Source organism: Drosophila obscura, unplaced genomic scaffold (genome assembly GCF_018151105.1).
Source record: "Drosophila obscura isolate BZ-5 IFL unplaced genomic scaffold, ASM1815110v1 contig_36, whole genome shotgun sequence".
Classification (NCBI taxonomy): Eukaryota; Metazoa; Arthropoda; class Insecta; order Diptera; family Drosophilidae; genus Drosophila; species Drosophila obscura.
Window position 1 is genome coordinate 2767792 of NW_024542824.1, and position 141264 is coordinate 2909055.

The 141264-nt window shown below is 43.7% G+C and overlaps 12 protein-coding genes and 1 long non-coding RNA gene across 21 annotated transcripts in view; 6 read left to right on the forward strand and 7 right to left on the reverse strand.

Moving 5' to 3' along the window:
• Positions 1-1583: 1583 nt before the first annotated feature.
• Positions 1584-2388, reverse strand: LOC121404700. Its single transcript, XR_005968150.1, has 3 exons — positions 1893-2388; positions 1686-1833; positions 1584-1608 (listed from the first exon to the last, which is right to left on the reverse strand). It is a non-coding gene; the product is annotated as an uncharacterized LOC121404700 (long non-coding RNA).
• A 17670-nt stretch (positions 2389-20058) lies between these two features.
• LOC111079718 (pyruvate dehydrogenase E1 component subunit alpha, mitochondrial-like) lies at positions 20059-21448 on the forward strand. The gene has a single exon (XM_022374989.2). The coding sequence runs from the start codon at positions 20098-20100 to the stop codon at positions 21385-21387; it is 1290 nt and encodes a 429-aa protein (XP_022230681.2). The 5' UTR covers positions 20059-20097; the 3' UTR covers positions 21388-21448.
• A 1960-nt stretch (positions 21449-23408) lies between these two features.
• Positions 23409-24124, reverse strand: LOC111079198 (40S ribosomal protein S26). The gene is made up of 2 exons (XM_022374271.2): positions 24027-24124; positions 23409-23954 (listed from the first exon to the last, which is right to left on the reverse strand). Exon 2 carries the CDS (start codon positions 23941-23943, stop codon positions 23599-23601), a length of 345 nt encoding a protein of 114 aa, XP_022229963.2. The 5' UTR covers positions 23944-23954; positions 24027-24124; the 3' UTR covers positions 23409-23598.
• A 175-nt stretch (positions 24125-24299) lies between these two features.
• Positions 24300-28783, reverse strand: LOC111079191 (pre-mRNA-splicing factor CWC22 homolog). The gene is made up of 3 exons (XM_022374259.2): positions 27913-28783; positions 26558-27845; positions 24300-26488 (listed from the first exon to the last, which is right to left on the reverse strand). The coding sequence occupies exons 1-3, from the start codon at positions 28678-28680 to the stop codon at positions 24483-24485; spliced, it is 4062 nt and encodes a 1353-aa protein (XP_022229951.2). The 5' UTR covers positions 28681-28783; the 3' UTR covers positions 24300-24482.
• A 557-nt stretch (positions 28784-29340) lies between these two features.
• On the reverse strand, positions 29341-34189 carry LOC111080713 (leucine-rich PPR motif-containing protein, mitochondrial). Its single transcript, XM_022376505.2, is given in 6 exon segments — positions 29341-30007; positions 30072-31766; positions 31827-33141; positions 33220-33537; positions 33539-33746; positions 33947-34189. Coding segments are annotated over 6 exon segments (4215 nt in total). The 5' UTR covers positions 34087-34189; the 3' UTR covers positions 29341-29468.
• A 1042-nt stretch (positions 34190-35231) lies between these two features.
• Positions 35232-56513, forward strand: LOC111080728. 4 transcript variants are annotated; one of them, XR_002608527.2, is made up of 4 exons: positions 35232-35568; positions 38515-38693; positions 55618-55724; positions 55787-56513. XR_002608527.2 is itself a non-coding variant. In XM_022376534.2 (4 exons), exons 1-4 carry the CDS (start codon positions 37668-37670, stop codon positions 55868-55870), a joined length of 411 nt encoding a protein of 136 aa, XP_022232226.2. In that variant the 5' UTR covers positions 37597-37667; the 3' UTR covers positions 55871-56513. The 4 variants fall into 4 exon arrangements, 1 of the variants encoding a protein (XP_022232226.2); XR_005968151.1 differs by lacking the exon at positions 35232-35568 and adding an exon at positions 35864-36497; XR_002608528.2 differs by lacking the exon at positions 35232-35568 and adding an exon at positions 37596-37712.
• Positions 56514-58395: 1882 nt separating this feature from the next.
• Positions 58396-71049, reverse strand: LOC111080720. Of its 3 annotated transcripts, none has more exons than XM_041594740.1 (10): positions 70163-71047; positions 61211-61273; positions 61003-61141; positions 60829-60943; positions 60405-60767; positions 59742-59996; positions 59557-59676; positions 59044-59498; positions 58886-58989; positions 58396-58810 (listed from the first exon to the last, which is right to left on the reverse strand). In XM_041594740.1, the coding sequence occupies exons 1-10, from the start codon at positions 70245-70247 to the stop codon at positions 58698-58700; spliced, it is 1812 nt and encodes a 603-aa protein (XP_041450674.1). In that variant the 5' UTR covers positions 70248-71047; the 3' UTR covers positions 58396-58697. The 3 variants fall into 3 exon arrangements, with proteins under 3 accessions (XP_041450674.1, XP_041450675.1, XP_022232208.2); XM_041594741.1 differs by having other exon boundaries at positions 60531-60767; positions 70163-71046; XM_022376516.2 differs by having other exon boundaries at positions 59742-60767; positions 70163-71049.
• Positions 71050-73023: 1974 nt separating this feature from the next.
• On the forward strand, positions 73024-74947 carry LOC111079295 (protein grindelwald). 4 transcript variants are annotated; one of them, XM_022374413.2, is made up of 3 exons: positions 73024-73791; positions 74166-74477; positions 74560-74947. In XM_022374413.2, the coding sequence occupies exons 1-3, from the start codon at positions 73548-73550 to the stop codon at positions 74736-74738; spliced, it is 735 nt and encodes a 244-aa protein (XP_022230105.2). In that variant the 5' UTR covers positions 73024-73547; the 3' UTR covers positions 74739-74947. The 4 variants fall into 4 exon arrangements, with proteins under 4 accessions (XP_022230105.2, XP_022230123.2, XP_022230115.2 ...); XM_022374431.2 differs by having other exon boundaries at positions 73028-73785; XM_022374423.2 differs by having other exon boundaries at positions 73029-73791; positions 74166-74471.
• A 634-nt stretch (positions 74948-75581) lies between these two features.
• Positions 75582-91358, reverse strand: LOC111079528 (chondroitin sulfate proteoglycan 4). The gene is made up of 11 exons (XM_022374743.2): positions 90410-91358; positions 84008-84204; positions 83712-83942; positions 83458-83639; positions 82807-83395; positions 81709-82737; positions 79649-81060; positions 79427-79580; positions 78704-79367; positions 77739-78642; positions 75582-77669 (listed from the first exon to the last, which is right to left on the reverse strand). Exons 1-11 carry the CDS (start codon positions 90513-90515, stop codon positions 75929-75931), a joined length of 7209 nt encoding a protein of 2402 aa, XP_022230435.2. The 5' UTR covers positions 90516-91358; the 3' UTR covers positions 75582-75928.
• Positions 91359-101092: 9734 nt separating this feature from the next.
• LOC111080464 (UDP-glucosyltransferase 2) lies at positions 101093-105667 on the forward strand. The gene is made up of 4 exons (XM_022376100.2): positions 101093-101275; positions 103847-104102; positions 104170-104616; positions 104674-105667. Exons 2-4 carry the CDS (start codon positions 103847-103849, stop codon positions 105561-105563), a joined length of 1593 nt encoding a protein of 530 aa, XP_022231792.1. The 5' UTR covers positions 101093-101275; the 3' UTR covers positions 105564-105667.
• A 5203-nt stretch (positions 105668-110870) lies between these two features.
• LOC111080050 lies at positions 110871-127635 on the forward strand. Its single transcript, XM_022375439.2, has 9 exons — positions 110871-111597; positions 122839-123419; positions 123484-124222; positions 124289-124564; positions 124630-124847; positions 124916-126457; positions 126520-126928; positions 127007-127160; positions 127225-127635. Exons 1-9 carry the CDS (start codon positions 111560-111562, stop codon positions 127462-127464), a joined length of 4197 nt encoding a protein of 1398 aa, XP_022231131.2. The 5' UTR covers positions 110871-111559; the 3' UTR covers positions 127465-127635.
• A 1099-nt stretch (positions 127636-128734) lies between these two features.
• Positions 128735-132264, forward strand: LOC111080573 (importin-4-like). The gene is made up of 2 exons (XM_022376267.2): positions 128735-130490; positions 130546-132264. The coding sequence occupies exons 1-2, from the start codon at positions 128751-128753 to the stop codon at positions 132151-132153; spliced, it is 3348 nt and encodes a 1115-aa protein (XP_022231959.2). The 5' UTR covers positions 128735-128750; the 3' UTR covers positions 132154-132264.
• A 1229-nt stretch (positions 132265-133493) lies between these two features.
• The window catches only part of LOC111079367 (dual 3',5'-cyclic-AMP and -GMP phosphodiesterase 11), a 15885-nt gene continuing 8114 nt past the window's right edge, over positions 133494-141264 (reverse strand). The window contains 12 exon segments of the mRNA XM_022374536.2: positions 133494-135822; positions 135825-135929; positions 136002-136085; positions 136150-136366; positions 136430-136618; positions 136680-136789; positions 136853-137020; positions 137082-137168; positions 138323-138499; positions 138569-139090; positions 139508-139663; positions 141164-141264. The exon segment at positions 141164-141264 is cut by the window's right edge and continues 50 nt beyond it. Of these exon segments, the coding sequence (XP_022230228.2) occupies positions 134755-135822; positions 135825-135929; positions 136002-136085; positions 136150-136366; positions 136430-136618; positions 136680-136789; positions 136853-137020; positions 137082-137168; positions 138323-138499; positions 138569-139090; positions 139508-139663; positions 141164-141264 (2984 nt within the window). The 3' untranslated portion in view covers positions 133494-134754.

Here is a 141264-nt window from a genome sequence, read left to right on the forward strand (position 1 = left end):
TTCCATTTGTTTCCCACCTTTAACCCTCTCAAACCCTACCCTTTTTTGCACCTTCCTTAACCCATTTGGAGACTGATTTTCCCCCTTAACTCACATATTTTACAATCTCTCATCGATTACGTGGAACATTTTTGTAATCCAGTCAGATATTTTTTCTAAATTGTAACCTTGAAAGGAAAAGCACACACAGAAAAGAGAGATACAAGAAAAGAAATAAAAAAAATATTTATAAAATTTAAACCCTTGCCAGAGAGCACACACAGCCTTTCCGCCTTAAAATCTTTCTGCAAACGTTATATTTATTTATTTATTCGTGTTTTTTCTCTCTTTCGTATATCTTTTACATGTTTTCTTTTGTTGAAAACGAGAAAACAAACCGAAAATTTCACACGCAAATCCCATAAATACAAACAGCAGCAGCTACCGTCGATGGCGATGCCAAAATAAATTATCTGGAAGCGGTACCACCCCCCCACCATCCATCGACATGTATGGAACGACCCCGTAGTATCCATAGATTCCGTAGTATTTCCTCTCATACTCGTACAATTCCCACAAACAAAACAAATACATACTTCAACAAAAATTGGCATGCAACATCCGGTGGCGTCTACGCTTAGAATTGCATCAACAGAAGGAAATGATAGCTCCATGGAGCCGCAACTTTGGATACCCTTCAAAGTGGCATTCAATCCATTGCCTATTTTTAGAATTTAAAACATTTTGATAGACTGAAAGGATTAATAAACAAGCTCTTTCTCTTTCTCCATCGTCTCTGTCTCTCTTATTTATTTATTCATTATACTTAACACTTTTTATTCTAAAGAAATTCCCTTCACCGATAGCAGAGTGCCAGAGTACCCACTGAAAGTGTATGTCAAGAGCAAATGCAGAACCATCCTGCAAAGCAAATGTCGAATTGAATGTCAGAATATTGTTTTGCCTTTTTGGGATCAAAGAGGAGGAAGCATACGAGCAGGAGAGCAGGACAGGGGACAACAGGATCCTAGCCAGCTTTTGTGTGTAAGCCAAAATGCATGTCAATGAAGAATATTTTTGGCGGGCGATATGCAAACATGAAACAAAATAGAATTTAGTATAAATCATACAGAAAGAGATTTTCGAGGGAAAGACAGTTCCAGAATAATATTATGACAAACGGGGAAAAGCCAGCGAGGATTCACCTTTTTAGCAAACTTTTGTGCATTTGTCATGAGTTTATTACGTCTTTTTTTTTTGGGCGTTGAATGCAATTAGTAGGTGTGGCACATCGGTCTGGACAGGAGATGGATTTGTTTTTGGAAGGATAAATGATTCAGATATGGGGCGCATAAGGCAGAATAAACAATCAAAATTCCACAGAAAACCGTACCATTTCCCTTCCCAACTCTAAAAGTAATATAAAATAAATTTTAAAAACATATTTGTAGCACATTTAATTACACTATCAAAAGCAGCCACTAGAAAACCCCATTCAGAGGAGGTGGTACACAGAAAAACTCTACAGTACCAGCTTTTTTTGACAGTTTGAGTAGTTTCCAGATACAAAACAGAGGAACGGAGGAACAGAGGAACAGAGGGACATACACACACACACACACAGAAGTACTGTACAGAAATGGGGGAATTTTTGTGGCAAACAAAAGCAAAATATGTACGAGTACGAGTTTTCATACACCACTCACATTTGTGACCTGATTTCTGGCCTTATCAATGCAATGCTTTTTCTTGTTTGTGGTTTCTGTTGGTTTCTGCTGTTGTGGCAGTCACATGACAGTACAGTACAGGACAGGACAGGACCTGGCTCCTTGGTTGCAATCTGCAACACAATCTCTGCTCAACAACGGAAAAATGAAGTTATTGGAAATGACTGTCAAGCAAAACGGCCATACACAGCTCGGTCTACACACAATCACAGGTCGCAGGACGTAGGACCTCCTCATCCTTTTTGCCTTTCTTCTTCTTTGCCCAGCCATACAAAATGTTTGGCATCTTTGGATTTCCTTTCTTCGCCAGGCGCCATTCTTGGGATGCCACCGCCACATGGCAGCAGCACTTTTTACTCAGACTCTGACTCAGCCTCCAAATCGGGTGGACGAGGCAGTGGTGGAGCAGGAGCAGGAGGAGTAGCGTGTCGATAATCAGACGTCAGCATATAAAATTCAGAGCTTTACTATTCCTGGCAGCTCTTCTGCTTGTCTTTGGACACTTCCCAGGGATATGTGCCAGGCATCGGCATCGGCATCGGTAGGGTTTTTGTTTGCTTTCTGGGACTTGGAATTCAATTTGTGGGAATTGAGTTTTGGTTAGAGAATGAATGGGGCTTCGAGTAGCTGCCATATGATGTGAGAATTTTGTATTAGGTGTTCGAAAAGATGAATAAAAAGGTTTCTAATATGTTTAATGGTGGGATTTTTAAATCAAAACTAGATTTTCTGTACATCGATACATTGTGTGAGACTTGTTTCTATATGTTCCAAATTCGACCTATTATATTTGTCCTTTGTATTAAATCTTGTACAAATTCAGAAAACCACTCAATCGAAATCCCTTTCATCTCTCGTTAATCCATTCGTATTACTTTCACTCCTTTTATACCCCCACTTTGATTACCTTGTCCATTAACACGCCATTAAGAGCCGCAATTATATTACGAGTATCCTGTCATGCCCTCTGTATACCACCCGTTGGGTCCCATCATCTTTAATAATGTTTAATTGATTTTGATCAATGAAAATAGCCGTTTACATCGATTCAAACAAATTGCGAAACGGGAACAAGGCTTGAAATAATATTTAATTAATTAATAACATATTGACAATGAATGAAGCAATTAACACACAGCTTTGATTATGGCGACAGTTCTATTGATTATTACGAGAAATCGAGATAAGCCTTTCACTATGAATATTGAGTGTACGAGCATCGTGTGTATTGTTTATTCATTTATTGTATTTCATTTCAATGCGAATTCGATTTTTTTATTCCGCCATTCATTTGCGCATTCGATGCATTAATGGGCAATTAATTTTTTATTTGTCAAACCAAATGCCAATTGAAGCGTAAACATTTCAATGGATTCCCCCACATACACAGGTGGTGCCGTATTTGGTCAGACAAAATTATCACCATAAAAAATACGTGTGGACGAGGGGATGAATATATTCCCCACAAAAAATGATAGAAAGCAGTGCTTTAGGGTCGAAGATGTCAATACCCTCGAATTCGTGCATGCTCTTTTAACATCTAAACACGCATATACCAATGCATGCTTGTAACTGTAACTCTCTCACCATCACTCCATCTCGATAGCAAATAGAGCAATTAGGAAGACGAGCAGGAGAGCATAGAATGTTCTAGAACAAATGTAACTGTACCCAAGCTGTAACCCCTTCGCCAACCACTCATCTCGATCGCAACAAGACTTTGACCCTGCTTACATATAGACATATGTATGTACATATTTACCACTCAACCCCTTTCCATCACACACCCACGTTCGCTATTTTTTTTCGCAGGCTGTAGTAGACAAGCCGAAATATTCGATCTCTCTTTTGCATTGGGACATGGTGAAGGAATAAGAGAAGAAGAAGAGCATCGAATGTTCGAGAACTAAGTCGGCTGCGCTGCGCCATGCTGAAATTATACAATGCATGCTTGTAACTGTAACTCTCTTCCCAACCCCTCCATCTTTCGCTGGCAAAGAGAGCAATTAGGAAGATAAGCAGGAGAGCATGGATTTTTCTAGAACAAATGTAACTGTAACAAAGCATTCCCCTCCACCAACCACTCATTCTCTCACGCACCTGGACTTTGATCCTACTTACATATATACATATGTACATATCTACCACTCAACACCCTTCCCATCTCACACCCATTTTCGCTATTTATTTTTGCAGGTTGTAGTAGATCAGCCGAAATATTCGATCTCTCTTTTGCATTGGGACATGGTGAAGGAATATGAGAAGAAGAAGAGCATCGAATGTTCGAGAACCAAGTCGGCTGCGCTGCGCCTTGCTGAAATTATGCCATGCATGCTTATAACTGTAACTCTCTCACCAACCACATCTCACTGGCAAAGAGAGCAATTAGGAATGCTTATAGAATCATACAAAAAAGAGTATAAACAGTAAAGAAAAACAGAAACACACAATTCTCCCTCTTACCGATAATATTTTCCAGTTACTTTTCCCTTGCTTGCATCTCCTTTCGCACATAAAGTTCTGACGATTTAAAGAAAGACACCGCACGCCGACTTAGACGACGGAAACCGAACCGAAACCGCACAGAAACCGAAAACCGCAAACGAAACGCACGAAATTTCCAATAGGAGCACACATTTTGGGCATATTTATTTAAGGTGAGGCATTCGGGGTCGTAAGTTCGTGTGAGCACACAAGATGAGAGAGAGTCAGATCACAAAATTTTGAATGCCTCACCCCATCACTTCACTTCACTTGGAACGCATGTTCCTTTTTCACTCTCTGCTTCACTGCGCTATTTTAGGATGTAGTGGACAAGGGGACAAATAAAGCGCATTTGCACACACACACACACTGATGGGATGATGATTTTTACACATGAAAAAAAAGTGATTTAATGCACTATCTATGTAGATATCAGATTTTGAATAAACTTTCAAGCATTGCCGCATTCTCCCTCGCCGAATTGCCATTTTTCGCCATTTTTCTGCTTTCTTCGCCGCCGCCGAGTTGCCAATTTTCGCCATTTTGCTGCTTTCTTCGTCGCCGCCGCCGCCTCACTTTTAATCACTGCACTACACTTCACTGCACTACACTTCACTACACTGCACTTCACTTCACTACACTTCACTTCACTATTCACTTTCACTATTTTGCGAATTTAAACGCGGAGCCGACTAACGACGCACCCGCATTGCCCGATTGAAAAAAGTGGACTGAGAGCGCGGCTCAGATGCGTGGGCAGCTTAGGCTTTGTTCTCGAACACTCCATGCTCTCCTGCTCAGCTTCCCAATTGCTCTCTTTGCCCATTGGAAATTGTGCTCTCTCTCTCCTTTTGCAATAGGAGATCAAATGAGTGTAGTTGTGTGTGCGAGCGAGATGGAGTGGTTGGTAAGAAAGTTACAGTTACAAGCATGCATTGTATAATTTCAGCATGGCGCAGCGCAGCAGACTTTGTTCTAGAACATTCGATGCTCTTCTTCTTCTCATTGTCCTTCACCATGTCCCAATGCCAAAATGAGATCGAATATTTCGGCTGATCTACTACACCCTGCAAAAATGAATAGCAATCGTGGGTGTTTTTGGAAAGGGTGTTGAGTGGTAGATATGTACATATGTATATATATATGTAAGCAGGGTCAAAGTCCAGGTGCGTGAGAGAATGAGTGGTTTGTGAAGGGGTTACAGTTATAAGCATTCATTGTTAATTTCATCATGGCGCAGCGCAGCCGACTTAGTTCTAGCACATTCCATGCTCTCCTTCTTCTCCTCTTCCTTTACGATGTTCCTCAGCGAACGTGGGTGTGTGATGGAAAGGGTGTTGAGCGGAAGCAAATACTGAGCAATAACAAGATGGCTGCATGAGCGACCTAAAAACCGGTTCTTTGGCGGGTCTTATCACTACGCCCCATAGACAGAGCGAGCGCACGGCTATGCTCTGTTCGTCAGCGACGAGCAGAGAGAGCTTAAAAAGAGCGCAGCACAGTGGGGCTTTCGGCCATTTCAGCTTGCTAAATTTTATCCAAAGCGCTCATAAAATTTTTTGACCTGTGAAACTCCATTTCGGCTGATTCCCCACTGTGCCGCGCCAAAGACTTTAGCATTGACTTGAGCCAGTAGCAATTCAGAGCATAAAAGCGAATTGACGAAATAGCCTCGCGCGACCGTACCGTGAAGCGTCAGCATCTTGGTATGGTACAGTCTTTGGTGGAAGAGAAAAGAGAAGGGTCAAAGTCTAGGTGCAGAACAGCAATGTAAGCAATTAAAGTTAAATGTCATGTAAAATGTAGAATTGCACGTAGAAAACATAAAATTGAATATTTTCATAGAATATTAGCATTAATCAATGAATAAACGTTATAAAATAATATAAATAATTATAAAATTTAAGTTTGGAGTTAGAAATTTACATGCCAAAAAGCACATAAAAAATCCATTAAAGTACAGAATTCTCTTTCAAGAGTTTAATCTTGAATTAAAATTCAAAGTACCCCACTGAAACTGTATAGTCATTAAATAATTATACAACAAAAATAAAGCATAGCCGTCTGAAGTGCCAAATTGCATTACCTTTTTGCTTAATCAAATGTCAGAATGGAAAACGGGCAGTGGGTGGCAGCTCGGGGGGAATTGCATTTAAAAGTGCATCAATATGCAGTCAGATGGGTTTTACATATGCAACAATATTTAAATTAATAATGCACACGGGACACCGGATCGAATCAGGGAATCTACATATGCATATACTATATATTCACCGTTACCGTTCACCGTTCGTTCCATCCCCACCCCACCCCCATGCACACGCTTATCGGATGATGCATTTTATAAACCAGCAGATATATTTTATACATTTTCACAGGGCCTGATTTCACTTCCGATTTCCACTGCCGTCGTGTGCAAAATTTTCTCTCTTCCTTTTTTTTTCGCCGGCCCGATTTTCTGTGTTGTTCATTAATGAATTAATTGTTCCACCGGATATTTCAAACATTTTAGATTTGTGGTTTTTAATTTCCTGTAAAATAATCGGCCAATGATTTCACATAACCCACAGCCCACCACCCACCACCCACCACCACACGATTTCTGTGCGCTTCGTTTTGGGTGAAAATCAAATGAAATTTCATATAAATGTAAACATTTTGTGGTAATTTTGGTTTTTCCGGCCTGACTTTAAATTGCTGCCAATGGACAGCGAGATACAGAGAGCAGGAGGGAAAGGACTCTGCAGAAATGTTGTGACAATGGTTGGCCAGGGTTGCCAAATGACTGACAGTATTTGTAGTTGTGTGTGTGTGTGCGTGTGTATGTTTGTTTAGTGGTTAAATTAGACTAAGTGCAGTCAGCAAATGTCAGCTTTTTCGTGCTGCATTTTTACGATCTGTGGGCAAAACTTTTTGCACTAATAGAAATTATAAATTCGTGAATATTCTAAAAGTGGTTCTCTCTTTTTGAGCTACGAGATATGTACATATGTGCGAACAGCAAAGACTATGCCAAATGAAACAACCAAGTGAAGAAACTTTGATACCCTGCAGATGATTGAGATTTAAAAGAATTTCTGCGTTTCTATTGTAAATATTAAGATCTTATTGGTAGGGAGAATATAAAGAAACTAGAGACATTTAATGGTAGATATCAATGTACAGTAATTATTGCAAAGTTCAGACGATAGGACAGTGTGACAGACAATGGGACTCGTATGCAAAAAATAGCCCCCTTAAAAGCATCTTAATGTCGAGATACTTCTGGTGGATAAATATCCAACTGCTTTTTAAATATGGTTTTATTCTGATTTTGGGCAGCTTTAAATTCTTAGAAATTGGAAATATTATTTAGACAACACAAATCTAGTTTCAAACCGATCAAATAAAATTAGTGCTTTCCCAAGAATATGTTTTTAATGTTTAAATGGATTGTGTGAAATTTCCTGAATATAGCAGGAAAAAAGAGTCAGCAATATTCCAGAGTAAGCTTTTGGGAATTAGTGCTGGGTCTATCAGGAACTAAGTAATTTAAGAAAAGAATTCAAACAGTCATTAAATACTGAAGAATTCTGCCTTCAATCTATTGCACAACTTTCTAATGCCAGAGTATTTTAAATTCAAATGGAATTCTTTAAGTTGCAATCGTTGCTGAAGCGGACAACCCTTTTCTGTTCGCCTTGATTTCTCTGTTGATTTACCTTCTTCAGGTCAGATGATTTCGTTAAGCCGCTTACTGCCCAACTGGTTGGCCATTCCTTAAAGATTTTTCAAGTAAACTTGGCAGTCAGACCGCACTCCTCCCCCCCTTTTGCCCGGGCTGGGGCGTCCATTGCGGCCATCGCAAAAGTTGTTTGTTTGCCATGTGCAGTGGGCCCACAAAACATATTTCCGTTTCATTTACTGGCCAACAAAAATAAAGCGAAACCAAAGAAACTGGAAAATGCGAGAGGAAAATCGCTGGCCAAAAAATACCAGAAACTACAACGGGCTGAAGAAACACACACAACTCCATAAACTGGTCTCGACCCCCGACTCCGGGAGAGTGTGTACCCGGGAGTAGAAATTGCTTGTAACCTATTTGGCAGCCAAATTTCATCATCGAAGCCCAAAAATTTGCTCGACCACAAAAATGTTCGCCCCAACTTTCTTTTTAGTCCTGTTTTGTGTCCTTCGTGCTGTCACAGAACGTTTTGCCCGTCCGCTGTCGTCCTGGAGCCGCCTGTTGGCTAGCTACTTCATTTTCAGGTCTCTCTCTCTTTCTATTTTGGCCAGGGCCAGGGCAGGCCAGGGCCGGGCGTCGTTAGCAAGCGGCTGGCGACGACGACGCCAGCAAACCTAAAAGGACCGCTATCCTGCAAAATTCTTGGCACCCGACATCCCTACTATCCCCACTATCTCCCGCACAGGCTCTAGCGCCGTCGCATTCATGGGCCCGACAAGATAAACAGCATTTTAGGCAAAGGTCTTGCAGTGTTCCGAGTCCTGTCCAGGACTCTGGCGCGACTATTTCTGGATGGTGTTTTTCTTCTTTTCCTTGGAATACTCTTACTCTGAGGGTATAATGATGCCCGACCCACATCCTGGATCTCCATTGAAATCTACATATAGTGAATATTCGATGTCGAGCAAATATGATATCAAATATATTTTAAACCGATTTTGGTAAGTATCGAAAAGTAACGTTAATCGATAACGATATATAGCTTAATTCTGGTTTTTGTAGAGTTTGGTTATTTATCGTTATCTATATGATAACTAAATGATAAATCGGATATTTTTATCGATATATTAACGATAAATCAGCAAGGGTATCTATCTAGTTCTACGGCACCAAATCCTAACCTTGCCCGTTCTCTGCTCGCCTTTGTCGCTATAAATGCCATGACTTTTGTTATTTTTCCTTGTTCCTGCCTGCTACCAAATGTTGTTCAGTTTGTGCCACATATATGTGTTCATTGACCGCATTTTAGCCAACTTTTTTTCCCCCCAGCAATTTCTTTTATTTTGTACCCACCCACAGCCAATGCTAACTCCCAGCAACCGAGCGGAGCGAACCATTGAAAGTGCATATATCTACATATATGGGCGGCAGTTTAACATTGATTTTTGGGTTTTTTTTTCCATAAAGTTCAATGAGTTTCTGTGCAAAAAACGGAAACTTTTTGGCCAGCCAAGAGTCGAGTTTAATGAATGAAATCACAAATATATATTACATAGATATTGTGGGCTATAGCGAACATTGTCAATATGCAGATAAACTGTTATGGGGAAAAGTATTTTTGGCTTTGGCAAAAGGTACAACAGCAGACAAAAAATATAGTTATATTCTGTAAACAATGTCAAGAATCTATTAAATGTAAACGTAAACGTAATCTCTCATATTAAATCTTGCAAATATATTTGCAAATGTAGCCAAAAGTGTACACAATTTAACACACAGCCATGTGCCGGAATCACTCAACAAGCTGGATCATTTTATGATTTAACTACAGATTAATGAACTTGAACAAAAAACACACACAAAACAGACCACAGAGCAGGAGTAGAGTGTGGCAAGTGGAGCATTAAGATGCCATTAAAACCGAAATAACCGTACGGAAAAGCCATGAAAAGACAATAAATAATTTGAAATTTGACCGCAAGGCGCAAGGCCAAAAGGCCATTCCATGGGAATGCCTAAAAAACTATGTATCAAAAGCGAAGGGGAGGTGCGGGAGCGCTGAGCTTCCTAAGAGATTTTCCCCCCAAAGTGTTAATAGCTCATAAATATTTGAAAATGTTTTGCATTTTCGTTTTGCTTTCCGTTTCCGTTGAAGGAGGTCCCTGGCCAGCAAACGGTGGGGCATCCTTTTAGCCAAGCACTTGTCGTGTGTGTGTGTCGTTTGTCGTGTGTCTTGTGCGGTCGTCATAAATGGAGGATAGGATCCATAGTACGTCCCTTAAGTGTGACATAATATCTGAAATATTTTGTGCAAAGTTACACAAAGGATGGAGGCTGCAGGATGGAGGCTGCAGGATGGAGAATGGGTGGGGAGCAGAGCACATGTGCTTGCCTTGCATGGCCATTTAATTTTGCAAAATGTTTGTTTGATGTCCTTAATAGGCTTAGAGACGCTGCTACCTTGCAACCGAAAAATGATGAAATATTCAAAAGTTTGTCGTCCCCTCCACTCCCCAACCCAATCCAACGACCCGAGTAAGCCAAGAAAGCTGCAAGTCAAACACACACAAGTTTCACCATTTTTCTGCTGCTTTTCCTTGGCTGCTTGCTGCTTTCTGCTTTCTGCTTTCAGCTTTTGCCTGGCACATATTTCACTTGATAATGCCACGACAAGGACCAAGTCCACCTTCGGGTTCACTTAGATATCCTTTTAGCCCCATAGCCTTATCCTCCGTAGCTCTTGAATTGCATTTGCCTTTTCACACACATCTGTACATACATACATACAGGTATGTACATATATCTGTGCCACTGGCTGCTGTGCAGTGGCGCGATTCCTTGAGAAATGTCGCCATCATCATACATACACAGGTAGTTGGTCTCTGGTCTTGGGTCTTGGGGGGGGGGGCACAACTTTGGGCCATTGAGGTTGTCGAAAGTTTGTCTATTCATTAACCCAAATATACTCGCCCTCCTGTGTGTGCAGAGGGCATGGGAATAACACAAAAGAGTAGGCCAGGTTTAAGCCTAAAGTTTCACAAGCTAATTTGCATTTTTGAGTGACTGCACACAGGACTTTCGTGAAAAAAAACCCTTCTCCCTTCTGCTAGCCATGACAGTTGACAGTTTTCAGACTTATGTCTGCCAGTTCTTAGACTAAACGGGGCTAATCGCATTTGGTTTGGCTGTAGGCCACAGGGCATGTGATTTATTTTAATATAATAAAAATATAAATACTCTTTTCCCACTTGATTTCTATATTATATTTATTTATTTATTATTCTATTTTATTATTACATTATTTATTATATTTCTATCTTATAATTATAAGGTTAATAACCCAGGCAAATGCAGCATGAGATTTTTCAACTAAAAACAGTTTAAGAGCAAGTGGAACTGTCCTTCGAGAGTGAATAAAATTTCAATGAACATTTTTTGCTTTGAGGAATAACTCGAATATTATTTAGCTATTTTTTCCCGCTCACATCTAAGCAGTCCAAATGGCATTATCTAATCAACAGCTTTTATCTGCCATCACACATGATGATTGCTGTGCCTTTTGATGACAGTCCGCAGCGGCCGTGCCGCAAATCATGAACGCCCAATTAAACACTGCCTATTTTTAATCCCGGCAAAGTCTTTGCCTTTTCGTAATTATTTTTCAACAAAGTGAATGGGCGCTCCAATGGGCTCGGCGCGCCTGGGCTCATAGAAAGTTGAGATAGATTGTGTGAAATCAGCGCCAACCAATTTCAAATCAATCACCAACAAAAAAAAAAAAAAAGCCAAGCAACGAATCGGAGCGCCTAATCGAGCGTAATGATTGCGTTGGCCTCAACAGCCAATACTCGTAGAGGAAAAAAAAAAGAACGTGCACAAAAGTTTCCATTTCTGGTCCTGAATTTGTGCCAAATTAAGCGCTCATTATTTTAAGTGTGCTGCCAAAAGCAAAGGAAGAAATTCAACAAAAATTCTATCTAATAGAAAACTTTAAGCGGACATTGTCGGGCTATTTAAAGTTATTTCGGTTCTTAATGAACATGTGTTTGCATGGCATTAAAATTAAATGCTGCCGCTCATTAAAATTTTAAACATTTAAACGAGAACACGAAACAACATTTCAGCAGGGAAATGTTGCTTGACATAGTTTTGGGTAAGGTTGCCCCTGCCCATGCCCCTGCGGCCAGCATGCATCATATCACAATAATAACGAAGCATTTAACATTAAATGTCAGAAAAGGGTTTCGGCTTTCGGGTTCCATCATCATCAGCATCATCATCAACAGGAGCAGGAGCAGGGGCAGTGGCACAGCCAATGGAATGGATGCCCGGGGGCTCCCTCAAAGTGTTTGGTCACTCATTTGGAGCGATGCGATGCGATGAGGGCGAGGGGCGAGGGGGGCCCGTGACCTCCAGGCGGGAGCCATAAAACAAAAACCAACATATTGCCAAAGAGAAAGGGTCGACGACACAGGCTGCTCTCTCTCTCTCTCTCTCTCTCTCCCGCTGATTGACCGACTGACCGACGCGGACATTGGATATGCGGACATGCGACATGAGACATGGACACGAGTTCAATTCAATTTTTCGGCCATGTTTTTGTCATTTCCATATATGCAAATGAATATGTTGAAAACCCCGGATAATCAAGCAGCCATCGTGGAAGGGTAAGAGAGGCGCAAGAGCTGCGTTCCACTACCAAATGGGTTAGAGGTTTTGGTTGGGCGTCCTGCTGTGGCATCGGTTTTCATTAGAGTGTAGCCAAATGGTATGCGTGTGTCCGCAACTTGGATAGATAGTCGATAAACTGGGAAAGCTCTGCTGGCAGACAGCAGCCTGCTGGCTTACTGCTGGGTAAACCTGCAAATCTTCTATGCCATAATTATATTTGATTTTCGCATTTCTCACCCCTGAGCCTTAATGGGTCTTAACTTTATTGATTACCGCTAGAATTACATTAACTTGTAAAAGAAAGTAGTGTAAATTGTAGAGTCCAGATAGCATTCATTAAAGAAAATCCCATAATTGTCAGGAAAATGTTTTAGGTAAAATAAATAAAATAAATAAATAAAAATAAATAATATATATATTTTTGGTAAATGCTAAAAAATTCCTACAAATTATATCCCCATAGAGAAAAATAGCAAATACTCGCTTAAAATATCTATTACATTTTTTAATACTTTTCTTAATCAAACAATTCCTGAAATAATTTTTAATCTTTCCCAAAATTAATATTTTAAAATTAATCAGAATTTAAACTATTTCATGGCATAGGCTGCGTGGCATGGGCTCTCTTCGTGCCTCTCTCATCAGCCAACACGGCAGCGCAATAAACTCCAAAAACGAACAAATGCTGGAACCAAATATCTCATAAATAATGACAGGGGCATGGAAGTGATGGAAGGGAGCGGGATGCCAAAGGGCGTTTGAGAGTGTGTGCCCCAAAGCAGCCAGGGGCTGCTGGCCTTTGGGCCAACATTAAATGCTGCCAAATGATTTGCAGCTGACGAAAGGCTAAACCGAATGCAGGCAACAGTTGTTGTAAAGAGGATGGGCCTACAGAGTGGATGTTAAGGGGCTGAAGGAGCAGCAGGAAATGGAGAGAAAGGGATGGAGCAAGGTCCAATAACTAGAGGGTCAGGCGGGGCCAGAGAGAGAGGCATTCCAGAGAGCAGCGCTGCCTTACCCTCCATTAAATACACCTTTCCAAGAGCGAGGGAATGGCAAAGTGAATCCAATAGATAGTTGGACAGATAGATAGTTGGATAGAGGACAAATACAAAATACAAATGAACATACGCAATGCGGCAATCAAAAGCCAACAGGCGGCCCAAAGAGAGGAGTGCTCGAAGCGGGTAAAGGCACCATCAGAGAGTAACAGGGTACTTTAGATGATGGCAGGGTATAGCAGGGTGTAGCAGGGGTGTATGATGCTACATAGATACAAACGTGCATAGAAGGACATCCGGTCTTTGGCAGACAGGCAGGCAGGCAGGCAGGCTGTCAGTACCAACAAATGTCATCAGGCAGTCCAAATAATAATAAAATATACACTTAAGCCTCGCTTTGTCCATGTGTGTGCTCCCTCTATCCACCCCCTAAAACCACCACCCAGTGTCCCCACTCTCCTCCCTAGCAGACTCTGCCGCCGACTCCGACTGTGCGTGGATTTAAATAAAACGGAAATTTATTTCGACAAATGGCATTTACTTGCAACGGATGTGCCGCCATTACAATGACACGGAAAGGCTACAGGCACACACACACACACACTCCAGGACATATAGGACTCCACAGGATCTGTGTCTCTCTCTCTCTCTCTCTCTCCCTTTGCTCAGCTCGTGCGCAATCCCAAAACGAGAGTCAGAGTCGAGTAAGCCAGCAGGAAGGCAGACGACTGACTGACTGACTGTCTGAATGCCTTCAATGTGCATAAGTGGGATAATGGGTCAGGCTAAGCCACAAGATATCCAAGTGGCATCATCATCATCATCATCATCATCATGATTCCGATGATGATAATGATGACTATAATGTCTCGTACCGGAAAGGAAGGGGGGGGGAGGAGGAAGAAGCCTGGGAACACGCACAACTCAGTTTTGCCGTATGATAAATTGTAGAAGATATCACGGCGGACTCTTTTGCATATGTACATTGTACTTTATAGTGCCACCTTGCACAGAGAGAAAAAATGGTTGTTCGGGCAGCTTGGAAGCAAATATGGAATAAAATATGCTTTAATCTGTATATATTAAGTGCTAGAAAAGAAAGCACAGTGATTGGCAGAGAGTAACAGTGTTGGTAAATTCTGTAAAAGATTTTCTAATAATAATAAGACTCTAAATGGATGCATAACATATCTCACACGTTCCCTGCATTATTTATCTCTTGGAAATGATCTCTAACAAATTCCCATTTTACAATCACCCAATAATTCGCTCAGTACATGCCATAACTTGCGGCACAAAGGACTTCTTGCCACAATGTTCCCCCATATCATACTTATCCCCACGGTCGCTACCGCTCTCTGCCTCGCTCTCTCTCTTGGGGCATTTAGCATTCATGAGATAATAATAACAGCAGCAGCAGCAGCAGCAGAAAACTGAAGCCAAGTGGACAGCAATAAATGATTTCGAGGCTGAGGCCCGAAACATGTCATGATTTCTTCTACTTCTCCTCTCTCCTGTTTTGGCGTTTTGAAAACAACAACAAAAAAAAATGCCCTAACACAACATTGCGTATACGCAATGGTAAGTGAAAGAGACCGACTCTTTTTGGCCACGGGCAATAGATAATTTGGGTTAAGCTCACACGCACACACACACACACCCCCAACATACACCCGGCCACACACACACACACACACACACACACACATTGCTTCGATTCATGTAATATGTTCCTGGGAATTTTTACTTTGATCCATTTACTCTTTTTTTTTGTTCTCTGTTGGCTGTTTGGCTTTTTAATAAAAAAAAAACAAAATGTTTTATTTGACTAACTTGTTTATGTTTCGGCCTTAAAGTTCGGACAAGGGTCCTTTACCAGCAACAAAAAAAAAAAAAGGGTTTCTGATTGTGCGTATCAATTTTTATGGCTGGAGGGCCTGGAGAGGCGTGGCCGCGGTAGGGCTAAGCGACGGACGCGTGTGAATAGCATAGGAAATGAAATTCTTATCAGGCCATTTGGGGATTTCCCCTATTTACAGGGGCAGTGTGGAAACGAGTTACTTAAGTGATGGGAAATTATATTAAATGCAATTTATTAAAGAGAAATGGCAAACAGATTTATGGTTGATTTTGCAGATGTTTTAAAATTATTTGCAGCAGCGGCACACGTGCCCCGACATGAAGGATATCCGGTACTCAGTTTTTGGGAATGCTTCTCTGTTTGAAAATACAAATAAAAGATTATTACAAATGGAAAAACTGCCACAAGGCTGCACAAGGTTCCTTCTGCAACTTTTGAACCTCATTGTAACCCAAACAGTTGCACAATCGTTCAATTAACAACACATTGATGGCCGACCGACCCCGACCCCAACCCCAACAACACTTTCACCTTTAAGAACCGTTAACCGGTAACCACAGTGTGCCCCCGTTTACGCGCGCCCCTCTGCTAATTGAATTATGAAACATCATTTCGCGTTGTCTGCGTTAACCATAAACGCATTAAGTTCGCGTTAATGAAGAATTATGCAGATGATGTCCCGACCAGGTCCAGACCTCAGACTAGACTTCAATAAGCGAGGAAAAAAAGTGGAGCGAGCATAAAGCGAAAGCCTTGGCCATTAGCAAGTCTACTTGGGCAAGTCCTTTGCAGTCCATTAAAAGTGCACAGCACACGGGACATGAGACGGGTGGGGGGGGGGGGCTGCAGCTGGAAAAACTTCTGCAGTGAATTTGCTGAATTATTAATTAACCTCAAACAATTATTTTTTTTTTTAACGAAATTTTGTGCGCATAATTAAGCAAAGGAAAAGCGACGCTTTGGAAAGAGGAAAGAGAAACATTTAAAAAAAATCCTATTAAACCGCCAAGGGATTCCAGGAATAAAGAGGGATAGGTGGGATGGAAAGAATGGGCCGATAAACAATGTACATTGTAATTAACCTGAAGACCAGCCAGCAATTCAGTTGGAACTCCGCCTCCACTTCTCATGCAGGTGGCTGAACAGAGAGGAGAGACTGAGGCAGAGAGAGAGACAGAGGCTGGGGCTTAATTGCATGCAGAACTCCCGAAGGACTCACCCGAATGAATGACATTCATTTTCGCTTCCACTGTCTTTGCCTCCTGCTGCACTTCCGCTTGCCACACACACACACACATATCCAGTGCGGAAAGGATAAAGCCAGGCAGATCCTAGAGGAGTTACAATGAAGGTAGAGACGGCGACAGAACTCGCTGAATGTTGAGCAATTGGGTCGCTGGTGAATTTCATAAAGTATTCTCTCATTGAAAATAATTAAAATGCGTCATGCGTTCAAAATCAAGCAGCGTGGAAATTTAATTGTATTGAAACGAATGGAGGAAAGGTCCTGGTCCTGGTCCTGCCTCCCAATTTGGAGAAGACTAAGAGTTGAGAATGAATTGGGTTCCATTTGGCAAGTGGGGTAACAAATGAGTTCATTTTCCTCTGTTATTTTCTCCTTTTGTTTTTTTTTTTTTTGGCAGGTGATGGAGCAAACAAATATGGAAAAAATTGGAGTGCTGAAGTGTTCGAACTGTGCGAAAGGAGTGGGCGAGGCAGCTCTGTAGAGGCAGTTACTTGAAGGAGTAGATAATCCTTAATTAATCCAGCGATTAAATGTATTAAGGTTGCCAGAAGAATCAACTTACTGCGTGAGCGTTGAAACTTATACGATTTCCACTCTGGATAATCCATATATTGCATAAAGATATCATTGTAAAAATTAATAGCACAATATTTGGCGTTTTACCATACTTTTTCTATCAAGTCCACTGTTTGAAATGCTTTAAGTGGCTGTAAATTAAATAGTTCCAGCTTCAACTATAAAGCTATTTTTGTGCACTTTACAACACTGTTGATGACACTTTTCATCTGTCAAAAATGTAAGCAGTTCAATTAACTTATGGAAATCAGACAATCCTTATTTAAGACTCTGTGCGCATTAAATGTATTTAATAAGTATCTTTTGCAGAAATACACTTAATGCCAAGAGAATATCAAGGTGCTCCCCCACTTTTTTTAACCCCACCTTTAAACGAAGTGATGGGGGTAATACACCAATCCATCATCATTTAAGTACATTGATTGCCAGTAAAATATTCCTTTCCTTTCAATAAAATTCAGCCTTGTGTCGATTACCCACCAGCAGGTAGGCAGCGCTCCTGCCACTGTCCTGTCCATTCAATTATAAATAAAGGCTTAATTTTCATATGCATATAAAAATATTTCTTTTGCTGTTATTCTTTGCATTCCATTCTGCTCTACTCCATGGCTGACACATGCTACATTTCCCATCATCAAACGCGTATCGAGAACAGGCACCCAAGGCCACAAGTACACAGGGAAAACGATGATGGGGAAGGACAAATGAAAATGAAAAATACAAAAAAAAACCCGCAGCTGTCATTGACAATAAAAATAATAACACCCATTGACTGTTCAAAAGTCCCTGCCTCCATTTGCTTGCGACTCTTTATTTTTATCAATCACAAAATAAACACTCAACTGTGGGAGTGGCAGGTCGCGGATATATATATATATATATATAGATATAGTATATGTTTATGCTTTTCGTTTTCAATGCAAGCAATTTTTATAGGTATTACACACACACACACACATACACACTGGCATGTGAGCCCTCCAGGAAGCGTCATATCACTTTGATATTCTGCCACAGTCAACAAAAAAAAACAAAAATACATAAAATATTGTTTAATTTTCGCCAGTTTTCCACCATTTCTCATTCCCATAATTGAAATATGCGTACAAGAAAATGCCATTTGATGATTTGTATATATAAATAAAAATAATTTCACATTTTTACGATTTGTTTGACAAGGAATCAGGCTACAAGAAACAAGATGTAAGACCGTCCCGTCCCACCCCGTCCCGTCTCATCTGTCTCGTCTCACCCTCTTGAATGATATTTCATTCCCTCGCCCAACAAAAAAGAAGCAGATGACAAAAAAAAAAGTAGATAAATATATGGCAGCCCCATAAACAGGAGACCAAAAATCAATTGACAATTTATTGTTTGAAACATAAAAAATGAGCGAGAGTACCAGTCGTGCAGGCGGAGGTGTTATTCGGGCTGGGGCAGGGCACAAAAATCTATATTAAATTACGAGCCAGCTAACAAAAAACTCAAATAATAATAATAAAACAAACCAGAACCAGAAAGAGAAATGACAAAAGGAGAGCAAAAGAAAAAATGTTGGGGCTAATATCTTGTATCATGTATGGAGAGCAGGGATATCCTGTTATAGCAGACTGATAAATACAGATATTTGTAGATTAAAATCATAGCTAATTCAAGCTATTTTCGTAAACAAATAGTTGGTATTATGTGTATTATATTATTGACTTCTGAAGTAGGGTTTCTGCACTGCTCTCGGTCAGGTGTGCCGGCAGTTGCATACTTGAATGTTGGAGGGTAATAATACGAATAAAAATAATTATAAATATTATTATATAATTAATTAGTAATTATATAATAATTAAATAATTAATTATTTGATTTTTAATGGGCATTCTTGTGCCTGAAATGCCCTTTGAGGCATACCTCTATAAGGGTATTTAACAAACCGAATGCTATGAAATATATCGTTTATATGTCATGCACATATCTCTATATATATACATAGTGAAGAGATACATATGTACAAATGTGCATTGCTTGACTTTTTGCGGCCATTGTTGATACTGGTCCTGCTTCTGCTGCTCCTGTTGTGTGGCTGCTTCTGCTCCTGGCCCTGGCCCTGGCCCTGCTGTATCCCTTTGTTGTTTGTGGATGCTGTGTTGCTGTTTTCTGGTGTGCCCAATTGCCTTTAAATTGTACCGAGTGTTAAGTGGCGCACGTTAAAAAAACATTTAACGTTTTTATTTACGATTCACAGAGTTTTACCAGCAGCAGCAACAGCAAAAGCACCAAAAAAAAATATATATATGTGTGTGGGGACAGTGAAAGTGTTTTGTTCTGGCCATGGCATTAGGTACTCGCAAAAAAGAAAAAATGTATAAAAAATGAGAAGGATATTGGAATTGTAAGTGAATGGGTGGAGGAGGCTGACTCGCAGAGGGACAAAATATAGCGGAAATTAAAGTAAAAAATATGGCATGGGCACTCATGAAAGAGTGGAATCGATAGAGCGAACAGACAGAGCCAGAGACAAAGCGACAATTGTGAGTGGAAAGTGGAAAGTGTAGAAAAAAGTGTGCAAGTGCAAAAGGTTATCCACAGGCCGACAATGAAAACCATAGAATGCTGAAACAATTGAGGTATATAGTACACGTGTCTCTGTTACAGGCAATTGAAAGGGGCTTCAACTGGATGTGAATATGCACAGAAAATGGTTGTATATTTTGTAGTATTTATGCGGCCCCCGAGAATATAAATAGAGGGCTGAGCAACGCACATAAATGTCCATTTAATACGATTGTTGTAGGCTGTATTTATCATTAGATTGATCTGCGTAAACTCTGCCGCCCAGTAGGCTCCCGTAATTTTCTGTTGGCAGCTTCTTACACATTTGAATTAAACGTATTAAAATGTTGAAGTTAGCCAACAAAATTCCCAGCCGACTGGTAAATCGTCTGCTGTTGCGCTTCTCCTCAGCTCAGCTGTCGCGTCCGCTGGCGCCATGTGCCGGCGACACCGCAGCAGAAACTGAGGAAACGGAAGCCCATGCCATGCCCCATCTCCAGCCCCATCCCCAGGAGATGGAACTTGGGGACGAGTATCGGGTGGTGTCGCTGCCGAAGGACTTCAAGCTGCATCGCCTGAATGCAGGACCCGAGCGGGTGGTGGCCATTAGGAAGTCGCAGGCCATGGAGTACTACCGCCAGCTGGTGACCGTGCGGAACCTAGAGTCGGCTGCCTCGAAGCTCTACAAGGAGCAGTTGGTGCGCGGCTTCTGCCACCTGTATGTCGGCCAGGAGGCCTGTGCCGTGGGCATTCGAGCGGCGATGCGGAGCAACGATAAGCTCATCACCGGCTACCGTGTCCACGGCTGGGCCTACATGATGGGCGTCTCCGCTCAGGGCGTGCTGGCGGAGCTGACGGGTCGACGCAGTGGCTGTTCCGGCGGCAAGGGCGGCTCCATGCACATGTACGGCCGGAATTTCTATGGCGGCACAGGGATTGTGGGCGACCAGGTGCCCCTGGGCGCTGGCCTGGCGCTCACGAGCAAGTATCTGCAGGATGGCGGCGTCTGTCTGGCCCTCTACGGCGACGGTGCCGCCAATCAGGGCCAGGTCTTTGAGTGCTTCAACATGGCGCTGCTGTGGCAGCTGCCGCTGATCTTCGTCTGCGAGAACAACAACTATGGCATGGGCACCAGCTCGCAGCGGGCTGCCTCCAACACAAGTTACTACACGCGCGGAGACCTCCTGCCGGGCATCTGGGTGGATGGCCAGGATGTGCTGGCCGTGCGCAGTGCCACGGAATTCGCCATCAAGCATGCCCAGATAAATGGTCCCATACTGCTGGAGCTGTGCACCTATCGCTATGGGGGCCACTCGATGTCCGATCCGGGCACCAGCTACCGCACACGCGAGGAGGTGCAAAAGGTGCGCCAGCAAAGCGATCCGATCCAGGGCTTTCGTGATCTCTGCCTGGATGAGCAGATCCTCTCGGCGGACGAGCTGCACGAGATCAGTCAAGTGGCGCGTCTCGAGATGGAGGTGGCCACGCGTGCCGCCCGCAAGGATGATGAGCCGCCGCTGTCGCATCTCTGGAGCGATGTCTATGCGGGCGCCTTCCAGGGGAAGCTGCGCGGCGTTCGGGCCCTGGAACTGGAGCATGAGAACACAAAGGATGTACGCGATGAAGAGAATTAAACGGGGGGTTCTTGGAGGTTGCATCACAAAATTGTTGGTTGTTGAATAAAGTCTGTTAAGTCTCGCTCTCTCTGTCTCTCTCTCTCTCTCTGCTCTTCATAACTTTCATTAACCCTTGGGTGACCCTTTCTGGCAGCCTTCGCTCGTTCGTGAGTTCTATTTAATTTATGCTAAATGATCAACGGCTGCTGCTGCTTATGTCTACGTTTTATTTGCACAGCAAAACGAAAACAATAATTCAGCACCCAGCGCCTGGAACACTGAACTGCTGCTGCTGCTGAACAAGCGGAAAAGAAGCAAAAACTCCTCGAAGGCTCGAGGAACAAATGGCAAGAAGGGGTAAACAGGAAGGAAGGAAGAGGAAGTGCACACACATACACACACACGCATGTGACCCCCATTGTGGGGGTCGGTCTCAACCCCACCGAACTCTCATTTGCCTTTGCGCTCACGTCTGTGTAATTTATGCCAAAGAAAAAATAGTATTGCCTGGACATACCCTGCAACTCATTGAGTATAATGGGTATGCGGAAACACAGGAAGTGTTGGAGAGGTTCACGAAAAGGTTGTAAGTATTTCTTGGACTAGAGGCAACACCTTAAGATACGTTTATTATCTGTACAATCATTGTACGACATGTGCATTGAAAAGTAATTGTAGAAAATTATCTTTCTCCTATTTAACATCTATTTGATACCATATCTAGGCCAGAATTATAATGAAAATTGTTTAGGGACGAACCAGGGGGTTTCTGTTTCAACATATGCAAATACCATTTTCTATTCCTTGAACTAAATGTGCGTAAGGGGTACAACTAAAGTCGAGTCTCACTCGTCTAGCTACAACCATCGTACATGTACATGTACATATACATCACTTTCTACATGCACAGTTGCGTCTAGATTTTCTTCTCACAGTCGCACCACAACCACAAGCCAACAGTTCCTTCAGCATAATTTCCTATAGCCCTAATTATAACGTGAAGATTCACTCGAATCAAGAATTTATATCAATTGTCGTATATAAAGTTGCGCAAGTGGTTATAAAACTTTTCTACATGCAATGTAAAATATGTACGCGTATTTCCTGCACTGTTCAGTGGCGCCACGTCACGTTCAGAACTTCGTAGCGGCTGTTTTCAGAACTATGACACTTTACCCATTTGCTACATGCACTTTGTTTTTGTTACTTTTTTTTTTGCTGTGGCCCACAACACAAATAAAGCCACCAACGAACACGTCTTGATGCCACATAAGCCGGTTTCCCCGACCTATCTTATGCATTTTTCCTTATAAGAATTTCAGGCAGATTTGTTCTACAGTTGAATCCATTTTCCCCTCTCACTTGGGTTAAGAGTTGGAAAATTGGCGGCACATCACAGAATTCCCGCCCATTTAAAGCAGAAATTGCAGAAATCAAACGAGAACTAAATAATAAACTATAAAGAACATGAGAAATAGAGGTATTTAGCCAGCAGTGGTATCAAATATTTACACTTTGAATTGGGAATAGTATAAAGCCCTCAAGAGGCGTCTAAATGTTGGATTATTTCAGCCAAGACATTTCCGTTCCACAACTAAAACTTAGATTCTACAGGCTCATAAAGTCGATGAACTCCTGGCCACACAAATTCTCACTTGCTCATAATCTGACCATATTGATTCTGATATAGGATCAGACTATATATATTTTATGATCAGAATATAGGAGGATATATGATTCACTTGCTGCCCAAACTAAAGGCACAAAAGCAGCTATTTAAAGGCTTAAACCCGGGCTTAACAATCACCAGAAAGTAATGAAATGAAAACTGCTGCTCATTCTGGTCTGCTCCACGGGGAAAGTAGGGGGAACAGGTGCCGGATATGAGATATCACAGACGACTGACTACGCGCCGCCGCATCCGTTCAGGAAACAGTTGGATGCTGCTGCTGCTGCTGATGGATGTGCACTCATGAGAAGCTCCACTCCAGCTCCACTTTCTTGCTGTCCCACGGAAAACCACTAAAATGTATTTGATATTCGGGTGTAATGTAAAAACTGGATGCTTATATTTCGTCTGCTTCTCGCCGGTTAGACCAGTGCCATATCGAAAACTTTTTCTAGTTTTAAGTTGATGGATTCTAGTTGATTATTTGCTGCTGCTGCTGTTGTTGTTGGTGTGTAGCAGCCGCCATAAGCATCCCGTTTCTCCAGTTAAGATGAAAAAGTTTACTTCCTATTCTGGTTGTTGCGGGCCATGTCCTTGGGGAAGGAGCGGAGTGGCGGCGTACGGATGCGACGTGCCTCACGGGAACGATTGCGCACCACCTTGGAGTGAATTGCGCACGACACGCAGTAATGCAATTTGGCGTAGAGTTTGGGGAGCACGTACGAGTCCCAGATGCTGGCCTCGGTGATGTCGCGCACAGCAGCCGCCTCCACAATGTTGCGGATGACAAACTTCTTGATCGCCTTGTCCTTGGGCACGCAGCGGGCACAGTTGGTGCAGCGCACGGGCTTCACATGGCCGCGATTGTGCTTGTTCCGCCCTCCGTTACGGCGCTTCTTGGTCATTTTGTTTTCAGCTGCACAATGATCGGGGTACATTCATTAGCATTTGCCGCATATTTATTTCACCGGATGGCACTCATAATTACCTTATTTATCAATTTGAAAATCCACCAAGTGAAATCCGCGTGTTCACGCTAGACGACACTTATGCGAAAAGGGAGTTGCCAGGCCAAAATTTTCCTGACTTGGGGGTGCACAGGTGGCAGCCCTATTTCAGCGTTGCTTTGATTTGAATTTCAGAGTTGCTCAAAACAGCTGTGCTCAATGGGCGTTCACGTTGGGCAGCAGTGGCATAGCCGTTGAGTGCTGCCATCTTTCATTTGCATTTAAAATTTAATTCCATTAATTTATTGTGTAAATCGTGTAATAAAATTTGTTTATTTTTGCAGTTGTTTTGTTTTTAGTACATTTACATTTGTTATAGCAACTTGGATGCGGTTCTTTGTACACAGTTTACATAAAAATATTTAAAAAAAAATATTTGCATGTGGGTGAATTTTTGTTGTCGTTTTACAGTCTAGACTCTAGAGATATCTATCAACCTATCCTCGCCCCTTGGACACGCGCTTGTGTGAGCTGCGTTCGCGCTCCTTTCGGCTGCTGCGATCCTGCTCACGGGAACGTTCGCGATTGCGTGGCTGGTCACGATCTCGCTCACGGTCACGGTCACGGTCTCGATTGTCACGCCGTTCGTAGTCCCGGTCACGTTCACGATTCCTTTCCGGCTCACGGTTTCGTTCACGATCACTGCCGATGCGGCCTCCTCTCTCGCTGCAGCGGCTTTCTGCCACACCACGACGTCCTCCGGAGTCTCCACGGCGTCCAGTGGAGTCCCCACGACGGCCACGAGAGTCTCCACGACGGCCACGTGAGTCTCCACGCAGACCACCGGACTCACCACGACGCACATCTCGTTCAGCTCGCCGCTCCGGCTGTCTTTCGTGGGCGGATGGGAATGATGGCTCCCGATGCTTCCGGGCGCCATTTCCATTCATCTGTTGCTGATGACGCTCCTGCTCACGCCCCATGGGTGGTCCCTCCAGGTTGAACCCATCGCTGTCCTCCTTGCGGGCCTTGAATTTGTTGTTGTTGTTGTTGTTGCTGTTGTGGTTGCTCTTCTCCTGGCGCTGAATCTTGGACGGTGGCTGGCCATCGCTGTCGTCGGCGCTGCTCGAGGCCGCCTCTGAGGCGGACGAGGATGTGGAGGAGGCGGCCTTGCTGCTTTCGGAGCTGCTGCTGGAACTGGAGCTCTCCTGGTGGTGCTTACGCTTGCGTTTCGACTTCTTTTTGGCGGCCTTTTTCTTCTCCTTTTCGCGCTTCTTTTTCTCCTCGCGCTCGCGCTCCTTCTCCCGCTCTTTGTCCTTTTCCTTTTTGGACTTCTTCTTTTTGTCCTTTTTATCCTTCGACTTTTTCAGCTCTGCCTTTCGCTGCTTTTTGGGCTTCTTCTTGCGCTTCTCCTTGCGTTTACGCTTTCGCTGTGGCTCCGACTCGGAGCTGGACGATTCGCTGTCGCTGTCCTCGTCGCTGGTGCTCGACTTTTGCTCCTCCTCATCCTCGCTGGAACTGTTGCTGCTGCTGCTGCTGGAACTCGAAGACGAGCCGGTGGAGGAGTTAACCACGGCAATGGGTGCTGCTCCCGCCAATGCTGATGCTGCTGCTGCTGCTGGTGCTGTTCCTGGTTCGCGGAAAGGATTCCCGCCCGTGGACAGCAGCTCTGAATTGATGGCGGGCACTGCCTTGGGCGCTGTCTTCAGGAAACGCCGCAGATCATCGGTGAGTCCGCCCAAACCAATCGACGTGAAGAAGTTAATGGAGAATCGAGTGTTGCGGGGATTATCCTTGGGAAAGAGACCCGCCAGGCTCTCCACCAGCACCTCCTCCTTGAGCTTGGAGTTGAGTTTGCCCAGGCCCATGTATTCGGCGAGCTCCTGGAACAGAATCTTGATGAAAATGCGACTCGATGAGGTGGTATCGTCCTCGTTCAGCAGCACACAGTCCAGCACGTCCCAGCTGATGGAATCGGTGAAGAGCAGATGGGCAAAGAACTTGCTCACGTTCCGCAGCCGATTCGTGTCCAGGCGATGCGTCGTCTGGTAGGTGTCCTTGAAGATCTCCTCGAAGGGCGGTATGTACATGCGGTTAATGTTGCAGAAACGCTGCGCCAACAGGCCGTAGAACTTCTCGTAGGTCCGCTGCTCCGCACAGCAGTCGAGGAACATGTGACACAGCTCCACCTCCTGACCAGGCTTCAGCTCCATTTTCATCAGCTTGTGGGCGCACTCCTCGTAATCCAAACTGGAGTTGATGGTCAGATAGATGGTGCGCCGCAGGGCAATCAGATTGGTCTCCGTGTTGTCAATAATATCCCCAGCATCGGTCTTTTTGCCGACATCGCCATCCGAGTTGTCATCGCCATCCGAATCGCTGTCCGAATCGGAGCCCGAGCCAGAGCCCGAACCGCTGCCATCGTCGCTGCCGAGAATTTCGGCGCTCAGACCCTTGTATTTGTCTTCGTTTTCGGCAAAGTTCTCATCGAATTTGAAGACATCTAAATGGTGATTACAATGGGGGTAAGGATTAGCGAGGGATTGCCGTGGGGATTAGCTGCATTACTCACTCAGTATATCCTCCGTTTCGGTGGCCTCGTCCAGCATCATCAGATGCGTAAACTGTTCGTCCTCCTCCACCAGCTCTAGCTCCGAAACTATGGCCAGATGATCCTTGAAGCCGTCCTTGCGCACCTGAAACAGCACCTCGATCATGTACTGGACGCGCTTGTCCAGCTTGCCCTCGTGCAGGATGTTGCGCAGCATCTCAAAGATGGCGCCAATGCCCTTGGACGAGACCTCCGTCAGCTTCATGCCGCTCTCCTTGAGAAAGGAAATGGCCACCTCCACGGAATCATCGGTGGGCGTCTCCACGAGCAGCGTGAGAATCTCCAGTGCCAAAATCTCGTGGGCCACACGCTGATTCACCAGATGGGCAATGAAACGCGTCGACGACATGCACACGAGCTTGTCGTTGCGGCGAAAGGCGCGACGAAACTGAATGACCAGACGCTTGAGCAGCAGCTCGCCGATATTCGGGAATTTCGAATTGATGATGGCCACCAGGGCGGCATAGACGTGCGTGAAGGTGGGCGAGGCGGCCTGGGCCTGAATGATGCTCCGCGAGAGCAGGCCACGGCCACGGACAATGTTCTCACGCAGCAATTCGCGGGTAATGATGGCGATATTCGTCACATTCACCTTGTTGATGTAGCCGTGGATGGACTTCTTGAGCGCCTCCCAGGCGATGCGCTGATACGCAGCCGATGCCTTGTCCGTGATGCCCTCCTGCAGCAGTCGGAGCTTCGCTGGCGGTATGTAGGCGCCGCCGGTGCGCGATGTCAGCACATCGACGGTGCGACGCTGGCGTTCGGTGATCTTGGCCGTGGGATTTGTGACCGTGGAATTGTCCGCGATGGCGGAGCCTGCCCGCTTGGAGCCGCCACTCGAGCTGGAGCGTCGCTTGTCGCTGGACCTGCGCCTGGATCTCTCACGCGAGTCGTCGCGTCGACTGCTGCGTGACTTTTCCTTGCGACGACGGTCCTCGCGCTCCTTGGCACGCACCTCGTCGCGTTTGTCGCGCTCCTCGTGCCGCTTCTGACGCTCGCGACGTCTGCGCTCCAAGGAGCTGGAGCGGCGACGCTTGGGACTTTTGCTGCGACTGCGTGTCCGGGTGCGTGTGCGACGTGGTCGCCGGTTTTTCGGCGAGCGGCTGCGGCTGGCACTGCGTCGCCGGTTGCGACTCTTTTCATCGCCACTGCGGCTACGTTTGCGCACTTCGCTGGCCAGCGGCTGCTTGGGCACAGCCACAGACGCCACCGACGCAGGCGGCGGCACAACATCGTCGTCGTCGTCCTTCTGGTATAGAAGGATTTGCCATGAGTTTTTCTTTCAGTGTATATTTCTGTGTGGGGTAAAAACTTACATCAGTTATTTCGCCCTCTTCGATGTGATTCGATGGACTGGCAGCTGCTGGTGGTGGTGCTGCTGCTGTGGCTGCTTTGGCCGCTTTGGCCTCTCCATTGGTGGTCACGGAATGATCTTTATCAGGTTCCGCCTCCGCCTCCGCCTCTGACTGCGGTTTCTCCTCGGAATTAGTCACAGTTGAGGCAGCGGCCGCGACGGCTTCCAAAGGTTGCTGCGGGGCAGCAGCTGTTTCGGTTTTTGTTTCCGCTTCACTTGATTTTGTTATAGCTTCCTCTTCTTTTTCTGCTGCTGGCTGGGCTGTTGCTGCTGCTTCTGCTTCTGCTTTTTCCACGCCAGCCACAGACGTGTCAACAGCAACAGCAACAGCCGCAGCTGTGGCAGAGTCAACATTGGCTTGTTTTTCCGGCTGCTCTGCTGCTGCGGTTTGTTGCTGCTGCTTTTGCTGCTCCTTTTTTGTTGGTTCCTCTTTTTGTGGCTCTTTCTTGTCCACATCTTTCGGTGCCTGGCCCTCCTTCTGTTGTGGCGGCTCCACCACGGCCAGGGGGGAATCATTTGATACTTCTGCCGGCGTCAGTTTTGCCTTCTTCTGTCCCAGCTCTTCTTCTTGCTCTTGTTCTTCCTGCCCGCTCGACCGACGACTGCGGCTGCGGCTGCCAGCATCACTTTTGGAGGCACTGCCGCTGCCACTGCTGGAGGAGCTGCTCGAGGAGCCACTGCTGCTGCTGGAGCCACTGCTCGAATCACTTTCTGCGTCGCTTTCACCCATGTTGAGTGAGGCCTTGATTCTTGATTGCAGTGGAAAGGAAAAACTACTTTTGTGAAAATTTATTTGACAGGCAAAACGTTGGCAACGGTGTGACCGCGGACTTGTCGATGAAAAACATACCGCCTGACCCTCAGAAATATACCCAAATATACCATCTCATTTTCATGAAATACCGTAAATATACTGAGGGCAAAAACGAACTTAACCCACTTAGCCCCCGATCTTTTTAAGCAAATTAACATATTGAGTTAGGCCGCGGAAACGAATGGCGTTTTAAATGCAACATCCTTCTTCTTTACCTGCAAAAAACAACAGTGTATCTTTCACCTGAGCTGCGCTAATATTTTTCAAGTTTCCTAATATTCGTGCGTATATTTAAATATCCGCTGCTCGAAAAAGGGTTAATCGTACATGTCTGGAAATCATATTCCTCGATTGTGAAATTCGCTTTAATATTACTAGCTAGCTAGGACTTTTAACACTTGACATATCATTTTATCCGATAGATAAACCAATTTTCTACCAGATTGGCTGTTTCTGAAGACTCCTTTTTACTGGATTATTTCTAAAATAAGTTAAAAAAAAAAAAACGGCCAAAGCAAATGCGATCTAAATCATAAATTAATCTAAAATAAGAAGAATCAACCTGAAGGCGCACTTGCAACAACGAAAACTAAACATATATTTCTTTAGTTTACAATCATCAATATTATCCATAGTAAATACTTAAAATAAAATTAATTACAAAGGTTTAAGGCTGATTCCCCGAATCAAATCTAAATCTGAATTTAATTTGCCGGTTTTGGTGGCACAGTTTCGGGTAACTTCGGCGACACATCATCGTCGCTGTCCGACGAGGAAGAGGAGGACGAGGATGAATCAGCCTTGGACACTTTCTTCTCGGGTATCGAATAGGGGAACTTCAGATCCTTCTCCTCCGCGGCCACCTTGAGCCTCAGCAGTGCCGTGCGATTGATATTCTCCAGTGAGACATCCTTCACGGCATTCGACAGCACATCGAGGGCCTTTTCGTGCTGCCCCTTGGTCGTTTGGATGTCAATCAGGCAGGAGTAGGCATTGCCAATGGCGCCCTCGGAGATTTTGCTATCCCTCAGCTGCGAAATGACCGACGTGGCCAGCTTCTCGTCCTGCTGCTCGCGTGCCGTCTGCAGCACACGCTGGAACATCAGACGCGGCAACTGCGACAGATGCTTGTCCCAGATCTCCTTGGAGGCCGCCTCCTGCCCGCTGGATATCAAATGCATCCACAGCACATTCATCGGCCCCAATTGATTGTGGGCCGCGTATTTCTCCGCCAGCGCTTGATCTGTACAAAAGGGAAAATCACATTTAAATGGCTGCTAAATCCTGCCGCAGGGATCTCCACTTACATTGCGGCAACAGTTCGGGATGCTTGTCGAGTATGCCAACGGCGCCGCCACGCGGGAACTTCTCCGCCTGCTTGGCCGCCTCCTCGGGCGTCTTGGCGGTGTCAATCTCTGCGCTCAGCTGCTTGAGGAACGGCTCCGCCTTGCCGGCCACAATGTTGGCGTGGCAGAAACGATTGTCAAACGACACCAGACGCTTCTGCTCTTCGTTCAGCTGCTTGCCAATCTTCGCGAGCGTCTCCAGATCCCCCGCAGCGGCAATTTTGTTCAAATAGAACCGGAAGATCTTCAGCTGCGGATGCAGGCCATCGGCGAGCACTTCCTCCACATATTTGGTGGCCTCCGTGAGGCGATCGTCGCGCACCAGCAGCTCAATCAGTCGCGAAGTGTCCAGTATGTTGATCTTGTCGGTGGCTGCCAGGCTCTGTTTGTGGCTGATGGCTGCATCCGTATCGTTGGCCAGCAGTGCCTTGCGGAAGCCAGATTTGTGGGAGATGGGCCTGGGCGTAGTCTCCTGCTTGGCTGCTGGCTGCTCCCTCTTGCCGGAGGACTGCTCCTTGGGCGTCTCTGTCTGGGTTTGCTCTTGCTTTTGGGCCGCCCTGCTCCTTCGCGATTGCTGCTGCGTTTCGGGCACCACAAAGGGCACATCAATGTTCTTGCGCCTCAGAATCTCCGCCAGCTTCAGCAGGAACGCATCGGTGGGCAGCAGCGTCTCCTCCTGCATTTTGGTCCACAAGCCGAGAGCCTTTTCGGCCTCATCGGCCTTGTCGTAGCTGAGCAAGAGCGTGTAATAGATCTTGTTGCGATCAATGTGTCCCAGGTCTTTGGTGGCTTCGACGAGACCCTCGAGGGGCTGCAGCAGACCCTCGTTGCGATAGCGATCGCAGGCACTGCTGATCCTTTGGGGGCGTGTGCGCAGGCCAGGTGTCTCCAGGATCTTCCTCGCTTGACGCACGCGTCCGCATTCCACAAAGGAGAAGACCAAATCGTACAAGCTGTTCACCTCGCCATGGATGCCCGTGCTCAGATCGGTCAGGCGCTGCAGATTGATGGCGTCCTCCTTCTGGATGAGGCGGCACGACAGCTCATTCTTCCAGGGCGTCACCTTGTACGTGTGGCAGATCTCCTCGAACGTTTCAATCGCCTTGGGTATGTCGTCCTTCACCAGATGCACCTTGATCAGTGGTCCCAGCAGCACATTGGTGGGCACAATGTAGTTGGCGGCCACCAGCGCATCGAACAGGCGCCGCAGCTTCTCCGGCTGACCGGCCTCGGCGATGGCATTGAGCACACGCCACACGGTGCTCACGTAGTTGAAGCTGCCATCGGTGTCGCTGATGGGTGCATCCTTTTTGTTCTCTTCCAGCAGCTTGAACGCCTCCTCCACACGCTCCTCCTGCAGCAGCAGATCCGCCAGGTGCACCGTCTTCAGGTTATCCAACTGGAATGTCGGCTCCTTGGCCCTCAGCTTCGTGTAGACATCGAGCGCCTCCGAGCTGCGCTTGTGATGCGTATACAGATCCACCAGCTGCGCATGGCTGCCTAGTGGCACCTGAAACTTTTCCGTTTCCAGTTTTTCCATGACCTGCAGCGTCTTTTCAATGTTCTGGGAACGGAAGCAGGCACTCAGGAGCTGCCTTTTGATGTTGTTTGCATTCTCGCCCTTGGCCTCCACATTTGTAATAAAACGTTCCAGTTCTGTGGGAGATGACAAAGGGGTTAAGGGGGGGGGATCCACAGTGTGTTTCCATTACTCACCATCGATGGAGAGGGAGACCAATGTTCGCTTGCCGCTGCTTGGCAGTGCCGTTGGCTCCAGCTCGCCGGAGCTAAGTTTTCCCAGCAATTCGGAAATCTTTGGCGTCATTTCGGCGCCCAGTTGGTCCGAGAGCTGTGTGGCCCTTGCGCTGCTGATGGACAGGCCCTGCTTGACCAGCCCTTGGAGGATCTTCTCCAGCGTGGCCACACGATCGCGATTGAAGTAGTTGCTTGCCTCCTGCACAATGCTACCCACCACATCGGGTATGTTCTTCTCCGTAGCTGCTGCTGCTGCTGCTGCCTCTCCCTGTTCGGCCTCCTCCTCTTTGCCAGCGGGGCGCTGCTGCAGTCCCTCGTGGATCTGTCGCAGGCAGCGAATAAAGGCGGAAAAGTCATTCGTGTGGCTGAGGGCGAGGATCAGTGGCTGCCTGAACAGCACGGGTACATAGTAGGCTCTGTTCTGCTCCATAATCTTGGCGGCATCGGCAATCTGATGCGTGACCAGAGCGGCATAGACAGCTGAGGTGACGGCCGTGGAATTGGAAACGCCAGCATCCCGCAGGGCAGTGATGACACGCTCCCAGTTCTTCTCCTTGAGGCTGGGTATCACATAGTCCCTGATCGTTTCCGAGTTGGGAGGCACTGCGAACTCCTGCTGCATGCGACGGACAATCTCCAGCACCTGATTCGACTCCACCGAGCAGATGAGCGGCCAGAAGTAGTGCTGCCGGATGGGCAGACCGGCGTTCTTCATCTCCTTGAGCAGCGGCAGGGCATTGTTCACCACGCCATTGGTCAGACCCGCCTCCGTGGCAATGGACAGGGCCTTGGGGTTGAGTCCCTCTGCCTGGAGCGTCTTGCAGATGGTCAGAATCTTCTCCACGGGTCGATTGGCCTTCACCATTTGGCGTATGAAGAAGGCGCCCACATCCACGGGCTCGCCGTTCACGCGATTCGAACGTGGCATCACGCGCAGTATCTGCAGACCCACATCCTCGTGACCCTTGTTGACGAGGCGCAGGATCACATTGACGGCATCCTGATTGAAGCCCGGCGAGATGTGCAACTTGGCGAGCAGCTCATCCACCTTATCGCCATTGCCGTTCACCGCCAGGGCGTACACAGTGTCCAGCAGATCCTTGTCCTGCAAGATGATCTCCTTCTGGTCGCATTCCGTGAGGGTCTCCTGCAAAGCAGCCAGATCCCCATGACGCGCAAAGGCGCAGAGCAGCGTCGTATAAGTGTCGGCACTGGGCTCCAGGCCGGCCTGCTTCATCACCGCCAGAATGCCTTTGGCAGACTCCAAATCGTTGGCCTACACACGGGGGGGTTGGGGAGCATACGGATAAAGATAAATAAAATATAACCCCCTCAGAGGTTCCACTCCACTCACCTGCGAATGTCCCAGTATCAGCGAATTGAAAACATTCTCATTCACTGGCAAACTTTTGCCCCGCATAAACTCCAGGATTCTGGTGGCACCCTCGATGTCGCCCTGCTGGCAATAGCGAGCAATCAGCCGCTGATATGTCACGCGGTTCGGCTCGATGCCCTTGGCCTCGATCTCGGCAAGGAAATCGGTGGGCGCAAACGGATGCTCGTTCTCCAGATAGACGCGCAGCAGCGCATTGTAGTGCGAGATGTCCATGGGCACATTGAGGGCATTCAGCGTCTTCCAGATCTCCTGCACCAGGGCTGTGCGCACCTCCGGGCAGCTCCTCGGGCACCAGATTGCCGCAGCAGCGTATGACCATCAGGGATTGCGAACTGGTGGCCGTGCGGTGTGTGCGTATCTCATCGAGGATTTCCTCCAGATCCCGTCGCGATATGCGCCCGATGCGTCGCACATCGTGGTCCAGGCGGCGAATCTGCTTGTCGAGATTCAGCTCTGCCTTGGCGGCGGCATTGGTAGCGAAGCCACTGAGAGGGAAAACACAAGCGAATGTTCCAGATGAGATCGAGGTTATGTAAACAGTTTTACAATCTTTTTTCCAATGAATATACAAGAAGAATCCCGTATACAGCACCCCCTCTGGGTGCCGCGTGGGGTTCTCCCACTTTTCTCTTTTAGATTTTCATGAAATTCCTGTGTCATTGCGTAATGGGCGGCCGGCACTTACCTCTGGAACTGGCCGCATATGCATGGTGCACTTGTCAGCAGATTGCTCGCCTCGTTCTCGCGCACCGAGCTGACCAGCACATTACGTGTGAAGCCCGCAAAGTAGCGCAACAGTTTCCCCGTACGCAGTATGGAAGCCATTGTTTCGAGTCGGTTTTAATTAATAAATTCGAAATTTATTATTTAAAAAATCTGAAATCAGCAGGCGCACGAGTTCGGTGTGACCAAAAGGCAAAATCCCGACGAACGTGTCACGACATGTCCAAAGCGCGTGCTCATTTTTGCGTTTCAATCAACACTTTTTAAAATTTGATTTTTTAAAATTATATTTAATATTAATATAAAGCCGGCGGTTTGTGTACTGGTCAGGTTTCTTCGGATATGCTAGTTTCTTCATCCGACCAGGCTTTGCCGGTCGCAAAGGGCCCACAGCTTGTTGCTGGTCCTGGGATGACGCATTGCTGGTCGCAGCAGTGGCACTGGCTCCAGCCTTGCTCGTATCCATCTTGTCCTGTGCAGTGTAGTGCGTAGTCCTGGAAAGTCCTGTCAGTGGCTAGTCCTAGTAGCCGGTAGCCGGGTAGCGGTATTACTTTGTTCTTATTTTTGGAAAATATACATTCTGTTTCATTTATTTTTGTCCAATTCTCTGCCAAGATTTTTGAATTTTTGCGCTTACTTAAAGAGTGCTGGTAAACGGTGTGCGAAAAGTGCTGGAAATTGTTGGATTGGATCCAGCTCGCACGAACTGAATCTTTGTTACCACGACTCCACTCCTTTATACGCGCGCAATTCAAATAAAGCGCGCCATTCATGGATATTCACCCAAATTATTTATTCTCCGAATTCATAAACCCTTAAGCTCCGTAATGGGGTTAACGTTAAAGGGGAAATGCATCGGCACACACACACATATATATATATGGAGTCACAAGCGCTTAAACACAAACAGCCACCTGACTAAGAGAAACTGCAAGCCATGCTGAAACATACAAGGTGGTGTATTCGCCTCTCTTTTGGATCACTCACACACACATGCAAGCGCAGCGAAGTTTGCCATACGAATAAAAAGAGCCCAGCAAAGAGAGCGCGGTGCGGAAATACACCACCCTGTTTAGTTTGACCATGCTGCAAGCAAGCTTTGGCGCTCCCTCTCGCTCTTTGCGAATATTTGTTGTTGTTTCGCGTCATTCCTTTACTTTTGTTGTCTCTTGACTGTGCCGTGACGCTTTCTTTTTGTCGTCGGCACAGTCGACGCTGTAGCGGCGCTGCATTTCATTTTCAAAAGTTGCACATTGCGGTTCTTCGTGCTCACGCGCTCCCACTGCCGCTGCTGCGCTGTTTCTTGTTCCATCTTTGGAGTCCCGTCCCCACATCCACGTTGGTTGTGCGTGTGTGTGTTCCTATGTGTATGTGTGCATAATTTCGCGTAATGACGCGGCGTCCGTTATATTTCGGTTTCCGGATGGTGCCTTGAAATTTTAATTCTTAAATCTTGTTCACGGCCTTCCCATGGCACCCTCCTTGTGCCACTGCCTGTCCGCGTATCAGATTTGCATTTTGACAGGTGCGCCGAGCCGACTAGCGATCAACTTTGGGGCCGCTGCCAACCGTTCTTCAACACTGGTAAGCATCATGACAATGGCGAAAGAAAGATGATAAAAAAAGTTCGCCGATTACAGCACACACACAGACATGCATATGTGCATATGTACATGCATTCGTTCATGTGTTTGTTTGTATGCACTACTCATATCAAGGTAGATTAAACAGGTGGAGAGTTTTACTAGTAAGTTGAGGGATTCCTGATCTTTCCAGTTGCCTATTTAGTTTCCATAGCCATTGTAAAAGCTTTTAATAGGAAATACCTCACCTTATATCGATAAACCCTTTGCCTGCAGTTACAACAATTGCAAGAGAGCGTCACCCACAGAGAGAGAGAGAGAGAGAGCAAAAGCAAAGAGTTGCTCTGTACTCTGTGCAAAAACTGCCACGCAAAACGGCGGCCGGCTTGTAGGTGCCCCCCACCCTCTGTTTACCCTTCCCTTCCCAGCCAACAACAACACCTACTCATATGTGCAGTACTGAACTTCTCCCTTCGCTGCACTTCGCCTCCTCCGCATATGTCTGTGTGCGATGCACTTGGTGCGATTCATTTGCTTTTATTACAATTTCTTGCTTGCACCCGTCCCCCTCGTACCCAACCGTTCTCCGCCGCTGCGTTGGCGTCGCTGACGTCGCCATCCTCTCTCTTGTGTAGGGGGGGCTTTCTGTACATAAGGTGGCAACCCTGGCCCCGGACATAATGCGTTGGAGAATCAGTTCTGTACCCTTTTCGGCCAGTCCGGAGCGCGACTTTGAATTGCATGGAACGGTGCCGAAACGGTGCAATTGCAAAAAGAGAAAGAGAACTTTATACAAATAAATTACCAAAGACATTCCAAAAATAAGTAAAATGCCAGCGGCAAAGACAATAATTCAACGCAAAAAGTGTTCCCTGTGTGCAAATCCAGTGAAAGACTGTTTTTTGGAAAACGACGAGAGCAGTGGAGAAAGTATGGGCTTTTTGTGTGTAAAAAAATTTTAAAAATTTACTCAAATATTAATTTAATTAACATTTTTCGTTTTTAACGAATGTGTACAAACATTGGACGCTTGAATTGATATTTTCGATAGAGCTAAAATTATTGATCCTCCTTTAATATTGTTGAACTTAAACTAAACAAAAAAAAAATGTTTATATTTTTAATTCAATATAGAAAAATGTCTAAAAAAGTTTAACAATTCTGTTCAAAATTTATGAAATACTAAAATTTTCCAATAATATAAACCATTTCAAATGCATTTTCCCTGCAAATAATATTTTCGCAACCAAACTCACATTTAATTAACGAAGTGGCAGAAAATCTAAAAATATTTAACATTTATTTTTGATCACATTTAGAAAAACGAAAATTCTCAAAATATTAAAAGCAATTAAAACGCATTTTCTCTGTGGAAATGATGACCTACGACAAAGGAAATGAAGTCATACCAATACACAGAGACAGAAATACACACATAGTGCACCCTCTCTCTCTCTTTCTCACAAGCACACACACACAGACTCACACACACTAGAGAGTGCTCTTGCTCAAAGTGCAGGCAGTGCGCTGTGGCGGTGGGGGCAACAAGCGAATAAGCAAAAACAGAAGCAGCCGCAAAAAGAAGCAGAGGGTTAGCAGAGAAGGGGCCCTACCAACAAACAACAAAAACAACTTTGAAAACGGATTGCACTGCGCATGCACATGCATGCACACTCATGCAAACATGCACACAAACACGCACACACACATCTACTGATCTTACGCCGGTATTGGTGCTCTTTTGTTCGTTGACTGCAAAAAAAAAACTAAAGAAAAATCCAAAAAAAATTAATGGATATGAAGGAAAAACTTTTATTCGAGACCGGAAAATTTAATAAAAATCTAAAAACATTATAAACGGTGCAAAAAAAAAACATATTAAAATGCAGAAAAAACTTTGATTGTGGAAAATACATTTGAAAAGTGCAAAAAATTATACTAAAATGGTGGAAAAACTTTTGGTAGATCAAAGAAAAATGAAATAAAAGAAAATTGTTTGCAGCTGAAAAATTAAAAACAGAAAATAGAAACACTAAAACAAAATATTATTTGAAATAATATAAAAATGCATTAAAACGAAGAACAACTTTTTTTAAATGAATGGAATTAGTTTTGAAAAATTCAGAGAAAAAGATTCGTGTGTAAGTGAGTTTTCCTGAAATGTTTGCCTTTTTCTTACCCTCTTTTTGCTTTGCTTTTCTTTTGCATTATTTTCAATTTTTGCTGTTATGCCAACGGCAGTTGAATGCACTCTGCCTTTTCATTTGCCGTCGCTTCCCCTTTGCTGATAATGATAATGAAATCATTAAATATTATACATACATATGAAATCACATTTGCAAATGGTTTTGCTTGTTTTAAACATTTACAAAATTATTAATTTAATTTATTCAGAGTGTTTTCAAATATTTGTTAGATTTTGTTTGGATTTTCTCTTAAATTACCTAACAGTATTCAAGTTCAATTAACATTTTAGATTATTCTTTGTTTTATTTTCACTGAGTCATGCTTTGAAATGTCCTCGCCCGACCTTGAATGAAATGTATGTAAAATGAACAATTATAAAATTCCGAGGGAACCACCACATTTACATTCCACTGCAGTCTTCTATTCCCACTCTCCAACCCCAAAGATACACTGAATTACTCATCATCAGCATTTCCATTGACATCCAATCGCACAACGATAAAATATGCGGCAAAAGCTGAAAGCAGTAATTCAATAAATAATAAACAATAAATAAATAAACCAAATATCCAACTGATAAAATTGGCAAATTCCAAATTTAAATTTAAAATAAGTTCTTTAAAATATTTGCTATAAAACTCCATAAAACAGAAGACTTTTAAGCATCGACAAGAACTCTATATTTCTTTCTTCTTTTTCATGTTATTTAATTATTTTTGGTTTTTTTTTGGTTTGCCCTCTATTTTTTTGGTAAACGAAGAAAAAGAGGAAAATGGATAGTCAGAGGGCGAAACCATGTCCCCTCGCTGGGTTGGCCGGTGGCGGTGGCAGTGCCAAAGGACAATGGTTCAAGTGCAAAGGGGATGCCGCTCAGCACGACGAGCATGCAACAAGGACGGAGCGACATGCAAGGACATTTCGAGCGAGCAAAATTCTGTGGTGAGTTTCTCATATTGCGTATACGCCATGTATGGTGGATAGACCCTCACTGAGAAGCGGCAGAGAGGGCGAAACGAGAACTATTTATAGCAAGGGGAGCTCTCAGCCTTGATTCCGCCCTTGAACTAACATTCAGGGAACAGTACCACTACGATTCCCGGCTGCCAGCTCCTCCGGGTCTTGCATCTTCCATCGCTTGTCTCTTGGTCTTTCCTTCTCTTCCCCGTCTTCCTAGACAGACGCATTCGCTTCATTTGCTAGGCTCCCAGCAGCGGGGGGTGTCAGGAGTCAACACAGCTGGAAACCAGTTAAGGGACACACCAGCGATGGTTGGGGGCTTGCTGCAAGCTGCATATGTCGGCAATCGAGCCATGATTCTGTTTGCGGTCTCTGCTCTTTCATAGAGTGTGCCCCCATGATGTCCTTGCAGCAACAACAACTACAACAGGCTTTTGACATTGATTTTGTGCATTCTGCAGATGTATCTGTGTGGGGAGCCCTGCTATATACATGTGTGTGTGTGTGTGTGTGTGTAGCCATTGTTGGACTGGTGTCAAACTCCTATTCCGACTCCTATTTCAGCTGGAGTCGGCCTTCCACAATTTCTTATGTCATGGAAATTTCGTCTTGATTTTGGCTCCGATTTCATTCGATTTGTGTGCCACACGAATCGATTGTACAGTTTAATTGTTTATTTCGAGTAAATCAATAAACACAATTCTGGGAAAATAGTACAAAAGTAATATGAGAAGATGTTCGAATAACCTTGATCTAAAGGTGGTTTTTATTTGTTTAGCTGGGAATTTAATCTATGAAACGCGGCCACATTTGTTGCTAGAGTTGATTAATAAATAAAAGTAAGAGGAAAACAACGCGGAGAAGTAGGAGAAAATTCTCCATTCCGTTCGGTAGAAAGGAAAATAAGTTTTAATTTGAAAAGATTTCCGCCGCTTTTAGCCATAAGTTCTGATTCCATGGCAACCCAAAGAATATATGTATATTTTATTACAAGAAAAAAGCAATTTCTTCGCATTTATTCGCCATCTCTTCATCCACACAAATCAATTCCTGAGAGTCTGCTCCGTAAAAGCTTATCGAAATGCATTGCATTTCGCTTTTCCCTCTTTGCAAATCATTCAAAATTGATGCGTAATAAATGCAAAAATATATACAAAAAGGGGGGGGAGGAGGAGAGAGCACAAAAAAAAACTCAGAAAATGAATTGAGAATGGAATAAGAATAAGAATGAGAATGAGAGGGTGGGGAAAAGAAGCGGAGGTTGATGGGAGAAAACTACAATTGAAACTTGAGCAAACAAAAGGCAACGTAAAATGTTTGCAAATTGAATTTCAAGTAAATATGAGCAATGCAATGTGAAAAACTAAATATACAGATACAATTTCAAACAGAAAAAAAGATACATATTCGCAGTCACTTACAGATGCACAGACACACACACACACACACAAGCAGATACTTGCCAGTGCGATACAAATACTATTGCAAAATGGATGGCAATGTCTGTCCAAAGTTTCTACAGCTGTACGAGTATCTGTATCTGTATCCGTATCGTTTTGTGTGCGTGCCTGTGTGTATCTTTGTGTCTATCGAATGCAGTTTAACGCTTTAAAAGGAATTCTGTAGTTTATGCAGGCAATGCATCGTCTATATAAAGTGTTGCTCTGCCCCTGCTCCCCGCCCCTGCCCCTGCTCTAGCCTCTATTTTTCTGTACTCTTTTTCTTAGTCACTGCTGCGCTCTCTCGCTTAGTCTATGACTGTACTATGTGGCAACTATGGCAACGACGTCATCGCCATGGCCATCATCAACCTCAACCTCAGCATCAGCATCATCGGGAGGCGGCAATATAGCCATGGCAATGGTCGTCTAGCAGCCTTCTTCTCTGAAGGAAGAAGAATCACAAGAAGCAAGGAATACACACACACACACACACACACAACCAAAAAAATCATACAAAAAACTAGCCGCAACAACAATGCAATGTACCCCTCCCCACCACTAGCAGCACCAAGCTTGCCACTTGCTTCCATCTTCCAACGGAGTCAAGTCCATGTTCTTGGGTCTCGCTCTTTCTGGCTTTTGTGTATCTATAAAGTACGCTGCTGCTTGCTTGCTTGCTCCTCTGGTGCTTCGTGCCAGATGCATCTTTTCGGATAGCTAGAGCAGGCAAGAGCACTATGATGGGGTCTCTGTTCTCTGGTCTCTGGCTGGAGGAGGCTGTTGCTGTGTGCCTCGTAAGCAGCTTAGTGCACAATTAAAGCCCTTTTTTTTTTGTAGCTGCTAGCCCCACCATCCTTTCAAGTGTCTTCTTTTGCAAAGTATTTCAATTAGAGGGAAAAACATATTACGCATACGCCACTTTGGCTCCGCTCACCCTGCTAAAGTGCCCCCCCTCTGCAGAGGGGCGAATGCAGATTAAACGACTTAAAACATTGAAAAAATGCTGTTGGAGATTTTCCATTCAAGCAGAAAGTGCAGGCAATTATGGAGCGAAGGGGCAGGAGGGAGGTAGGTAGAAATAACGAAGCTTAACTTAATGAGAGAATATTATGAAAAGAAAAAAAAATGAAAGAAGTGATAGAAGTGAGGAAAATGGCAGCTGGAGAGGAGGTAACTAAGCTTCTTGGGAATCAATCAGCAAATGTATGGATCCAGAGGAAGTGGAGAGAAGACTACAGAAATTCCAATGAAATTCTTTTAGAAATTCCAATCAAACTCTTGAGAAATTCTGCTAAAATGCATATGAATTCTGAGCGTTGATTAATGCCCAAGAAAAGAGTTGGAGTGTGTAGTTAATAATGATTTAATGATGCCATGAGAAGTAGGTAATGAATGTGTGGCTCTAAAGGAAGTGCAAAGACTGCAGAACATTTCTTCAATTAATTCCTGACCAATGCGAAAAGAAAAGATGATGGAAATAATCAGTTTCTTGGGACAGAAATTCTTTACAAATTATGTTAAAATTCTTTGATTAATGAATGAATTTCAGGATGTATTCAGATTTCATATTCCTATAAAAACTCTTCAGTATTTTTCTCCCAGAAAGAATAAACTTTATCTAGTTCACAATGCAATAAATTCTGCATAGCTCTTATGAGTGTTTCATATGAGCCTTAGAAGCTTTTCCAATATTCATACCCCCTGAAATCCGTCTCAAGCCCCGCCCCCAAACTCTTCTCAGAAATGGCCTCAAAATGCCATTCCCACAATTGTGTATACGCCATGAGGACTGACTGTCTGACTGTCACAGCAGCAAACGGCAGGCAGCTGCACCTGCAACCATTCGCCTGCTTCCTGCTGGGCCATCAATAACTAACGAGCATAATCCTGGGCTACCACCCGTGGGTACCCCCCCCCGTATCCCCCGTGCACAACGTCTAATGCCCCGCTTAGGCACTCGAACCGGAGATGAATTCTCTGGTGGCAAAGTGAGAGGCAGAAACAGTCGAAGCGAAGGCAGCGGAGTGCAGCAAAAACCAATGAACCCTCACAACGGATTTGCCTCACTGACTTTCGTGAGTCAAGGTGAGTGCGCATGTGCAACAAGCAAACGAGGATCTTGTCAAAAGGGTCACATAACTGTACTTGCAAGCGGGCACAAAAAGGAAGCAGCAGAGGGCAAGAATAAGACAACAGAAAAGGAGTAGAAACGTATTCAGAGCATGACCATTGGACAAGAAAGAAAACGGGGGAATCCTCACAAAAAGAGAAGCGATACGACAACAGATATCACGAGAGTTTTAAAAAATGAGACATATGTATGTATATATGTATATGTAGTATGTATGTATTTCTCATATGCACAACGGCAGACCTCTGTCTACAATTGCAATTGCAATTTGCCCAGTTTTTCCATATGTCTGACTTTCGTATTTTATTCGCCTTTTTTTTTTTTTCGTTTTTGCTGTCGTTCAAATGCATCGTAATGAATGTCATCCGTTTCACTTTGAATTATGTCATCCACTGCTGTGACACACATTCCCAGACAGACAGAGAGTCATAGATACGCACACACACACACACACATTCACATTTGCATGGAGAGAGAGAGAGAGAGAGCCAAAGCCTAACCAACTGTTTCTCATTAGCAATAGAAAATGACCTCCCCAACAGGCTACAGGTCCCTCTTCACCATTCGTTTTGTGGTCTTTTGAGGAGGATTTTGTTTCCGTTCTGCCATTTTCTAAAAAAAAAAGCTTTGGCTGATTAAAGTTTCAAGGCATTTCGAGGTAAGGAATTTTGCTGGGAATTTCTAGGAAATTATTCTTCAAAAAATATTAAAAGTGTTAGTAAAGAGAGACCTAAACCTTAGACTTTCAGCAAAGTTAAATGCATTGGTATATGGCGTCATCGCAGACATTGTCTTTCAATTCATAAGAATTCATTGAAGCTAGTTTTAAATTGTCTTTGGAAGTTCTAAGAAATTTCTTATAGTTATATTGATAGGGGATATCGTATAAGAAATTCTAAGAAATTTTAAATTTTGTTGCTGATGAAATAAACACAGGAAAACATTAATATTTACAACAAAACCCTATCAAATAACATAGAACACATATTAATCAATAATATTCTTGTATGAGGCAAGGATATCCTCTTGTAAGATGTGCCCTTTGTTCCATACTCGTATTCAGCTATGACTATGAGATTCTCCTCAAATTCTCACTCCATCTGCTTTCCCCACTTAGTCTATGACCCTTCCCTCATGCAAAATGGCCGCCAATAATCGTGTGACTTGACTTAACAACAAACCCACAAACAATTCTCTCTGGCTCTCTGAGACTCTGTTACTAAGCCGAATGTCTAACTATTGTTGCTATTGCCATTGCTATTTGCTATTGCACTTGCCTTTGTTCTAATTCTGCCTTTGCCTCTAGTTTTTTTTTTTATTGCTTTTCTCATTAATTTCAATTTTTGCTCATGCAAATGGCCGTTTGCATATTGCGGGGTAACAAATTTTTATTGACGTCGCGTCGCCCGTTTGTATTTTTTTTCTTTTTTTCTTTTAATGATTAACATTTTTGCTGCAGTTGTGGCCTCTGACTATTGGTGGCTGACTGGTGCTGTTGTTGTTGCCAGTTGGTCTAGCAAATTGTTTCTCAATTATTGTAATTTGTTGCAATTGTTGAGTCATCTCATATTACACCACTATTCAATTGGACGAAAATGGATCGTAGTACATTCAACGTTGAATTATTCAATGAAGTAGAGGAAAGCAATTGCTAAATAAATAATGCTGATAGAGGAGGATACTTTTTCCTTCGAAAGGTTTTTTTTTGTAAAGGTTAAAGGCTGCCGTACATATTATTTGCATTGCATTTTTGTTTGTACTTAGTTCCAGTATTTTTCAGCTTAAACAACACCGACTTGTGAGCAGAATTTAAGCATAGTTTAACTTTTAAGCAGAGTCCTCATATCCTATGCATTGATAACATTTTTCTGTTGAACAACTGAAAAATTTCTTAAAATCTGAAAAATATTCCTTGGCTAAAGAAAACAATTTTTTTCTTTTGATATTTCTCCACTTTGCACTCATTTTATATCCTGCCCTGATATCCTACGCCATTATTAATTTTGGGTTCTCAATTTCAAGGAATTTTTGTTGTATCATAATCGTAAACGCAAATTGCTGGCGATATCAACACCAGGCAAATCGCATTTAAAAATCGTTGCTCGCCTGTTTGCTGCGGACAGAAATTGCTTGGCAAATTATATAGTAGCCGCCACCCTAAGGAGTCCTGTCCCCAGTCCGATTCCGCCAGTACATGTAACGGTAAAACTAATTTATGCCGCCAGGCACTGAAGAAACTTCTAAAGAATTGGCCCGAAACATGACAACAACAACAAGAACAGGAACAGAAATACAACTGCACAGAGAAAATGAAGAAAAGAAGAGAAAGAAAGAAAGAGCTAAAGGCGGAAGTTTGCCCAAGAAGAAGCCAATTGAATGCAGCAGGAACAACGACTCCAAGTCCACCACTCCAGCGATTTAAGCTCAGCTGCAGAACAAGTGCAGTTAAGCGAGGCTTTAAAGTATTTCGGTGAAAGGGGAAAGGCACAAACAACTAAAAAAAAAAACAGGCAATCAAAAGGTTCTTCCTTTGGAATACACTATCTTAGGGGACTATCATGATTTGGGGATTGAATAAGGATTGTGGGGCACAGAAGGGATGTAAAATCGAACAGATTTAGATTGGTGTCATTGAATAAAAGAGTTTTTAGCCCTGCAAGGATAGAATTAGAAACGATATGCATTAGAAATCTTCCCCAATCAATTCCCCAATCTTAAGCGGACATAATTCTTCCTTTTCCACCTAGAGATATCCCTCTACCAGTCGTAGAAATCATTGCCCATCATTGCCTATATCTATAATGAGAACATAGTATTTTCTATTGCTCTATTGCTTTATTGGTTCCAACTCAAACAAATCTAACTCCGCTTATATTGTGTGTTTAAGTGTATTTAGCGCCTCGACCAGGATGTTCTTTAGCTGCCTTGACCTGTCATTTGATTAAAAGAGTGTGATGGTGGAAGTGTGAGCATGACAGAAGGGAAGCCAGGGAGTGGGGCACTGCGACAGGGTGACAGAAGGAAAGTCCGGGAGAGGTGGAACACCAGTTAATTGCCAGCTGCCTTTGCCAGAAGGAAGGACGGACGGAAGGAAGGAAGACAGACACCAAGGAGCAATAGCAGAGTGGGAAAAAAATGAAGTGAAAGAACTGCAACCGGTTTTTCTTTTTACTAACTTTTTACTTTTTTCTTTTTATTTTTTTTTTTGTTAATTTACCTCGGTTTAATTTTTTGTTTGTTTGGACCACGCGGCGTATGCGTAATTAGATTTGTGTGTTCGCACTAGCATTGGCTTTCTGTCGTTCACTAATTGGACTTAAAGTCACAGAGCAAGCAGCAGCGCATTGCACCCCAGAGGTAGTCAGCTATAAAGGAAAAGAAGCTATGCAAAAGCTGCAAAATAAAAGAGTGGAAACTACTTTGGGGTGTGCACTGGCAGAAAGAAGCAGGTGCCTCAATGGGCAAATGACTTCCGGGGGCAAAAACTTTAATAGGCCTCGCCCTATTTCCAAGAAACAAAATCAACAATTTATTTATAAATTTCTTTCTTACAAAAAGTTTCTGTGTTCTCATTAAGATTATAAATTCAAATAATTTCCTTTCTATTCAAATATAGTAGCTTTTCTTTCAGTGTAGAATGACTTGGAAATTCGAGATTTCTTGTGATCCCAACTGAACAACTTTTCTCACATGCAATTCTTTTTTGCGTTCCACTTCCTCTCTCTCTATCTCATGAGCATATCTTTCTCTGAATAAAAACTAATCAAAATATGCAAATTCTCTAAGCATTGTTCTCGCACTTTTTCTGAAGAAAGATAAATGCTTTTCGCTAAGTGCATAGATGTGGACATTGGCATTGCATTGATGATGATAATGATGATCAAATTCAGGTTTGGCAACGTGCAACAGCACAGAACGAACGCTTAAACGATCCTCGACCCTAGGGTGCAAAGTCGTTCTTGCCTCTCACTTTGCTGATCATTCTCCCTCTCCCTCTTTCTCTGTCTGTCACTATGTTGCCCGCTTCTTCCTTCCCCACTAGTTAGTGACGTTGCATTTATGTTTTTCGTTGTTGTTTTGCAGCACCAATAAAACGAGTTTTTGCCACTGTTCTTCCCGCTCTTTTTGCACCGCTTCTCTGCAACGTTCTGTTCTCTCTTCCCCCTACCTTTCTGGCAAACCACTCTTCCCCCTCGTCACCCACCTAGGAAACCCGTCCACGCTCTATTGGATTCCTGATGCGATGCGACTTTGGTTCGTCTACCTTCTGGCTTTTGTTTAGTTGCCATGTTGCATAGGATTTTGAACCCGTTTCATGCTACGTACGTCCCACTCTCTTTCGCTGTGAATTCTCGTTGCCACAGCTCGTTGCATGTGGCGTCCCTAACCTAACCTAACTTTTAGCTCAAAGCTTTTTGTTGCGCCTTCCCTTTCCGTTCCGTCCCGACCCGTCCCCCATTTGCCACGTTTTATGGCACTCTCTTTGTTGTTGCTGCGGCTTTTGTGTGTGTGTGTGTGTGTTGTGTTTGTGTTGCACGTTTTGTGTGTGCAATAAAAAAAAGAAGACAAAAATAATACAAACAATATTTTATGGCCTTTCATTGTAAAAATTGCATTCTCTGCTATCTTTGATCTGTTTCTCATTCGCTCTCTCTCTCTCTCTCTCTCCATCTCTTTCTCTCTGTGTGTGTCGTGTGTTAATTGTTTAATTAACCCGATTTGCCCTAAAGCTGTTGTCATTCTGTTTGGGTTAAGCTAATTTCTTATAAATTGATAATCGGTTGCATAATGGTGGTGTTTTTTTATTGGATTTACAATGGGAATTACGTGAACGATTTCAATGGTTTAACAGCTTGTTTATATGATCATTAGGTGGCTTAATTGGGTGACGAGATTAGAGATTCTACTACTAGAGATAAGAGATGATTCGACTTATTGATTAATTGGACTAAGTTTTTCCCTTTACTTCTTTAACTTTCTTGCTTTATTAATTTATTTTATATTAAAAGCAATTAATTTTTCTTGAGACAACTTACATACTTTTCCATACTTTTCCACAAACACACACATAATTTTGCAAACTTTCTTGCATCCTCTATTCACCATATTGGCCAACTTTTCCTTGTCAACTTTTTGTGTGCGCCAAGAAAACCACTTCATACATATACATATTTATGTATGAAAAAGATATCTTTTTAATGGAAATAATTGCAATTTTTTGCATAATTTATGACTGCACCCACACACACACACACACACACACACACACACACACCCACACCCACACCACACACTCACACGCGCATGCAGATGCACATACAAAGCAAAACACAAACCAGAACAGAACAGAATCTCTTGGACTGGACTCATAATTCACTCAAGGCAAACCGACAAGAAAGGAAAGGCTGTTGGGGCTTGGGAGTCAGTCGAACGTGCAATACCCTAACTTTTGGAGTATTTTTGATGTGAACTTTGTGGTTGGATATTCGAATTTCTTTTAGCTTTAAAAAATATTGTATTGTAGAAATACTGTTCTTTATTTTTTGCAATGTTAGACTACGATATCTTGATCTGTTTTGCCTTCATAAGTTATGGCATTACATTTTTGTTTTGTTTTGTTTTATTCCAATTTCTATCTCCAAGATTTTTAATCTCTCTATTTTTGTTGGTTTGGATTAAAATTGCTGCCATCGTAATACCCTTGCCAAGTGTATAACAACGGATGCTCGGCTCTTTCTATCTTTGTTGCATTCTCTCTCTTTTGTGGCGAAATATGAAAATGATGAAAAGTAATTTGTGGCACATGTGGGTGGGCTTTGAATAGAACTGACTTTACTGGGTCTTCCGTGAGGGGTGGGGCGGTAGAAGACGAGGAAGATGAGGATCCCAGCGATAGGCTGGGTAGAGGGGGGTGGGTGTAGGAATCTGGGTGCTGGTTGCAATCAACAACAATGAAAAATTACAGACACCGAAAACCCAAAAACAACAAGAACCTCATTTGTGTGTACGTGTGTGTGTGTGTAAGTGTTGCGTATTTCCTGTGTGTGAAAGTGTGGGTGCGAGAGAGAGCCAGAGAGTATGCAAATTGCAAAATGAATGAAAAACGGCAGCAGCAATAACAGCAGCAACAGCAAAAACAGCAGCGACACCAACAGCAACAGCAGAAACAACAGCAACACCAACAACAGCAGCAGCAGTAACAGCAGCAATAGCAGCAACAACAGCCATAACAACAACAAAAATTCAATTCAATATTCCGTCATGTAAATGCAGCAAAAAGTGAGCAAACGAGAGAGCCGCATTAGAGATGCAGAGACAGAGAGAGAGCGAGCGAACGAACGACAACTTCAAGAGAGCAGAGCTTTCCTCTGCTTATCGCTCTCCTCTCTTCATTTGTGCTGCTGCTGCCACTGCCGACTGCGCTGCTGTCGCTGCAAGCTGCGTGTCATTGACCTTTGAAATTGCATGTGGCGCTGTCGCTGCTGTGCCTCTGCTGCTGTTGCTGCTGCTGCTGCTGCTGCCACCTCTGCTTCTGCCTTATCGACTACGTCATTCTACGCTATTTCGCATTGGCATTGCCACTGCCACATGCCCCTTCGGGCGATGAGGCAGCCAGCCTGCTGTCTGGTCTTGGTCCCCGCTGCCGCTGCTGCCTCTGCTGCTGCTGTTGCCTTCGTCATCAACCGCCCCGCTCACGTGTGTCGCTTTTCGCCTCCTCTCTCTTTACCCCCTTCTATATCTGACTCACTCTCTCTCTATATATGCCTCTCCTTCTCTTTCGCTCGCTGTGTGTTTTTTTGTGTGAAATTGTATTAAGGAAGAGCGAGCATAAAAAATCTGTGGCTGCTTATCTCTGACTTCTTTGCCATTGTGTGGCCGTCGCGGAAACGTTTTTCAATATTTCAATATCATTTTGGGGATTACCACACGTCCAAACAATCCCCCACTCTCCCATTGGAATCATTTTGTACTCCTACTCCCCCTTGTCGTCACCCCATGAATCTTTATCAGGATCTTCCTCGTTCTTCTGCTCATCCTCGTAATTCTTCTTTAATTTCTACATTTTCTTCATAATTATTTTACGTATTTTCTTGTTCCCACTACTACGTTATCCTCTTAATTTTCCTCTACCCTTCGCCAATTCTCTTCTTTGTTCAGCACTTCCTCCTGCTGCTCCCTTTCTGCCATCCTCTTTCCTGCTTTTTTCTGGGGCTTTCTTTTCAATTAAATTTCCACATTTTTTGCTAATCTCCCACTCACAAAAAAACAGAGCCAAACTTTTGCTCCACTGCAAATTGCGAGCCATCCATTGACCAGAGCCACGCATTTACTCCAGCACTTCTCCAGCGCCTGGGGTTCTCTTCTCTCACTTCCCTCCCCCCCCCAGAGATGTTGTTCTCCAGAGATGGGATATTCTCAAGCGTGCACTTTGCGACAAAACTCCCAAAAAAAAAAAAAAAAAAAATGAAAGCACACAACCAACACAAGCAGCAAGCAAAAAGAAGCAGAAGCAGAAGCAAGAGCAGTGTAGCTCCCCGTACTTGCAGCGATTGGATTGTCTCTCTTGTCTCAGCGTTTCCTCCGCGGAGTTCATTGAACGCCTTCCTTTGCCATCGTCTTCGTTCTCAGACAAGACATAAGGCAGAGGCAGAGCCAGAAACTCAATAAGCGAAAAAGCGAATAAGCAGCGGACGCAGCGCGCAAATAAACAGCAGCCAATAAGAGAGATACTCGCACTGGCATTGGCACTGGCACTCGCACTCGCACTCGTGTATTCGCACGGATGTGCAGAACACCGAGATACAAATCGCAGCCAAAGATACTCTTCTGCAGCACCCAAGAGACGACAACGACAACGACAACGACGACGACACGGCAGTGTCCACGAACGGGTTCCGCACAATAACTTCTTCTTTGGATGCTAGGGGAGCTACCAGAACTCGTATAGATCAATCTATGCTACACTAGAAAGTGTTTGGCTGGGTTGTATATACCTTTCAGAATACTTGAAAGTTGATCTTCAATATATCAAACAGATTAAATCGATACAAAAGTGCTTCAAATGGACTTTCAATCAGCTGCCAGAGCCACTTGCACGTTTAAGTACTTTTATGTGGAGGTTCCACACAATCAATGCTACCACGAACCATTAATCCAGCTACTTATATGGATCAATAGATAGGCAGTTCTAGTTGCAGGTGTTTTATACATGGAATCACAAGTCACGCATAGGAACCCCTTAATTTAATTAAATTTCGACAAAAACATACCAAACCAAAGGTTCGATCCCCTCCATTTGCTTATCGCAATCTTCCAGTGGAAGAAGGGGCGTGCATTCCATTCCCATTATCAACCCACACACAAGCAGAATCGGTGGAGAGGAGGCGCGTCCGCTGCCACATTATGAATTTAATTGCAACAAAAGGCCACAACGACAAATATTGTGCAATTTTGCAAGCCATACACGACGAGCCAACACAAAAGACCCGTCAAAACAAGGAAGAACCAGTCACAGTCACAGACCCAGAGAGCCAGCCCAGAGCCAGAGCCAGACCTAAGTCCAGACTTGGCCATAAAAAGGAGCAGTCAATGTACCCCGAAAAAACATTAAAAATAAAAAAAAAAAAAAAAATGAAAAACCATACCCTACGCCATGCATAAAAGCCGAACAACGAACAGAAACGAGAAACGAGAACCGAGAACAGAGAACCGAAAAAGCATAGCCATGACGCGGCAGGCAGGCATCCAACAGCCATGACCCACACCAACAAACAGGAAGAGCAAAGGCGAATGCCAAAACAACTTTTGTCCAAAAATGTGGAAACTGTAATAAAAAGACAGAGACAGGGACAGAGTTGGAGTAAGCGAGAGCGGAAGCTACACAGAGAGTGTGACAGAGAGAGAGAGAGAGGGAGAGCGAGACAGATTGCGGTGCCTAGAGAGTGTGCATAGAGAGCGGAACATTTACTCGCTTCAACGCCAAATTTCAATTACAATTACCAACACGAGTGGGAGAGTAGAAGTAGGAAGTGCCAGCGAAAAAAAGTGAAGGGAAGAAAGGGAGCAAAAGGTGGATAGGCAGGGAGGGAGGTAGGGAGGGCCTGTCGTGGGCTGCAGATTACGAGTAGTGTGAATGGAAAATAAACTAAAGCTGCTGCTGCTGCTGCACTTCACTTTTTCTACCGATGGTATTTTAGGGTCTGTATATTTTACCATTTAAATTAACTATTTTCAGCGTAATTCAGAGGCAGTGCCCTTCGATTTTTGTTTTTCTAATTTCTTTTAGTGAAATGTTCCATTAATTATCTATGGGATTTCTCCACCAGCTCAAGTGCTGCCTCGCTAGATTAGATTTTCTGTCAAAAAAGCATCGGTAAAAACTGAACCGTTTAATGGCAGCTTAGCTCTACTGGGGCTTTGGTTCGCTACTGCTTCTGGCTGAGGCACAAAACTAATTCTTCTTCCGACTTCGGTGCTTGGTGCTGCAGAAACATATACGTTCCACGTATATGGGGAGCCATTAAAAATGGCTGCTTACATGGCTGCGAACACGACACAACACACAGATATGTACACAGACACAGCTGCAGTTACTCGTGCAACCCGAAAAAAGAAGAGCAACAGACAAACAGAAGTGCAGAAGGAGACACATAACCCACACACAGAGACCTACCAGACCTACCTACACACAGAGCAGAACAGAGCAGCACAGAGCAGAACAGAACAGAGTGAAGCTCCCCACTCGATGGAGCATTTAAATCGGAGCAGCAGTGGCTCCGCTCCGTTTGCGCTCCGCGAATGGAGTTGCAAAACAGAACGTCCAAAGGTTAATCAACTCTGGCGGCACTCTGCAACTTGCAACCAAACTCAGTCGCAACTCTCGCAAAGTTTTTTTGTCCAAATGCTCAACCAGGCAGGCAGTCAGGCGGCATGTGGCATGAGGCATGAGGCAGGGCGACAGAGTTGCCATCGCATCGCGCAACTCCATCGTGGAGAAGAACACAACTCCATGGCCGTGGCCCCGCATGTTGCTGCTGTTGTTGTCTGTGGCACGAAACGCGAAAAGAATGGAAAGGAAAGGAAAGGAGTGAAAAAGCGGCAGCAGTGGAAGCAGCGAAGGCCATGGAGCATCTAATTGAATTGGTTGCATGGCGTGGACTCTGCTCCATTCTGCTTTTGCCTACTCTCTGCTTAATGCTGCCCCATTCGGCGTCCCTCTGCTTTATGCCCCTCCATTGTACCCCATTCGGCTCTCCAACTCTTTGGTTGTTGTTGTGCTGCAAGCTCCCATGACAATGGCATTGAGGGGAGAACCACACCACACACACACACACACACACAACCCACAATGCAACCGAAGAGAGCGCGCCCCAAAAATAGAAGAGAGCGAAAGAGTTATGGCAGCGAGAGAGATTGCATAATTTTGTGCAACGCGTTGCACATTGTTTCTGTGTGTTTGTGTGTGTGTGTGTGTGCCTGCCTCTCTCTTTGGCTTTGCTGTCGCTGTATGAGTGTGTGGCATTGGCTTTTGTCTGAGTGTTGAAGCTTTGGCCTTGGTTTTTTGTTGAGGTTGGCGTCTGCGGGGAGACCCAGGAAATTGTTAAATGCACAAAATGTGTTTAATATTTCAGGGAAAAAGAAAGAGTTGATAGAGCGGGTTAAAGATGCCACCATTTGGTGGAGAAATGAATGATGGTGCATCAAAGTTATATTGGAACATTGTTAGTTTAGTTTTGGAATGGGATTTATTTTATTAATAAAATATGAAAAATATAATGATAAAAAAATATAAATATTTAATGATAAAATATATAATAAGTTGTTGACCTTCGATAGACCTATAGAAATTTTTGAGAATTTTTAGGAATTTATTCTGAAATACTTGTACATTTAAAACTTTCACCAGAGAAAACTCTTGCATCATCGAATACTTTGAGCAAGTACATTAAAAATTAATCCAGGGTTAGTGAACATTTGAAATGCTCCCCAGAGTCACTCGGACAATCAGTTAATGCAATTTTTATATCTCAAAAATTATACAATTATTATCTTTGAAATTAATTTTGCTGTAATTCTCCCCTTAACCTTTCCACTTAAATGCCATAAATTTAATTTCCATTTTGCCCTGCCGCTGCGATAAATGAAAATTAATGGCGAAAATTCATTTGACAAGCAGAAAATATTTACACACAAAAAAACAAAAACAAGAGCAGGAGCAACTAAAGGAAAAGCAAACAATTTCCAGATCATTGCATCCTCCAAATACTGCAGCAGCAGCATCCTTGGTCATTCGGCAAATGAAAATACATTTATGATTAATGAGTGCCGCCAGTCTGAATGCCAGGATGGGGGTTTAGGGTGTGCAGCAGGAGGTGGGATATTAAACGAAATATAACCGGCATATGATTGATTTTTTCCCATTAAAAAATCAACTCAAATATTGAAAATTATTTTATATTGAATAAGCAATGTTGAGCCCGGCGTATGATTGATATTTTTGCATACCCTTTAAGAGGGAGGATATGATGATTTTGATGCAAATCCACTATGAAATTTCTTCGATTAGCATATTAAAATCTAAATTTTAAATCCCCATTCCACTTTCCCATAGATCATAAAGATTTCTTAGAAAACAATCTTCCTGGGGACAATTTTTTCTGGGTATATTTCATAAATTTGTTCCACAACTAACCGAAATTCGATCACTTATCCTTACAAAAAAAATGCAACAGCAAGTGCATCAGCAAATCTTTCATTGCCCAAATTTTATCTTATGTTTTGCTTCTGCTGTTTCATTCAGAAAATATTTATGTTAAATAAAAGCACCCGGGGGAAAAGTAAACAAAAGTTGCACACACAAACACAAAGAGCAGGCAAGCAACAAAACAAGTAGATAAAGAGTAAAAGGCAACAACAACAACACAAAAAGCGAAAGAGTAAAAGGTAAAGAGAGAACGAACCCCAAAGAGAGCGAAAACGAACGAGTTGCAGGGGCAGCAGCAATTGGCAAACAAAAAACTTGTGCAAAAACAAATTTCGAAGCAGCCAGCAGAAGCAGCAACAGCAGCAGCAGCAGAGCTTTGGCAGTGGCAGTGACTGGTGGCAGCAGCAGCAGCCGCATTCTGTTACCGGTTTTTAAGCGACGTCAACGCTGGCAGCAAAAGTAGGAAGGAAACCAGAAAGCAGCCATTCTCTCTCTCATTCGCTCTTTGTGTGTGAGTGTGTGTGTCTGTGCTGAAATTGTTGAGGCAGGTCCTGGGCCGGAATACGCGAAAATAGGTACAGCCAACGAACTGCTGCTGCTGCTCTCCAGACAGAGACCCAGACCCAGTCCCAGTCCCAGTCGAAGTCAGAGGAGTCCCAGTGGCATGTCCATACCATACCCCTTCTCCGCACACACACGTGCACGTGTATGAGAGAGCGCTGACTGCTGCTGCTGCTGCTGCTGCTACCACCAAAAGAAGCATTGCAAACATGTGGCAAAGTGGCAGGGCCAATGGGTGAAGACGGCAAGCATAGCATCGCATCGCATCGCATGGAATCGCATGGCAATGGCAATGGCAATGGCACTGGCACTGGCAATGGCACGGCATCGCAGCGTCATTGTACATATGTAGTACGCGATGGCTGCAACATGGGGCACACACCAGTCAGGCACACCAGGAACCAGAGGCAGCAGGCAGCAGGCAGGCAGCAGGCACAACAAGCCAGTGGCCAAAACACTCGATAGATACAGCCGCAGTCGCCGCTGCCGCTGCCACGAACATAGTTGAAGTTGAGCCTCAGAGTCTCAGTCACTGGCTCTGCCTCTGCCTCAGAGTCGTCTGCCTCCGCTTCCAGCCACAGCCACAGCTACAGCTTCAGCTGCCATTTCAGTTTCAGTTTGTTGCCGTTCAAGAAAGCTGCAACCCATACAACTCTATCAACCATATACACCATCATGTATAATCCCATCTATAGCCCTATATACCACATAGCCATAACTATGGTTACATATAACTTTGTTTTTTTTTTTTGTTTTTTTGCGGAGTGTCTGTGCTTAAAGATGAACATGTAATGCAATTTTTCCTCTCTGATTCTCACACGTTCTCTCTTTTTCTCTGTGTGTTTTCCTCTCTATCTCTCTCTCTCTTTTGCCTCTGTCTCTGTGTCGGCTTTTCCTTTGTTGCAAATTGAATTGAACTGCAGCGAGGCGATCGGCTTACGTGGCCAGAGACAAAATCTATTGAGGATTAGGCCAAATCGAGTGGAATTGCTTTTTGCAATCAGACGAAACGTTTAGATATTTGTACTTAAATATTTATATATATATATATTTTTTTTGTATTTGCAGATTATCAAGCGGAAGTAAAGCAGGAGGAAGGAATAGAAGGAAGGAATGACTCTATTAAATTCCCAAAAAAAAAGAACTTAGACAAAGAGCAACGTGAAGGAATTGTCGTAAATATATCACTAAATATATAATACCAAAAATATCTCCTAAAATCTAAAAATAATTGCAGATAAAGGACAAACACAAAAGGAGAACTTCCACAGGAACTTCCGAAGCTGCAAAAGGAATTTCACAACTTTACCAAATGGATTAAACATGTTTTTCCTCTCAACGAGGGTTGTCCCTCGCTCCACAAAACGAATACAAATAGGGAAGGAGAACATCTGCTATCAATGGATCAATGGATAAAATAGTTTATAAAACAACAGAGAAAAATGGTGCATACTTATATATGGACCATTAACAGAAACCCGTAATTCCGAACTTGTGCTGTTTTATATCTGTTACAAGACCGGCATTATGGGAGTCTGTCAATGCAAACAACTGGTTTTTGGCAACAAAATTTTATCACAAATTTTCGATAAAACACATCTTTTGCATACAAATTGAAGGATAAATGAAGGAAATACAACAAGCATCGCACAATTGTTAATCGTTGAGGAATTTTAATATTAATCGAGTATAAAGGACAAGGTTAAATGGAAAGATGAACAAATAAATTGAGAGTAATATAACTATTAAAACAATAACAATTAATCAAACTAAAAATATTCAAATTTAAAAAGTAATGCAATGAAAAAGAAAGGAAGGAATATATGCAACTATATTGAAAATCGGTGAAAAAAAAAACTAAACTAAAGATCTAACATGATTTTGGAATTTAACACAAAGGCATATAATTTAATTTGTTTTTAACTAAATAATAATCAAGTGAACAGAATGGGCTGAAAATATTCTTAAATGCTTCCATAAATGGATGTGCATCAAAAAAGCTAAAGAAAAAAATCAAAGATTCCCACAGGAATGAGTGAAAATTAACCAACTACAGAATTAACATTTAAATTCCTGAAAACCATCGAAAAGTGTGATTTAATATTGCAAAATCTTTATTATGACTACTCTACGATAAGCAATAACTCCATAAAAACAAACTAAATTTAAAAATCAATATCAAGTAACTAAAAAAATGACTAAAGCATATTTCCTGACAATTAGAATTTATTCCATTCATAAGAACATTTCATAAAGAACCGATTAGCTTTAATCTTTCAAGTATTTTATTTAGTTTCTTATATTATTTTTTACCAAAAATCAAAAGAGCAGACAACGATGTATTGTATGCCTGTATCCCATTACATACTCCGTTTAATTTCTCACCATTTTTCTACGTTTATATTTTGCCAAAAAATTTGTTTAACCACAAACCAAATAAAACCCAAAGAATCCTAAAACCACAAACCACAAACCAAAACCAAAACCCAACAAAAAGGACCAGCACCAAGGACCTTTTTCTCTCTGGCAAATTGAGGTAGTAGGTTGTATAGTAGTACTTCAGATCGTACTATACAATGTGCTAGCTTTCTTTGCTTGACTATAAGCCTCATTTAAACAGCCCCCCACCCCCCCCAGCAACAGCCCAGCAACCCTCAGCACCAAAACAAAAAGTGTCGAATAAAAATATACAAAATGAAAATATACATACATATGTACATACAAAAGTGCCGCCTGCCTGCCTGCAGTAATGCGAAATTGTTCTTGAAATTGGCATCGATGCGGATGTCGAACTGCATATCTGAGATTATTGTATCTGCATAAACGTCCGAGTATCCAAGTATCCGAGTAGTCCCGAGTATTGGTATGAGTGACATGTGCAAATGTTTGTATGGCTGATTCCCTGAGACCCTAACTTGTGACTTTTAATACCAGTTTCACAAGTTTTGATCTCCGGTATTGGACGCAAACTTGCTGATGTTATACAAAAAAAAAAAAAACAAAAAAATAAGAGACAAGCAAAAATGAAAAAAAAAAACTGAATGATTACAGAAGAATCTGGATGTGAGTATGGGCGCAAAAGTAATAAGAAATTCATATTGGAGGTACATTTTTATTGAAATTGATGCACAAGTATGTGATTTTCCGTATGTGGTGGAATTTCTTGTAATTTAATGTTCAGCCCACAGTAAGATGCTGAAAGTGATTGATGGATGGATATGAATACAGTTAACTGAAAGGTTTTGTGTAAGTATTTCGAAAATACATTCCCATAAAGGTACAAATTTATGTAAATTATTCTAAACTTTGTGGTTTTTGTATTAATACTTGTTTAATCCACAGAAAGAGCAATACGGAACTGGATGGAAAGATCTGACAATGGCTAGCAGAATTAAAGTATTGGCTGGGAGAGCACGCTGCAGAGTTGGAATAACTTCTGGATAATAAACCATAGTGGATACAAATAGCTACTACCTGTTCCATTGACATTCCACACCAATCAACACACAGAGGAAGATCTGTTTGTATGGCTTCAAATTTAATAGGATGCATATCTTATATATTTATAAGATCACTGTCTTGTTTTATTTTCAAAGAGGATTGAAAATTGTGAATGATGCACAGCAAATGCGTTCATTTTAGATCAATTATAGTTATATTCCTACTAAGACAAAAATTTGATAGATTTTCTACGCCAAATGATAATTTTGATACCTGTCGAGAGTACAATGGTTGCAAATAAAATCAAAACAAAAACGAACTGTATAAGCATACGATTTTGTTTAAATAAATACTTTTCTAATAGTATTTTCCCACCCAATTGATTTAAATGATGCTCCAAAAACGTATACTTAATAACAAAATATTTATTGTATACCCAAAGATGGGCTAATATTCTCTCTGAAACCACACGCACACATATGTATGTAAAATAAACCAAAATATTATTTTTAATTGGCTTAACTACGATATCAACTACATTCTAAGTACTAGAGATACAATGTGAGAAAGTTGTGAATAAATTCATGAAAAAAATCGACTTTGATCTGAACAATTTCATTGTCAAGAGAGAGTACAAAATGTATAAAGATATACGATATACGATATAGATGTATTGGATTGGATTGGATTGGAGCGGAGCTTAGGGTTCACTGATGCGTGCACTTGTTGTCCTTGGATTTCTTTTTACGATCTTCACTTGAATTTGATCGTCGCGTACCCTGAATTGGCATGTAAGGCGGCGTGGGACTGGCACTTTGATCTGCAAATCGTATGAAATAAATATATGAATAAATAGTATAAAGAGTTCGCGGGGATCGTTTAAATACATATATACCGAAATTGCCGGATTTGGAGTATTTGATGTGTGGCGATATGTCATGATGGCCGCTGTGCAGGGAACTGTCATGGGATCCGGCCTCAGAACCATAATGTTCGGATCTAAAGGGAAATCAATTACAGGTCTCATCTATTAGATTCATTCAGCAAACGTACCGCGTCATGGAATTATTGGCCTGCAGCTGCTGCACTGTCTCCGCTGCCATGTGCAGCGATACGGGCCTCTGGCCAGGCCTACAATTATCCACAGGCAGTGTGTAGATGTCATCTTCGCCACGAGTGGCCGCCAGAGCGTGCCTTTGCTGTCGCTGCATGGAACTGTGATTGGAGGAGCCACCCTCACGGGTGAGGCTGCCATTTGTCAGGGTGCCATTGGGCTGCCGCTGCTCGCGGCTGCTGTTTAGGACATCTATGGGATTGGAATAGGCCTCCACATCGATGTCGGCAGTGCTGGAAAGGCAGTCTTGGGGTAGGGGCAGCAATGGCCCACAGTGGGAGTTTGTGCCGCACAGGAGACTGCCATTGGTGGAGGTGCCACCGCCGCATGCTTCCTTTTGTTGATTTTTGCGCAGACGAGCCTTCTCCTTGGCCCGCTTGGCTTTGGCTTTCTCCTGGAAGCAGATCAATATATATTATATTCTCTATGGGAGGTGTGCTGTGTATGCCTACCCTATCCTGCAGCATTTTGGCTAGTTCTTTGTCCTGTGCCTCAATGGCCAGCATACGATCCCGCTGCTCCTGACGCACACAGTCCTTGGATTCAATGGCCTGCAGGCGACGTGCCAGCAACTAAAAGTAAAGCAACAATATGAGCAACATTTAGACCAGCACAAAGCCAGCGAATATATGTATACCTCATCTTTCTGCTCCTGCTTGAGCTTCTTGCTCATCTCCTGTATCTCCTCCATGGGCAGTCCGATCTCGCGCAGACTCGCATAATCACAGGGATCCACATAGAGCTCAATATCATCCGCATGCTGTTGCATATGCCGTTCGGCTGCCTTGGCGGCACCAGCAACGTCAACGGCAACGGCACTGCCACTGCCACTGGCACTGGCGCCCAGTCCAAAGTTCCCCACCAGCTGATCGTATTTCTCTGGTGACAATTTCTGAAATTTTGGTTCAGTTCTTAGGAGATTCTCATGTGAGGGTGATCGCTGTTTCTGTAAAGGTGTTGCAGCTGCATCGACAACATTGAGTGGGGCTGCTGCAGCTGCCTCCTCTTCGGGTGCTATTATGTTGTAGTTGCGTATGCTGTCGGCAACATCGGCATAGTCCACCAGCTCATCGATGTCAGCCGCCTGGAGCAGTGCAGTGGGGTGGTGTGTGGGTGAGTGCTGAGCTATGGATGAGGTGGAAGTGGAAGTGGGGGTGCTGGGCATGTTGGATGTTGTTGTTGATGATGATGGCTCATATACATGACGACGTGCCGCCGATGATGGATATTGAAAACGTGACTGATGTTGCTGCTGTAGCTGCTGCTGCTGCTGTGGCAATGATGTGGTGGCATCACTCACCAACAGCTGATGATTCTGTTGTGCCTGTGCATGTCTACTGGGTGTGGTGCATATTACGGGTGGTGTTGCTGCTGCTGCCGCTGCTGCTGGCATATCTACAATATTTGGTATAAGCGATAATCCTACATAGTTGTCGGTCTGTGAGAAATGTTGCTGTTGAAGCTTCAATGGTTGTGACTGCAGCTGCTGCTGCTGCTGTTGCTGACTCTGATATCTAGCCTGCTGTGATGTGCACGGCTCTGGATGATGGCCATTGGTCTGATGCTGTTGCAGGTGTATACTTGCTTTGGCTGGACGCGGCGGTGGACGGCTTTTGTCGCGTGTGGCAGGCGGCGGCACAGGTGGCAGATTCACATAGATTTCCTGCAAGTCAATTAAAGTTTTTAGGGTAGTAAAAAAAAACCCTAAGGGAATCTGCTCTCACCTGCATTTTCTGGGCAATTATTTCGCTTTGTTGCAGCTCCTTTTGCTGCTGCTCCTGCAGATCATGCTCCAGCTTGTCAGCAATTTCTTTGGCCACACGCTTGTCATGCTCCTCTCTGGGAGAGAGTTAATAGTTAACTAAGAAACTGTTGATGGGTGTCATCTGTGTACTCACTGTTCTGTCAGACGTCTCCGGTAGGCCTCCACCTGACGCTGTGCCTGCTCCTTCTCCTTGATCTGCTCGTGCAGCGCTGTGGGGAAATCCTCACGCACCATGCCATTCCTGTAGCGATTTCCCTTGTAGAAGTCATTAACTGGGGGAAATCATAACCAACGTTAGCCATACATTTAGTTGGATTAGATCTGTAATGGGTTGTTCTTACTCTCTTGGGACTGCAGCTTGTAGGCCAGGGCGCCGTCCTCACGCACGAGCCACTCCTTGCACACTGCGGAAATGATAGGAAAAAAAAACGTCTCTGTTGAATCACCTTTCTTTATGGATGCGCGCGCTTAATTACAGTATCTAATGACAAGTGATATACGCAGCGGCTATCAAATAACCAACCGAATCTAATGAAGCCCCGCAAGATCATAAAGAAAATCATCTGTAAGAGTCTGGAGTTGGAGTTGCTCCACTTGTGGGGCACTGCACGACACGATGAGTCACGTCCGAGTTGCATTCGGGACAGACCAGACCTCCGCTCCAAACAAAGAAATTCCATTGAAGATGGGACTGCATTTTGATCGATTTAACCAGCCGTAGAGCGATCTCCGCTCGCTGATAAGCGAAAGCGTGGTACAAATTTACTCTTAATTGTGTGCGTGTGTGTGTGTGTGTGTGTGTGTGTGTATGTATGTGTGCGTGTGTGTGTGTGTGTGTGTGTAGAATTTTGTTTGGGGTTCGCCCTCGTTTTTAAGTCTGAACAGACCCCAGCAATTGGATGCGTAGACGGGTTCGGTGTCTCTCATTTATCATTTCATTTCCTAGCCGGGGAATCTCTCTCTATGTCTCTCTCTCTCTATGTCTCTGTTACTGTCACTCGAAAAGTGGAAGTGTGGCAAAGTGGGTTGCCCTGCTGATTGCTTGTAGTTGGTATTTTTGAGTGTGTCTTGTTATCGGATTGATTGGGAAATGGCCTGCCTGGTATCTGGGCAGCGACTTGTACAATGAAAGTTTTTTTTCTGATTGACAACAGGAAATTTGGTGGTGTTCTTTTGGGCTTAAAGTTGTTTAAGGTGCCAGAGGAGGCTCTGCCTTTGGGTTTTAGAATATTTAAATAGGGTTTCTTCTTTTGAAAAATTCAAGCAAAGCGATGAGCCATGAGGGGAATTTAAATATTTTCTCGGCTACACTTTTTGAGATTTTTTCATGAATTAAAACCAAAACACAGAATATATTTTATCAACTATTTGGTTCCTATAATATTTACAAATTTTGTAAATTTAAAATTTATTATATGTCTGAATTGTTATCTCCATTTTTGATCTATGATTTTCAACTTCATTTATAATTTTATGGGCATTTTGTGCCCTCCTTAAACTATTCTGAACTTCCCACAATCATGTCGACTGCATTTCCTTCCTTATGAATGGGGCATAATTTCCTTATCTACAAACTCAGATCCCCCCATGGGGTATCTCTGCCTTAATTTAAAGGTTCTTTGACTCAAAAACTGTCAACTGGCAATTAGTTGAACTCTGACCGTAGATTTCAGCGCTCTCTCTGTCGAGGGGGGGCAATTAGAACATTTCCACTCTAGATGAATTATGGGTCAGGCTGTCGGGGTCTCTGCCCTGCCTCCTGACTAATGCATTTAGTGGCGGCGATTTCACTTAATTAACTGCAATTTGAACTGAAATTGCAGCAGTAGAGGGAATACTGAAAAACCAGAAGCACCGCAGAGCAGAAAATACAGAATAATGCTGTGGCGTCAAACTGGCAGACATAATCAATTTAGTTGTTTGATTTCCGACTGCACATAAACACAGATATACGGGGTGGGCAGGCACATAAATAAACATATACCTAAAGAGTACCCAAAGAGGATCTCTCTCTTTATATGCATGGGCATGCAAGAATAAAACACAAACACAACAACAGCAACAGCAACAAAAATTGTATCTTGTGTCGGTGCATAAACTGAAACACAAAGTATCTGTTTTTTTTTTTTTTGCATTCTGTGCTGCTCCGCCTGCTCGCCGTGGTGCTGAGTGGTTCGGCCTGATTGCTCAGCTCAGGTTGCTTTACCCTACACCACCTCTGCCTCCTATCCTCCACTGCACTCCCTTCTCTTAACACGGTCTATACCCTAGACCGAGTGTATGGTAATTTTAGCCAGTAGTTTGCATTGAATCTGTAATGCAGACAGGCATTTACGACAACAAATCAATCAATGGGCTAAGGCTTGTCTGTCTAGTATCTTGGATTATGGCTTCTTTGATGCATTGATATTCAATTGATATGTGCCAGAGATCGTTATTTTAGTTGTTGGAAGTGTATCGCTATTTCATCAGGTTTTCATAGGATTGATTGATCTTTAAATATGTTTCAGATAGTGACATTCAAATTGTTTCTATTCCAGCTCTAAAAATGTCCCATAAAATCAAAGAAAATATAATTTAATTGCATCACTATATAACCCTTCTTGTCCATAGAAATACTAAGAAAATCATATTTTATTTTTAATTGAAAAAAAATCAAACTTCTTGCATAAACATTTTGAGTGGCTTTGAATATTCTCACAATTGTAATATTATAATCACATAGCATATATCCATGCTGTCATTTTTGCAGTAAAAAGGGTTCTTAAATCAAGTCTTGTTTGTCAGGATAAAGGCAGTAAATCACACACAATTAAAGTCGTATAATATGCATTACTTTACTGCAAATTACTATGGCAAAGTTTACTATTTATTTCTGTATGTTCTGCCATACGAACAAAGGGTCGTAAATCTCGTTTTTGAGCGAAATAACTTTATGGTTTATTTTTTTTTGAGTTGAATAATTTCAAGAATGTCAAGTGTCAGCTTTAGGAAGACTATAACATAGAACAGACATGGGAATGATGGAAATGGCAATCCCTTAGATGTTTTAAATCTTCAAGGATCTAGGCTGTTATTTTCTCTACGTTTCATTTGTTTCTCTCTCTCTCAACTAACTCAGTAGTTCAATAGAACTAATGTTTATATTTGCCTTTCGAGGGTGCCCACTGCTTCGGCTGGCAAAAAACTATCCCCCCTCCCCAGTCCCCGCCTGTTGTGTTATACGAGAATTGTGCTTTCAGCATATTGCTTACAAAGTCGTCTTGTACGAGAACTGCGAGTTGTACATATATAAGCTCATGTGTGAGTGTAAGTTTCTTGTTGTTCTTTCGTCTCTCTCTCTCTGCGCTTTTGCCTTATAATGCCCCCCCCCCTGACAAAGCGCAGCTTTTTATTATGCACAACGGGCAACCGGCAAAAAAAAAAAAAAATTATACAACAAACAACAACAACAAGAGGGAACAAAAAACAAAGAAAATTTGTGTTGAAATTGACTTACTGTACTGCATACGCTGCCCGTTAAATATTGCTTCGCTTTGCGCTTTATGTATTTAGGTGGAAATGGGTAGAGGAAATGGTCGGGTCGCAGCAGTAAAAACAAATTGTGTTGCAAATATGTCGATGGAAAATTATGGTTCTTTATGTCATACGAATCGCACTACAAATTCGGAATTCCTTCGATTTCCTGCTTCCTCGAACCCCACTCATTGAGCATTCTGGCCCAGACTTGCCATGACAGCTGATTTATTCGTTTTGCGGGGGAAAATAATATATAAAGTAGAGGGCATGCCTGCCCCTGGAACGGGTTTTCGCCAAAAAAAGAACAGTTAACCTTTGCACAACCCACAAAATTCACACTACACAATGGAGTGGGGCGAGGCGGTGTGTGGCGGTGCAATGTGGGTCACCAAAAAGTATTTTATTGACTTGACCAAAACAAAAAGCGATCTGGGAACGGGTTAGTAAGTCAGCAATGCCGTCAGTCAGCCAGTGCATGCGTCATTGGGCTTTGGCTTTCCGAGAATTTCGTCAATGTTTTGGGCTGCGATCAGGTGGCAGGGGGTTTGGGGGAGGTCGATTAAAGAGAAGTCAGCTGTGTGAAGGCTGATCGACAGTTTAAGTAGAGAATGCCTAAAGAAAGGGGTATTTTTAATGGAAGATTCTTCCATTATAAGCTCAGAATTCTTTATAAAATTTAGCTGAAAATATGCAATAAGATCTTGTGATCATGGATACTTATTATATTATTTGTATGCCACAGGAAGAGTTTCTTTTTCGCTAGGTTTCTTCCATGAATATGTAACACAAAACTTAGAAGAATTTCCAGCAAAAGATGAACCAAATATGCAGTGGCATCTTAGGAAAGAAACTTCGCAAGGAATTCCTTTTCAATGGGTTCCTGGAAAATGTAATTGGATGTATCAGGAATTTTCTGTACGATTGAAATACTTATGGAAACATAGCATTATTAATTGGAACTTCTCTGCTTGCATTTATGGGTTGAATATTATTTTTTTAAAGATTTTATTGGTTCCATAAAAAGTAAATTTTATAGTTTTCCCTTTGGAAACAATAACCACACTGCTCTTAAATAAACAGCAATCGTTTGGAGAACCACCCTTGACCATTCTTCAATTGAGTTTAAATCAATTTATGGCCCTGAACAATTGATTGGCAACTGCTGCCCATCAATTGGGATAAACTTTCATGCAGTGCAACCTCAACAAATTCGATGCCATTCATTCAATTAACCTTGCTGGGCATTCGATTACAGTTCAGAGAGCCCAAAAGCCCACCGAGAGCACAAGAGCCAAGAGCCAATAGCCAAGAGCCAAGCGCCAAGAGTTCTGCCAGCCATCAAGTCGAGTGACTTGGCCCTTTGGCACTTGCCAGGCTTCACGACCATACTATATTGCACACCTCTCTCTTTCGCATTTCTCTGATTCTCACTCTTTCCCTGACCGAGCAGCAGCAGCAGCAGCACCCGCAAGCAACCAAGTTCACATTGCTGTCCATGCATGAATGGCTCTCTGATCGCGTGAAGAGTTACACAACCCCAAAATGGAAATGGAAATGGATATGGATATGGAGATGTGCATTGCATATGCATAAAATCTGAACAAAAAGGAGGAAAACAAAAAAAACTATAAACAAGTGTGGAAAAGCCAAAATTAGAAAGCAGTTTGACGGGAAAATTTACGATAGCCAGGAAAAAAAATTATATGTATCGTTTGTGTGTGTGTGTGTGTGTGTGTGTGTGTGCGCAGGGGAAAAATGTTGTTGACGCTTGCATTGATTAGCGACGAGTGCAACCGAGGCAGGCGACTACTGCAACAAAAACAACAGAGAGAAATGAGAGCCACAAAGAGTCGAAGTTGCAGATACACTAAAGGGTACATCCTTTGAATGCTGGGTATACGATAGGTGATACGATATTGATCACATATTGTGCTCTCTGAAGTTCTGTTGGATTATCTACAGAAAGAACTATAATTTTCCCTACTTGTAATGATATTTTATCGATCTCCAAGGCTACTTACTTACAGAACTAGTAATCCGATCTTAACGTTCTTAACTTAGCTACAGCCTTGGACTTAAATTATTCATATCAACTTAGGGGACTAGCTATCAGTAAAGCAAACAAACAGATCCCTACAATATCCACCACTACTTTAGATCTTCGAATAGGCTAGCTTTTATGTGTGCAGCCAACATCTGCTCATAATGGTAATACCCTTTGCCAGAGCATAACAATGAAGACGCGGCGCCGAAAGTGGAAAAACCTGACTCAAGGTTGTTGAACATGCCACTGGCAAAGAGCAGCAAACGATGGCATGGCGGGATGATGGCGACCAGAAATGTGGCCTGCAACGCCAACAATGTTGACTATTTGAATGTTGCATCTGACAGATACAGATACACAAGAGTGCATGCACCACGAGTGTGTGAGTACATATATATATATATATATATATATATATATTACATTGACCTTAGCCATGCCACAACATGATGATGGGGCAAATAAATTTCATTCAAATGAACTAAAGCCAAAGTTCAGGTTCAGGTTCGGGTATCGGTTTTCATTGATTGATTGAATGGACTGGCCCACTCACAGCAAACACTCATCAGATCAGGAAAGAAAAACAGAGCTTATGAATACCACAGACATTCGTTATGGCCACAAGAGAATAGCCAATAATTGTCTGCCTGAGTGTGGCTGTAACAGACGGAATCCCAGAAAATTAGCTTAATTTTTCAGAGCCATGGCAAATACGAGTATCTCAAGCGTTTACTCCAAAAACAAAACCAAGAAATACAAATATGAGTTATGCTAGACGACGACGACGACGACGACAAGCTTTCTCTTGGCTGATGGGTAGGAAGTCAGCCTATTAAGGTGCCGGATAATTGTATGTTATTTTTGTAGAATTTACTCTATAATCTCAGTCGGTAATTATACACAAATATAAGTATGTGTATGTGCCTTTTTATTTGCACAAGGAATATGGAATATGTACTATATATATGGGAATATTTGTTGTGTACTTTGATTTAATATTTGTTTAAAAAGGTTTGGGTTCACTTTGTGAGCTAATTAATTATTGAATAATTCAATTTAAGCCAATTATATTTACATTATTATATTTTTATTGATATGATAGCTGTCTAAAGCAGTCATATGAAGAATGTTAACTAAATAATCCAGCAGATGATGACTAAAAGTCTTTTTTTCATTTGCCTAAAAGTCTCTCTAAACTTTGCCCCAATGTCTATGCAAATATTTTGCATGAAATCCAGCCAGTATTAAGTGCCACAGGAGTACCACAGATGGCAACTGCAACACTCTCCAGAATCTACATTATTTTTGGCATCTTTAAAAGCTGTTTTATAGGCCACAGCAAGTCATGACAAAGCAGCCACAGAAAGTGTTTCAGAAAGGTGGAGAGCCATCGGGCAACGGCGGGCAGGGCAAGGGCAACGGGCAACGGGCACCGGGTTTCCTTTAAGTGCTATCCACCATAGACATGTTGAGAGCCAAATCCAAATGGAGGAGACCTCTTTCCTGGCACTTGCACATCCTGTCATCGTTGCTGGCAAGTGAATCATTCTTGGCATGCAGCGGCAGCAGAAAAAAAAATAAAAAAAAAAAAAACGAAGGAAAGAAAGAAATAAACTGCATTCAGGCATCGAGCCCGGCTGCTCGTCATGCAACTGCTGCTGTGGCAGTGGATGTGGCTGTGGCTGTTGCAAAAGATCTCTCTTCCTGCCCCCACTAGCAGCCCTCTCCACTTGTCAGTCAGGGCAGGCAAAAAAAAAACCAGAAGGAATCATAGAGCAGCGTATACGGACTAAGGGATACCGGGTACTGCAATTTCGGAACTATGGAACAGGTGAAGGATTGTGAAACACTCTTAAATCAAGAGAAGATATATGTGTGGGTTATAGGAACTCTGAAGAGGAAGATTCCATCATTTATGGCAGACTAGAACCAACTTTATCTGTCTTTAATTTCTAATAACGTTTTTAGATCAAAGTTTGCTGACTTCTGTTGATCCCGCGAAAGAGTCAGAATATCAACTGGCACCAAACACACAATATACCCCGTATTCCCTCGGATAATGGGGTATCAAAAGAGGCCAGCAAGCAGTTAAGTTTTCAGCTTGAATCGGGAGGGAGGGAGGCCTGCCTGATGGCTATTCCAAAACCGAGGGCTGCCGCTGCCGCCTTTGTGGGGGTCTTTTGTCATGCGTGCTTGGGCGCAAATGAAGCGGCGGCAATCCCCTCTTCTCAGCGTCAGCGTCAGCTGTTGCCTATTGCACGCGCTGTGCTGCAAGTATCTTAAAGATACAAATACCTTGCCATGCTCCGATCCGCTTTGCCTTCTGCCTTCTGGCATGCCTGCCTTTTGCATGTCTAGTCATTAAATGGAAAGTGCTGGCGGCAATCATTTTTTTGCACCTCAAAATACAAAACAAAACTTACAGTATATTTTCCCTTTCTGTTTGTGGGATCTTGCTCTTTCCCCCTGTCTTTCTCCTCTCTCTCTCTCTCTCTATCGCTCACTCAATGTAAACTATATAGCAGCTCGGCATTTGTTTATTTTTCAACTGAAATTTCTTCTTCAGAGCCCTGTCCGCTGTCGGTCTTCGGTCTTCGGTCGTTGGTCTGTGGTTTCCTCAGATGTTGCTGTTGCTGCTGCTGCTGCCGCTGACTGGCAGTCTTTGTTTCTGTTTATCGTCTCATGAAGACTTTCAAAACCAAATTCGAGTCGGAAGCCCCCAAAAAAGGGTAGCAGCAGCCGCCGCACACAAACACACGGGGCAACCTTTCTTATGACTCTCGAGAAAGTTTTTTCATCTGGTTCGCCGCTGCTTTGTGTGTTTTTGTGTTTGTGTTTTTCATTTTCATTAACATAACATTAAAAATTGTGTCGCTGGAGATTTGCACACAACCTTCAGGGGCATTTCGTAAATTTTCAATCAAATTAGGGCTTATTCAATCTAAGAGCAGGCGGGGGGGGTTTTCATGCTGTAACCACATGAAAATATGCAAATGGGGGAATACTCTTATTGTGTGGGAGATTACATCAGAAAAGAGTTGGGGAAAAGGCTGAGGCTTTGAGTCTGGATTTGCGATAAATGGAAGAGAATTTGAACCCTCATTCGAATAGTAGAATGTAAGAGGAATATGCTACGAATAAGTTCCGTCTCTTCTGTCAGTCATAGTTAACGCGGGATAAACGTGTTATAGTTCTTTCATTAAATATAATAATAATAATAATTTATACTACATTTCCTCGAATTAACATTCATTAACGTACATCAAATATAGGGGAAACATTGTGGCAAAATATCATATGCATAACTTTGAATATTCATTCATTAATGTGTGTTGGCAGAACGTGCTCCAGAACACTTTGTTTACATCTGAATCATCACGAATAGCATTCAATATTGTGGCGGTTCATTTGAGCTTGAAGACGAGTGTCGACTGACGACGACTCTTGTGGGGAATAAATAGTTCCGGGAACTCTTTATGTTTGTTTTGGCTGATATCAAGGGAGCGATGAAGCAGGCGGGGTAGAACATTATGCTGAAGGGGAATTCTGGCAGAGCTGAAATGAATCAATTTCGTATCTGTTTCGAACTCGAGCTCGAATCAATTCCCAATTATCTAAGATCCCTTGGCTGGAAATTGTCCATGTTCAAGCAATTTGGTATTGGGTTTCGGTGCTGTTCTGCTGCTCCCTTTTGCTTACCCTCATTCAGGCAATTTTAGACCATGCTTACCCTCATTAACATGTCCCGATCGGGGCAGGGATTCCTTTGTGGCAGGAGGCGGTGCGGCGGCTGTTGTGGTTGTGAAATTATTCATCTCTCTCGTCGTAGTTGTTTTTGTTGGTTTTTCTCTCTATTTATCTCCGGTCCTCTCTCTCTCTCTCTCTATCTCTCTGCTTGCGTTTGTATACGCGAAATTTCTCTCTCGATCTACGAGTTTTTCTCTATCGCAGCATTCAGAACAGGATACTGGCAGTCTCAATGCAGATCCAATGTAAAATTCTCTGTATTTTGTCTCTATTTCAATTCTGATTCTCTCTCTCCCTCTCCCGCTCTGTATCTGTTTTCTATCCTTTTAAACAGGTGTTTAATTTATGAGCTCAAGGACGGACGAATTCCTGCGCCTGGTTCTTGTTTTGCTGTTGTTTTTGCTTGTTGAATGCAGCCGCGCCTTCGCTTCCACTTCCACTCGAGTGGATTGCCAATATTTCACTGATTTCTGGTTTGGGTTTCCCTTGGTTTACTGTTTGAAGCGGTCACTCCATGCATTAAATATATGAATTTAAATTGCCGGAGTTTCAGCTATTTCACTTTCACACTTCCACACACTCACCACACGGGGGGAAAAACAATTTTCATCAACTATCTTTTTATGAACAACACACAACACACGACACGCGCGCAATCCGCAACCAAGCGGCAGCTGCAATTTCAATTTTTCGTATCTGATGGAACAGAACGCACTCGAAGATACGCGTCGGACTCAATCGACGAAGACCGGCGACGGCGGCGGCCCTGTCTCTGGCTTTGGGGCGGCTGTGGGTCTGATCGAAACGCGTCCAACACACAACTCATTCAACAGCGAAAGCCGCTCAACAAATGCTCAAAAGTGCTGCCACTCTTGGATGTATCTGATGGATGGATGGCGGCTAAACAACAATAATATTTCCATGGCACCACGAGAGAGCGCAAGTCACCTCAAAAAGGAGAGAGAGAGTGAAACCCACCACACAATTTGAGAGAGCTAAAATTAAAAAAACAACTGGGTATGGATGGTTTGATACCCTATGTTCTTTAATTTACTCTAAAATTGAAATGTAGTATATTCTAGAAAGCGGCACAGAGTGCGAGCTAAATGTTATTTAGTATCAAAGCTCTTGTGGGAATAATATCATTAGATATTTTATATTACGAATATAGTAAATTGTGGATATTGATTAAATGTAACAGCCCCAAAAAAACCCTACAGAAAACCGTTCCACGGTAACTACACGTTCGCTACATATCAACTAAATATTGTGCAACTGGAATGGGATACTTTTTGTATACAAAAGCGGAATGCAATGGAAATAAACATAAATGCACTGGGAGAAAGAGAGATGGAGAAAAATAATGCTGCAGACAGACAGAGAGAAAGAGAGAGAGAGAGAGAGAGAGATGGAGAGAGAGAAATAACAACAACGAGAGAGAAAAACTGGAAGTGGTGGCTTCAAAGTAAAAAAAGTGCTGCCAATCACTTAAAGCCGTTTAAATTCCAACATATTTAAATTAAATAAGTTAATTCTTTTGTTTCTTATGTTTAATAAACTGTTTTGTATTTATAAATTTTAAATAATTTCCGTGTAGCTTATGCTAGAGTTTCTTATATTTTTAAACATTTATTGTACAATTTACATTGGAAGCAATGGGGCAGCACATTAGCCGAGACACCAACCATTAGCATATATCCAAACCATACATTTTACTGCCTCTCAAAACAGGTTTTCAAACAATTTTTATATTTAAGGAGTCAACAATAATTTTGCTCGCTGGAATTTGTGTACACTGCGATAAATTACTAAATATTTATTCATTGGCAATTTTTCTACATTTTACATACCAAATTTTGTTGCTTGTATTTTCTCTTTTATATAAAAATTTAAACGAAAAATAGAATTATATTTTCTAAATTAATTTTCATTATTTTTGTATACACTGCGGCTTTACAGGAACATACTGATTCGGGAAATTCATCCGATGGATATGTAGCTTTAATTTTCACGCACAGGTGATATAATTTTCCAGCACAAAAGATTATTTCCTTGAGTGTAGTTCTCTACTCAATGTTGTTGCAATTGTTACTGTCTGACATCAATTGTTTATATTTATAATTCATATTTACACGACTTTTCAACAACTTGTACGTGTGGCTAGCCCCCATTGTGAAGTTCCAAAAGGCATGGAGTAGTATTTGCGCTTTTTATGATTCTATGGACTGGCATGTTGGTAATTTGATAGATTTTTATAAATAAAAGATGTTGACAGCCGTCTGGTTGTGCTCTGATAAGCTGCTGGGTAAATAAACAACTATGGATGGGCGCAAAAACTCACTCTATGCGCGTAGAGTGAGCATAATTCAGTCTTCAATTACTGCCCAGCCCAAACGCTGCTCAGTCCACCCATTTGTCGCTGATCTTAACCCTTAATAATGGAAATACTTTAAAGATTATAAAACTGAAGCCGGGTTCAAAGTATGCGGCTGACTCCAAAGCCAAACTATGTACGCGTATGTATGCATGTTCCGACTCAAAACAGAAATCAAACACACAGATACACCCGCATACTAGTGTGGGCCCATGTGGCCATATCGGTTACCTGCTACGGCCACAGACTCTGAGCGCTCAATGGAGATACTAGATACACTGGGGCAAATGGCATGACGTGCCGACACACACTGATACACAGCTACAGCTACATCGAAGTGAGAAAAAGGTAAACAAGAGTCAAATTCAATGCGTACTCCTTGCATTCGTATGGGTAGCGTAGCTCTGAGTATCTGAGTATCTTGGTAACACACCGACCGAACGATCGGCTTTTGCTGGCCAGTAACGAGTTGAGTGTGGCTCAAACGAGTCGAACAAGCGGATGACGAAAAAAAAAAACAAATCTTTGAAAAGTGCAAGAATTTGTGTTCAATATTATAGAAAGTTTCCAAGCAAATAAATTTCATAAAAACAATAAAAAAAAGTGCAGCTACAGAAAGTGTGAAAATGTGTCTAAATTGTTGGAAAAGTTGATGGAAAATAGACTGAAAGTTGGCCAAGATAAACTCGTTTTGCACACACACTCACACACAGATACGCAGCTACGCACACCAGTGCACCCACAGCAAACAGACGCTGGGAGTCTGAAAGCCAATAACAATTAAAATAAAAGAAGTCAAGTCGCCGCGTTATTGGCTTATGAATCATACATTGAGAAAATAACTTCCAGCAGAGAGCTTCCTTCGCTGACTGGCCCGGCCAGGCAGCTATGTAAACTGCAGCGAACCACAGCAGCGGAAATAAAACAAACAAATCACCCACTCACCCACTCAGCTAATCAATCCAATCCAATCAATCAATCGAAACCGCTGCACATGTCTGGCAAGGAAATGCGTCCATTGTCGCTATCCATAGGCGCCTCATTGCTGCCCAGCTTTTCGCTGGTGACGGCCTCACATGATGGCGGCCTGCCCAAGGATTGCCATGGCAAGATCTGCGATCCAGTGGAGCAATTTTGCTCAGTATTCAGTGAGGCCTGCGAAAGCTGTGCCACCATTTGTGATGCCAAATCCCACAACTATCAGGCCGAAGCATGCGCCAAGGAGTGTTCAGGCAAGTGTAAGCGAAAGGTGGGGCAATCATCCAGTTGGTATAGTACTTTAGTCAATAACTAACTGCAGTTATGGGTTTTCCCAGTTGGAAACTTAGCTTAAACTGTAATTAATGTGATTAGCTCATCGCTGATGAGTTGCTCAAATATAAATGTTAAGCAGCTGGGAGTTGGGGGCATTGTAAGCAAATCTTTGCGGGTATTTTTAGATGGCAGTTTGTACTGTGGGCACAGGTTTTTGCATAGCATAAAGTGTGAATGTTGGCTATCAAAATAAAGACCCGCTAAATCAAAAGTAAACTACAAGCAATACTGCTGTAGATAACCAATCTTCCATGATTCTGATTCATAATCTAACTTTTGGTCTCTCTCCGAACCACAGCGTACAACAGATACGAACCCCTCAAGGCGGAAATCCACAATATACAGAGCAGCCAGAAACTGATTCTGCTCCTTCTGACCATACTCCTCGTCCTGATAGCCATACGTTATGCCTACAAGGGCCTGCGCTGGCTGCTGCGCAAGAGATGCGTCCAGCAGAGGCTGCAGCGTTATCAGACCAAGGCCTATCCGCATCCGGGGACGGCTAATGGCAAGGATCTCCATGCGACGACCATACAGAATCTCAGTGCCATTCGTCACGGCAGCGACATTGAGCGGGCGCCGTCACAGATCTACAGTGTGGCTGGTAAGTGTAAGGACCGATCTACCTGACATTCCCAGAAGAGCGAAAGGCAACTCATTGATATTTTTTTTGTTTGTATTGTTATTTGCAGGCGCTGCCGAGGGCTCAGTGCTGACACTGACGACACCGGTAAGCACACGCTACCCGGCCGAAAACAGCACCACTCCGACTACGGTGGTGACTGAAATTGGCTATGGATACGATAATCAGGCCATGGTTGTGACGCCGGTTTCCGAGAAGCCCTCAACTGCCACAACGGCTGCTTTCTAGACCTCCCCCTCCTACCGCTACGGCAACAACATTGCATTGTACTTGTGACAAGCGAAAGCAAGATGTGCATCACATTGAAACTAGTGATATTTCGTAGAGAATTAAGCAAAAAGTCTTCGAATGATATTGAAAATACAGCAAAACAATAATTAGTTATAGCCTTAACCGAACTTGTACAGTTTAAATACAGGTGTACGTAAAATTTTAAATGTTCCCCCGATTTTTAAATTCACCTTCAAATTTGGCGCCCATCAATGGCTGACAGTTTGCTCATAATTGCGTTACAACCAGCTGGGGAAAATTAATGAAATGAATACCCTGAAAAAATGGATATTATCGTATTGAGGTTTTAAAGCAGCTTGGAGCAATAAATTGAACATTAGTTAAAGTAAATGGGGTATACAAATGACATACGTATAACTGAAACTTGATTGACCAGCAACTATGGCGTCACATTCCGGTACACACTTGCTTTGGCCGTTTTGGTTTGACCTTGTTATTTAAACAATCATAAAAGCAGTTCTGTAAACCAACCAATCTTGTATAGAATTTATTGGTGTATTGAATAAAATTATTTGTTTGAAATTAAAAGGGCTAACTAGCTAGTCATATTAAATCGAATAGCAAAATCGAGGAATATCAACGCATCTTGTCGTGTCCGTCAGAATATTTACGGTATATTTTAATATTGACAAGTGTATATTTTGGGAATATTTCTGAGGGTCTGGCGGTATATTTGATCGATAAGTCCACGGTCACACTGCCCAGAATTTTCAAATTCGGAATTGAAACTTGCGCGCGCAAATGTTGTAAACATTGTAAACAAGTGAATTTTTGGCTTAAAAGTATTGTCATTTATTTAAATAAGTATTCCATGTTGGCAAACACAATGCTAGGGCTAATGTAAGTTGGCAAAAGTGTCTTAAAACTAGTTGTTGAGTATAACTCTCGCGCATGCTGCACCCTAATTTCGACATAAAAGTACATATATGACACTCCAGATAAGATATGTGCGTAAGTATGTATATAATGTATAGTGGTATCAAATGCTTTGCTAACAAGCTTAACAAGTCTGTCCGTATCCTAGAGTTGTGCGAATCTCATAAATCAGCCTTCAACTTACGCCTAAATAGAGTACGGTATATATAAATATCCTAGGGACTAATCGTATCTGATATCTGAACAATCGCTTAAACCCAATACTGATTGCGTCGCAGCAAGGGATTCGTTGGCGGTGCCGAGGGCGGGGAGCTGACTGAACCCGAAATGCTCTGCGGCACAGAGGCATAGCCCGCAAAATCGTTGGCCATGTCGCAGGACGAGCTCCAGGCATCGTGCTCCAGGTGATAGGGATTGTAGCGCTGCGGCAGCATCATCTGCTGAGGATCGCACTGGTCGTCGGTCTCATCCTCATCCGGATCGTAGTCGGGAAACTCGTGCTTGTACGACTCCACGGGTATGATCTTGCAGTGCGGGATGTTGCTGAAGCCGGGCAGCGGCGTGGAGTTCCCTGTGGCTGGCACTGAGTCCGCCTCGGAGCTGGCATAGTGATGGCTGCTGTGATGGTGGTGATGGTGCTGCATATGATGCTGCGGACTCACGGAGGTCAGATCCGGTGGACAGGGCAGGGCAGGCGGCTGATCCTTCGATATGTCCGCCTTGTGCTTGCGCAGTTTGCGCAGCTTAAAGATCAGCACGACAATCAGCAGACAGAAGATCAGGATAGCGACGGCACAGCCCACGGCCAGATAGTTAATGGATATCTCAGTGCTCCCCAGATGCACCGTCTCCGCTTCCTCCACGGGACTGCGATACTCTATGGTAACGGTGGCCTGTGCCGGCTGCACCGTCTTGATCAGCAGCTGGTAGTCGAAGCTATCGTTGTTGGCCTCTGTGACGTCCACAGATTCGTTGGGCACAAAGTAGACCACACCGCTGCGCAGGTCCTTGTACGAGAAGATGTTCCTCGAGCGCTCGTTTTGGCTATCGCTGGCGAGTCCCGTGCTGCGCATAATCTTTCGTATTTGGCCCGTGGCTGGCATTCGAGTGATGACAAACTTGGGATTGAATTTGTTCAGCTTCAGCGACAGCGGATTGTCATTGTCCAGTGAGGTGCAGAGCTTAACCCTGCCAGCACTCGCACTCGCACTCGCACTGGACTCGGCCTCGGTCTTCATGGCAATGTTGTTGATCTGTATGACGGGCTCCACGGCCATCACCACGTCCACCTGGGCCACATAGTTGCTGCCTGGGACATAGGCGCTCACCTGGAACGTGTCGTTGGACCGATTGAGATCCGTTTGCATGTAGCTGATCTGCGCCGTTTCCAGCTGCTGTTGGGTGAACCTCAGCGTGGGCTGATGCTTGAACACAATGATGCCATAGAGCGGGGAATTGGTGATGTTGTACGACAATCGCTCCACCTGCACATTCGTCTGCAGGCCAATGTGCTGCAGTTTCATGGGCGCACTCGTGGCCCCCTGTTGCACACTCACTGGCAGCTGAATGGGCGCTGCCAGCAGGCTGATTGGCGCTATCTTGATGGTAAATATCTCATAGGCCGCATTCGACTGGCCATCGGAGACAGTGAAGCAGAAGGTGGTCGACTGCGGCATGCCAAAGTGCACATACACAATCCGATCGTTGTTGATGTCCGCCTGGGTGAATTGATTCGAAAAGGCCAGCAGATCCTCCGCCTGGCCATCGTTGGTCAGCTTCCTGAGCACTCCCAGTGTGGGGCCGCTCATCACATCGTAGATGATCTCCTCGGGCGGTGTGTCCGCATCTTCGGTGAGCAAATCATTTCGTGTTATCGTTCGATTCTCACCCTCCACCACCACCATTTGCGGCAGATGGGTGATCAAATGGAAGGGTTGATCGTTGATCGGACTGATGGAAACGGGAATTGTCAGATTGCACAGGAATATATTGCTAAAGTGGGGGAAAACATATCGTATTACTGCCCGTAAATGTTTGCTTAACATATCACTTAACACTCACCCTTGCGTCAGATAGACAGACATCAGAATGGTATCCTCCAGCGTGTCCGAATGATCGTGTATGTAGTAGACCTTTTTCGTGAAGAAATCACTGGGATGGTATCGCTGTATTTGCTTGAACTCATGGCCCAGTCCTATGCTGCCATGTGCGGGCTTTTGCACGGCTTCTATGAACAGTTCGGGATTGTTAATGCCCGCGCGAGCCTTTAGATATTCGAGAATCTTGGAGAAATCCAGCTTAATGGGCACCGAGCCGCCTTCATCTACGCTGAGCTTTGAAACGGGCAGAAACCTCAACAGGCCACCCGATGACACCGATATTTCAATGTTAAACTTCTGATCCAACAGGCGATCACTTCGCTCCGCCACCACATCGAAGTAGAACGAATCATTGATGCGAAACTCCATGATCACAGCCGTGTGCTCGTAGAAGATGTGCCCATTGTCCACATCCGTTTGGGTAAATTCGCTGACTTCCTTGGTGAAGCCATTGCCCACATACTCATTCACGATGCGACCCAGACTCGGGGGCACTGTGATATTGTAGCGTATCTCCCGCTCCTCGTCGGAGCACTTGAAGTGCAAATGATCGCGCAGGATTTGCTTCTTTGTCAGCGGAAAAACATGCAAATTCTCATTGTGATCCGCGAGTATCTCAATCGGTTTTATTTCGATGCTCAGCAGCTGGGTGGTGGTATTGAACAGGCCATCGGTTACGACAAAGGAGAGCTCGTTCTTGCGTGAGTTTGAGTCGTGCATAAAGTAGATTTTCTCCCCATTGATTTGGCTCTGGGTAAACTGTTCGATTTTCTGTTGGGGTGCAGACTTTTCTGCCAAATAGCCGCCATAGATGTGGTGCACAATGTATGTGAGATTCTCTGGCGGAGTATCGTAGTCCTGGGCCACTAAGGAAAGGCATAAAACTTGCTATTAAGCCACCAAAAAGTTAAGTAATAATTGACTTACATAGATCCGTATTCTTGATGACATAACGACCTCCGTTCCACACTTGCAGACCGGTATTGGTGACCATCATGGGCTCCTCATCGTTCACGGGAACCACAGCGAATTCCAGCTCGAAGGGAACACTCTCCTTGTTCCTGGCCATGGCCACCAGGGTGATGGTATCCGTGGAGTTCTCACTGCCATTGTGCACGTACTGAATGGAGCCCTGTTCGAGTTGTTTCTGCGTGAACCGCTTGACCTTTGAGTTGCCAGCGAGTATGTGTCCAGCCGTTGGTGTTATGGTCACAATATACTCCAGTATCTTGCCCCGATAGTACTCCGAATAGGGCTGCACATCTGTGGGATTGAGCTGCACCGTCTTGCCCTCCACTACGGACACAATGTTCGAGTGCATGTACAGCTTCTCGGGTATGATGACAATCTTCAGCACTAGCTGATGCAGCCACGTGATGCCATTGGTGGCATCGAACACAAAGTAGTCCGCGGATTGATTGACACCCGCCTGAATGTAGAACATCTTTTCGGTGTTGACCGATGACTGATCGAACACCTTGCAGTTGTATTCATCGTCAAAGGACATGGACTGCATCTCCAGATAGCCATGCATGGGCGAGGATGTGACCAGGAAAGTAATATCCCCCGGGGATATATTGGGATGAACAACCTAAACGAGAAGTGTGATATTTAGCAGGGATTTAGCTGCAAGTCTGTGGCTTAACCCACCTCTAGTACATCTCTGGATATCAGCACACTGGTGGACTCCTCCACATACAGCGTGTGGTTCTGTTTGACCTGCAGGGGCTCCCAGTAGGCAGAGGGATATATGCGGAACACGACCTCTCCCTCGGCTGTTATGTTTTTGATGTGCACTCGATATCTGTTTTGGGTTAAAGGCAAGCTCTATAGACTCCTCCGAATATGGGAGATTCCCCGCTCAATTCTCACCTAACTTTGTCCATTGATGCAATTTCCGTATTCCAGTACACCAATCTCTCCCGCTCAATGTCCAAATGTGTGAAATTACTCAGGGAAGTGTAGTTGGTGGCCTTGTAGATCGTTGTACCGTTCTGTTCCAGATCTGTGCCACTCTGCTGTCTGCCCAGATACATGAGTATGCCGTAGGAGGGCGGCTTGATTACCTCGTAGTAGATCTCATCCAGTTTCATGTCCAAATTCGTTTCCAGCACAAAGTCAGGATTCTTGAGCACCACAAACTTTCCCTCTTGGGCTATGGAGGCATTGGTGGGCAGCATGGAGACAAATGGATCCGAGGCGAGGATCTCCAGTAGACCATTAACCTCATGCTGGCGATCGGTGACTATAAACGAGGCTGTGCCCGCATCGGGTCCCGTGTGCTGGAACATAATCCTACGATTCGCTATATCATCCTGACTGAAGCTGTCGATGTACTGTCCGGACTTGTAGAAGGCGCCATTTGTGCTCGACACATGGATGTAGTGGATGTCCGTGTGGTTGGTGTTCACATCGGCATCGAGGTACTGCAGCACCGTGGGATTGAGCGTGCGAATGCCGTTCCTAACCACATGAAAGACCCGCTCCACTGCCGTGCGATAGGGTTCGTTGTCGTTGACCAGCTTGATGCGCACTTCCATGCTGGACACAAACTGAAGGTCCGTCTCATCGCCAGAGAGGATGAGCAACTCAAAGCTGTCCTTGGTGGACTCCGTGTCATCGTGACAGTAGTAGATATCGTTACGGAAGAGCTGCTCCAGCGTAAACATATCCAGTGGGGTGGTTAGACCCGTCTGCTCGTCGTATTTGCAGATGACACCATGCTCGGGACTCGCCGACACCTGGAACTGCAGACTCTCGTAGATGTTGAAGCGGATGCCAAAGTGATTCTTGGTGATCAGTGCCCGTTCGCCCTCCTGCACTTGCAGCACTTCGCGGGCCTGATAGCCCAGCTTGTTGATTAGCTCATCGGGGGGTCTGTAGGCAATCTCCAGTGCTCCCTCCACATCATCGCACTCCGCCACAGAGACCACAAACTCCAGACGATCGCTGAAGCTGGAGTAGCTCGTGTGATGCGTCCTATACCGTATGCGTCGTTTGTCAATGTCCTGTTGGGTAAACGAATCCATTTGCTTGGCCGCCTTGCGCGATCCCTCCACAAAGATCCCCCCATAACGGGTCGGCTGGCTAATCTTGTAGATGACGCTGCGCGGGAAGCTGCCAATGGGTGTGGTGCCATAGGACAGCATCTCGTTGGTCAGCAGAACGTCCCGCGTCCCATTGATGGCAATCAAAGATGGACTGCTGCTGGTTATGCGAAGGCGCGTGAATGTGATGCGGAAGTCGAACGTTTGCGTGGTCACAAAGCCAAACGAGGCAATAAACTGTTTGTAGAAAGTGAAATCAATGCAAATTTATTGTCTACACTGTGCAACAGGAATGGCTTTTAGAAGAAGAGTACATATAGGAAATATCCGAATGGTATGGTAAGGGTTTGGGCTTGGGGAGGGGATAACTTTTCACTAATATAAAAAAAGTGAATGAAAGAATTTTGTAAGGAAAAATCCTATAAATTTCCCAACAATAACAAACAAAGTAAAACTCGCGGCGAGTATAAATTTGTTTCGTCACGCACAATACATGTATGTTGTTTTTTAGTTGCTTGGGACAGAGTCGCAGTCTGGCACAGCTAGGAATGGCTAGCGCCCTTTGCAAAGAATAATTTTCGCAGAAAGTCTTTCGCGTCATGCACACAATATGTGATATGTTTCTGTATGATTGGTAATTCTCTTTTAAATCATTCGCTTGTGCAAACGAGTCGTAAATCAATGTGCTCGTGAGGGAGCGAGGTAATTGGGAGTTTCTTTACCCATGAATGTTATAATAATTTCAATGAAACTCCCCAGCTAGAGATTGGTGTAGGGAAAATTCATATCTGTTCAACCTTGTAGCTTAGTGTTGGCCTTTTGCCCATTTATGGTCATGATTTGGTTTTTCTATTACGAGTCCGAGTACGAGCAATGAGTACACACCTTAAATTCGTCTTGCCAAGGGAAATCGCTGTTGTGCAGATAGCGTATGTGGCCGAGCAGCAGCTGGCTATCGCTGAACCAGTCCACGTTCACCCAGGAGCCATCAATCTGTCGCAGTCGCTGCAGCACTCCATGCTGCGGTGCCTTGACCACATCGTAGCGTATGTCTATGTGCTCGTCGACGGCATTGGTGCCAATCGAGAGATTCGCGGGCGTCAAGAGCAGCCAGCTCTTGTGGATCATGATCAGGCCCGTGTTGTTGACCAGCCGCAGCTCCAGGGGATGCACCGAGACGGGCAGATAGACGGTATCGCTCGTTTCGATGCCATCGGAGACATGCAGCTGCAGTTGATAGCTGAAGGACTCCGCTGTGGTGGAGTTGTACTGATACGAAACCTTGCCCTCGTTCACATCGGCCTGGGAAAAGGTCGATGTGGAGACGCCCCCTACCATGAAGCAGCCAAAGGCCTCTTGGGGCTTGGCCGAGGGCAGTATGGTGTAGATCAGAGTCTGCGGTTCGCTATCGGGATCATCGATGTTGAACAAGTCCACATCCAGCACCCGTTCGATGCCCTCAATCACCCTGAGAATCTTGTGCAAGTGCAGCCGCAGCTGTGGCGGATCGTTCACTGGCGTGATATTCGCATGGAGCAGGAACCGATGCTTGCCCAGAATATTCTCGGGTATCTTGTGAATGTCGCCATAGATCTGCATATCCAGCGTGGCATGATCGTTGAAGTTCTCCATGCCATTGTGCACATACTTGAGCTTGTCGGTGGCCAGATCCACCAGATTGAAGGTGCGACAGGCCACAAAGTTGGATTTCTCAGCGGAATACTGCAGCAGTTGGCCGTACTTGGGCTGCTGCACCACATGGAAGACGATGGACTGCTCATTGAGGCTGGGATAGCGACGCAGATCGAGTATGATGTCTATGAAATGGGGTGACAAGAAGGCAGTGCCACCTTCCAGCAGTTGCATGGGCGAAACATACAGCAGTTCCAGCTCGGGACTGGTTTCAGTGAAGATCTAAGAGAGAAGAGAAAGGATATGCATCAGTATAAATGTAGCTATAGCCTAAGTGGGGGCCAAACGCACCTTAAAGGGCCCCTGGAAATCTGCCTTGATGCAGTAGGACTGATCGCAGTAGCATATAAACTCATCCACACCATGCTGACTGCAAATGCCGCTCTTCAGGCAGGGATTGTACTCCTGGCAGGGATACTTCCACAGGCAGTTGAGGGCGAGGTGCCGCGATATGCTCATTTCGCCAAAGCCCAAGGGCAGATCGTTTACCATTAGATCGCGCATGCAGCCCTTGAAGCTGATCTCATTGATGCGCAGCCCCTTGCCGATCAGGCGGCGTCGCATCTCCTCCTGCACGCCGCCAAAGAAGACGCTCTTCTCGAGATTAATGCTCGCCTTGGTCTCATTAGCGTGTGCGCCGCGATAGCCGCTGGTGGCATCGTCCAGATGCAGCTCTGCTATGGCCGCGTTATAGCGGAGGAGCACACGATGCCATTTGCCGTCGGATATGGACTCATTTGTCATGAACTGCACCAGACTGCCAGCCTTGTTGAAGGTCACTTTCAGGCGATGATCCTCGATCTCGAGCAGTATGAAATCAAAGCCGCCATTGAAGTAGATGATGCCAGCACTGGCCATGGTGCGGAATTGCAAAGAGAGGCTGCACAGGAGAGGAGTGAGTGGAATTGGATTGGATTAGCTTTACCCCTCACCAGCACTTACGTTTCTCCTGTGGCATGGGATTCCTTTAGCATCAGCGAGTAGGAGTCATTCTTTAGGAAACTAATGCTATCTTTTATGCTCCCATCGAACTCTGTGCTGCAGGTCCAGGACACACCCGTGCTGGTGGTGTGACCCGTGCGATCCTTGGCTCGTTTGATGATGTTAATGTTGTTATAAAAGACCTACAGAAAGGCAGTGAAGGGGAGTTACTAATCAGAGGAAATCCATATGCCAAAGGGGTTCCAGTTACTCACATCCGATATGCAGCCACGAAAGCCAATCACATCATTCAAAAACTCAGCCGTAAAATCGCCCACACCGCCCAGAAAGGTGCCAAAATGTATGTTCAGCGCTGACATTTCCCCCGGCAGCTGTTTGCGCATTATATAGCCATCCACCTGTAGCGTAATGTTGTTCTCAAAGCGCTGCACAGCCACATCGTGCCACTCCAGATCGTTTAGTTTTTGTTTCTTGGGCGAGCGCAACTGCCAAACGGATTGAACGCTTAGAGATGAAGTTATAACTGAGCATGGGAGTTGCCTGGACTTACCTGCACCACATCCCGTTCGATTTTATAGCTGAAAGTTATGAGACCGCTGTCGAGGCGCAGCAGGCAATAATCGGTACGTCCGGCGGCGAGGAACAGGAAGGCGTTCTCCTGTTTGGTGCGAAACTTGACGCGTATGTTTGTTGACATTTTGGCCTCCTGCAGCGGCATCGAGACATAGCCATCTCCATACAGTGAGACTGTGTACGATGTGTGCATGTGGGTGTAGCAGACAAAAAAGAATTCATTATAGATACGGATAGAGAGAGAGAGAGAGAGACACTGCTGTGGAGATACACTATCCCAGCCATAAATGGAGCAATTGGCAATCGCTTGGAATCCGTATACAAATTTGTCCAGAGACCTGAGAGCAGAGACCACTAGCCAGCTGTCAGTCTGTCAATCAAATGTCTCTCAGTCGAGGTTACCCCGAGTCAGCCAGTCAGTCAGTCAGCCATCCATCCATCCATCTATCTGGCTATCTATTGCGATCCATCTCTCTCTTTGTATCTTGATTTTGCTTAATTACTTGTGCGCCTGCTCCCATTCGAACGTGCTTTTTTTTTTCTTAAGAAAAAAGAGTATGACAAAATCGAACGAGATCGGAATAATTTGTTGCTCCCCCTCCCCCCATTGGTTGTTGTTCTCCAGAATTCACCTCATAAAAATTGCATGATTAATGCTGGTCGAAATTCCGCCGCCGCTGCCTGTACGCTTGTGCAATAAATTATTTTCGAAAGACATTTGTCAAAACATGAAACTAAAATTTTGGGTTGAAGATATTTTAAGAATTTCCTCACTCAAATTCAAAAAGGGAAAAGGGAAGACATTTTGTCGTGTTACATTTGTTTATGGGTTTTCCCTAATGCATATGCACGGACATACATATGTATTGACCTAACCCACATAGAAAATGTTGCCGCGGAGGGGGTAGGGGGAAACAGTTGCATACGAATGGCAGACAAAACAGCAGACGGCCAGATAAACAGACAAACAAAGCAAAATGAGCAACAAAATAGTCAACTATTGATGCGATGCGATGCGATGGCGTTGGCTGGTGGGCTGTTGGACCATTTTGACGCCAATTAGCAGCAATCAGGCGTCAAAGAGAGGGAAAACCTACGGAGAGAAAAGCACTTTCCCATCCGAGAGGCCCCCTCTTGCATTTTGACCTACATTAGGAGAACGGCTGCTGTTTCTTCTGTTTTCGGTTTTCTGTGTGTGTTTTTTTTTCTGCTACTTTTTGATGATGCTGCCTGGCTGCCTGCCTGCCTCAAACCAAAACAAAAGCCGCACAAAAAGATGCGGAGGCGTTATCGTTGGTTAAACAATAATATCCTACAGCAGCAAGCAAATGCAAATGCAAAATGGGGAATGACCGAATGATGTTTTGTATACGCTTAAAGTATGAGATTAAGTAAAGGGTATGCTGGCGTTTGTTCCGGAGATAAATCAGTGACAAAGTGAAGAGATTTGTTACAGAGATATTGGTTGCAGTATGTATTAAAATGCTGGATTGATAAATCTTGGGCATCGTTGACGATTTTGTTAATGGAATATTAATATTATTATTTCCGTATTTATTCCCACATGTGTGCCCTGCATAGCAATGGGTATATAAACATGTTATATAGAGCCATTTCTATCTCTACTAATGAACAGCAATGTTCGAGCTCTGTCAAAATGTCTTAGGCAACACAAAAAATATATATATTTTCACTTAGACCTGCTGCTTAGCCCATCAATCATACCCATGACTGGTTCGTGTTTCATCCTCATATTATATGAGCTTAAACTAATGCATGGATATGTACAAATCTTGGCTAAAGAAAGTGATCTTCCTGTCATTGGCAAATGCATAGATATTTGAAAGCTTAAATGTCTACTTAAAATCTTTTTTGTGGGAGGTTTTCGTTCCTATGAAACCTATCATTGCTACTACTCATGGTAGCATGTAGAAAATAACAGCTCTAGAATTGTATCTTAATGAAAAGAGAGCATTTCGACAATTGCTTTTAGAACTTTAATATTTTAATATTAGTTTAAATTCGGAATCGTCTTATAATTAAAAGGGAGGCATATTTTCTTAGCATAGGATAATCTTTAAAATTCTTAGAATATTTTTGTAGCTTGAATATTAAAAGAAATATAACTCATTCCTTACGGAAACCTATTTGGCAGATTCTGCTATCTTTTCATGTTAACAAAAAGGGAAGAAATTCCCATTGATAACCCACATATATAACAGAACCTTGAAAGGTTTTGCTAAATATTACTGATAAAAATTAAAACAAACGAACAAATACAAATACCCAAATACAGGGTATATTGCGCTACCATTGTTGCTCATAATTATCTTCTTTACATTCCAGAAATTTGGCTTCTTTTGTGTGTGTGAGAGCATCAAAAGCGCCTTTCAGGAAGTTGCTGGACGCTGAACAATAAATGCAATTTGCATCAACAAAATATGGTGCAGTTGGAGGGAGTCCACCACACGTCAGGCGTCATTCCAAATGTCGGCCAGCAACAAATGAGACATCATCGGGGCAGCATCGACCAAAAATGGGGGAAAAACATCAGAGGCGGGCCACGTTGCACGTTGCACATTGCAAGAATTATGGCAACAGATGCTTTGGCCATGCCACCCACTCCCCACCAGCACCAGCTCCATTCCCCCATTCAAATGCTAAATTTATGTTCATTTTTTGATGCCACTCGAAGCGCATGGAAGAGAGAGCTGAAGCTGGGAGGAGCTGGTAGAGTGGAGTCCAGAGAGAGGAGATAGAGAGAGAGAGGTATGAGGTATGTATGTTGTAGGTAGCCAGCGAATATTTATGTTATGGCCGATGTTTATTTTATTTGAGTTATATGTCGCCCGTTGTCCCCATACCCCCCCTACCAACCATACGAACGCTTTATAGTTATTCGCTTTTGTGTATATTTTATGGCTATTTCTCTACGCGTGTATTTGCCTCTCGTTTTGGTCTTTTAATTAATGCTCCTTTGGTGGGCCGCAGTCGCGTTGAAGTTTCTGGTTGCGCGCCATTCATTAAAAATTTATCTGACATTGGCAATTTATAAATTTCTGCTGCTGTTGTTGTCTTGCGTTGTGTTGTGTTGTGCTGTATTGTATGGTCCTCGTTTTTCATTTCATTTCACTAATAATGTCAAAGTTTATTAGTGGCGCATGTGATTTGTGGGCTTATTACGTGCTCTTGAGTGGATTTTTGTTGCAAGTTGCAGTTTCCTCGTATATCTATGGAGTCCGAGCGGCTCTTTTTATTGACATTAATGGGCAAATTGACGATGGCCCACGGAGGAATGGATGATTTGTATTTTATGCGTTAAGTGGCAATTCGGGGTGGTCACTAGACACTAGGACTTTCCTCAGTAATTGATTGCATTTCCAAAGTAAGTTTTTTTTTGCCATTTGATTTGCATTGATGTGGTATAAAATTCTCTTTAAATTTGTGTCTACAATTCTCTGCTCATCCACTAAAGATTGTTTCTTAAACTAATCATTTGTTCACTACATAAAATAAAATTCGTATAAAAAATCTATTAAAATTAAAATTAATGTTATTGTGTGCTGTTAGTGATTCCTTCTGGAGGTTCTATCATTTCCAAATAATTTTTAGCTCAAAATTCTTTGCTTAATAGTTGACCCATTGGCAAATTTCCTTTTGATAATTATCAAATATAGTCGTTTAGTTTGTTTTGATATTCATTATTTCTAATCGACTATTTCTCAAAAATATTTTAACTCAAAGAACTTTCACTTTAGCCTTTTCTCGCACAGCCTTTTCTGCACTTCCTGCACATTTCACATGTGTAGATATCTATCGTTTTTCTGAGAATCAAGTAATCCCCTAGTATTTCTCCCTCAATTTCTTCTCTGATCATTATCATTGTACTACTCATCAGCCTGGTAGCTTGCCAACCATTCTACACATTCTATAGCCCCATTGGGCGGCTTAAGAGATCAATCTAAATCAAATAAAAACCGCATTGAAGAAAACCATTTGCCTGGGCATTTCCATAGCATTTCCCCTGGTTTTATGGCCTTTCCATGGGAGAACATGTGTCGCTATCGCTAATGTCTTCTCTTTCACCCTAATTAGACTCCGGGGCCGCATAAAATTCAATTATATGTGAGGAAGCTATAGAGGCTTACCCTTTCGGCCGACCGACTATCGACAATTGAGGATCGACATAAAGTCATAAAGACAAATTTTCTCATGACTCAGGCTTAAGGCAAGGGGGGGCTGGATCAGAGTCGTCGCCAAAATAAATTGTCTCATTTTATATGTAACTTTTTATTGGTACCCTCTGAAGTGGGTTATTTCGACTTTCAGAAGATGTTTGTAGAGCAGAGAAGAAGGTTTTTGCAGTGCTATAAACTAAGAGTAAATGTGGCCAAACTCTCCTCTAGAACCCCATGGGAAAGTCTCTTTTACTGCCTGGATCGTATGCCCAAATAGCTGACATAAGCACAATGTATCTGCAAGGGTATCTTCAGCTTCGTTCTCCCCTTCGAAACCAGCCTTTTTTTTCTTGTGTTGCAGTTAGCATTGAGAATTGAGCATGTGTTGATATGTATATTGCAAATGCAAATGAATAATCAAAAGAGGAGACACGCACAACACAGCATATGGCGCGCACCAGATACAGATACACACACTCGCACTCGTACTCGCACTCGCATTCGCACCGATGGAGATATAGATACATTTGTATCTGCAAATGTATACATTGAATTTGGCACATCGCTTTTTTGGTTTTACGTATAAATAAAATATACTAAAAATCAAATGAAGCATACTAAAAAAATAAAAATAAAATAAAATAAAACAATTTTCGCGCCTCTTCTGGATGATTCATGGTTTTTGGCCCCCTCCCACCAAGTGACGTCACATGCCAACTAAAAATATCATTAAAAATACATTTGCGCCAAGACCAAAATATATATACAATACACTCCTCTAGATATAGGAAAATTAAGAGCATGCTTGGCATAGCATTTGCGGTGTGTGTGCCCCAGACCACGCCGCAGGCGGAGATATAGTCGAAGTAGAGTCCCGTCCCGTCCCGTCCCGTGCCCCCAACCCGACAGCCAAATACTTGAGCAAACGACAAAGGCAACTCGATGGCAAAGACGACAACAACGAGAAGAGAAGAGTAGAGAAGAGAAAAGTGCGCCCCAAGTCAAATGTCAAGCGTGAAAAATGCGTTAAGTGCACTGCAGCGGCGCATTGTAGTTAAGTAGTGGGATTTTATGGGCCGGCCATGGGGTTACCATGGAGCATTGCGAATGCAAAACTATATCCATAGACAGCAACAGGAAGAAACACCCAAGAGCCAGCGATCAGTTGGTCAAAGTTGTAACACAAATTAATTGAAATATTGTATATAGGCACGCATTTACGGTGGGAAATAAACAAAGGTCAAACTCTGGGATTTTAGGGAAACTTAAAGAGGGTTAATGGCAGTACCTAGAAGGAATAGTTTTTTCGACTGAATATTTTTAAGTGAATATATCCAAAGAAAATTCGATTAAAAAGGTTTGAAATATGTTCTTTTGGATCCCTAGTATTGTAGGGTTGATTTTTCATTGGTAATTAAATTAAATTGAAACTTCTAATCTCAACAATTTGGAGGCCTGCAGTGTTATCTCTACTCCCTTTAGCTTCTAATAGAAATTATTCAATTAAACTTGATCTATAAAAAGAGATTAAAGTCATTAAAAGAGAGCCATGAACACCAGCCGAAAAAGTATCAATGAATTGCAGCACTTAATTGCCTGCTTTCACGCACACACCCAAGTCATTGCCATAAGTATACGCTAAGCTTTCAAAAGCACACTTCTAAGAGTTCTTCAGTGAGCTCTGTCTGTGTGCAAGCTCCGCAAATCTATCCCTTAGAATGCATTTTTTGCGCACCATTTCATTCGATTGCCTCCACAGTGGGTACTGGCTACTGCTCTTCGGCACACGCGGATAACACCAAAATGTATGTGGCATTGCACCATTTGCAACTCTTTATTTTGACTTTTATTTATGTGTGTTTCGATGGCAGCCAAAGTAAATGCAATTTGGTGGCTGCCACAGTGGCAGCAACAGCAGCAACAGCAGCAGCAGCTTCTGCTTCTGCTTTTGGTCCCCTTTTTTATTTTGCGGCCAATTCGTGGCTGGCCATATTTGTAATGAGCATAAATCGTGCGTTGATCATTTGCCATGATAAATCTCATGTTTATGCGGGGTATTAAATTCTGTGGCGCGTATCTTTTTAGCTACCAGACTGTCGTAACATTTAATTAACTGTACGTTCTGTTCTGTTCGGTTCGGTTCGGTTCTGGCTCTGGCTCTGGCTACCAGACTCCCATAACTACGAAGAGACTCAACTCACCTTTCATGGCTGCGACAGTTTGGCAGCCGCCATGGAGCAATTGCAGCACGGCCAGCAGCAGCAGCAGCAGTGGCAGCGGCAGTCCTAATCCGCAGAGGCGCGACATTCCGTTGCAGCTGCTTTGAAGTTGCAGAAAGATACAGGAGACTCTGCCAGAGGGGGGTGCTCCCCTTTCTCTCTGATCCGGAACCCCAAGTGGCACTACCACGATGAAGAGTTTCGTTCAGAGTTTTCCTTCAGCTGCAGCTTCAGCCTTAGCTGCTTCTCGTTTCGTTTTGTATTTCGTTTTTGTATTTCGTCTTTAATAATTTTGCGTGTTAATTGATTTTTCATGGGGCCACGCATCCGTCGTCGGTCTGCAATAGTCTGGGGCCTCATAAAAATAGCATCATCGGAGGTGGATGGAGGAGAGGCTGCGGAGGCATCGACTCTAACTGCGACACAGCATCACGTCCTGGGCCTATGGCTACATAGACAGATGCTGCATGTCATTTCGTTGACAGAACTCATGCGTTTTCCTCCAAAGGGGGGGCAGAGCGGGGGTTGGGACAACCGGCAGAAGTTCCTCCAACGGAACGCTGACTGACAGACAGCCTTTGAAGCGGCCTGTGCTCCTCTTAATTTCCTATCCGTTTACTCGTACTGGTACTCGTCCTCCTATGATGTGTTTGATTCCAACTTTCGCTTGATTACGTTTCAATTTCGTTCACGTTTTATCATAAACACATTCGCCCGATGTCGGCGACGACTGATGGGCTTAGCGTTTTCTTTTTCTTTGCCTTTTCCGTTTCGTTATCTTTGCTATTGCACTTCACTGTAATTGAAAATGAATTTATCAGACTTTTCTCGACACACATACACCTCTTTTATTTTTGCATTTCACTATAATTTATTGGGATTTTTATGATACACTTGATGAACATTTAATTGGTCCACTGGGAGAGACTTTTTAAAAGACTTTGATACGCTTTTGAGTGCTTTTTGGTGGGGGGTTTTTTTAATGCTAGATATTTTATTATATTCATGAAATTTTGAATTTATTTTCACAATTAATTCAGAAGTTTATATTGTTTTAAAGTCTATTTTGTTTTGTTTACTTGCAGAAGTTTTTTTTTAGAAAACTTTACAGAATTTATTTCACTTTTATTTGTGTATCCAAGAACCCTTTTTATGCCAATTTTCCTCCCACACCTTCCGTAGTTTTCGTTTTGTTTATTCTGCTTTCGTTTTCATTTAGTTTTGATTTGTTTTTTCTTTAAATTGTATACAGTCTATTTAGTCATTCGTTTGCTATTTTAATTGCCAAATATTTTAGGCGAAACAAATCTCTAAATAATTCCCGGCAAAGATTCAAGTGCTCGAAACCTCTACATCCACAGCATTTGAGGGCTATATATAACTCTCCATACACGTATGTATATATCATTGATTAGCGTATCTAGATACTTTATGGACACTTAATTGAGTTGCTGCCCCAGCAATGTGCCTCCACTTCAGCTGAAAATTGCTGCACAGTGTCCGCATTGGAGTTGAGTACAATTTATTGTTTTTTTTTTGGGATACCAAGCCGAAGAGAGGGACGCCCATAAAAAGCCGCCTTAAGTGGCCTGCCAGAGCCGGCTTATGAGGGATTTTGTGTCTTGCAGCTAAAGTGGAATTTCTAGTTCAGGATTTTGCAACTGCAGTCAAAGTTCATGTGCAATGGGAATACACAGAATAGAATAGAATAGAATAGAATGGAACGGAACGAGGGGTACGTGCTCCCAAAATAGGGCGAAACACTTTCAAGTGTAGAATGCAAATCCAGGGAGACAGACCCGCGCACTGTCCCCTGGGAGAAATCCACAGAAAATATCCCTAGGGAAAGGAAACTTCGTGCGACGACGAAACGTCAACAACTGTGACTGGAAAATGAATTATTTACGCTGGGGATATCTAAAAATACTCGCAGACTCGATCTTTCCGACTGTGTGTGTCTCCCCGTTGCACATTATGTTTATGCATTTATTTTTGAGGGTAAAATGCTGCATCCACCGAGAGGCAGGCAGTCAGACAGGCAGGTTCGACATCATGAGGTCAATTGCAGAGCCTCCAGGCTTCAGCAGCAGCAGCCTCCTGCTCCTCTCATTCGTCTGTTGGTCTGTTGGTGTCTTGTTGGCTCCGCTAATTTCGCTTGTTAATTTTTACTGATGCACCGCCCAGGTTCTTGTCATTTTGAATATTTTTATAGCCCGTCGCGGCAGTCAAAATACAATTTGGAACGCCTGAGGCCCCACCAGCCCAGATGACAACCAAACCGAAAACGAAAAGAATATTTAGTATATGGTGACAATCGGCAGGGCGCATTTTTATGACAGACGCGTGGTTCCCTTCGCTACAAGCATTTCCATAAAAATTAATAAATGTATCTACCAGATCCAGCTGCCGCTAAATGCACTTTGGGAAAGTTCTATCTATCCAGCCCGACCCCCCCCCTCCCACCGAAACTACTTTTATATTTCTTTCTTTATGGTAATTAAAAAATTTGGTGGCTCGAAACAAAAGACCGCTACCTCCGGCCCCATCCCCTCCCTACTGCCGAGAAAAGTATTTGGAAATTGATTTGATAAGCCATGAAAATGCTGTTTTCATAGGGAAAATTGGTAGGCGTTGCTGCCCACGCCGATTTGAACGCTTTCCTAACTCCGTTTGCAGACAGAGGTGTGCGGACTTGGAGTCTCGGTTGCAGTCGATGATTTAGTCACACTTCTTTTTTTGTTCTTCTGTTTTGGTGGGGGGTCTTTGATTTATGATTCGAATCGGGCATTGGCTATTGATGAATGGAGTTGTACTCTGGTGCGATTTCTACGCCATATGTCATGGGAAATATGATTTTGATTATGGTATATCACTGGACGGAGAGAGATCTTGGTGCAGCTGGTACTTTTGGAGGGGCTTTTTTCTGCAATAATTGAATTTAATTTTTTGCCAATAAGGAATTTAATTATTGTTTGTTTTGTTTATAAATATCACAACTTTTATTTGATTTATTTTTACATATTATTTCTACAGCATGCTACATATCGTATCCATTTGATGGCAAATCTGTTAAAATCTGAATCTTTTTGTGACAGTTATCCATAATTTATTTCACAAATGGTAGATATAATAAAGAACTTGTCCATTAATTAGTTTATATTTATTTATTTATTTTTTATTTATTTGTTTTGCTTAAATTTTGCATTATTTATGGCTCTACTTTTCTCTCACTCATTCATTTTTTTCTTTCTTTTTTTGTTTGGCACAAATTTCAGTCTGCACTTTCTTTCTCCAACATTTATTTATAATTCTCATTATTGTATTCATTCATTTCCTCGAGAGGCTGCCAACATTTTCAGCCACATATTTTTCACACTTGGTGGGCATTTCTTTAATTTCCGATATTTAATTATAATTTCCATTTGGTTCATGTTCTTTCATGAACTTCCGCTTATCTGTGATTTGCATTTGGTTTTGGATCTTAGCAAGCATCTGCCCATATTCACGGTCAATTTGCAGAGAGCTCTTCTGCCGCTGTATCTGTATCTTTGTTCGTGCTCATATTTTCCCCAATAAGATACCGAAAACGAGAAGCGCACAACACAACAAACGCTGCCATTCAGAATGAGTTTTTAGCCGGAATTCTTGACGGGCGGAACGACAAAAAGTGCCGACAGAACCGAAAGGCACCGAAAGATGGAGACGGGAAAAACAAAACTTAAAAATAAATTAAATTTTCTTGGTGTTTTTTATTTTTAATGTGCCGCGCGCTTTTCCACTTACATTCTCATGGAGAGACACACAAACACTCAAAGGAAGATGGCACACACGCGCACACACACAGAGACTGGGAAAACTCTGATGGGGCGGACAGAGTTTTCCGCGACGTTTGCCGCCACCCGCAACACTAAAATGAAAATCGAATCGAACGATAGGCCGAACGAGAGGCAAGCCAGCGACCAGACACGACAACGTTTTCTCACAGACTGAACCGCGACCGCGACCGAACTCGAAAAATGAAATGAAAATTCCGCACGCAGTGCTCTGCCGAGACCGAGAGGCCCAATGAGGCAGCGGCGGACGGACCTCATGGCTGCCTTGCCACCGATGTTGCTTCCCGATGCCACCGCCATTCCATGGCGCACCCGCGAGTGACTTTTGTGCGACGCGGTCCGCTCAGCGCTCAGTGCTCAGTAAATGCGCGAATGAGGGGCCGCCAACCCAATCGGAATCTTCGTATCTAGATATCAGTGATGAGCAGACAACCGAAGGGATGTAAAAGGGATATACAAGAAATAATTAGTGATGGATATTGAAGAAAAAAGGAGTTAATAGTGTCAAGATATATCATTGTTAGTATGAGTGGAAGATGTCCATGTAATATGTAATTAACAGCATTCACGGTACTCTGATCCCAAGTGTCCTAAGAGGACACCAAATGACTTAATTAAGAAGCAATAATCCTATGACTCAATTAAATTTTCAATTATCTGAACAGGGTTGTTAGACGTCAAGCAAAGAGCACATTATGTCAAAGACTTCTCAGAAATTTACTTAAAGATCTCTAAGAATTGAATGATTCACAGTGTTCCCCAAAAGTACTCAGCTACAATACTCACCGTAGCCTTAAGATCAGCTATAAATGTACATTGGATCATTTAATCAAAAACTATTCTGACCCACAGCTCCGCAGGAATTCCGAGGCCAAAGAATACGCTTTCCTATATTTCTCCTTAATTCACAAGTGAATCAAAACTTTTATTCCTTTCCTAAGAGCATCACTGGCACGTATACCCTAGAACTCTCTCTCTATCTCTCTTGTGGTGGTTCCATTCTTCCCCCCTTTTTAACCAACTAATCCCCACATTCTCTGCTCATCTCTGAGCAGCGCTGATGACACTGTGCTCGGGCTCTGGCTGTTGCTCTGCCCCATCGAATGGGTGTTGCTGCGCTCTGTCCCATCCTCCACCTAAGGGGGGCCTCTGGCTGGCGGCGAGCACGCGAAAGTACGAAAGTGCGCTGCGATTGAGCAATTGCGAGCGCCAAGAGGCTGAGGACTTGCGGTTGAAATTTTTCAATTTGTTTAGCGGTGGTGCCTGTGCCTGTGCTGTGGACTGCGGTCGCTCTTTCTGGTGATCTCTGAACATCATCATCTTGGTGGTGGGGCTCTTCGCACACATGTGGATACAATTTGGCTGGGCCATCGCCTTTGCCTTTTGCCATTGCCTTTGCCATTGCCATTGCTTGTGCCACATGTTGTTCGCGGCACGGCTGCAACTGCCTTCGACTGTGTGTCTGTCTGTCTGTCTGTCTGTTGCATGTTGAGTGATAAAAATCTCTTAACCATTTTTCATCAGCCTATTAAGTTACATAAGTCACACGGTGCCGTATGGTTGCGATCCTGCTGCTGCTGCTCTTGCTGTTGCTTGTTATGTGTGCGCTCGTGTAAATATCCTTCTGGCGTGCTAATGAACCCTTTGACACCAGCATGGAGTCCCGCACCCAGTCACCACCAGACCTCCAGCGACCTCCCTGACATGCATCAAAAATTCCAACCAGCCGACCGACAGCAGATGCCACATAAATCAGACACACAACAAAATGAGGAATTCGCTGCGGTTACTTCATTAATAAATTAAAGGCATAAAATCACATGAAACACCTATGAAACCAGCACAAAACTTGCGCGTATTTATTTTCCCTAGATGCATGCATTTGTGTGTAAATGAGGAGGGAGTATTGGAGTATCGTGTGTGTGTGTGTGTGTGTGTGAGTTGTGTGTTCGATTACACGCCCCTCTTCAAGGCTCAACTGCAGCGCAACCCTTAGGGGCGCTCTCCTGATAACGCCAACAGGAATGACTTCATATCACGCACAATTTGTGTTTTCTCCCCCCCCCCCCATCATCGCTGCATGCCGCCTCTGACGGACAGGAGTGAAGTGTTCTGGAGGAGTGCCTTGGCAGGGGCGGACCGCGACTACGACTATCTAGGTTAGGCCACACAGCTGTGGCATATGTAAAAATAAACACATAAAACTGCACTCTTACTAATTGCTGTTCCATGGGCATGGAGGAGCAGGAGTCGTGGTGGGGTGCGGGGAATATCCCTCACGTTGCAATCCCAAAAAACATTCGAAACCAAATCGTCGATAAAGCCAAAGCAAGATACGACACACAAAGTCAAATGTTTTTCGAGAATACTCTGCCTCTTTATTCTACAAATGGGGGAAATGCAGGGAAATGTCAGGGAAAAAGGCACACGTGCTGCAGGGGCTCTAGGGTTGTCCAATGGTTCAGCTGTTACGAGTGCTGCTATTTGAATAATTTTTGAATATTTTAGGCAACAAATTATTCATAATATTTCACTTTTTAATCTGCTTGCAGGACCAGAAAGTGAACTCATGCAAGAGAACAAACCTGAGAATATTTTGAACTAGAATGAGTATCCTACCGCAGGATGTATGCATTTTGGGCACACCTGACAACCCTGCCAGGCATATCTGCAAAGGAAATGGTAAGTACAACTCCACTTAAACGATACTACTCGTACACTCCACTCTGGGGGCATCCTTTTACGCTTCAATAGTTTTTATAGTTGTTTGCCTTATCATCGAAAGAATTTCCCGGAAAAATTCTTGGGAAAATGTGTCAGTGGGGGAGTGCATTACTTTGAGGGCGTGTCCAGTGTTGTTCTGGTGTGGATACTCGTAGTTTATTGTGTTAAGGTAATGAACTTGGTATTTATATGCAACTACCATGTAATTTGCTCATTAACAAATTGTTCCAAGTCCACCAGAGGGCTACTAGAAAGTCGTCAAGAGCGGGGGGTTGATCGTTAAGATATTGAATATCCTCGACTAACCACTTGAGTGTTGTGTCTGTGTGTGTGAGTGGTACAACCCCTAATGGCATGTTTTGGGAGAGTCCCAGCACGGCACAGGCCCATCATCTCGTGTGTCACATTATAACTCAATTTTAAATTGTGCTGAATACTGCTTCTGACATATTAAATTAATATTGACACATTGACAGCTGCCAAAACAAGATTCCCAGCCCTATTCCACACAACAATCATCGCTCCTCCTCCTCCTCCTCAGACTCTCTTCCTAACAATCTACAATAAAACTACATACATTGAGTATTGAGTACAGAGCCAAAGTCTCGACAAATTTTCTGCTGTCGTCGGCATCGACCGACCACCCGCCGACTGCTGCTGCTGCTGCTGCCGACTGGGCAAACCAATTTTCCTTCGATGCGGGTCGAGAGCATGAAATTCGCCTCGAACTTCTCGAATTCCGTGGTCTAATCATGCGCAACGTTTTGCTATTTGGGTGAAATTTTTAATTGCCTCACGCAACGCAACGCAACGCGATCGCTCGAATCGCTCATCCATTGTTCCGTGGAAATTGTCAGTGTCATCCATTGGGGGTTTGGTTCTTGTATCTTGTTTTGTTTTATTTTGTTTTGATGGTGTTTGCTATCTAAAGCGCCCCTGGGAAAAGCGCACGTTCACTTAATTGATAGATGGAAACTAATGGCAATGGCTAGTACTCATCATACATCATACAATAAGATACAAAAGGTCTCGCTTCTATGCGTATCTATGCGTTTGATTTGCCCTAATTTGGCTGTCTGTGTGGATGTGGATTGAAGTGCAAAGTCAACATTAAATTGGCGCAAACTAACAAATTGTTCTCTTGTTTTACTTTCCCCATTTTGGTTGCTCTTTTATTCTGGGCATGGGCTGGGCCTTTCGTGTGGGGTTCTAACACAATATCATTCGGCTATGGGTGTTTGCACCTCATAAATAATTCGAGTGGAATCATTGGCACTAAAAGCATTCGAAAACGTCAATTCAAATGTGGAAATAAAATATTTAAATGTGGAAATATAATATTTAAATGTGGAATAAATTTTGCAATAAAATCAACAATGAAAACACAAAAAAATCCCGGAACCTGTATATTGTGATATATGACCTTAAAAGGAAATCCTAAGTGTCACTGCCACTTAAGATAGCAACTCAATGAACCTAAAAGTGCTGCAGATTCTATGAAGTGGAACAGGAACTATCCCAAGATGCTCTCAATGAATATTCCCCACTTACAGAATTGCTATCATATATTACTGGTTCTTCAAAAAATCAATCCAATGTCACAGTTCAGCTAAATCTTCTACCAATAAAATAGAATAATTCTTAAGCCCCAACAAGAGAGTAAACATTCCGTTAAATCAATCCACTTCTATGGCCATCTCTCACCCACTAAACTAAATCCTTTCATTGCACTTTTAGATCAGAAACCATTCATCCTCGACTGACTTGCAGGCTTCCTTAACCAAATGAATCTTATCTGGGAAGTATCTTTTTTGTTTTGCCTCTGTTTTAATGCACTGTTTCCTCCGTCTCTCCCTCTCCGCCACTGCAACATTCGGTTACAGGCAATTCATTTCCATTGTAGCATGTCCTATGTTTGCTGTCTGCTCTCAGAGCTTATGAATGAACATTTTGCTTTTGTTTTTCGGTGGTGGTCTTGGCGATCGCTTGCATCAAAAGTGCCGTTCTTGGCCATGTCTTGAGTTGCCATCAAACAACGCCCGGGGCATGGTCGTCCATCATCGTTGCCGGGACTTGGTTGCAAGCCGACGCCCACGCCCATGCTGAGGCCCATACCCAGGCCCTGCCCTGCCCTGCTCCGACTGGATCTGGAGTCGAATGTTGGTGCTTGGTGGTGCCTCGCTTCATTGAAGCGTGCCAATTTTCAATGAAATGTTTTCGGCATCTTGTGTTGTGTTGCGTTGCGCCCTTTTTGGGCTGACTTTTGGAGTTGATATACCCTGGTACGAGTAGTGTGAAAGGGTATGTTGTGTTCGGTAGGAAAAGCAGGTGGAGGTATGAAAATATTCTACCGAAAATTATGCCGATGGGAGTGTCACACTTTATTTAATCTTTATTCAAAAATAATATAATATATAGACAATTACTGGGTATCTTTTAGTCGGCATATCATCTAAATTGTTCTCTCTGGTTTCGGTTTCGGTTTCGTTTCTGTTACTTTGTTTGATTTCCTTAATTTGTTGCATGTTCACAAGGGGCACATTTTATGTCATTTGCTTACACCCGCGTTATCTTTCTCTTTCTCTTTCCCTTTCCCTTTCACTTGCTCTTGGTCTTTCTCCATTCATTTTGGCTTTCTGACAGTTAACGTTAACAAACATTAATAATAATTTAATGATGTGGTGGCTTGGTTTTTGGGCTTTGCTCTTATCAGAAAAATGAACTTGACCGCCTTCAAGGTGAATGCACAAATAATACATTTTTAATGCTAAAAGTAATTTTCACGCCAAAAAAATGTCGGCAATCGTTTCCGTTTGTACTTACTTGTATGTAAATGAAATGCCAATGCAGTTCATTGTTTTACATGTTTCTGATGAACAAGGAAAGTCGGTGAATGCTTTGCAAGGTAAATCCCACAATTGCTGATACTAATTTCCCCCAAGTAATTCGTGATCGGCACTGAGTGAAGTATTTATTGTATCCTGGAAATATTCCCAATAATTTGGTGAATTTTCTGCTGCTGATTGAGAGTATGAAATAGTGGATGTATCTCAAACTATTAGTCACAGTTTGGGGTATTTTATTTATGGAAAAAATGTTATCTAGAATATATTAACTTATTCTCTTAATGTTGGTGCATATAATATATTGAATATATATTTAAATTCCACTAATTGCCACACATGAAATATTATAGAATATTTATTGGTCTAAATTCTTGTTTGACAAGATATTTCAGGTTTATTTGTTACCCAAATGCGTTTGTTTACATTCATTCACGCGTACTCTAATTTATTTAATATTAATTTTTTTTGATAAGATCATTGCTAAATTTTACTTCAGATTCCAATTGCTTTGTTCAACTTCTCGTTTCACGAACGACACGTGAATCAATCATATTGACATACATATGTTTGTATGTGCTTGGGAGATCCCTCACCTCATTGACAGGCCAACAATTATTTTGGCAACACTTGGCAATCAATTGTAACAATATTGTAATTAACAAAGCCGCATACGAGTACACAGTCGACAGTGCCAAGAACGACAATCAAACAACAAGATTAAGGTAAAGCAAGAGAAATGGTAGCTTCTGAAGTCGAAACTTCTGATACTCTTTCAGATTTGGTTCTATGAAAGACTTCACCCCATGAAGCTATATAATGCGGTTCTGGTGCTGGAAACAGAAACTTATTGATGGTATATTAGTCTGTTGATCTACATTGATATACTTATTAATAGCCTACGTATAAGGTCGGCTACCTTTCCTTCTTTGCTCTTCCAAACTCTTATCACAATCCCAAAACCCTCTCTAAGAGTATAACAAACAATGAGCCCCCATGCTCAGGTTGATTTGCCTTTGTGTCGCTGCCTTAGTGCCAGGGCTGCAGAAACCCCCACAAATCTTACACACAGATACACACAAACACGGATCAGATACTGTACAGATTGTACTGTAGCTAAGCTTTTTTATTTCTATTTGTAAATGTTTGTGTTGTGCTTCGGCAGAGGCAGAGACTGCGACTGCGACTGAGGCCTGGGACGGCGACTGATTAAGTGTTGAGGTGTTCGCGGGTTCGTGGGGCGCCTTCGTGCCTCCGAGTCTCAGTGATAACTGCACTTTGGTGCCCAGCGGTCGCGTTTCGCGCTAATTTTTGAATTTGAATCTTTTCAAAGTGTTAATTTTCTTTGGCTTTGTGTCCGTCGCACATAGAACCCGAAACATATGTGTAAATATTTTTAGGTGATATTTTTTGTGAAGTGAAGTGCTCAAGTACTCAACAAATTAAAGGTGATTAAAATTTAAATACGAAAATAATGTAGAATTGTGTTCGAGACAGACTGGAAAAAATCAAAATAATTTACATTTAAAAATTGATACAAGTACAAAATAATAATATATATAATCTTGGTGTTTGGTCGAATAAAATGTGCATTTAGGTGCAGCAAATTGAAAGGCTCTACTGGAAAATAATCGTAGAAAAAAGTCGAGACTAGAACTATGCCTAGAATTAAAAATTATGATAATATAAAACAATCAGTGTTAGAGCGAAATATTACCTCACTTTACATAAAGTGAATAATATTAAAATAATTTAATTTATTTATTGAAACATTTTCTGTGATTGATTTAACTAGTTAAAAACCACTTTTAATGTAATAAGCCACTTTATAGGAAAACAATTATATCCTTAATTGTTTCAACTCATTAAAGTGCTATAATGGAAACTGTGGCAAAATAGTCATCAAGCTATTGCCTAATCACCAAAGACCTTTCACATTTTTCATTTGAAACACTTTTACCTTTAACCCGTTTTCGGCCACACTCTCGCCCATCGATCAAATGTTTGTTTTAGCGCAGATAAAAATCTAAAAAAATAAAAGAAACTCTTCAAATTACGAAATCTCAAACCACATTCCCACAGCATTGTAATAAAATAATTTCAATTAACAATTAGCTGGAAAACATTAAACAAATTACAAAACACAATTATGTTTTAACAGCACAACGAAACCTTGATGGAAATGAAATCCATAAAAAGAAAAACCCAGATACTTGCACATATTTTTTCTTTAGTGCATGCCAGCAACAACAATAAAAAAATCCAACGTAGGCAAAAGCTAATGCAAGCAACAGCAACAACAATTCAACTATTAAATTATAACAGTAAATTACATGAGCGAAATACAATGCGAAATGCTATGACACAAAAAATACTTCCACATGCGATTATTTATCAGCTCGTCTCAATGACATCTGGGTGACGAGCAGCAGGTTTTTATTTATAATCCAGTAGTAGTTGGCTTTCAATACAGAGCGAAAAACATAAGCAAAACAATAACAGAATGGTAAAGAATTAATTGAAAGTGGGCGTAATCAATGGAAGAGTAAACATATATATAAAAATATCAATGGAATGAAGAAAAAACAGTCAGAAATGTTAACTCCAAAGTGTTTTAATCGACAAAAACATTGACCAAATGGTACGCAAATAGAAATACATGTGTTCATACCAATGGATAGGTTTATTGGAAACTAATTCAGGTGAATAAGCTTCTGAGCCCACAGTAAATGATTGACAAAGTTTGACAGACTGCACTCGAAAAAATGCCAACTATTTTGGTATTATGGTCAACTATTTTTTAGAGTTCATTCACACGCATAATAGTTAATGCTTAATCTTCCCATAAAACCCTTCAGGTTTACAGTCACACTGCCAGAGGTAAATTAGCACATAAGCTAGCGCCTAATATAAATTCATGAAGGGCAAAGTTCAAAGGCCATAAGGCTAAATTAAGCTCATTTAAATCCCATTTTATTCAAGTTGCACGCGCAAAATGTCTCAAGTCACGGCGAGCAAACAAATGAAACGAAATTGCTGTGCAGTGGACGAATGTTGACCCATTTCAGACGGTGATAAGAACAGTGAAAGATTAGAAAAGTGTAAGCAAATAATAAACCAAAATCATTGATAGCATGTCTGGCCCAGAGGCTAAACAATGAAAAATACATTTATTATGGTAGATAAGCTGAGACCTACACCATACGTACATGATACATGCAAAGTGTATGAGGCGTAAACCAATAAGAATGCTGTCTGGTCCACAAGTCTAGTCTAATATTAATTGTTAATTAAAAAATGATGAAATTAACTGGCTGCATTTCAAACAGAACGCAAGCCAAAGGTGTGTTCATTTAATACTTAGAATTCAATCTGGAATTAGACCTTCAGTGGATAAACAAAACATCTGTGCAAGAATTGAGCCAGTATTCAAATCATGTAAGAAAATATGAGTGGGAGATATATATCTATGGCAGGTTACTTGTACACACAATAATAATTGTATGACATGTTGTGTCAAATATCTATCAAATGTTGTTCTCTTGTTGAAACAAACTATTCATAATTATGCTTAATTATAAATTGAAATCTATAATTGGAGGAATAAGTATAGATGTAAGTGAACAAACCAGTAGGATAAATCCATTAAAACAGGTGTGAATTAATAATTAATATAATTATAGTTTAGTCATTTATAAATTCAAAATTAGCCAAGGGAAAATATTCATAAATAATGTGAAGTCATTCTTCACACATTTTTGTAGCAGTTTCCTTGTAGAGTTTTCCCTTTTCCCGCATTTCGCTAACTCAAAGATACATTCAACTACAAGTGTCATTAATTAGACGTCCATCTGGTGGCAGAAAAAGGCAATCTGTTTTATGCAAATAACGAAATCGTATACGGAACATAAACTAATGCCACTTTCAATGCTAATCTGACGCAAAGTACGCGACTTCTCAAGCCTCCCCAGACTGACGTTTTAATTGTCGATGTTAATTGTCGTTCATGTTTGATGCAGATGGAGACGCAGCTGCAGTGGAAATTCCTGATGATGTTCTGTCTAATCGGGCTGCCCGGTCTGGGGGAAACCTATCGCATACTCTTCATGGGACCATTTCCGGCGCCCAGCCATTGGCTCTGGCTGGAGCACTTTCAGCGGGATCTTCTACGGCAGGGACACCACGTGACGAGTGTCAACAATCATCCCACCAAGCAACCCCATGAGAATCTCACAGAGATCATCATTAGTCCTTCTTTTGACATACCCAAGCACTGTGAGTAGGCCATGGATATGCTCAAAGAAAGAACAATACTCATAGAATATCTGTGTTATCCATTCAGTTCCCAAGAAGAACATCTTTAGCATGCAGTTTGCTAGCGATTTTCAGAATCTGGAACTCTGGTGGACCATTGGACTGATGACCACGGAGCATGCCTTCAGGGATGCCAAAGTTCAGAAGCTCATTGAGAGCAAAGACGATCACTATGATCTGGTAATTCTGGAGCAGTTCTTCCACGAGGCCTTCCTCATGTTTGGCAGAAAATTCAACTGTCCCGTGGTCACAATTGGCACCATGGGCTATGCGGATAACATGGATCATGCCATGGGCATCCTCACCCCATGGTCGGTGATTCCACATCTGCTGCTCTCGCATACAGATCAGATGACCTTCAGTCAGCGTGCCTATAATGCCTATATATCCATGTACGATGCGGTAATGAGGCGTTGGTTCTATCTACCCAAAATGCAGGAATTGGCGGAGAAATATTTCAAGGGAGTGATCAATGGTGAGTTTGGAAATGAATCTTTCGATTTGGATATCTCTAATGTTTTCCCTCGTTCAGGTTCCCTGCCTCATGTGCATGATCTCGAGCGTAACATCTCCCTAATGCTGATCAACAGTCATCGCAGCGTGGATCTCCCTCGACCCAGCATGCCTGGTCTTATAGACGTGGGAGGAGCCCACATTCAGCCCGCCAAGAAGCTGCCCGACGATCTTCAATCCTTCCTGGACAAGGCCACCCAGGGGGTGGTGTATTTCAGTCTGGGTTCCTACATGAAGAGCACGGATATGCCGCCAGAGAAAACGGCCCTGATCCTGAAGGCCTTTGGACAGCTGAAGCAGCAAGTCATATGGAAGTACGAGAACGATTCGATTGGACAGCTCCCCGCGAATGTGATGATCCGGAAGTGGATGCCACAGAACGATATTCTGGCCCATCCGAATGTTAAGCTCTTCATCACCCATGGCGGCATCTTTGGCACCCAGGAGGGCATCTACTGGGGCGTGCCGATGCTGTGTATTCCTCTCTATGGGGATCAGCACAGGAACACGATCAAATCAGTGCGGGAGGGTTATGCCCGATCTCTGGTATTCTCCAAATTGACAGTCGATGACCTCGTGCGGAACGTGGAGACGCTCATCTACGAGCCGCAGTACAAGCGCAGTGCCCTGGAGGTCTCCCAGCGCTTCCGCGATAATCCCATACATCCGCTCGACGAGGCCACCTTCTGGATCGAGTACATAATGCGACATCGGGGGGCCCGACATCTGAAGTCGCAGGGCGCCTTTCTACCCCTCCACCAGTATCTGCTGCTCGACATCATCGGCTGCCTGTTGCTGGCTGCCTTCCTTACCATCTGGCTGCCTTGGCGTATGCTCAAAAGAGCGCACAAATGGTGGGCCACCAGCGCAGCCACCGATAAGTTGAATGAAAGCAAAAAGCGTTTGTAGAAGATTGTGGCCACAAATGTCGCTCATTATGTAGTTTGTAAGTGTTGTACAGTCAGTCACACGAGAGAATAAATTGTGATATATTTTAAGATCACAAATTTCGATATTTTATGTGAACTTTTTCTCATTTATTTTACGGAATGGATTCCTAAATTAATGGTGAATTTTTAGTTTCTGTGGATTACTTTTTATGGGTTATCTATTGGCATACATTGAGCGCATTGTACGTACATTTTACATACAAAACTCAAGTGGCACATTCACTTTTACACCCACAGTTGCCGTCAATAGTATGCAACAAGTATTATGCCATTCATTGTATTCCAATAAAAACCATTGCGTACTTTTGAGCAGCAACTAATATTCTGCTACTGTATAAATTCGAAGCATAATTTTAGGTGGTCATTTTGTGGGGGTCATACACTGATTTAGAATTTTGGTCGAATCCCTTATAGATTGAGTTAAAAGAAATTATATTTTCTTAAATAATTCTGCTATTTTTTTAAATAGTTCTGCTACTTGGTAACTACGTGGTAACAGTTTTGAATACATTTACATTTTACATATTCATTTCTGTGCAATTAATGCTAACCACATCGACCACCCTCTGATGGTCCTCTCCCCATATCTATTCACTCGATCAAACACCCCTCACATTTGATACCTACATACATATACATATATCTCCTTACACTTGATCAATCGGCTTATTATCTCCATCTTCGATTCACTATTTATGTGTCAATTAATTAAGCCGAAATGGGGAAATAGCTAAAATCAACCACAACAGCGTAGAAAAATGCCAATTGAGTCGCCTTTGTGCGGAGTGTTTTGTTTGTTGCCGGCTCAATCAACAATCACGAAGTGTTAGACGTTCTTGAGTCGTCTCCGTCTCATATAACACCCACACAAAGCACGTTCTTTTGTTGTCTGGTTAAAAAGAAAACAGAACTGAAATTATGCAATTGTTTTGGAGTGGAATTGTGGAACAAAGAAACCGAAAATGAAGTTGTAAGGTATTGGAGTTTCTGTTCTACAGATATTTTCTATCCAGTTTCTATGCACGTTTTTCTCTATGCCCCAAAGTTCCTGGTTCAGCATTCTTTTACCACTTTTAAGCAACAACACTTCCACTCAACATCTAAGACTTGGATATTAAATAATCTACGATAACTGGTCAACTTGTTAGTGCCTTTATAGGTCTTCTTTTACCAGCTACTACATTTACATATTGTGTGGTATCTTTTATGTCATCTAAAAGTATATTATTGTCTCCAATACTTTCACTGGCTGGGCATCACCTTGTGGAGGGTTCAAGTGCGAATATTTGTTGTTGTAGACGAACCGGTTGCACCGAGGCTCAGGGAGAGGGAGAGAGACCCGTGGGGCATCTTCAATTGTTGTTTGCCGATGCCGTTTGTCTTGTGTTTGCCGATTATAAATTGTAAAATTTTAATTTTAATTATACATATATTACCGATACACGATACACCCTTTCCCCAACCATTCCCTAAAGCCATTGAATTATGTTTGAAATAACGTGAGCCATATATGTATATCCAACACTTGAGCGACTTTTCGGAGGCAGCTTTTATTATTGTCTTACATTTCTGTTTTATTATTTTTGACTAACGGAGTTTTTACTGTATTTTTTTTGTGGGTTTTGTATATTGTTTTTTTCAAATATCATTTAAACGATATTTTATTTATATTCGGTCGAGTCTGTTTTTACGTAATGCCTCAAACCGGACCTCGAGATGTGGCAGATCTTGACGCCATTTGAAGAGCACTAAAAGTTCGATATTTAGTGCCAGGCACACGAAATTCTCGAGGCTGAAGATTGGCCATTGACCATTGGCCATTGGCCGCCGCTCTATGATATGGTGAGGTGAGGCTCTTGTGATTAAGAAACCCCTTCAAGATTCCAACAACACACACAACACATAAATACCACACATAGGAGAACCGGCTTCTTCCAAAAATTCCCCCTAATTTAAATACGACAATTTGGCAGCTGACTGACTAAGGATTTCGGTTTTGGTGTGGGGGTCACATGCATATTGCCGTATTGCCGTATATTGTCGTACCGCGGGGCTTGGCTTGGCTTGGGCATCCGTGTTGACAATTAGCAAGTGTTTGGCCCAAGACCGAAAGTAATATAAGGTTTATATGCGACTCCATTGCATTTATTAATTATTATTTACGAAAAAAACACGTCGCCATTCGCCGCGACTTCAGATCACATGAGTCTAACCACCAGACATCACCAGCAGCAGCATCAGCATCAGCAGCATCTAACAAACAAACAAGAAAGGAAGGGGTTGGGCAAGCATATGGGACTCGAAGGTGTAGATACCCTTAAAATTGAGAGTTCCTATGGAACATAATGGAGAAGCTAAATGATGATCTTTCAGTGGGGAATCCGTTTGAAAGAAGTTATCCGGATATTTCCTGTGATGTAGAGAGACTTTTTCTACAGCCTGTGCAAATTTTAGAGCACATAATCACAAATGCTTCCTGCTTTGCCTGGTGAACTTCTGATCAAAATTATGATACCCCTCTACAACCCGTAAGGGTATACAAAAACTAAGCAAACAACTTTTTTGGATAATTTTTTGGATTGGATGTTTTCTTCAGTTAGAGCTTGGGTCGGGGCTCGGCTCGGTTCCTGTTACTACCGTCGCAGCAGTGTCGTCAGGCTGCAGAGCAGAGGGTAAACCACATAGACAAACAGCCGCAAACGAAACGAAAAAAGAAACAAGAAACGAAACGAAGCCAAGCCAAGCCAAGCTAAAGATTAGCATTAAGCACGTGATGCCATCTTGTGATGCTAGTTTTTGGTATTTCGTTTTTTTTAGAGACATCTCTGAAGATACACAGATACACTGGTACGTGGATATCATTGTGTTTGTGTGTGTGTGTGTTTCTGTGCTGTAATTAAGCGAGCGGCAGCTGAAATGGTCGTTTAAATGTAATTTCAGCTCACTTTTTGCATGTTTTGGTCAACAGAGGTGACAAATTAAGGCCCCCTCCATCGCAAGGTCATGTGAGGGGCGTCCATTAGCCATGAAGACACACACACACTGCCACAAAAAAAAAAACAGCAACAGAAACAGAAATGACACCGGCTTCAGGTGTGTAAATGCTGTGGCATTTACATTTGTGGATGCACTCCTCCTCACCGCGGTGGTTGCCTTGATTGATTGGAAAGTTAAGGTTGTCTATCATCATCATCATTGAAATGAGGAAAACATAATGCCAGCTAATGTGAGATTATGCAAATCAAAATGCGCATCTCTCAACCTATAGGCTATATCAACAGCTACAGCTTCATCTTCATCTTCATCTCTTGATAAATACAATGACCTGCATGCCTGCCTCCAAGCCTGCGGGCGGCTACAGCAAAATCAACACAACATTTTTCGTTTTTCGATGTTTAATGATGAAATTATACCGAAATAAAATGAAAACAAAGCGGACAGAATGCACTTTCTACGGGTGAAAAGGGATTTGGTAATTTGAAGCGGAAATTACATGTGGGAGTAGGTTTTTGGTGAGGGCTTTTCTTTTGTTAAGAATGGCCTTTGTGGTAAGCATCTTCATAGTGGGAGTCATTGGTTAAAATAATACCCATTCGAACAAATGCGATCAATGAAATATTTAAGAACTTCTCTATATATTTTATGCAGCTTTTCCTGCTACATCTTTATGAATGAATAAGGGGAATACCATTCGGATATGCCCAATTAATTTGATCAGAGGCTATGACTAATTTAAAATTTCCATATATTTCTAAGGAAAACTCTGCAAAACTGAGGGGATTACCATTCGAATGATTTAATATTTGTGTACCTTATAAATTTGATCAGAATTGATTAACTTTTGACTCATTTCAAACACATCGAAAGGCGTTAATCAGCCTTCGAATGTTGCTGAAATATCATAATTCTGAGCTGCATATTTCTAGATATATACATGTATGTACAACCCCTTAAAACCTGCAATATTAATTCACAAATTTCACTCTTAAAAATTGCTGTAAAGTCGCGTAAAGGTCTAAATACTTTTGGCTGATTTCAATTAGCAATTCCAGTGTGTGACGAATTCGTACGAGTGTGTGGGTTTTTTTTTTTTTTGGTTTGGTGTGCGGGATTTATGGTTTTTGAGCCTCTTTTTGATGACATTTAGCCATCCAATTTATGGCCGGGCAGACATGCGCCACCTGTCGCCCCTGTTTGCTTGGCATTTTAGCACCCCGACACTAATCGAAATGTTTGGCCAGATAATTAACTTGGCCAAGCGGTGTACCCAAGAGATGGCGATGTCTGTGTCTAGTCGTGGCGGGGGATGCCCTCTCGCTGATAAGTTGCATTCGATTTCTAATTCGCTTTATTTTCATAAATGATACTTGGAATACTCGTACTTGAATGGATTGCCCAATGGGGGAGAGACCTTTGCAGCTGGAATTGGAATAGAGACTGGATCTGGGACTGGAGACTGGTGTCGGGGCTCTGGGCTCTGAGTATGGGTAATAGGTAATGGGGTTTTGGGCGCTTACATCACAGCAGGAGGTAGACCCAACAGCAAGATGGTGTCTGGTCTCGAGACTCGTCTCACAATGAGATGAAACTTGTTTCCTCTCGACTCTTTGCCAGCAATAAATATTTGCCTCCTCACTCGCGGTCTTTTTTTTGTCTCTATATTTTTTTTTTTGGCAAATTACAAAAATAATAAGAGAGACACAAAGCGCGTGACTCCTTTCACAAGATGCTTTTGGTTTGAAATCAAAAGTGCAGACAAAGGTGTTAAAAAAAAAGAGGTAACAACAAAGCCTGCGATGGTGTGTGAGTGTGTGTGTGTGTATGTGTGTGGGCCCAAGTAAAATTGGCCAAAAATTGCCTCTGACCGCAAAAGCGAAACAAAAGCATGAGTTTTGGCCTGATTTTTCTTGTCTGTGCATTTGTATCAATGTCCATGGGGTCCCATGCTGTGTAGTGGAGTGTACGCCAGTCGCATCATTTTTTACTTTCTCCCCTTTGAAAAGAGCGAGAGAGCGAGAGAGAGAGAGAGAAGCTTAGGTGTTTGCCAAGAGAGTGAGTTTGAGGGAGAACCGGCAGAGAGCCGGCAAGCTTCGACATGTCCGCTGCCTACCGGTTTGCTTGGGTGACGCCGATGCCGATGCCGATGGCGACGCTGCAGCCGAAGCTCTCTTTCGGACTGAGGGGCTTACAGCAGATCCGTTTTGGCGTTTCTGTGCTTTGCCTTTTAAGCCCGGCCACCGGGACTGGCAGCTTTCAGATACGTTTTTGCTTCTGCCACAGTCAGAGTCAGAGTCTGGGTCTGGTTTCTAAGACAGAGTCTGAGCATCTGAGTCTGTCTTGGTTTCGGTTTCGTTTTCGTTGTCGCTGTCGCTGTCGTTTTCGGTTTCAATTTCGAACTCCGTTTGTCAGTTCGTTGGCGCGTTCGCACGTATCGAGACGTGTGCACGGCGTTTTTTTCTCTACACACCCCAGATAGTTGTCGCTTGGTCGCTTCGTCGCTTCGTTTTTTGGCCAAAATAGGCTCATCGTTTTGCTATTCGGGTCAATGCTGTGCTCTGCATTGCCAACGTTATGCTAATTACCGAAAGGATACAAATCATAGCATACATCATCGGTTACAATCTCTTTGGCAAGACGACACCGTCCGATCATCTCCGTTGGTAAATTCTTCGCCGAGTGCTTTCAACAACCCAAACTGAAATCAACTGAAATTCACCCTCGAAGAATATCCAATCTCAAAATTATACAAATATTTATTTAAAAATATCCATCAACAAATTTGCAAAACGTGCCAAATATAATTTAAATCTATTTATTTTGTTTAACAAAGAGCTAATAAGTCTAACTATATAAATTATTAAGTCGTTTAATTTAAAACCCCCCCCACCATAAAATCACAACCTACAAAACCACAAAGGAGAGTTGCCGAAGGAGCAGCCAATCGACTGCTTCGAAATGAATAAGCAAAAAATGCTTTTTAGTTTAATTTTATGGTGAGTTTTTGCCGTCCTTAAATGGTTTTTATTAATATGATAATACGTCTAAGTTGTGAGTGTTATTTGAGTGTAATTTTGCACGCTGCTCAATTTAGTTCTGAGTGCCCTTAATATTTTCTGATTTCATTTATCCTTGCGAAAAAGTTATATTAAATCTAACTTTATTGTTCTGATTTAAAATCAATGGTTCAGTATATTTCATAATAGTTTCCTGATAGTTTCAAATTTTTATGTTTTCTTTGATTTCGAATTTCTAAATTCATTAAATTTGATCTTTAATTTTGTGTGGCTTTCGGAGATCTTTTATTCTGTTATCCTTTTATCCTTTTGGGAATTTTCCTTAGCACCTTTTAAATATTAGTATGGTTTCATTCATAGATTTATCAGCAATATTCAGACAATCCCCGATATTTTCTAGATCTAAAGTTTCAAAGTTTCAACTTCAATTTCTGCTCATTCTCTTTCTGCTTACGAATTCAACTTCTTTCATATATCCAAACTTAAACAGCTTGCATTAGCATACGATAAATTCTTTTGAATTTGAAGATATTTCATAATTTATGAACATGTTTTTCATACATCATTTACTGTGCAAACTGTTTGACCTTTGAAACATGTTTTTTGTGGCATAATTTTGGTTGCATTTATGGCTATATTTATGCATTAGCCTGAAGCACTAAGAGCTGGGGCCCCCAGAAGGCCTACTGCGAGTACACACGCAGTAAAACGCAGATGGACGGCCATTAAGCCAAATTATGGCCGCTGCGGAATTCGGCTGTTATGCTGGGCCGAGGGATCATTAATCACGAATTTTCTACAACTCATCACGAGTCGCCGCGGGTTCAGCGAGAAGCGTCAACGGAAGTCAAAGATTGTCAGAGTCGGCGTCAGCTGATGGCACAGCGATGCCACTTCCCCATTCGCCTGGTCCTTGGGTCAGTGTATTAATTATGAATACTATTCGTATTATTAAAAAGAATTTGCATTATCAGAAAAGGCAAAACGAAAGAAGAGCAGCAACCATTTGATAAAATAGAGACATAAATGGACACAAATATTTATTGATCGAGGCAGTCTCCCAGTCGGTCATGTAATCTTTTCGAAGCGATTCCATTCAAATCGATACGCATCGAATTGGATTTCTTTGCTCAGCGACGACTCTCGCGGCCTGATGAGAAATCAATTTATTTTTGTTAAACGAGGTTTCACTTTCATTTCTCTCACTCTCTTCGCACGGGCGAAGATGCCAAAGTCGAGCTGAAAGCCAAAGCGATCCCCAAAGAGACAGCCGCAGCAGCAGCCGCAGCAGCAGCCGCCACCGTCAGAGCTGCCACACAAAGAGTCTTTTCGCTTTTTACGACGAGTAGTATGTTTGTGTGTCGTGCCAGGTGGTTTTTGGAACGGTTACACAATCATGGCTTTATTTTCGTTTTCGGTCTGGTCTGGCCTGGCATTTTTTTTTTCACTGCTTCTTTTTTTTTATTTCTGTATCTGTATCTGTGTCTTTCTTTTCTTTTTGTGTTAACCGCATTGACATAATTTCCAGCGTAGGCATCCCATCCCAATGCCCAAAACTTTACATAATTTTCAAGGCGTAGCCGCTGTACGGCTGCCCGGCTGTACGGCTGTACGGCTGCTCGGTTTTAGGCTGTAGGCCAGCAATTAATTTTATTGATGCTTCCGCTGATCTTCTTCTCTTTCTGTCAGATGGGAGATGGGATTGGGGGGGCCTACTTTTAATTAACAAATTTTGTTGGGCGGCTGCTAAGTGTAGAAAGTTTTTCTCCTCGTAGTCGATCGCATTAATTTGGCGCTCTTGTGTTAATCAACGTGTAAGTTATGCAAATTGAGACTTTTAAGCGGCGCGTTGCGTCGCTTATGCAATGCGTTGAATAATCCTGCATCGGCATCGGCATCGCATCGCATCGATCTTCGAGTGTGGTTGTCGGGCCTGTTCGACATTGGTGGGGCAACCTCTGAGGCTGAGGCTGAGGCTGGGGCCTTGGCCAGTGGCTGTGACTTCTTTGGCTTAGTCATGCGCTGCGGCTACGCTCAGAATGCAGCCAAGCAACTTGATTGCTCAGGCAAATTAAGCACAAGTGTTGGAGCTTACAATGAAGCTCCGACTCTGCCTCAGCCTCTGCCTCTGCACGTCTGCTGCTGTATCTCTGCCTCTCTGCTGCTGCCACTGCTGCTGCTGCTGCTGCTGCTGCTGACATTGTCTAGTTGACACACTTAAGTCACTTAAATCAAACTCGTTGTCGCCGTCGTAGAACTCTGGCTAAAAGTTTCGTCAAGTGTTTCACAGAAACACTCTCAAAATAACATAATTTTTAAAACATTTTTGTTGGCGTCAAGGTTTGTCGCCCCCAGGCGAGATGTCATTTGTGAAATTTATGGATAATTATGATTTTGGCCAGCGAAATCTTTTTTTTTTGGCAGAAATTAGAGCATTCGCGTGGGTCTGGGGCGGTTGATGAAATAAAAGACTTAGGCAACGAACTTGAATTGAAAATGGCAAGAGCGCGCGCTACGGTAGCAAGGCCAGGCCGGATGTGCGTGGGTGTGGAATATGGCCTGACACGTGCCCCAGGAGGGGCAGATTGGGTTGCACACAGCAGCGGGTGAGAGAGCAGTGCGAGGGTCATGATGATCAAGGTATGGGTGGATAGTATGTAGAAGAGATAATTTTAGCTGTCATTCGAATGAGTTGAACTCTTGTTGTGTCAATTTTTATGGCAGCCAATCAATCAGATACCAGAACTAAAATGTTGTGAGAACAAACTAAACATAAAACAGAAAACTATATGATTTTTGGGAAATTGAATGCCTTAATTTATCATGGAATAAAAACATTGAGTCCCAGCTTCACTCATAGCGTCGTATAAATTATCAAAAGGTCTCCCATCCCCATTCCTATGCTCTTGTGGCGATTTATCTATTTCAAAACAGGCTCCCCCAAGACATTCATTAAACCCATAATCAAAAAAAAAACATCCCAACTGGCGCCGCAAACGTATTTTATTTGTATTTAGAATTAGTCAAGATTTGTTGTTGTTTTTTGTTATCCAGAATTGCTTAAAAATCAATTAGCTCCGACAGTAGATGATAAAAACCTAATCAACGGACCAACAGAACGACGCGCGGGGTTCAAGGCTGAACCGCAAAACTGAAACCAAATTCTCAGCTTAGGCATATATTTCTTTTTTTCGGTATCTGTTCTGTTTTTTTTTTGGTTGGTGTGTTTGTAATTAAATTTGCAAGTTTTGCCCGTCTTTCGATTGTCTGTCATTTATCATATTTATATCCAGCTCGTGTCTGTGTGAGACACGTTTCTTATTTATGTCTATGTTTGCGCCACAGTCTGAGTCTAATATATTGACTAATTAATCATCGTTTTGTTGTTTGCTTGGTAGAAACTTAATCGCTGAAAGTTGATCCAGTGAAAAGTTGAATAAACCTTTTCGAGTGTGACGACGAGAACTCCTTTTCTTGTGGTCTCTTTTTTGTGTTCTTCCTGGTGAAAGGCATTCCGAGATCGAGATCGCGATCTCGATGTATGGTATGGCAGTAGTTGACCCTGAGAGATTATGCATAACTCTGTCGTTGTCCAACTCCAAGTGATTCAATAAATCAAGAGGCCATAGCCGTTGCTCAACTTGTTTTACTCCACCAAGAATATAATTCAACAGTTCCACAAATCCACAATCCACAGAAATATTTCTGCGACTGTCCGATCTCAGTGCCTGTCTAACCGCTTTACGATCGGTACATACATATATGCACATATGTATATCTACACACAAGTGTCCCAAAAAAACGGGTCCCAAACCACGAACAAAATAAAACTAATTCAAGCCATATGCACAGCAGCTGGAGTAGATAGTAGATATATATCTGAAAAAGTATCTCAAAGAAACAGAGCACCAAAAGCCATTGTCTGCTGCAGTTTTTTCTCCCCTTTGCGACCCATTAAATATGGCTTATATATATATGTCTGTACATACATCTTTTTAACGACTTATTTATGTGGGCTAAAAAGAAATTTATAAAAACCCAAATATAATATACAATCATTTCTTCTCTAAAGATAACGGTACAAGGCATCCGTTAATATTAAAAATAAAAAAAATTAAAATAAAAAACTTCAGAAAAACAATCAAAAATCATTAACAAGTAAACCAAAAATACCGAACAGACGAAAGTGAAAATTGTTGCTGTTGTTGCTGTTGACAGCCGACGTAATCAACTTCCACTTCAGTTTGAGCACAACACACAGGATGAAGTGGCGGCCAACAGGCTTGACTGGGCCTCATTTCTTGAGTATTTCTCTTGTCTTTTTTTTTTTTGAGTAATTTTCGACAAACGGAACTAAACATTTTGTTAATGTGTCTGTGTGCCTCTTCATTTAAAACTTAAAGAGCCTTTTGAGTATATTTTTTGTTGACTTGCCAGCCGAAACCTGTCTCTGGCTTCCGTCTTTTCAAGGTGCTGCTGCAGCTTGTCATTTTACATAATTTTTGTATGATGAGGATGCGTCTGTCTGCAGCTGTTGAGGAGAGTGAAGATGGGTGAGTGATACCCCATGGAAAGTTTTTTCTGAGTGTTCAGTGATGAATGAAGTGTAGATTGTATGCAGATGGTAAACGGAAATTTTGAAAAGTAATCCTCCATGATTTATGAATGGCAAGAAGGTGGGTCAGAAAATATGTGGGTGGTGAAAGAAATGCATTTACGACTTGAAAGAGTCCCCCGTTGACAGAGTTGAAGGGTGAGGGCTGTGAAAAATAAACAAGAAAATTAAATAAAAGTTGTATGAAGATATATGAATTATTACGAATTAAATAAATACTCAATACTTGTATAAATAATATTTTGGAATCGAAAGTAAAATATCTAAAAAAAAAAAAGAAATTTATTTGGTTTGTACTTCTAATAAAAAGACACCACAACATATGTACATATATTCGTATTTACCAGTAAGGTTATAACTTTACACATTGAATAACTCCATGGAACGACGAGCAGCTACAACACCTGCAAGTCAACAAGTTGCTATGATGGACCAACCACGATTAACCTCTCTGAAGGAAAGACCACCCCTTCCTCTGGTTAATTATCGAGAGAAGGTGTGTCCACTGCAGCCATCGCAGAGGTTGTTGATGTCATGCTTGCATTGAGTCTCACATCTGTGTACGAGTAGCTACAACCAGCTCGGAGATCTTTGTTTCGGTGTACCCTTCTCCGTTAACAGCTCACATTATCTGCCCATTCATCTCCCGTATTGGTTTTATCTCAATTTCCATACCCAAAAATCTCTTTTCACTTTCTCACATTTCACCTTAATTGGCCCCAAAAACCAAAAACAAAAACGAGGTTGTATCTCCGCATGGGCCCAAAAGTTTTCACTCAAAAAACCATCTGGGCTGGGTGCGCTGTCAATTAAGGGCACTTTACACGACGATTATGGACGATTAGGGACGGGGCGTTGTCACAATACCTAAAATAAAATCAAATCATATAAAATAAAATGAGCCAAAATATGCCGCAGAAATAGTTGCCTTTTGCTTTGCCAAATGGGTCAGTGGTGGCTTAATTTAGTGTTGAATGCCTCAACACGACCTTGGCGTATTATCGTAGATTGTAAGGTATACAAAATCGCATTGGTTCGAAAACATTTTGCATGCAGGCAGCACCCTGTACTCTTCGAAAGAGTCACGGAGAGAGAGAGAGGGGGGGGCAAAAGCTGCTCTTCGGATTGTTTACCAATATCAAGTTGTATGCACTTTCGCAATGAAAACGAAAGTTACGCCCCGCATTTCTTGGATGCGATGTGTATGAGTGTATTTATAGTAAATATGTATCTGTGTGTGTGTTTGTGTGCGTGGATGGCAGGCGCGTGACTTGGCCAACATTTACACTTTCTTGCCATAAAAAGCAACGGGCCGAGGGAGCCGAGCCCAGACCAAACCAGACCAGACCCGAGAGACCCCCAAACACATGCATAGAATTATGATCTTCACGCCTGTTGCTTCGCTTCGTTCAACGTTCACCGTTCAGCGTTCACCAGGGGAGCAACAGCGACAACATCTGTGGTAACCAGCAACCACAACAATCTTGGCAATGTAACATATATTTGAAGCCACATCGATGAACGTCACTGACATGCTGCTGCGGCTGCGGCTGCTGTTGCTGTTGCAGCTAAAAGAGAAACAAGAAAGGAAGGCTAACTACGAGGCCGAAGCTTAAGATACACTTGCAGATAGATGCATTCTGTGCACTTAATACAAAGAAGATATCTCTGCTCTGCCAACATATACCTAAGTGATGCGCTACCCCTTGCAAGAGTATTACAAACATACAAATTGCATCATGCACTGCATTGCATTTGACGTTGATGTCAAATGATGATCAATGTTGCAGCTGACGATGATGATAATCACGAATGTTAATGAAGTGCACTTGAAATCTTTCCATATGCAGATCTTAAGCTGCTTCGTTTGTAGAGCATGTTTCCTCATCAACTCATCAACTACTCAAAGCAGAAGCAGACGAGCAGTCGAGCAGCGGAGTAAACAAAAAAGATGAGGGTGTACTGTATTCAATCATGGGTACAAACATTTCCTTTTAGCTTTTGTTGGCTCTCCCCCAACTCCATTGTGTAATGCACAGAGCCAAAAGAAACAGACTCTGTAATGAGCCGATGGCAGCAGCAGCAGCTGAAAAACTGCTGGTTGTACGGGTAAAATATAATGTTGTTAAGGTAGGGCGAGTACTCGTACTCGTACTCGCACTCGACTTGTGCTTGGCTTAGAAACTTTACATTGGCTAAGGTTGTTGTCTGGAGAACTTTGAACTGCGCATTTGGTTAGATAACGAAGGAGGTTCTGTTGGGGAAGAGTCTCTGAGGGGAAGCTTGACTGATTTTTCTCCACTTTCCATGTTTAGTAAGCATAGTTTCTGCATTACCCTGCATCATTCCTTCTCCCCGGTGATTAGCTAAAGTGTCAGCTTTGCATTTGCCAGCAGGGTATCCCGTACTCGACTACCAATCCAAACACTTTCGCTTTCTTGTTTTGTTTCAAGTTTTCTGTATGTAGCAGTAGTAGCTGCTGTCGTTGGTGTTGCTGCCTTTCAGGGTGTTGGTGGTAGGAAATCATGTGCAAAGTCACATGACGATGACGATGACGATCACGATGACGATGACTCTACGTGCCTTTTGAGTAATTGCAGCAAGACATGGATGCCTATGAAAGGGTGTTAGCGGGCACACACAAACACATACAGATGTGTACAGATGTTGTATGTTGTATACACCCAGCTAGTTGCCTGTCTGCATATTTGGCCAGGCCAGTGGCTTCGAATTGTTGATAATGAAAACGACGCTCGTAAATTGGTCGTCGCTGTTCGTCGCATGAGTAATGCGGCAGTCGATGGCTTCCGCAATGAGTGCTGTGTGGGTGCCACAGTAACCCATTTGTACATTCGTATAAGCCCTCTTCAGAGCCATAAATAATTTGCCATAAAGTATCTATTAGCTGCTGCCGCATGATTTGGCAATTGGCGTCGCATCGCATCGCATCGCGTCGCCTCAAGTTTGTTGCCCAAGTCTTTTGTTTGCCCGCTCGCTGATTGCGCAAAAGCGATTGCTGTGCGGGTGCGCTTGCCCGATGATTTCCTCTGTCTGGCGAGCTCTGAGCCGCTTACGCTGTGTGCTGTGGGCAGGGTGGGGGTGCCTTATCTAAGGCCACTTACCGCCTTAATCGATGCGATTCGATCCGATCCGACAATTAATTCGTGAGCTACCGTACTATCAGCACTTGCAAATCGAACATAAATTGCTAATGGAATTTATGCAAAAATCCCCACTCCTCCCAGCATAATTGGCTGCACAATCTATTAATTAAATATTTCCATTTACAATGATATATTGTAAGCCACTGTCGATCGTTCGCTGATGAGCTTATGCAACGCCCCGACGACTGATTTTTCCCAGAGAAAAGTTAACTATTTTAAGGACTGGCACGCGTTCATCAGCTCTTTTTGCCAAGTGGTTATTGACTGGTTTGACCTGTTACATCCCCCGCCCATACTCGTATGTGCCATTTGGTATTTTTACTGTTCTGCCTCACGTGTTCCGTAATTGGTAAGCGATCGATGGGGCATATGACTCAACTGGCGATGATCAAAATGCCGTAAACAAAATGCAAATACTCCCGAGTAATCCCTCCATTCGTTCGCTTACAATGGCAATTGTGTGGCCTTTTTATATTCAATCAAATCACTCACTCAAAGCCCATCATAAGTGTTCGAAACGTACACTTTATGGGAGTTGCAAACACCTCGAATCAGGTTTAGATCTGACCGATAATCAAGTGCAGTTTTTATGAGCGATAATACCCCAGAACATGAACTCTCCCTTGGGGATCATCGGAGATTTCCATACTCGCTGCTCGTCGCTGTTTCCGCCAACTGAGGTGACCAAATGTCACGAAACAGGTTCAAAAAAACCTCCGATAATTCCAAGAATTTGCCCATGTGTGAGGACAGATCACATGCCAACAAATTCCAAAAAAAATTCACCGATATAAGAAGCTCCACTTCCGTTTAATGTTAAGCAACTCGCCACAGTTTGATTTGTGATAAAAAAAAACTTTCCATTTCAAAGTTTGATTTATTTAATTGTTGAAAACAAATTGAGATACAGCAACAAACAAACAACAAACAGCAAACAGCAAAGAGCAAAGAAGAAATGATAACTATTGGTGTCATAATGCTGTTAAATAACGCATACGCCGCATGTGCCGTGCATTTCTATTTGCCGTTTTTTTTTTTTTGCTCCATTCATTCGTTTTTGTTTGTTTTTATGGGTTGCCATCCACCGGTGGCGAGGGCAGGCTGACACACATTTTTGCATTTGAGTTTTAGTGGCGGGTGACATAAATACCAGGCAGACCCACAGCCCCTGCCGGACGCGCTCCAAGCCGCCAGTGAAAAAAAAAGCCATAAACAAACAAATGTAAATTGCCAGAGCTGCTCCTCCTCGATGCCACTTGTCTGGGCTTTCGCTTTCAGCTTGAGTTGGAGTTCAGTTTTTGTTTTCTTCAGTTTTTGGGGGCGACGTGACGGCAGTCAAGTTCTGCAAAAGTACAAATAAAATCCGATTACCGCGTGCCAGCGTGCCTGGCAATATATTACTTTAGTGGGCCAATTGGCAATTGCTGCCTGCTCTCGGGATTGGCCAACTGGCATCGACTGGCCCCAATGGGCAGCCGCCACACACATCTGGCTGCTGAATGGGTAATCGCATTGCGAATTATTTTTGGGTAATCAGTTATATGGCAGGCCTTTCTTTTGGGCAAGAATTGTTCGATGAGCGAATGGTATTGCGGGGGGGAATTTTGTAATTTATGTGTTAAGTTAATTTATTTCGGATTGGTGTAAGAGAAATGTACTGTAGAGGGTCTGCCAGTGGCCTAGATTTGGCTTGTAAATTGTGTATCCATATCCATAATGATATAGGACATAATTTGCCAAGGATTCAAATGGTATTTCTGCACGAAACTCATCCATAATGATAGAGGAACTTCAATGATACAAGTACAAATATTTTTGCATTTCTTTGCCATATTATTATGTTAATTTGAAAAGCATACACAAAAATATACAGCATGGAAAACTCATTCGTTGGAACATAAAACATTTCCTATATCTCCATTTGACTACAAATGTGATTTATGTGGCTCTTGAACCCTTGCTTAAGTCTATCTTAAATCACCAAAATTCTACTCCAATCGGTGACTTGAAAGTTAATGCTAAACTCCAACAGCAGACATAAAAATCAACCTTGAATAAATCGCTCAGACTCCCCAACCGAAATACCACAAATGACGTTCAACTCTAATCTTAATTGACGAGAAAAAAAAAGCAAAAACAAAAATAATTAAATTAGAAACCAGTAGAGCAGCTGAATGCGAATATAAATATATATTTCGATATCAGTTTTGCATCTAGAAATTCGGAATATTTATGTATGTTAGGGTTAGAGCCGCCGCGGGTCGGTCATCCGATTGGTGCCATTGGAATGAGCTCATTAGGCAGGTTCCAAAGCGGATCTTCTACGCCCACATCCAGCCTCAAGCCCCCTTAAGTGATTGCTGCATAAGATTGTTGCATAATCTTTCGGTTTTTACCTCAAGCATAAAATTGCAAATTAATGTCAATGGAAGTACGAGTACGAGTACGCGTACGCGTACAAAGGAAACTTCATCACGTGTGTGGCTGGCCGAAATCTATAGAAGAGAACCCATAATGACGGGCCAGTCAAGCAGGCAGGCAGGCAGTCTGTCTGTGTGTCTGTCTGTCAGTCAGTCAGTCAGTCTGTCAGTCAGTCAGTCAGTCAGTCAGTCAGGCATTCAGTCAAGCAGTCAAAGCCATTTGGGGGCAGCACTCCGAACACTTGAACGGTGACGCCGCCGTCATTGTTGATAATTTGAAATTGATTAGTTCGACAGACGCGGTTTCTCATATCCGGTTAGCCAGAATTGCTTGGAGCTAGAGTCTCCCCCCACGTACACACTCCCTGCCATATACACTCGCACTCTCGTCTATAAAGATTTATATTCATAGTTTTCGTTTTCGTTCAGGCATGAGCCTCAATTTGATTATTAATCAAAAGTGAGCAAACGCTGGCGATGTGAGAAAACTGGCAATTAAATGCCGGAAAATGTACTAAGGCTTTCCACACCAAACTAAGTGAATGAATGAAGCGGAGATGTAGCGGCAAATTAATAACACGAGGAATGCATAGCTCTTGGGGTAAACCGAACTGTGATAACAGCCAGAAACAGGGAAAACACTAGGAGATGGGTAAAGCCAGCAGGACAGCAATTATGGGGATGAGTAAGCCAGAAGTTCAAGGAAATACTCCAATACGCCAAGCACTCTGCCAGATGTGAATCTGTGGCGTGAATCAGCATTATACATACAGAAATGTTTGCCAGCCACATTCGAGTGTGAAAACTACTCCTACAGGCCATTGTTTATTGCCTGGGCAAATGATACCGATACTGTTTGTGTGGATTGTGAATAATTATATATGATAGAATCGCATTTGATGATGTATTGTTAGCCGTTTGGATATCCACTTATGATTAACGGCTTGGAGCAACATTTAAAGCTCTTCTTCCTGCAATTGATCTCCCCCTTTAAACCCATTCGCCTCTTCTTCTTTTCCAGCTGCCTGAGTGCGTCCAGCCTGTCGCTACGGATACCCGAGGATCTGGAGAATGGCGCCATCAATGCTTTGAATTCCGAACGTGCCCGCTCCCTGACCCAATGCAATCCGGGCCAGAGCGGCGAGGGCAGCGTGGCCGGCGAGTACGACGTGTGCCCACCGAGCAAGTACCGCCAGCCCCCGGCCGAGTGCAACAATGTGTCGCATCGCAAGTGGGGCGCCCGCGGGGACATCTTCCAGCGCCTGCTCGAGGCCGACTATGCCGATGGCGTTAGCCAGCCGCGCAGCTCTCGCGGCACCCATGCCCTGCCCGATGCGGAGCTGGTGATCGAGCAGCTGCAGCGCCACGTGGAGAGCGAGCTGCGGCATCCGCACATCACTGCCATGCTGCCGGCCTGGGGCCAGCTGCTGGCCAACGACCTGTACGAGGTGGGACAGCTGCCCATCAGCGGCAAGTGCTGCGAGCGTGAGGCGGCCGTCAAGGATCCCAGCGAGCTGCAGCAGTGCTTTGTGCGGGCCGGTCCGGACTGCAAGGAGTACAAGCGATCGGCGCCCGGCTTCGACTCGGAGGCGTGCCAGAAACGTAAGTGAAAAGGGGTCCCAAGCAAGACACTGAGAGGCATCTAATGGATCACCTTTTTCCGCAGACTCGCGCCAGCAGATGAACATTGCCTCGGCCTACATCGATGGCTCCGGTCTGTACGGATCCACGCGCCACGAGTTCGACCAGCTGCGCACCTACATCAGTGGCGGCGTCAAGGTGGAGTCGTGCCGCCACTGCCAGGTGGCCGGTGCCACCGGAGCCCTGCATCGGGCTCTGCTGCAGCAGCACAACAACATTGGCGAGCAGCTGGCGCACATCAATCCGGAGTGGTCCGAGGAGGATGTCTTCCTGGAGGCCAGACGCATCATCACGGCCACCATTCAGCACATCACCTACAACGAGTTCTTGCCACTGGTTCTGGGCCAGGAGACAACGGCCAAGGAGGGTCTGCGCCTGACGGCGGAGAAGCACTCCTCGAACTACTCGAGCTCCGTGCGCGGCGGCATCTACAATGAGTTTGCCACCAGTGCCATGCCCGCCTTCTGGAGCATGTACCCGCCCGAAATGCTGGCCAAGAAGATGTCCGCCCACGAGCTGCTGTCGATTGCCGCCCTGCAAAAGTCCCTCGTTCCCAGCCAAATCAATGCCGAGGGCTGGTCCGAGCTGGCACTGGCTGTGCATCGTGGCCGGGACCATGGTGTTGCCGCCTATGTCCATGCCCTGGACATCTGTGAGCGTCGCTATGCCGATCAGGGTTCCAGTGCCAATGTGACCTTCGAAACCCTCGCGCAAGTGACGAACATTCCCGAGGAGTACATCACCAATTTGCGTGATATTTACCAGTAAGTTTGATGCACTTTAGGTCCCTTAAGGATTCACTTTTAATCGTTGCTTTTTCTTCCCTTTAGAAACGCTGAAGATGTCGATCTGCTGGTGGGCGCTCTGCTCGAGGAGCCTGCTGTGGGAGCGCTCTTTGGACCCACCATCAGCTGCCTGTTGACGCTGCAGTTCGAGAAAATCAAGCAAACCGATCGCTTCTGGTACGAGAACGAGATCCCGCCCTCGTCCTTCACCCTGGAGCAGCTGAAGAGCATTCGCCAGACATCGTTGTCGGGTCTGCTGTGCGGCTCCCATCAAGTGAGCACAGCCCAGTCCAAGGCCTTCATCCTGGAGGATAACTATCTGTGAGTGCCCAGTCTTTTACCCACTCCGATTGTCTCCCAACAACTCTTGTGATTCTCTTGTGCAGCAACTCTGTCCTGGACTGCGTTCAACTGCCCGAATTCGACCTAAAACCCTGGCAGTCGAGTGCCGACGATGAGGTGCATGTGGAGCATGTGGATGTGGAGCCCGAGACCAAGGAGGCCTTCGCCGAACTGAGCCCCGAACTGATTGAAGCTGCCGTGGAGCGCGCCAAGCTGGAGCTGGAAGAGCGCAGACGTTTCGAGTACGAAGTGTGGCGTACAAGTAGGTTTCGGCCTGGTCCAAAGACCAAAGTAGACAACTAATCCGAGACTCGCTTTTCTCCCTCACAGGGGGTGGCATCAGCGCCCGTTCGCCCGACGGCACAGCCGCCTCATTCAGCAAGGCCAATCTGGCTGCCCTGAACCTGGCCAACTCCTCGCTGATTTTCGAGCTGGCCTCCAATGAGATTGTGAAGAGCCTGAACCACATAACCAGACGCAAGCGTCAGATATTCAATCCCAATCAGAACGCCTTCAACCGCAATGAGCTGACGGACACCCTGCAAACGGTGGACATTAGTGGATTGCTGGGGGGTGCCCAGAAGCACGTGGAGGGCTGCCCAGAGCCCACGCAGCAGTGCGATGCCAACAGTCCGTTCCGCACCATGTCCGGCCGCTGCAACAATCTGCGCAATCCCAACTGGGGCAAGTCGCTGTCGACCTTCTCCCGCCTGCTGCCCGCCCAGTACGAGGATGGCATCTCAGCGCCCCGCGTTACCGGTGTGACGGGCACGCAGCTGCCCAATCCGCGCACCATTTCGACCACGATCCACCCGGACATCTCCAATCTGCACACACGCTACTCCCTCATGGTGATGCAGTTCGCCCAGTTTGTGGACCACGATCTGACCCTGACGCCCATACACAAGGGCTTCCACGAGTCCATACCCAGCTGCCGGCCCTGCAACTCCCGCCAGACGGTGCATCCCGAGTGCAATCCCTTCCCGGTGCCCGCCGGCGACTTCTACTATCCGGAGGTGAATGTGACGAGCGGCGAGCGGCTGTGCTTCCCCTCGATGAGATCGCTGCCCGGGCAACAGTCGCTGGGTCCGCGCGACCAGATCAACCAGAACACCCACTTCCTGGACGCCTCGATGGTGTACGGTGAATCCGTTTGCGTCTCCAACAAGCTGCGTGGCTTCTCCGGCCGCATGAACAGCACTGTGCATCCGATCCGCGGCAAGGAGCTGCTGCCCCAGTCGAATTCCCATCCCGAGTGCAAGTCCCGCAGCGGCCTCTGCTTCATTGGCGGCGACGATCGCGCCTCCGAGCAGCCGGGACTGACGGCCATGCACACCGCCTTCCTGCGCGAGCACAACCGCATTGTGGAGGGACTCCGGGGCGTGAATCCCCACTGGAATGGCGAGCAGCTGTACCACCACACGCGTCGCATTGTCAGTGCCCAGGTGCAGCATATCGTGTTCAATGAGTTCCTGCCCCGCATTCTCAGCTGGAACGCCGTCAATCTGTATGGCCTGAAGCTGCTGCCCCAGGGCTACTACAAGGACTACAATCCCTCCTGCAGCCCCATTGTGTTCAATGAGTTTGCCGCCGCTGCCTTCCGCATCGGTCACTCCCTGCTGCGGCCCCACATTCCCCGCCTGAGTGTGCAGCATCAGCCCGTGGATCCGCCCCTGCTGCTGCGCGATGGCTTCTTCCGCATGGACGCCCTGCTGCAGCCGGGACTCATCGATGAGATACTGCGTGGCCTGGTGGCCACGCCCATGGAGACTTTGGATCAGTTCATCACGGGCGAGGTGACCAACCATCTGTTCGAGGACCGCAAGATTCCGTTCTCCGGCATCGATTTGGTTGCCCTGAACATTCAGAGAGGTAAGTCCGATGCACTTGCCAGTCCAGTGAGACCCTAACCGATCATCTGTCCCACTCTGCAGCTCGCGACCATGGCATTCCGTCGTACAACAACTATCGCGCGCTTTGCAACCTGAAACGCGCCTCCAACTGGAACGATCTGAGCCGCGAGATACCCACCGAAGTGATCAGCCGCTTCCAGAAGGTCTATGCCAGCGTGGACGACATCGATCTATTCCCCGGTGCCATGACGGAGCGTCCGCTGCAGGGCGGCCTCGTGGGTCCCACCCTGGCCTGCATCATTGGCATCCAGTTCAGGCAACTGCGCAAATGCGATCGCTTCTGGTACGAGAACCAGGCGCCCGAGGTGAAGTTTACGGAAGCTCAGCTGGCTGAGATCCGCAAAGTGACGCTGGCCAAGATCGTGTGCGAGAATCTCGAGATAACCGGCGACATGCAGCGCGCTGCCTTCGATTTGCCCAGCAATTTCCTGTAAGTGTTTCCCAGGCAGCTTTTCCCAGCTTTTTTTATTGGATGTGAAACTGATTTTTGTTGCTGGCATTTCCACAGGAATCCCCGCGTGCCCTGCGCTTCGATGCCGCAGATTGACTTGAATGCCTGGCGTGAGAATGTTCAGGGCTGCCAGATTGGTAGCCGCAATGTGCGTGTGGGCGAATCGGCCTTCCCATCGCCCTGCACCAGCTGCGTGTGCTCCTCGGAGGGGGTAAGTGCTAAACAGCTAAAAATAAAGCAGAACTTTTACTGAATCATTTGCTTACCTTCCGCAGGCTCAGTGTGCCTCTTTGCGCATCACGGACTGCGGCCAACTGATCCGTCAGTGGCCCAAGGAGGCTATACTACGCGATGAGGTGTGCAACTCTCAGTGCGGCATTTACTTGACCGGGCAGCAGGCCAGCGGCTTCAATCCCCAGCAGCGCCAGGGACAGGCCCAGCCACGTGTCACACGTTCGCGTAACCAGAATCTGTTCAAGTTTCCCGATCTAACGCCATTCATTGCCTCCTTGTAAGTGGCATGGGAAATGGGAAATGGCAGGAAGGAGAGCAGATTGAACCCAGATTGATAAATAGTTGCGCATTTTGTAAATAACTCTTGCGTTTGTACATAAGTTTCTTTTGATGTTTTGCTTACCTAAAGACTTGTCCAATGCATATACGGGATATACCCACATCCATTCACACATATACACATACTATATACTCTAGCTTGTTATGTACACCGAAAGATACAACAAACACTCGGCCCCAACCATCATCAGGCAACATGCAGCAGCGTGCACTGCATTTGCCATTTAGTTAAATTCTCCTTTAGGCTCTCAAATAATTATATGAATCGTAAATTAAGCGAAGGAAAACACAAAAACCAACTAATTCCACAAGCATTTCTATGTGTGTGTTTTGCTATTTTACAACTAAACATATCAGTGTACCACATGTACAATGAATGCATATCGATGTACGACTTTGTATGTATGCCTAATAAACAATACTATAAATTAAACAAATCATTCCACTATTAGGTGACCAAAGTGTCCTCCTGTTACTGGTCCTGTTTTACATTGGTTAAAATTATTTGCTGCAAGCGATCGATTATTGTTTTCTGATCTCAAAAGCACATGCCACGCGCATATCGGCTGAGAAAAAAAGAGTTACAGGCTTATGTTTGTTTATTTATTTATTTATATTTAATATTTATAAAACTACAAAATTCGAGAAAAGCTATATCTAAGCCAATTAGGGCCAGAGCGGCTAAGGGTCTAATTTTTTAGGATCGTAAGGATTCCAACTGTCGATGGGCATCGAAATGTCGATTATGAAAATGAGATCGATTATTGGAAAATTTAATGCAGAGCTCAGGGGGGAGCTCGTACACTGTACGAGTATGTACAATTTACAAGTTAATTCAAGTTGGCCGTGGCTCAGCTGCCAGCTGAGCTACTGATTTAGTATTAAATTATATATATATTATTATATTATATTAAATTAAAATTTAGAGCAAATATTTTTGTTTGTAAGAAAGGTAGCATTTAAAATTTCATGAATGAAAGCGGCTTACGCGATCAAACGAAAAGGTCACATGTAGACACTTGGAGAACTAGCGAAGCAGAAGGTATATAGGGCATATAAAAACAATCAGATATGCCTCAGTTTTGAATTGTGAAATAATTGGAAGAATCAGCAAGTAGATCAAGAGAGGAAAAATCAAAAAGTAAGTGATCGAACTGGAATCATTTCTAAAGTAAATAAGTACCAAAATGTATTGTAATCCTATAGACACCATTCTAAGTCGAGATAAATGCCATTTTGGTCAATAATGTCGCACAAAAAGGACATGATGAGGCTGCTGTTGGCCAACACGCTCTCCACGCACATTGAAATACAACGCAAAGCCTCCGAGGAGCTGGAGAAGGAGTTCTGCGATGGTGCAAGCACTTTGGCCCTATGCGAGCTCCTTAGCCTACAGCAGCCGGCAGAGCTGCGACTGTGCGCTGCAGAAATATTATCCAAGCGGCTGTCGTCATTTGATCAGTGGAAAGGCCTGTCAGCGGTCATGCAGGGCAATGTGCAAACAATGCTTTTCCAGGCGCTGCAGTCACTGAACCACTATGACGACGCTGTGCTTCAGCAGTTGATTGTGCAAAGTGTCTGCGTTCTGATGGATCACGAACGAACTGACAGCAATGACGGCAAGGAGGCAAAATGGGCCGATGCAGTGTTTCAGTACGTGGAGGCAATATGTCTCTCCACCGCGACTGAGCTCCAGGAATTGGGTGCCACTGTGCTGTGCCTGATGGCCGATGTGGCTCCTGGTGTGTTCATTCATCAAATGGATCGAGCTCAGCGAATTATCGTGAATGGCCTGCGCTTGGCTGACGAAAGGAACCTGCTGGGCACTCCAATATCAGATTGCCTGTGCAAGGCATGGAACCGAGCCCTGCCCACAGGTCACTCGCATTTGGCCGATCGAACCGCCCTGTCGGCCTCGCTTCCCCTCGTTATGAAAACTCTAAAAGAGCTTACTTCGCAGGACCCACCAGATCGTGGCAATTGCGTATTCGACCTGCTGCACAATCTATTGGAGTTCACGCCCGAAGTGGTACAGATGCAGTTGCCATTCGTGCTGCAGGATCTGATACCCATGACCGAGGACATCAATCTGGACAGAGCGATCCGCGTACGGTCCATTGAACTATTGGGGTGCCTCATTCTCCGCTGGCGACGCAACATAATCCGTATGGGCTGGATGAACAGGATTCTAATTGCACTGCACAGTCTGTTCGTTGAACGAGTACTAGATGGGGACAGTGAGGATTGTGCGGGTACACCAGATGTACTCGCAGCTGGAATTCACGTGCTGCTGAAGATACTCCAGCAATCATCCACCGCCAGAGTGGCAGAACGTGCACTCCACCTCATTGAGTCTGTAATGTACGAGCAGGAGCAGCAGTCCGACACAAAGCGCAGTGGCACCCAATACTTTCTGGCGGTGATGGCCGACGGATTCGTTCATCAAATAAATCGACCAACCATGGATCGTTTCATGGCCATTGTTCAGAGCGGGCAAATGGATTTAAGTTCTACTGTACGCCAGGCATCATATTATGCGATGGCCAAAATGGTGGAACATCTGCAGCCGGAGATCACACTGCACGCCGACACAGTGTTCCCGATTTTCTATAACTTTCTTGACACGGACAAAATATCGGGAAATCTGCGACTCTCGAAGAGGGATTCCATCAAAAATTCCAACATGTTCTACGCCCTGGAAATCTTCGTCGAGAGCCTCAGACCCAATGCTCTGATTCTGCATTTACCCGATCTTATGTATCGACTTCTTCCTTACGTTCAGCCGGAACAGAATTCGCTGTGGATGCAGCACTTGGCGCTCCGCTGCATCGCGACTCTGGCCCGGAAAGCGAAGTCTTCATTTGAGCCGTACTTTGATCCAGTGTGCGATGTTGCTCTAGCATTAAATGATGCAGGGGCTGATGGGCATAATGAACTGGGAATTTTACTCTGGACGCAATCTTTGCAGGTAAGGGATTGAATACACCAAAAAAGTGATCTAATGTAATGTTTTATCTCTCTAGATCATTGCCACATTGGCTCTTGTGAGTCAAGAGAAGATCGCTCCCCTGTGTCCCCGACTAATGGACTACACCGTGGAACTAATGCACGACAAGGACAAGGCAGACATCATAATCTTTACGTACCCACTGCTGGCCGAACTGGCTGGCGTGGTACCCGAGAAGTTCAAAGAGCCCTTTCCTGTGATAATCGAGAATCTCTTCCAGACTATTGATCGTCTGAATGCCGAAGGCAGTACCCACAGCTGCATCAGCACTTTCGCGGACAGCGGGGATACCGATGAGCGCGAGGAAGCTCTCCGCTGCATCCAGAGCTTTGCCGAGCACTTGCCGGACCTACTTTTTCCATACAGGTCGAGGGCCCTGCACTGTGCTCTCAATTGCGTTGTACAGAAAAGGGAACTCGTGCAACGAGCTGCCTTCGAAGCGCTTTCCAAGCTTCTGCAACTGCAGTGCAGGGCCAAGAAGCTGTGCCAGAAAGTGTTCCCGCACCTCATGGAATTCGTGGAGACTACCAGTGACGCCGGAAACGCCAGTGCGGTACTGGCCTGCGTCCAGCTACTGCTGAAGGATCCAAAGACCCATTGCCGAGTGCTGAAGAACTATGCGAGCGGGCTGCTCTTGCTTGTGGAGAAGATCCTGCAACGTCGGCTCCGATGCCAGGCTGTCAAGGATGACACGACGCAGCCAACGCAGCCAATAGAATGCTGCAGTGAAATTGTTTACCAGGAGAGCCAGTTGATGGAACTGGTGGGCGACGTGCTGCCCATCCTTGGCCACACGGTGGGACAGAAGGAGTTTGGCGGTTACTTCCGACGGCTGGTCATACACTGCGAGCGCAGCTGCATGAGGCAGTTCGAGGATGGAAATATCACCGGCCATCAATCCCTCGTCGTTTATGTTCTCTCCCGCTGCATCGATCAGCTGGCCAACAATGGCAGGCCATACTACAATATCCTATGCAACGGCATCATCAAAGGTCTGCTCGATGAAAAGTGGATGGTGCGCGAACGCAGCATGTTCTCCCTAAAAGTGATGATCCTCTGCTCCCAGGATGAGGTGAAACATATCATAAGGGCCGTCTCGGACACTGTGATCACGGCTCTCCAGCCGGACACGATTCTCTCGGTGGCCGAGCAGGAGCATGTCTGCGGCTTGGTCTGCTTCATGGTCATCATCGATCACCATCATTGCCCCATTGAGCAGTTTGTCGAGGCAATCATCCGCCACATTCCCTTTGTCGAAGTCCCAACTGAGTACGTGATTGTGGCTCGCTGCCTTATGGTGCTCTTTGAGCACTACTATGCCTACACCCGGCAACATTTGTCCAAGGTCCTCCATTTAATCACTTCCCTTCTGGATACAAGGGAGATAATGGATCAATGGTACCACAAGTGGTACAAGTTGCTACTTTTGATCCGCAAAAAACAGTCCGAATTTCTTTTCGACGACCCGAAGCAAACCGAGATCTTAAGCAACCGAAAAGAGCAGACCGAACTTCTTATCGACAGCAAGGATGAGCCCGAGATCCTTTGGGACGATAAGAAACAGAGTGAAACTGTTCTCTTGAGCGCCGCCGACAAGGAGCACTATAAGAATCAGAACGCATAAATTCCTGTGCCTAGTCGAATACTTACCTTTTTGCCAAATTCCTAATTTTTCAATATCTTAAGTATATGTAAAATATGTAAATGTAAAAATTTACGAAAATTTTAAAAATGTAGAAAAAATTGTAAAAATAAATGTAAAAATGTAATAAAAATTAAAAAAAAAACCGAAAAAATGTTTTTATTGCTCATTGACAAAAGATGACTGCTATGAAACGAAAAATTTTAATAGCTCGCTGACAAAAGCTGACTTATATGAACCGAAAAATTTGTAAATGCTCTCTGACAAAAGCTGACTGCTATGAAACGAAAAATTTACAATTGCTTGCTGACAAAAGCTGACTAATATGAAACGAAAAAAATTGTAAATGCTCGCTGACAAAAGCTGACTGATATGAAACGAAAAATTCGAATTGCTCGCTGACAAAAGCTGACTGATATGAAACGAAAAATTATAATTTCTAGCTGACAAAAGCTGACTAATATGAAACGAAATATTGTAAATGCTCTCTGACAAAAGCTGAGTGATATGAAACGAAAAAGCTTCAATTGCTCGCTGACAAAAGCTGACTGATATAAGAAGAAAAAATTGTAAATGCTCGCTGACAAAAACTGACTGATATGAAACGAAAAATTATAATTGCTCGCTGACATAAGAAGATTGATATAAGACGAAAAAATTGTAAATACTCGCTGACAAAAACTGACTGATATGAAACGAAAAATTATAATTGCTTGCTGACAAAAGCTGACTGATATGAAATGATTAAATTTAGTTACTCGCTGACAAAAGTTGACTGATATGAAATAAAAAATTTCAATTGCTTGCTGACAACAGCTTATTGATATGAAACTGTATGGTTAGTGATATGGTTCATATGGGCCGTAGATTGATCTAGTCTAGCATTAAACGATGTAGGAAGCAATCTTTGCAGGTACAGGATGGAATATACCAGAGCGACTATCACATGACACGTTATATTAGTCCTTTTTCGTGGTAGCGACGTAACGAAAAAACGTATTTAAAATTTGGTTTTTCCGAGTTGTGTGGGCAAGCTGTAAATGAATACTGATTGTTTGCATATAGCTTCGTAGCTCGACTGTCAAACGAGCTAGAGCTAGAAAAACCAGTCGGAATTTTTGTTTCCAGTCATACTTTTAGGCTGACTGGAAGTCCAAAAGATACATTTCGTTTGGGTAACTCCAGGAAGGGAATGGAATCGAAGGAAAAACAGTTGTCTGGCCAAAAAAGAGGACTGCTGCTTCTGCTTATCCTGTTCAAGCTGCTCATTGGATATAATTAAGAAATGCATTCAATATTTCCGTTACTATAAAGACTTCCCAAATGTTTAGATATTTTGTTGCTTTATTTAGTTTTGCCTTGTTGAACAGGGTTCCATTACAGCAAATATTTTGTGTATTTTTGATAGAAGGATTCTCTATAATGCCGACAATAAATAACAAAACTCACAAAGTACAATTAAGTCTAAATAAAGGATTATACTCGTACATATATGTATTCTATATTTTATATACTCGTAGATCTGCCTCTGCACTGCTCTGCACAAATATTTAATGGCAATTAGCCCGAGTAACGCGCACACAGAACGTTAGACGTGCTGGTTAGTGTTAGGGTTAGGTTTAGTTGCTCAAACGATGTTGTGGCGGTGGCATAGTAGGCCATCGAGTACATAAATACATATATATCTTATTATCGCGTAACATTATAATTATTTAAATTCGAAAAGAGCGCAGAGAGGGGGGAAAATCAAAGCGCTTAGTGTTTTGTTTTCTGGTATTTGTTTTCATTCTTCTGGTAATCTTCAGTGTTCTCTGTGTGTGTGTCCGTCCGGAGAGGTTGATTATAAACTGAACGCACGTTTATCGTAAATCGTTTTATCATCGACTAAGCGGCGGTTGGTTTGTTGGTTGGTTAATGCTACTAAAGTTAGACTTTTGGTACCCATAGAGATAATTCAACTAACGTTTACGTTTACATTATCATATCATAGTATATATCATATATAATATATATATTATATCATATGTATATGGGGGATATTACAATACTTTTTTCTTTCCTTTTGCCATGCTTTAGGTAGGCTTTATGCTCTATAAAGTACGAGTACCCGCACAAAGCCAACGGACAGGACATTATTCACATGTTAGAATCTACTACTCTGCCTTTTTTGGTACAATTTTTGTTGTTTTGTTTTGTGCTTAAATATCTAGAGAATTTGACTTCTTTGCTTTATCATTTTATCATTTATGATTTATCGTATAGACTAAAATTGAAGATACACAAACACACACATAGATCAAAAAATATACACACACATATATGGATATAGGAATCTTTTTTCGTTTTCTGTTTGTTTTTCTATTTAGTTTTTAGGTTTGTATGTAGGCTATGCTTATGGTAATGTTTTCTTTCATTATATTCCCCTACTGCACTGCGATACTGTTGCTCAATAGAAAATGTTTTATATACAAGATGAGAGCGAGCGAGAGAGAGAGAGAGAATTGTAAAGTGTAAATGATGGTGCATAGAATTATGTATGTACATATTGAAGATTATTTATTGGGATGTATTTTCATTTTTCATTTATTTGTCAGCTGCCAAGGCGGTGGCTCCCCCATTGCTGTTTGTCTCCGAATGACGACGCGCCAGTAGATGATGATGATGATGATGCTGATGATTTTGATAGCTGCCGTACGGCATTCCATGACCATTCGGTGTGCCTCCCATGCCATTTCCATTGCCATTGCCATTGCCAAAGGGCAGACCATCGAGATTTCCAATTTTGCCCACAATTTTTGGTATCCTATCACTTTCCGTTGAGGCATTGAGACTGATCAGGCCACTGCCACCGATGCTGGCAGTGCCAATGCCCCCACCAATAATGGGATGGTGATTCTGATGCGACTGATGCGAGTGATGATGATGATGATGATGACCAGCATGACTGTGGCTATGACTGTGACTCTGACTGTGACCATGATAATGATGATGATGATGGTTGTTAATCATGGGTGTGCTCTTGCAAAGAGCAGCCGTGCCATTCCTGGTCACCAGATCCTGTGGACCCTTCAGGGAGCTTGTCTTGCGCACCTGCAGGCCGCTGCGCTGCGACTGGTCGCAGCTCCTGCAGCGCGGCTTCTGTGCGGCATGGCACTGACGTTGCAACGCATTCAGATTGGCCGCCACGAGGCGGGCCTGCAGCGTCTTCGATGGCGAGACGGGTGTGCTGTCATCTTCGCCAGTGGGCGGCGGTGTGGACGCACGACTGGAGGCTGTCGACGAGGTGGCCGACGACAGGCAGCTGCTGTTCGACTCCAATTCGCCATCGGCATCGGCATGACCGTTCTCTGTATTGCTCCTCTCCTGCTCGTGCTCCTCTGGTGCGGCAGCAACCACATCATTATCAGCATCATCATCATCATCATCACTGGGCTGGGTGCTGGTGGGATGAGAAGCAACGACGGCAATGTGGTTAATAGTTGTGTTGCCGCTGTTGGCTGCTGCTGTGTGTGTGCCATTTACGCTTTGGTCTGCTTCAGCATCAGCATCAGTAGTAGCTTGTGCCACATCATCATCTTCACTCATCAACGCCTTGCAGTCACCATTCGATATCACAATTTGCTGCTCCTTCTGCTCCTGCTGCTGCTGCTCTCCTCCTGACTAGTTTTGTTTCCATCGGCCATATCGATCCAATGACCGCGATTATCGCGCACGCCCTCCACAAGAGGTTCCAGCTTGTCAGAGAGTGTGGCAAAGGCCTGCAGGAACAAACAGAAAAATATACATTTATAATAAACGTTTAAAAGGTGACAACAAAAGTAGAGACAAACCTCATAGATGGGCATGCAAATGGAATCAATAAAGTTCACTTGCATCATGGGCAACTCATCCTCCTTTTCGCGATTCATGATGTCCTTAAATGGGAAAATATACGTGCTTAAACATACAATGGTCATAGTCTAAGGAGTCTCTTCTTACAATTGGAGTTATATTGAGCTCCTGCTTCTCCATATCGCCCTGCTCAAAGAACTCGGAGCTAACCAAATCGGCCACACGCTTCTCAATCTCCCACGGCTTCGTGATGGCCGACAAATCACAGACAGTCATGCTCATGGCCCGCAGCAAAGCACGCGGCTCCTCGCCCACCCAATGGCTCAATGGCTGCTCCACACTCTGCAAGAACGGTCCACGTTTTCTACGAAAATAAATATCAATTAAATCCGAAGTTTCATTTGTCTTTTGTATGTGCACAACTCACTTGAAATACACAGCCAAGTCAGTGGAGAGAATTGCATCTTCCAGCACACGTATAACCCGGCAATAATCATCGGAGGAGAGATTGGCCAGTATTTGATTGCCAGGACTATTCAAAATCATCAGACACTGATCAAAGTGATGATGCTCCATGGTGGATGTGGAGTACAGTTGCGCCAAAGGCGAAGAGGCTCTAAAAATTCGAGTTTTTTTCTTTAGATTTGATACACTTTTCAGGCATTTGCTCTACGTACTTTATTTGAAATGAGTTGTTAGTCCCTCGGTGATCGAGATCATGGCACAGGCAGCCAATAATGAGAGCCAAACATTCAATTTCACCAAAGATCTTCCACCATTGTGTGGTCTAAAAATAACAGATGATTATATCTCCTGCTATTATTGATTCTTTTCTTATTCCTAGACTCACCGTCAGAATGGCAAACATCATTTGTGCCACATTGAAGGCATGCCGCCAATTGTGGTACGTAACGTTGCGATAGTTCTTCTTGACGCTCAATAGCCAACGGCACAGCACTTCGTAGTCAATATGAAAACGCTCCACAAAATCGAGATCCAGAAACATGCGCAAACAGGCCTAAAATTAGAGATTGATTAGTACAATTTGCTTAGGTTTTTGAGCATTTTAGGAGACTTACCTTCAGTGTATCATCATCCTCAAAGTGTATGTCATCGAACTTAAAGTCGTGTAGACGGAAGTGTACGGCCGAGGGTACACGCAGGCGCTATAAAAATATTTACAAAATTAATTTATTGCATACAAAATATTTCTGAATATAACTATCAATTATGAAAGGTTATATTTGGTTTAAATATCTATCAAATGACTTTAAAATCTATTGCAAACTATTCGTTGAGAGGTGGTACTCCTACAAAATCCATAATCTCTTTACAATTAAATATTAACTAACTACCCAATATTTTAAAATCTCTTAAATCAATTTTCTGCTTGAATAAAAAATTTCCTGAACTTTGCTAAAGCATCCTATCCCCCAAAAATCTCTGCCATCTACCAGCACGTGCCACCAAAAATCTCCCTCACGATACCCTCATCTGCTGGGCTGGCTGGCTGTCCGGCTGAGCTGTCAGACAAATGTAAATGGCACTATATTAGCCACCAAAGCGATGGAGAGAAGTCCATCAAGAAACTCTCTGATATGACACCTCCACAAGAGAAGAAAAAACGATGCAGAGTGGCCCGCAGGGGTGCCAAAGCCACTGTCCAGAGAGAGGTCCGAGAAGCAAAAAGGGTTCGTTCGTTCGTTGGCTTTCTTCCTTGATGCGGTAATCGCATCGCTCTGTGTCCGTCGTAAAAATAAAGCCTAGTATGGCATAATTTTAATTAAAATTAATAACCCCAACATCTTTGTCGCTCTGGCTGACAACTCGACAGGCGGTCATAATTTTCCTCGAGCATAATTACAGCAACTGTCCAACTGGGAGACAAATGAAGAAGGAGTGTACCACTGCCTCCTGCCTCTCGCCTGCTGCCTCCTGGCTCTTCTTTCTCTTTTGCTCTGGTAGCAAAGTTTCCTTTTGTCATACTTTTGTGCGAACAAACTAATTACAACTGTCAACACGCCAGTTTGGTCGTGGGTTAAGTTGCCTCCGACACGACAGCTTGTTGCCGCTGTTTCTGTTTCTGTTTCTGTCACAGAAGCAATAAAAAACCGTGAAGCAAAAGCCCTACAGCTCCAGCAGGACAATGGGGCAGCAGTAGGACACCTTTATTTATGGCCTGGCATAAAAATTAAGAGGCAGAAGCAGAGGCCGCAGCGGCAGCGGAGTGAAGTGACCTTTTCCCTATCTACAAATTAAGTGAGCGCAAATAAAATTAACCAAAAGCAAGTGCCCCTCCGAGAGACAAACTGAAACTTACACGCAAGCGATGGGCCTCATCCATGGTGGCCGAGGCATGATAGCTGAGCACCTCCAGGGTGACACTCTGCTTGGCCATGGCCACAATGGCCTTCTCGTACATGTGCGTATTGTGTATGCCCATGCCACAGAAGATGGCGAAAGCCTCCACAAAGTTCTCATCGTTTTTGGTAAAGTCCTAAAGGGAAAAAAAGAGGGAAACATTAGCTACGGGAAAGATCTCTTGCTGGGAAATTCAAACAATTACCAGTTCATTAAATTTATTGATCAACTGAATCACTCCTATGATCTGTCCCAAAGAGTTCTTGATGGCCATGCAAAGGATCGATCGATGCTTGAAGCTGGAGTTCTCATCGACACTCGAATCGAAGCGATCATCCTCGTAGGCATTGGGCACCATCACAGTCTCGCCGGTGGTGGCCACATGTCCCGTGATGCCAATGTTGATGGGGAAACGCGACTCGTAGGGGCTGGTGCGTGAGGTGGCCTCCTCCTCGCTGAGGTCGTTCGCCTCAAAGTCAAAGACCCGCGAGAAGCTGCCCTTGTCCGCCTCGTGGACGAGGAGTATCTGGACGCGCTGGCACTGGATGAGACTCTGCATGTGGGTGAGAATGCGGAAGACCATGTGCTCGATGGTGCTCTGCTCCTCGAAGATCATGCGTGCCAGATCCAGCAGCACTTGATTCCGCTTGATTTCCAATTGAGATTTCTCGTACAGTTGCGCATTACGCAGTCCGATGCCACAGAATTGCAGATACGAGGCAAAGACCTGTCCGGGAGAGAGGATTATGCCAAAAGGATTAACACGGAAAGCCACGCTACGCCACACACACACAGAAATGAGGTTGAAAAATTCCATAAAAATATGAAGAGCACACACACAAAAGATGGATAATCCCCAATGGCATTTTGTCAGACATTCTGCTAAGCTTTCTTAACAAGTTTTCCCCACTCTTTTCCATTGTGTTGAATAATGAATGCAATTTGCCTTGGGGCCAACAAAAGTGTGCGAGGGGCAGGAGTCTGCTCTGCAGTGAGCTGCAGCTCTTATGTGGCTTATAGCCGAAACAAAAGAAACACCATCAGCACTCCCGACCCGGCCCCCGGCCCCCGGCCCCCGATCCCTGTCTTACCCATCATCCATTTATCCATCCATTCAGTCATTCACTTCCGCTGCTGCACTCACCTTTTCATCGATTTCGGAGAAGCACTCGCCATTCACTTTGTTGATGACCTGAGCAACGCCAATCACATCCCCCGAGGAATCCTTGATGGGCATGCACAGCAGTGCCTTTGTCCGGTAGCCGGTCAACGAATCGATTTCACAATTGAACCGCTCATCCTGTGTATGCGAAGAGAAATGTATATGGGGGTAGAATTAATTAGTTGTTTGATGGGTACTTTACTTAGGGGTGTTACAATAATGGCAAAAGTCTAATTATATGTCCTACAATTTTTGTTAGTTGAAAACTTTCGCATTAAAAATATTCTGGCAATTATTTCCACAAGGATTTTTTTGCTACAACCAAACTTAAACTGCTAAGCCACACTGGGAAGAGAGAACGCGCGAGAGGTGGGAGAGGTAAGCCAGGGCTCTATCAGTACAGTATACACTACACTATACACTATGTTCGAATGATCTAAAATTACTCGTTTAATACTCATTGTTTAATATACTCTTTCATATCTTAACATCCTTGAGATATTCTTTATTTTACGAGCATATTTTGATTATTATTGCTGCTCGACATTGACACACATTCTAGCCAATGGCTTATCTACTTTCTACAAGTAAAGAAGAGTACTCTTCGTAGCCCGTTTAGGGGCTATCATTTTGTTGGCTTCGGGAGACGCCCCAGACGACTGTTGACTGACATTTGTTTGTGGAGCCACTTAGGCCAGTCAAAAGTCCACAAGATCTGCGCACTCGAGCATAACCCACTGTCTAATAATACGAATAAACCGAATAATGCCTTTCATTCACACCAAAAATCGGCTGTGTCGGTGCCGGTGGCTGTGGCTGGTGCGGGCCAGTGGCTGCCTCTGCGGTAGTGTCTGTCTGTATTTGGCGCGATTTATCTGCGAGCTGGTCGCGCTGTCTGCTACCGGTGTCAAATATTGTTGTGCCTTGATTAATTGTGCCAACAATCAGCAAGATGATCTATCTTTATGAGAGTCCCAGTCCCAGGCCCAGTCCGATCTGGTTGTGCGTCATATTTGCTTGGCAGTTTATCTACGGGTACGAGTATGAGTATCTGCAAGCACATTTTTGCGGCAGCTTAAGTTGACTTAAGCGAAGAGAAGCAGATAAATTCCCGGGCTTAAAGCATTAACTTGAGAATCAAGAGAGAAAAAAAGAGTGTCCATATCTGTAGGGGGGGGCCTGGGGGTCTATGGGTATGATATAACAATGCCTAACATGGCCTTGTCTTTGCCACAAGATTAATTACGCTCCAATTGGCAGACAGGCACACAAGAAAAACTGCCAAGAAAAAAAAAGAGAGAGAAGAGAGAGTGAAAAGAGTAGACTTAAGAATGAAAGGAAAATGTGAAAAGTGTGCAGTGAGCAATATTGAAAGCTTAAAGAGCAGGAGCAGACCGACATGTGTGGGGACCGGACCAGACCGGACCCCAATCTCCCAATCGAATAGAAGACATCTACTCCGGCTCCTGCCAGCCAAAAGAGTTGCTCCTGCCCCAAAATGCTCTTTCTTCTCTTCGACTTGATTTATGGCCTCTGCTTGGCATTCAAATTTGTCAAATTTCATTCTCGAAGATAGACAATGCGGAAAACCATTTGCCAAATACATTTACTCCGGTCTCTGGACTCCCAAATACTGACCTGGTAAGCATCTGGTATATTGACAGGTTCCCCGCTCTCGGCCACATGACCAGCAATGCCCGTGCCCCAGGCCACACGGACTTCCTCCTGCTGTTCCATCT

Bases quoted from the DNA above. Each gene is read 5' to 3' on its own strand.
- LOC111079718 (XM_022374989.2), top strand. From the start codon at position 20,098: ATGTTGAAGTTAGCCAACAAAATTCCCAGCCGACTGGTAAATCGTCTG.
- LOC111079198 (XM_022374271.2), bottom strand. From the start codon at position 23,943: ATGACCAAGAAGCGCCGTAACGGAGGGCGGAACAAGCACAATCGCGGC.
- LOC111079191 (XM_022374259.2), bottom strand. From the start codon at position 28,680: ATGGGTGAAAGCGACGCAGAAAGTGATTCGAGCAGTGGCTCCAGCAGC. The intron at 27,846-27,912 runs GTAAGTTTTTAC...CTTCTATACCAG, and splicing joins AAGAGGGCGAAATAACTGAT to AAGGACGACGACGACGATGT. The intron at 26,489-26,557 runs GTGAGTAATGCA...ATCACCATTTAG, and splicing joins CGAAACGGAGGATATACTGA to ATGTCTTCAAATTCGATGAG.
- LOC111080728 (XM_022376534.2), top strand. From the start codon at position 37,668: ATGGAATTAGTTTTGAAAAATTCAGAGAAAAAGATTCGTGT. The intron at 38,694-55,617 runs GTGAGTTTCTCA...TTGTATTTGCAG, and splicing joins CGAGCGAGCAAAATTCTGTG to ATTATCAAGCGGAAGTAAAG. The intron at 55,725-55,786 runs GTAAATATATCA...AAATAATTGCAG, and splicing joins AGCAACGTGAAGGAATTGTC to ATAAAGGACAAACACAAAAG.
- LOC111080720 (XM_022376516.2), bottom strand. From the start codon at position 70,247: ATGAATAATTTCACAACCACAACAGCCGCCGCACCGCCTCCTGCCACA. The intron at 61,274-70,162 runs GTAAGCATGGTC...TCATTTCCGCAG, and splicing joins ATCGGGACATGTTAATGAGG to TGTGCAAGGAGTGGCTCGTG. The intron at 59,499-59,556 runs GTAGGCATACAC...ATCTGCTTCCAG, and splicing joins CCAAAATGCTGCAGGATAGG to GAGAAAGCCAAAGCCAAGCG.
- LOC111079295 (XM_022374413.2), top strand. From the start codon at position 73,548: ATGTCTGGCAAGGAAATGCGTCCATTGTCGCTATCCATAGGCGCCTCA. The intron at 73,792-74,165 runs GTAAGCGAAAGG...TCCGAACCACAG, and splicing joins CAAGGAGTGTTCAGGCAAGT to CGTACAACAGATACGAACCC. The intron at 74,478-74,559 runs GTAAGGACCGAT...TGTTATTTGCAG, and splicing joins CTACAGTGTGGCTGGTAAGT to GCGCTGCCGAGGGCTCAGTG.
- LOC111079528 (XM_022374743.2), bottom strand. From the start codon at position 90,515: ATGTCGCGCCTCTGCGGATTAGGACTGCCGCTGCCACTGCTGCTGCTG. The intron at 83,396-83,457 runs GTAAGTGCTGGT...TCTCCTGTGCAG, and splicing joins TCCCATGCCACAGGAGAAAC to CCTCTCTTTGCAATTCCGCA. The intron at 77,670-77,738 runs GTGAGTGTTAAG...CCCCCACTTTAG, and splicing joins TCTGTCTATCTGACGCAAGG to CAATATATTCCTGTGCAATC.
- LOC111080464 (XM_022376100.2), top strand. From the start codon at position 103,847: ATGGAGACGCAGCTGCAGTGGAAATTCCTGATGATGTTCTGTCTAATC. The intron at 104,103-104,169 runs GTGAGTAGGCCA...TTATCCATTCAG, and splicing joins TTTTGACATACCCAAGCACT to TTCCCAAGAAGAACATCTTT. The intron at 104,617-104,673 runs GTGAGTTTGGAA...TCCCTCGTTCAG, and splicing joins TTTCAAGGGAGTGATCAATG to GTTCCCTGCCTCATGTGCAT.
- LOC111080050 (XM_022375439.2), top strand. From the start codon at position 111,560: ATGAATAAGCAAAAAATGCTTTTTAGTTTAATTTTATG. The intron at 126,458-126,519 runs GTAAGTCCGATG...CCCACTCTGCAG, and splicing joins TGCCCTGAACATTCAGAGAG to CTCGCGACCATGGCATTCCG. The intron at 127,161-127,224 runs GTAAGTGCTAAA...TACCTTCCGCAG, and splicing joins GCGTGTGCTCCTCGGAGGGG to GCTCAGTGTGCCTCTTTGCG.
- LOC111080573 (XM_022376267.2), top strand. From the start codon at position 128,751: ATGCCATTTTGGTCAATAATGTCGCACAAAAAGGACATGATGAGGCTG. The intron at 130,491-130,545 runs GTAAGGGATTGA...TTATCTCTCTAG, and splicing joins TCTGGACGCAATCTTTGCAG to ATCATTGCCACATTGGCTCT.